Source organism: Barbus barbus, assembly GCF_936440315.1.
Source record: "Barbus barbus genome assembly, chromosome: 43".
In the NCBI taxonomy this organism is placed as follows: domain Eukaryota; kingdom Metazoa; phylum Chordata; class Actinopteri; order Cypriniformes; family Cyprinidae; genus Barbus; species Barbus barbus.
In genome coordinates this window covers 8,393,345-8,499,443 of record NC_136721.1, presented here as the reverse complement: position 1 = coordinate 8,499,443, position 106,099 = coordinate 8,393,345, and the positions used below count along the sequence as shown (strand labels likewise).

Genomic DNA, 106,099 nt, shown 5'->3' with positions numbered 1-106,099 from the left:
AATTTTACGGAGCACCCTGGTAACCTCCCTTACCTCTATTCTCATAGGTTTAGATTCAATGAGAGTATCATTATCCACATTATTAACACCTAGAATATTGTCAAAGTGTGAATATAAAAACATTTAAATTATTTACAAATACACTATATTGCCAAAAGTATTGGGTCACCCCCTTCTAATGAACATGTTTGACTACTTAAGTAATTTCAATGAGAACAAATCTTAATGTTTAAGCATATAATGATATTCTAGGGAATTGTGTGCTTCTAATTTTATAGCAACAGTTTGGACAGGACCCTTTTCTATTCTAACATGACAGTGCCTCTGTGTATAAAGCAAGGTTCAAAAAGAAATGATTGATTCAGTCAGTGTGGAAGAAATTGACAGGTCTGCATGAAGCAAAGTCCTAATCCCAGCTGAACACCTCTGGTGTGACTTTATATGCAGACCTTGAGCCAAAAACTCATCACCAAACACCAATGATTTGTACATACACTACAGGTATATGGACAAAAGTATTGGGACACCCCCTTCTTTAGAACAGAAGAAGGCACTTCCAAAACTGTGGCAACAAAGATGGAAGCATAATTCATGAAATTAAAAATTCCATCTCTGTTGCAACAGTCTTGAAAGTGTCTAAAATGACTGTACCCATATACAAGTCATTGGTGTTTGATGATGAGTTTTAGGCTCAAGGTCTGCATATAAAGTCACACCAGAGGTGTTCAGTTGGGATTAGGACTTGGTTTTCTGCAGACCAGTCAAGTTCTTCCACACTGACTGAATCAATCAGGTCTTTTTGAACTGTGCCTTATACACAGAGGCACTGTCATGTTAGAATAGAAAAGGGTCCTGTCCAAACTGTTGCTATAAAATTAGAAGCACACAATTCCCTAGAATATCTTTAAATACTTAAACATTAAGATTTGTACTCATGGATATTACTAAAGTAGTCAAACCTGTTCATTAGAAGGGGGTGGCCCAATACTTTTGGCAATATAGTGTATATGGGGGTCATCATCAACCAGTTGTATTTGTTTCTGTTGTCTGCCCATCATTATATTCAGTCCCCTCCATGGATCTCTGACATTGCCACTTGTAAATTTCTTCTCAACTTTCCCTTTATACTGTATTTGTGCCTCCTTTATCTTACGCTTGACTTCTCTATTTAGCTCTTTTACTTTGTCTCATTCCTTTAAAAAAGCCATTTTCTTCTTATTTAAAGATGGTTTAAGATCTTTGTTAATCCAGGGTTTGTTGTTTGGAAATACTCTAAAATTTTTTGTTTGAGCGGGCATTAGTTAAAGTTATTGTGGGCAAAGGAAAACGGCTGCCTCGCCTTTTAAGTCAATTCTGAATTCCTCCTCTACCTCTCTTTCTCCTTTTCCTCTTCCTGTAGGTTGTTTGTGGAGAGTAAATCATTTCAAGAGGAACATCACAAGAAGGACTCAGCGGAGCTTTCATGTTATACCGAAGGCTTAGTAAATCCTCGCGGCTATAAGTCAATTTACTCATTAGTCCGTTATTTCTCAAACTTCCCAACTCCACCCTCGGCTTCCCGTGCCGTAACTCTATCGACGACGCATCTTAGACTCCAAATGCAGACCAAAAAAAATGTAGAAATCATATCTCTAAAAGTGTAAAAGTAAAATAACATCAAATATAAGACAAAACAAACAGACTCAAACACACCATCGTCTGGGTCAGGACTTACTTTACTTACTTACTTACTTTTGTCATTTAGCAGACGCTTTTGTCCAAAGCGACTTACAAATAAGAAAAAGTAACTAAAACTAAAAAGTTACAACTCTATAAATACTATCTACCCACATATTTAAGAAAATAAAGAAATTAAATAAAATTAACATGCATATAACAACAACATTTCAATAATAAACATATCAATGAAAAAATTAAATAAAAAGCTACTACTATCCCTTGCCGGTGTCCCTGCCCGGTGGAGTCGCACGGTAGAGTCGATGGTCTTTACACTCTTTGGTCTTCACACTAAGAGGGCTTCACCCGACGACTGCCGCGACCAAAAAAAACCTCAACATCCATCTAAAAAAAAAAAAAAAGCTCTAAAAAGCTTGATGATGAGAGGAATAATAAAACACGGATAAACCAACTCAAATAATTACAGTATAGGGCTCGTCGTCTTCCATTGCCAATTGTGCTTATTCTTATTGCTTGTCCTCAACCTAGCAACTCACATGAGCTGAGGAGGTCAGGATAAACTAGATTAAAAAAAATTCAAGAAAAACTTTAAGTTGGCTTGAGCCAGACCAGAAAGTTTGAAAAAGTTTAAGAAGTTTAAAAAAGTTTTAAGTTTGATGGTTTTCAATCTGAAATTGTTTGAAGTTTAAAGTAGTTTTAAAAGCTTAAAGATTGAATGTTTGGAAGGCAATACAGTCTGTCAGAGATAGATAGACATACAGACTAATTTAGTCAAACACAACTGAAATGTTCCCAGGTCCAGAAACGTAGTAAATACATCGGTAAAACAGTCCATGTGACATCAGTGCCTCAACTTCAGTTTTGCAACTCTACGAGAATACTTTTTTTTTGGCTCAAAGAAAACAAATTTTTTTAGTTTCACCGGTGTATTTACTACGTTTCTGGACCTGGGAACATTTCAGTTGTGTTGCTGTCTATGGAGTGTCAGATAGCTCTCCGATTTCATCAAAAACATCTTCATTTGTGTTCCAAAGATGAACTTTCAGGTTTCAAACGACACGAGGGTGAGTAATTAATGACAGAATTTTCATTTTAAGGGGGAAACTAACTCTTTAAATGTGAAAATGGCTTGCCATAGTGTATGGGCTGGGGGGGGGGGGGGGGGGGGGGGGGCAAGGTCTGGTCTATTTTCGAAATGGCTGTAGGTGTCGGGCTATTTCTCTCAGGCCGGTGACAGGGCTGTAGATTGCGGTGAGAGCACACACTGAGGTCAGGTGGCCGTGAGCACAGCATAAACCCCTGCATTTCACACCCTTGATTCAAGTACATAAATTGCATGGATGTTTAAAATATACAACCAATCCTACAGATAGTCAGGGGATACCTTTGCTATAGTCCTCCTGCCATTTGTTGATACCTCCTGAAGTTAGTTTGTTATAGCTTTCTTGCATAACTGTACATTGTAAAAACAGTTTTGACAGGTTTGAGTTAAAATATTATCGATCACTAAATACTCTTGACTATATTTGGTCTATTATGACTGATCAGATTTGCAGATATTTTCCGCTTTTGAAGTGTAGCAAGCATCAATTAAACATTAACTGTGTCCTGAACAATAAGAACAAGTAATACATTCAGAGTAATTCAGGGTTCCCTCTTAGAGACTGGACCAATAGAGTGGACTCACAAAATATTTATAACTACTTATAACTAGAATAACTAGAAATATATATACCTTTAAAAAAATATTATAACATTTGAACAAAAATAAGAAAACTTTTTATTCAAAATTGTTCAGGTTTTTTATGATTGTGAGAACCTGTTTAAAAAAAAAAAAAAAAACCCTAAAAAGTATTTTTGTCCATTTTAAATTCTTTAATTGTCACAGTTTAAGCACAATAAAAAGAGAAAATATTTTTCCAGTCTTACGACAAACAGAAAGACATATTTCAGTTTTCTTTCTTTTTAGCACTGTACAACAAACACCCTTACAAGCAACTCTAAATACATACTCTTGCGAACATGCTTCCAGAATACAAACCACAGTTTAAAAAAAAACTTAAAACAATAATAAAAAGTGCATATTAAAATCCCCCATGTCTCTTTTTTGTCATCTTTAACAAAACAGAAAATTCTGAAGGAAGAAACTGCACCGAAGTCGGAAACAGACAGAAAATGCACACACACCCATGGTAAAGTATACATATCATACACATCCACAAAATATACACAGACTGAGGCCCATAAACTCTACATTCTACAAGTACCACAGAACTGATGCCATTCTCATTAAAACCAACATGTACACACATAATAATCTCACATCTGTAATAATTTTACACTCACAATTACATGCTATTCATTTCTGAATGCATTTAAACATACTCATCTATGGCTCTCCTTCAACCCCTTAACACACGCTCTCTCTCTCTCTCTCTCACTCACACACACACACACACCTCCAGAATCCAATTCAGTAGACATTGTGGTTTTCATTAATAGACTGACAACGTAAAGGATGAAATGGTAATGTATTACCATAGTATGCAAAGAATGACCTGATAGACACTGTGCAAAAAGTATATCGGTCATAACATTTCATTGTTCGTTAAGAGCAGCAATTGTTTTCTACTCAAATGATGGGTCAGGATTACATGATTCCTATTCTATGGGCCATCAACCCCACCAAAAACATTCAAATCGCATTGTGCTCTAAAATATCCACATTGTTTGATTTCCAGTTGGATAAGGCCCACTGAGGTATGCGTGGCAAGTTAAACGGATAGTTCACCCAAAAATGATAATTCTGTCATCATTTACCCACCCTCATGTCAACCAAAACCTGTATGACTTTGTTTCTTCTGTGGAAAAACAAAAGATTGAAGAATGTTTTTGTCCATACAATGAAAGTCAAAAGGGTCCAAAATCTGACCCCACTGACTTTAATTGTAAGGGAAAACAAGACATTTTTCAAACCAACATCATCTGTGTTCCACAACAGAAGTCGTCATATAGGTCTGGATAGCCACGAGGGTGAGTAAGACAGAATTTTCATTTTTGGGTGAATTCTCTCTTTAATCACAAACTCACACTGGCACGCACAAACACACGTACACTCACACATACAGAATAAAAAGTTACATAGTGTGGTAAGGGTTAATAATAGTCCGTTTCTTCAGCCTCCGCAGGGGATGTGTCCTCCCATATTGTTGGCGCGTTGCCACGGGTATCAAGGCAGGAGCAGGCAACGGGGTATAACCTGCTGCCTCCTGTGCATTATCCCGCCTCCAACACTGATTGGAGGGTGGGGAGAGTGGCAGTGGCATGGGCACAACATCACAGTCACTATATTCTGCCTCTTCAGTCTCATCATCATTCTCTGCGTGTCCGAGCATATGAGATCCAGTGGAAGAAACAGGAGAGGCAGAAGAGGAAGGGAGAGCAGGAGTGCAATGGGGTAAAACACGTTTCTTTTTTGAGGTATCATCACTACACAAGTGGGAACGTGGCTTACTGGTGAGAGCAGAGAGTAAGGCAGGACTTAAGTCAAGCTCGCACAGGTCAACAGGTGAGAGCTCCAAAGACCCCAGTTTGGCCAACGAGGCTGAGCGCTTCATCATTGAGGGTGGGGTCAGGCCAGCCTGCCGGATCCGAGCCTCCACCTCTTTGGTCCTCTCTCGCGCAGCCCAGCCCTTTTTTTGCTCCCTCCTGAACCACAGTTGGCTGAGCCGCCTGTCCGAGCAGCCACTCACCTGCCAGAGGAACGCCCCAAGCTCTTTCAGGGTCTCCCATGTTTCCCTCATGTCTTTTGGACAGCGTCCTGGCAGACAGTCGGAGTCTGTGTAACTCTCCTGCTCGGTGATTCCCTCCAGCTGTAGAACCATGGCCAGAGAGGAGCTAGATGAAATGGAATGGCTTTGTCTTGAGTGCGTGAGGCCATTGTTCATGTGCTCTCCCTCCCTGAGTCGTCTCTCACTCTCTCTTCCCATTCTGTCCTCATCAGCTGAAAGACTCTCGTCTTTCTCCACCTTGTCGGTGTTGTTCTGAGGCTGGTGATGGTGTGTTGACACAGTGCTTGGATCAGGTGTGAGGTGTGTGTGGGATGAGGTCTCCTCAGTTTTCTCTCTGCTGCTGGTGTTGACGGGGGAGCGTCGCGAGGGACACGCGGGGGCCGAGGACACCAGTGCCGCTGACGAGACCACCTGCTGGATCTTCTGCTCAAGCTCCCTGGTGGCTCGGCGCACGGTGCCCTTTGGCCAGTCGCTTTGCTGGTCCTTTCCATGCTCCACCTTCTCCATTTCAGCTTCCGCTGATGTGGCTTGTGTGAACTCCTCTTCCTCACTGCTGCTACTGGAAACAGGTTGGCTGGTAGGAGGGGGGGGAGGGGTTACACTGTGCTGTATGGACTCCTTTTCTGAAACTGTGTTATGGACTGAGACACTGCAGCTCTCCTGTAGCAGAAAAACAGGGGCATGGGGTGGTTATTGGTATTGAATATGTACCTTCATTATTTTGTGTTTTAAAGGTGAAGTGTACAATTTCTATGCCTCTAGTGGCACAAAGTGGAATTGCACAAATGTGAGTGGCGCTTGACTGTGCTAAACTCATAGCATTGATACTAGGGTGTTTGGTAGTTGCCAATAAGTTACTGTGTAATTGCTATGGGACTCTGGGTGGTGGAATAAATTCCTAGATGTGTATAAAAATAAAAAAAGCCATGTGACTTTGCGTATGGTGTATGACTGAATAGTTCGCTCAGAGAACATGTTTATCTGGTCATTTTGAAATGCAAGAGCCAAAGCATGTCAAATGACTGGCCTCCCAGAAATGAACATAAGACATCTGCTGCTTAGAGCTAGCAAGCAGGAAGTTCATCAGACAGTTCTAAGCTGCAAGTAATTTATTACATTTTAAATGTATTCATTTAGTTTAATATTGTAATTCATTACATCAATTACATTTAATAAAGAGCAACAGTGGGCTTTCCAGTGATTCCAACTTCCATTGGAAGTGACCATTTGGTTCACTTGCACACATCGAATGGAAATGCTTTTTTTTTTTTTTTTTGTATAGATAAAATTTGTAATGTAGACGAAGAAATAACTAGTATTTAAAGTTTTTAGTACCAGTAAGTCAATATATGATTGGTGTCCTTTTAGTTTAAACAGGAACAGAAACATTAAACTGAAATGGAAGTAAGTTTTTACCATCAAAAAAAAAAAAAAAAAAAATCACACACTTCACCTTTTACTTTAATTGTGCATGAAAACCTGAATGCAACTGCAGCAGACTCATCAACACCATGACAGATGAGGGATCCCATGCAACAATTCTCATCAACAGTGGGTGGCAGTGTGGGACATGACTTCATTCATACATGATTGTGGTGAGACAGTATGGGAATGGAACCTGATTTTAATAAAGTTTGGCACTTACTCTCAGGAACATTATTCCCTTGCTGCAGGATGATAACATAATATTAAGACAGATGCATTCAAAGCTTTGTTCTGCTGTCTAAATAAGCATTCATAGTCATTCATAGAGGTTTAATTTATTTAATAGAGAATTAAGTAAATAAACTCCTTTGTTAATTTGTGCATTTTGGGTGAACTAATTAGACACAATTATAGCATTGTAGGGTTAAACAAACATTTAACCCAAAATACTGCTATTATTTACTCACCCTCATCTTGTTTGAAACCTGCATTATTTAAATGTCTTTATTATTCAAGTATCTCTCATTTGTGTTCCACAGAAGAAAAGTCATACAGGTTTGGAATGACCTGAGAGTGAATAAATAATGAAATTATCAATCCCTATTAGAGAAGTTTCCAAAACTACACCAAGACTGCACATTCCCACAATTTTTCAATACCACCTTACCTTTTTCTGTTCCTCCTCTTTGATAGGGTTGTTAGGATGTAGCTGTTTCGTCTCTATACTCTGGCTTTTGTCCCGAGGTGTCTGCTGCACCGCCTGCTCAGAAGTCCCACGGATCTGACCCTCTTGAGAAAGGCCCTGGAACTTCTCTCTGGCACTGAAGAAGTCAATGCGGTCTGTGCTTAGAGTCAAAGGAGGGGTGGTCGAGAGCCCAGCTCTGTGTAATGTGGCACTGGGGTGGTGGTCTTCATCACTGCTGTAACTAAGCCCCGCACAGTCCGTCCCCGTGTTAGGCACTTGCTGGCTGAGATCCTGCAGCCCTGAAGAGTCCGGGGTCTGCGTGCATGGCTCAGGAGTCCTACTCCTAACGCTCACAGATGAGAGCACCTTTGAACTAGACTTCTCCAAAGGCACAAGATTGGACACTTCAGGCTGCTCAGACAGACCTTGCTTGGCCTTTGCATCTGAGAGAAGCCTAGGGGACGAGGGTGGGTTATGTACAGCGGCGGGTGGATGAGGACGACTCAACGGGACAGTCTCTGCAATAGTCATCGAGGTGACATCAGATCTGGCCTCTGGGAGCACAGTGGCAGCCTTGGGTCTGGGGAGGGAAGGGGTTTCTGTAGGTTCATGGAGGTTGTCATCTGGGTTCCCCAGGCCATTGTAAATGTGGGTATCTGGCCAGGATGTGGTATCAGTCTCTGTCTGCTCCTTAGCTTCAGTAGCACTGGCTGAGGTGGGTGTGAGAGTCTGCAGGAGCTCATGTATTGAGGGTGATGTCTGGCCGAAGGTCTGGTTGCGGGAATTGGAGCGTCCGAGAGACTGTGCAGCAGTGGCCTTACAGAGTGGCTCATGGTGGTCCGACAGATCACTATCCGAGTGGGAACGCCACAATTTATTGTGTCTCTGTTTGCTAGTATGGAGAAAAGGAAAAGTTGGGTAAACAAAACATCCAGGTATCAGTATAACTACTGAAAATAGCAAGGTATAAAGAACTAGAGGTTTACAATATATTTTGGTTGCTGATAAATTATTTGAAATTAAGAAAAATTATTTTAATTATTAAAAGTAATCTATGCTGCAATAAACAAACTACTGTTTAAAAGTTTTGGGTTGAAAATATTTTTGAATGTTTTTCAAAAGTACAGTAATTTGATCAAAATACAGTTAAAACTGTAATAATGTGAAATATTTTTAACATTTCTATTTTAATATATTTTAAAATGTAATTTATTCCTGTGATGGCAAAGCTGAATTTTCTGCAGCCATTACTCCAGTCTTCAGTGTAGCATGAGCCTTCAAAAATCATTCTAATATGCTGATGTAATACTCAAGAAACATTCTTATTATTATCAGTTGTGGTGGTTAATATTTTTGTGGAAACTGCACCACATTTTTTCCCCCAGAATTCTTTGAGTCAACCCCCTCCCCCCAGCATTTATTTAAACTGGAAATCTTTTTAACATCACAAATGTTTAAACTGTCACTTTTAATCAATTTAATGTATCCTTGTAATATAAAAATATTAAAATAATAAAACATTTTTTACAGAACCCAAACTTTTGAATGGTAGTGTACTCTAAGTTGCATAAACCTGCAAACTAGTTATGCAAACTAAGCTCACTCTTATTTGGGTCACTCTGAAATAGTCATAATTATGATTTTAACATTAATATATGACCACTCAATCACGTACATTTACACAAAGTATTCAGCAACATGACCCTCCACCACTGTATACCATCACAAATCAAATTTTGAACTGCTTATAATGGGTCAGAAAGATGATGGAAAATGGTGTAAAACTAAATTATGAAAGCTTGGCTTTCAAACAGACGTCAAAGAAAAATGTTACAAACATGTATCTTTTAAAAATATTTCACATCTTGAGTGGTTTTGTCAGACCTAAACAAAAACATGAATAATCCCATTCAGTGATTTTACAGGAAGTGCAAGTGCATTGTTGCACATGCATACCCACCCACACCAGAGCCCACATGCACAAACCTACAACCTCTGAGAAGCAAGCACACAATCAAAGACGCACAAATTACTAAGTGGAATGTGGTCGAACAGCCACTGTAACTTCTCAATGAATACAATCAGAGCCCTATAATCAACTGTGACAAGAAACATGTCATTAAAATGGAAGTGAACGTGTCTGCAGTCATTAGAGTGAGTGGCATGCCTGCAGGTTTAAATGTTTGAACGCACACAGACATTTCCTGCTATTCACATGACTACACACATTCAAATGACACATTCACCTGGCCATCAGGATTCCCTGATACTCCTCCAGCTGTCTCATGAATGATGGGTTGGGTTTGGTGACGGCTCGCCGCTCTTTAACATACTCAAAGGCCTGCACCAGGTTCCAGCCGTACTCCTTCATGGCGTATGCAATCACAGTGGAGGCCGAACGACTAACGCCCATCTTACAATGCACCAGACACTTTGCCCCTGCTTTCCTGTAGGTATTATATTAGTCTTGTGTTAAGATAGATGTAATGCTAGTACTTTCAACATTTTTTGGTGAAGCAAAACTAAAACACAGATTAACAAGTAATTTGAATTAAGACTTTATCTGAAACCAAGGAGCAGAGAAAAACAAAAAGAGACTTTAAACATGAAACATTGGTTGTTTTATACTAATACTAGTGTTCACATTACATCAGAATTACACTAATTTCAAGGTTCTTACTGAAAACTTACCATAATTAATTTTTTTATTTATATATATATATATATATATATATATATACATACATACATACATATACACACACATACACACACATACATATATACACACACACACACACATACATACACATACATATATATATATATATATATATATATATATATATATATATATTTTTTTTTTATAAGATTTATTTTTGCATTTATTAGGATAGGACAGTATTTCAGACAGGAAGTAAGGTGGGAGAGAGAGAGGGGGGACAGGATCGGTGAAACTCAAGACGCCCGAAGCACAGGTGCTATATGTCGGGTGCGCTGCCCACAAGGCTATTGGCGCTGACTTAAAAACATAATTTAATAACATTTAATAATATCTTAAAATAAATATCCATTTTAATACTAAAATATTGTGATGCCCAAAATCACTTTAACATTTAAACTTTTTTATTTTTTTTTATTTTTATGTTTTGAACATTAAAATTGCACTAATATATAATATAATAATAATTATAATTGTATTAGCTATCAGTTATATTTTATTGTCTTATTGGTATCGGACAAAGTTAATACATCCATATAATTAATGTTCTGATAAAGTGTTTTCTTGACATTAGCAACACAGCCATAGATGGATCAATTTGCATTATGAGCGAAACCAAAATGATTCAGAGTAGAATCTCGCAAATGTGGTAATTCTGACATAAACATAGCATAAGTATTTAGAAAGAGCACAAGTTCTTTGTTAATAAACATTAATTACTACTCACTTGGCCCTAGAGATGAATTTATAAGTGTCGTTCCAGTAAGCCAGTAAGTCTGTGGCCTCTTCATCGTAAACTCGGATATTGTGGTACTCAAATAGGCTTGGGAAGAAGTTATCGATCTCCCGTGTCACATTAAGGATGTATTGCACCCTGATAGTAAACACAAAGACATAACTGAAAATCTGTGTAATTATTAACGCCAGGAAGAGATTTCAAAGAGAATAATAAAGGATAACACAGGTTTATGGCTAAAACAGTCTGGCAAAGTAGCCTCTATGGCAGGTATTATAGGTATGTGTGTTTACATAGACGAGGATGTCAAAAAAACTCACCCGGTGTTTTGCAGCTCTTCCAGATTAGATGCATTCCATTCAGAACCCTATAATTATGCGCAATCCAAAAATGACTTATGGTACAACGTAACTGAAATGTGTATTTAAAATGTATTTGTGACATAACTCTCACCAGGTAAACATGCTCAAAAATCTCTGTGGGCCTGTCCATCTGCCCCAAAATGACGATCATCTCATTATCAATGTACTCCTTAAATTCCCGTAGGTTACACCCCATCTGCATCTCCAGCTCTGTGCGGATCTAAACAGAAGTGTGTGTGGAGGTACAACTTGTGAGCCAAGTACACGTGAGAAGATTCTAATGAATAAATAAGTTATCCAGGAAGTGATTTTTAGTATGTGTATTTGGATCATACATCTTTAGAGGTGACGTTCTCAAGGTCCTTCTGCATCATGATCTCTCTCAAACGAGTCTTGATGAGTCTCTCTGTTCTTTCTCGCTCAGTTGGCCTGGAGACACAAAGCCAAAAAAACATACATTTTCATATTTCTGTTAACATTTCACCACTTTAAAAAAAAAACATCAATGATTTGTGCAAATCTAACCCATCCACTGGCACAACTTTGCAAGCAAAAGATATATATTATATTATCTATTAGCCATATTTAGAGTAATTGTCTTGTTCTAAAATATAAAGTTCCATGATACACCAAAATTGGTATCAGTTTGCTCAAATTGCAGGACCATTTAAAAATTAGCACTCACACTTCAGAGAAGAGCACAGGCGAGTCTGCTCGGTGGGACTCCACGTCCTGCATGGCGTTCCACTCATTAATGCGGGCCTGATCTGAAGACACCTGGCTCTGGTAGTAACTCACCCAGGTCAGGAAGAGGCTGCCTGGGAAATAGTTATGACAGTGGGCCACTTCACAGGCCTTATGAAGAGATTGCAGGGCAGACCTGAGAGAAAAAGTTGCTCCATTTCAAAACATGCCACCATATTAGGGTTGGACTCCTACTAAAATCGTTTCTTTGGTACAATATCAGCCTTTAATACCCCAGCATCAATATAAGATCAAAACCTTAAAAGGCAACAAATTAACAGCCTAGGGATAGTAAATGACATGAAACTAGGGTCAACTGATTTAACAATTTAATGATAATAAGCTCTCATATTGATAATTTACATTTTTTTAAATATATAATTTAATTATAAAACAATTAATTATTATTATTATTTTTTTACCATAAATGCATAGTTTGCTTTTATGAAAATACAAATAATACAATAAAACATGAATAATAAAAAATAAATTAATGGAACAATACAATTCTTCAAAAAATAGAGAGCAAATGACTTTATTTTTATTTTAAATATGCAACTGTATTTGATTAAAAGACAGAATGAAACGTAATAAGTTTCAGTAAAAGTGTTCAAAATATTAATGCACCAAAATTTCAGCAACTCAAAATGTCCGGCAGAAATATATATATATAAAAAAAAACAACTATTGAATATCAGGAAAAAAGGGCAAGGCACCCACCACATGGCTTGGACTGACACAGGCTTGAATATGTGTATCTTGTTATCTGTAGATACACTGAAACCCCTGTGAAGAAAATAGAGGGGTGAAACACTCTCTGAACTACCTGCAGGAGAATCAGATGTGTCAGTTTTTAACAGATTTGCCACACCTACCCGTCACCATCCAGGTGGATCCGTGTGTCACTCCACAAAGGAAGCACCATGCCTATGGAGCAGGAACTGCAACAAACACAAAATGTAATTATTTGTTGTTACTATATTTGATTGGTTTAAATTAACAGTACAAGAAGCAGCACATGCAAACCTGTCGGAGGGGCTGAAGTCCATGCCCAACACCACGCTCTCTTCTGTGTCCTGTCTGCCATAATTGGAGACCACCACCATGTAACGGGTGCACTGTGGGAAAGCGCTCTCCAACCGCACAGCCTGCAGGATGATTAGAGAGTTAATTCAGAAAAACGTAAGCATTTTAGATAAGCCTTTTTACTTTTTACGCTGATTTACATTTTCCCCATTCAATTTTGGATTCTTCTTGTATGTGAAGGAATCAATGTAGTGAGGACATTGAATGTGCCCTCCATAGGCAGCTCACTAGTTTGAGCTAGTTACTGTGTGTGTGTGTGTGTGTTTGGGGGGTTTGCTCACCAGACGGATGTTGTCCTCTGGTCGCAGTAATGTGAACATTGTCTGCAGGTGCTGCTGAAGGTCCCCTGCTCCAAAAGTTCAAATCGTTCATTAACTATTAATATTCACATTCTTTTTATTGCCTATTTTGCACGTTGTCAAACAAATGCCCTTACCTGCATGTTTGCTGCGCTGTGCTGTGATTCTGGAGGAGCAGGAGGAAGAGGAGCCATTCCCACGTGGAAGGAAAAGGGCAGCACCTTTTACCGTTAGGAAGCTTTCACTGATGCTGAGGACAGAGAAAGAGAGAGAAATTTAAATATAGTGTATATCTGAATATATATATATATAGACATGCTATATATATATATTTTTATTATATTTATTTTTTTTGACAGTAAAGACTTAAGATTTAATATTTAAAATAATTAAAAAAATTTAAAATCTTTTTATATTTCTATTTATCAAAGAATACTGAAAAAAGTACAGTTTAAACAAAAATATTAAGCAGCACAACTGTTTTCAACATTCATAATAATAAAATGTTTCTTCAATACATGTGTTTGATTTATGAATGATCAAGTCAAGTCACCTTTATTTATATAGCGCTTTTAACAATACAGATTGTGTCAAAGCACTTAACAGTATCAAATTAGAGGACAGAGTGTCAGTAATGTATAATAATAAGATTGAATACTCAATTTTCAGTTAAAGGCATTTCATCATTGAATTCAGTGATGTCATTGTCTAGCTCAGTTTAGTTTAAATAGTATCTGTGAAATCAAATCGACGATAATTGCTAGAAATTAAATGTCCCCAACTGAGCAAGCCAGTGGCAAGGAACCAAAACTTTCTCTGTGACAGAATGGAGAGAAAACCCTTGGGAGGAACCAGGCTCAGTTGGGGGGCCAGTTCTCCTCAGGCCAGACGAAACCCTCAGTTCAATTCCAACCGCAGCCATGTCAGATTATGTAAAGGGATTATCTGATTCCCGTGGTCTTGTCCCAATGGGGCATTTTAATTTATAATTTAATGTATTTGTTATATTTGTGTTTTATTCATTATTTGAAGTTTTTCATTTATATGATTTATTCATTTGCTATAATTGTAATGTATAGTTTATTGCATTTATTGTTTCTCGGTCTATTTTTATCATATATATTTGTTTGTTTATTATCATTTTAATTTATAGTTGAATTCATCATTGATCATGTGACAATGCAATATTTTTGCAATCTCAGGAATAATTGCATTTTACAACAAAAATAGACAACAGTTATTTTAAATTGCAACATTTTTTTTACAAAATGACTGTTTCTACTGTAATTTTGTATAACATATTTAGATAATTTTTCATTTCACTTTTAAAACCATGAAAAAATATATAAATATATAAATGGACCCCAAACTTTTGAACAGTGGTGTATGCATTTAAGCTTTTTTTTTATTCTTTACATAATTTCCACTGTAATATTTTGTTTACAGTTTTACAGTATGTTTACAGTTTTTTGAAGAGTGCTTGCAAATGTTGCTATATGACCACAATGGTATGATGTCAGCAAAACACATTAAAACCAAGTCAACATTAGGATACAGAACCTAAAAATGTAATTATGCTGATGCATTTCTCAGAGGTTATTTTGTGAAATTTAAAAAGTAGTTGCCTGCATTTAGAAATTTAGCAAAGAGCTTATTCTTAAACAAGCCATGAGAGGAAGACATCTATCTTAACTGTGTCTATTATGTTAAAGAAACACTGTGTTATTTCTATCTTTTCTATGAATTCTGATGGGTTTTACATCCCGAGTGGAACATGAGACACTGAGTTCAGTAGGGGAATATGGGAGGACTCCTTTTTGAGGGCATTAGCTCACACACCGAACTCTCTGTGCAGGACGCAAACAAGAACACACTGTTCCCCATCACTGCGACAGCTGGGGGATCTGTTTGTGCGAGTTTCTGTTCTTTGAATAATCCCATGCAACATATCTCCCTCCAATCAATGACATTCAGACTATGCAGACCGTAAAACAAGAGCGAGTGTGAATAGCAGAGAGAACAGAGAAGTGAGAGAGGCATGGATTCATTTAGTGCTTGTGTGCCTGTTGTTTTGAGTCATGTGCGTAACATATGTCTTTTTATGAGGGTGTTATTGTAGGTTGGCTTGAAAGCGTGAGAATTAAGCATTATGGGGGTATGTACATGTGACTGTGTCTAAAGTCTGTCACATCTCTTTAATGATCTGTTGTTAATCATGAACCAGTTACGTTATTTTTTTATAACTACTATCAAGGATTTTTTCTTAAAAGATTTTGCAGCATATTTGGCCCAAGAGCTTTCTGAATACTAACAATATATCAATACACAACTTTTTTGCTATTAAAAATATTTTTTACACATGTATAAACATGTACACACATACATATTAATTTAATTAATTAAATAATGTTAAGTATTAAAATAATTAAAATATAAATAAAAAAATATAAATGACTATTTATTAGAACAAAACTCAAACTGTACTATGAATATGTATTTTAACAACATTTTGTCATATGAACCAGTTTGTGTTTTATGTATTTATTTGCGATTTAATATTATACGTCCTTTTCTTCTGTATTGCGACAAGTAAAACAGATTATCAAAAAGAAAAAATATTGGATGGGGGTCTTGCTTCAATCCAACGTGCATTGGTGTTGTTGATTGGACGGAGGCAGATATAAATAACTTGGGGCTGGGCGATATATCAAACAATTTACCGCTAATCACGAAACCGGCTTTACTGACGAGATGCGCATGACAATCGCGTTCGATATATCGCCCAGCCCTAAGATCTGTTGTTTCACCAGAAGATCAAGTTGTGACATTTTGATAAAAAATTATGAGGTCTTTAAATTTCTGATTGTTCATCACACAAACTTACTGAATGGCTTCAGAAAACTAGAATACAAAACAAAGAAACTGATTTTTTCCTTTTTTTTGGTCATTTTGGAGCTGGACAGCTTTCTCCCACTTTCATTATATGGAGAAAAAGTTTTACTTGCATAATTCATGGAAGAAAGAAAGGTATACAGGTTTGTAACAGCAGGACAGTGAATTATATTGATGAAATCTATGTGACTCTCTCTGTGAAAACCCAGCTAATGTCATTTTTTTGTGATTTACTGTTATAAAATAAGGTAAAGAACATTCTGTGAAAATGTAACCTTTATATCTTTAATATTGACGGAGTAATTCCATGTCAAAGACTGAAATTATAGTGAAATTAATGGTTGAAATCAAACTTTGATGCTTGTTATCTCATAATTAGACTTTGAGACTTTAGCCTGGATTTCAATGAGAAGGTCACATATTGGCTTCAAAAAGGAAACAAACACAGTAACGGTTCTTGGCTTATTTTGAGTGGGACATAAGCTGTGGTTCAAAGAGTGAGAGAGCAATCTGAATACATTCAATGAGGAAGTTCCCAGTTAAATCCCCCAAATCCTTCTACCTTGGAAAACAATTTTTCAAGTGCAAACTATTCCGTGAATGCCCACCACAGTAACTAACAAGCTCAGAACAGCACACAAATTAAGTGGCAGTTTGACAGGGGTCAAGAACTGTCTAACCACTCTTCAATCTACAGTCGTCTGTCTGCTCGCACTGTACGATGAAATACTAACACACTTGGTTTCATTTAAGCAGTGGTTTGTGTTACAGCAGGAAAAGGGAGGGGAAAGAAAGAAAGACGAGATGACAAACGTGTAATGGTGAACCGAACACTTCATCAATGTGTGTGCACTGACAGCATCAAGATTGAGTCATTACTGAAAGCAGCCCCGCAGATTTCTGAATCAATTTTGATCTTGTTGAGTTATATGAAATCAAGACAGTCTGCATATTCAAAAGAATTTTTCTGAGAGGGTTTCTGTACATATAACTGCTTAATAACATTATGTAAAGACAAAAAAGGCCCCAGATCACACTTTGCAACAATGCTATCCTTATTTACGTATATACAAACACTGCTCACAATTAAGATTTTTTTCCCACACTTAAAAAGAGATGTGCGGTCTGCAGTATGCTTAAATGGAATGAATGTTTTGTTTTTGCATGATGATAAAAACATGTGTGGCAAGGACTTCCTGTTTACTGAGGACAGGAAGATGGTGTAGGAGTGACGCAAGGTGTAAGACTATACTTTCTTTGTTTTGACTGCCTACATACATGTAACATGCTTCTCAGATTGAAAAATCATCTGAATATAGTTTATATTTAGTTCCTTGATAAACTGAACATCCTTCATTACAGGAAGTAACAGCAAATTCAGTCATCACAGACAAAGAGCTCAATGGAATCGCAATATAACTGAACTTTGGAATCAGTGCGTGTGAGTAAAAAAAAGAAAGAAAAAGAACTGAAATGAATAAACTATTAAATTAAAATTAAATAAAGAATTAAATATGAAAAGAGCTAAAAAGAAATAAAAAGAGAAATTATTACAGAAAATAAAGAAAATAAAAGAGAAAGGAAATATGATAAGAAATTGGAAGAAATTGTGGGTGGGGGGGTTGAGAGGTAAGAAAAATGAAAAAATACTCCAATTATAAACTTACAACCGGTCGATGTTGTCCTGGTACATTAATCCGCTCTGCAGCAGTATTTGTATTCCATTGTGTGTAGACAGGCATTCTGTGGAGGTGCTTAAAGCAGTCACCAAACCACCTAAAGTCATCCTTTATGTCAGACAGTGGTGAGGAAACCCTCACTGGAGCTTTTCCATCCTTTTACCACTGAAGAAACTATTAAAATCCTACTACTCAAGTTTCTCCAAGCAACAGAGCGATTGGATAAATGTATTCAGAGAAAATTCAGCAGTAACTCATTAAAAACTACACCATGTATTAGCTAGTGTTGTTTTGTGTAGACTCTCTCAGTTCGGATCTGTGGTGTATCCATCTGCTCTACTGCTGCCTGCTCTAATACAGGCAGACACTGAGATGGTGGGCGGAGTCAGGAAACATGTGCTCTGGTGGACAGCAGACTCCTTATCAACCCACAGAGTAAACACAAGTAAACTGGATTTAGAGCTTTCGGGAAACTGAATCCATTATAACAGAAACATATTTTCAATATTTGCATGACAAAGTCTTTTAAAGACATACGTATTTTTAAAGTAATTTGCAAAATGACTATTAATCAGTCAAACAGAATCATTATAGTGGTTGGTACGACCTGTGATAAACCTAAAATGAGCTGAGGAAATCATAAAATCTGTAGTCTGTGTCTACAGTCTAAACTGCATTTGAATTAGTCTAAATAAATAGATGAGACTAGGGATCATGTAATATTATTATCTCCAACAACAAGTGAGCAAAACACTTAGTGATAATAGCCTCACACTACATGAGCCCTGCACACTGAAACACAGCTATACAATGAGGGGAAGCTAGAAATAAAAGTGAGGAAACTGCAGTAAGTGCTTTTAAACAAACTATTAGCTCTATTTGTGTGTTTGTTCGATCGAAGCGGTCCTATTTTCAGGTAACACAGGAAAGATGATGGAATTTCCCTTGTTAATGATGATAGCAATCATGGGAGCCCTTGGTAGGGGGCAGGATAGGTCTTTTCCCATGGGTCGCACTCTCCCTTTGTACTACCCAGTTTCCCATGTTGTGACCGACTAAGCTACTGAAATTCTAAACCAAAGGTGAAACACAAGGCCTGTGTAAATATTTAGGTTGACAGTCTTGTGACAACGTGCTATGGCAATGTATTAATACATTGCCGGTTGCTAGGGCCAACAAAACACAAATACCGCTTTTCTCAGTGAAACTTGTATAAACAAACAAAAAAATAAAAAAATTAATTACTAGCAAAGCATTATTTGTTGTCAATTCAAATGCAGCAAGATTGTTCTGTTCTGAATTTTGATCGCAAAATAATGATGTAGTTTTTTTGAACAAACTAATTAACAGGCACTCAAAATGAACAAAAATGAACAAATTCACAATAAAGGGGAACAAAATCCCTTTGCACAATAAACAAAATCTATTACAGCTGTCCCAATTAAAGTCAAATGTGAAAATGAATGAGAAACGTTGATTGCGCATTGCATTTAGATCTGCTCTGCTTGCATCGGATTTCTTTTTACGTGTTTTGCAGGGTTGGGCATTTTAAACAACCACACCTGTAACTGACGGGCTTACGAATGCGATGGCCAATTAGAGGCATTTGGTTGAGTCAACATTGTAAACAAGTGATTGAATTTTGCATTTTTGTGAATTCTCTCATACATGGGGCTGGGCGATATGGCAAAAAATTACAATTTTCTCTTATTATGATTTTTAACTAGTCAACTTCAAAATGTAAGTATAACATGTTTCAAGTAAATTTTTCTTTATTAACCCTCAAGTTAAAGAAAATTTGGTTGCACTTTATTTTACAGTACGTGAACTACTTATAGTGTACCTAGTGTGTGAAGTGAAGTGAAGTGAAGTGAAGTGACATACTGCCAAGTATGGTGACCCATACTCGGAATTCGTGCTCTGCATTTAACCCATCCAAAGTGCACACACACAGCAGTGAACACACACACACCGTGAACACACACCCGGAGCAGTGGGCAGCCATTTATGCTGCGGCGCCCGGGGAGCAGTTGGGGGTTCAGTGCCTTGCTCAAGGGCACCTCAGTCGTGGTATTGAGGGTGGAGAGAGCGCTGGACATTCACTCCCCCCACCTACAATCCCTGCCGGCACGTAGTTATTACCTAGTAATTGTAATTACTATAATCAGTACATAGTATGTACATGAGGAACATGACTGTAAAATAGTGCTACCGAAAATTCTATTGCAAGTGCACCACACATGAAGTTGTCAACATCATATTAATGTTACTCAAATCACTTGTTAAATATCTTTGCAGAAAAGATGCATGAACTACATCTTGTACAAACTTGTCTTCTACATATTATATGTTCAGAAATAATACAAGGAAAATGCTTTAAAAAAAAAAAAAAAAAAAAAAAAAAATCGCAAAAGTCAAGGTAATTCAAACTCAAAATGACTAAAGATATAACACCAGTAGACTATTATTAAAATAAATGTTCTGTAAAAACAATGAACAGCAGTTTTCAGTCTGTCATCATGATGCAAACATGAAATATCAGACATACAGTAGTAGTTACAGGTTTTTTTATTCGCTTGCACTGCTTTACCATCATGTTTTTTCATGGATGCATTTGACTGTTGCACACCAGTGTTAATTTTGGCAGGCATTTTTGATTTAGTCTTAGTCTTTATCTTGAGACGAAAATGCTTAATAGTCTTAGTCACATTTTAGTCATTTGAGTCTTTCATAGTTTTAGTCGACGAAAAGTCATTGCATTTTTGTCCAACATTTATTTTGGTAGCTATTTTATATGTAGTATTCAAACAAAAACAGTCATCAATTCTTCTCTCTTTAGACCAAAACAATTAAGCTTAGTTATGAGAAATTTGAATCAAGGATTGAATTTGGAAAAACTGGAATACATTTTCATTTTTTGGTGGAGATATAAATTAAACTCATTTTTCAGATACAGTAGGTTTACTTAAGTATACATTTATTTAACATCTTTTGTTGGTTAACATTTATGACAGATAATTAGGAATGCTGTCCATTTAAGACGGAAGGTATGTATGTAATAGCCTACTGACATACATTCAGTTTTCACCCACCTGTTTAAGCTCACTTAAACCATAACGGACTGTATTTGCGTGAGATACTGCTGTGTGTGTATTTGAGCATTGAGAACTGATCGCGCGCTGTATGAGAACTGAAGAAGTGGAGCGTGCGCGAGAGAGAGCACTTCTATCAGCGCGTTTCCGCCTATCGCACCTTCACTGACTTTAAGTTAATCGACAATGAATTGTGACTCCCGGGAAAAACGGGACGTCTGGTCACCCACTCCCTAACCCTTCGGTTGCTGAGGCCATTGTTTTAGATCGCTAGTTCGCGTTTTGGTAGCCTATCCGTCCACTGCGGCTGCCATGCAAACGCACCTTAAGCCCGGCTCACACTGTGCGATTTTGGCCACGATTTGGTTGTCTGAGACAAATTTTGAAAATCCTAAAATCCTAAAAGATTCCTATAATCCTAGGCTAAAATCGGTTATCTAGATCGCTGGTTTGACATGTTCACCGACAGCCGATTAATGGCCGTTGCGATAATTTTTTTCCTCCGATTAAATTCTGGCAGTGTCAGAAGATTTCAGACACTTTCCTGCAGTGTGACATCTCCTACGACGACCGTCAAACCAAGAACCAATAGGAGCACTGAACTTGACGCAATTAGCGCGACAACTTCAAACTTCAACTTCAACCTTCAACCATAAAGTCCTCTTTTGCCCAGCCATGACTTGCTCCACACACGTCGTCTTTTTCGTTTTTTTTTTTAACATCAAGGCATGTAATTAATAAAACTAACGCTACACGTTGCTGTTGTTTGCTAGCTACCATTATAGCGAGATAACCCGGGTCACGTATTGATGACGTAAAACTCCGGACAAGTCTTCTTGAGTACGTCCGTTTTTGTCACGTCTTGACTGTCGTACAGTCTGACATTAAGACAACTGAGATCCTACAGTCTGACATGGGGATCATGTTCGTACAGTGTGACAAGCAACAATCGCAAAAGACTATTAAAAATCGCACAGTGTGAGCCCGGCTTTATCCAATAACAGAGACGCACATTTTGAAAGACAAGACAGTTAATTTAGCCTATAGGATGTATTTTGAATGTCCGGTAGTCCTCAAATAACATTTTAGTCCAGTCTCGTCTTGTTAACGATACGCGACATAAATTACGTCATAGTTTTTATCATCAGATATTAGTTTTAGCTCGTCAACGTCTCGTCTTAATCACAGAAAAAAGGTTCCTTGACGAATATTTTTCGTCGTCGTCTTCGTCAACGAAATTAACACTGTTGCACACACATCTCTTGCAGCATCTCATGCATGAAACGGCATTCTAAAAATGTGACACTCAAGTTAAAAGAAGTTCACTCCCATCTTGCACGTTTTTCCAAAAGATGCAAATGTCCACGTTGCATCTTTGTCAACACAAAAGCTCATTCTGTGTGAATGGTGTTAAGCAATATGAGTGCATCACACGGATCGTTCTTTTCTAGTTACTGTTATCATTGGCATATTGTCAAAGTGTCTAATTCTAATGTTTAGTAATATTTCTATTTAAAATTGCGATTCCTTGATTTCTAAAATATAAAATCATGGCAAAACATTAAATTCAAAATAATTGATCAAATCGGAATAATTGCCCAACCCTACTCATACACAACAAAGTATAGATCAGATATAAGTAAAAGTGTAGAGAGCTTCAGTGATGATAATGGGAGTCGTATGTATGTGTGTGCAGACACAAAGTGTTTCTTTACAAAGTGACATTCCCAACTAACAATATCAAAAGCAATAGCATTTGTCACGTAGATACACGTTTGCCACCTTTGTTAATATAAGTTCATTTAAGTTCATTTCTGATCCTAGTACAAGCTCACACTGACAAAATGCAAATCTTAGTACATACGCTTCATACTGACTGGAAGGGTCTCTCTTATCTGTACAGTATAATCAATATGACCAAGCATGTCATGTACTAATCAAAAATTAAGTTTTGATATATTTACAGTAAGGAATTTACTAAATATCTTCATGGAACATGATCTTTACTTAATATCCTAATGATTTTTGGCATAAAAAAATCTATAATTTTGACCCATTATTTTGGCTATAGCTACAAATATACCCCAGCAACTTAAGACTGGTTTTGTGGTCCAGGGTCACGTATCAGACTTACCTCTTTAGAGTGTTTAGAAAATTATTCACAATTTAATGTATGTTGCAAAAGATGACTGTTTGCATGTATGGCTTTAGCAGTAATGTTTTTAAAAGAGATGACTTTTCTGAGAGGGATTAATGCAAAAACAAGACTAGTCAATTTTACTATTATGGCCCATGCCTAATTTAATTCAGTTGATTCTTTATCCAAATCATGGTCATCATGGGCTGACTTTGGCCCACTGCTTTACTGTAAAGGAATAAGTCTATTTATTTTGCATACAGCAGTTATGTTACGTGAAAGAACGCCCCAAAAAATCCCTGAGACATCTTTGTTTACGCAATTTATATGGTGTGTGTGGATGGGATTTCTCAGAAATTGTGGGAATGTTATCAGTAGTACATATAAAACACAGCTGTTCATACAAGAAAAACGTTCAGAAGCACCTGTAGACCATCAAAAGGCTGTTCAACTAAAGGCTACAGCATGTTATCAGAAAACACGTGACTGACTCTGTCAATATGTATTTTACACAGAAGAAAGTTTCTATTTATACACCTGAAATAACACATTATTACAAATATAAAGAAAAACTCATTTCTAAAAATTAATTTCTGCAATCCACAAGGAAGTGAAATCTAAAAAAAATTTAAGATTTTTGAATGTTTTTAAAAGAATGCTCTTATGCCAACAAAGGCTGCATTTATTTGACCAAAAAAGGGAATATTACAATTTACAAAATAAATCAACATTAAAAAAAAGAAAAATAATAGTATCTGTTTTCAAATGTAATGACATGTAAGAATCATTTCTAATTATTATCAAATTTTGAAAACAGATATTTTATTATTTTAAAACAGCATTTAATTGAAATATACTGAAAAATCAGATTGAAATTTTTTAAAACATTTTGTATCAATATAAATATATTTACTGTCACTTTTGACCAATTAAATGCATCCTTGCATTTATTTTTAAAACTTCCACTAAAGGAGACAAGCAAAGGTGACCTAGAACATAATCTATTTTCTTACAGAAAAAGCTTGATTTACTGTATATGCGTTGACTGACAATTCCAATTAAATACTCAATTCTGCAATTGAAGATGTCTTTATCTTATTAATCTGTAGGGGGATCCTCTTCTAAAACCTTTTTAACACAGTTTCTCAGACTTGCTTAAACAAGTCTTATTTTTCTTCGGACCAGTCTAAGGCTTCCTGCTTAGAGACGAGTAAGTACAAGATTCTCTTGACAAAGTAAATCTATAATAAAATGTAAAACAATTAGTATACGCTGACTTTCACCTTTGCAAATACATTATATGCCAGATCAGTCATGACTCATGAATGTACTCGACTAATCTCTGCAATACCGCAAACACAATATTTAATCTACCTGCCTCATCCTCCTCCCTCCCATGTTTTCACTGACAGCCGTCTCCATCTCTGTTTTGACTTGATCTAAATGCAACTCTACTCACCCTTCTGGTGCCCTTCGGCAATGACTAATAAAACTATTCCAGTTGAAAGACATTGCTTGCAGTCCCATTCTTCATAAATCAGAATATACTGGCCTGTCTGTTCCAGACAGAAGAATATTTTTCTATGCCCTGACATAAACTGACATGCACAGAAATAATTACGTTAATGAACCAACAAGGCCAAATTTTTAATAAAACTCCAGTGGTTTGGTTTTGTGTCAGCTTTAGTCAAACCTATATATTACCAACAATATATTCTGCTGCTATATTAAGTGGAATAATTACCATTTTTACAGTGATGTAAAAATGCATGCGTACACAGGTTGGAGCTAAATCATATAGTGTTTTGATATATTATTGTTGACTATGAAATATTGCGGGAAGCAGAAGCTCTAAATCAACAACTTTTACGGAAACCTGAGTAAAGGCAAAACTGGCTGAACTAGTTTGTTCTCTGTGATAAGCCAACACAATAGAAAAATAACTGTCAAACTTGACAAAATCACTGGATCTCAAAGCAGGTCTCATATGTTGTCACAGCTATCATGATGATAATGTCCATGGAAATTAGAGCTACACAATGATCTGTCAATTTACAGCATGCCTGTGTTATTACAGAGGTCTGATATCTATTCAATAGCTATGTTTCCATCCAAAGATTCGAATTAAATTTATGCGCAAAACTGGAATATCGCATAACACATTTGCGAATAAAGCAAATGGTTTCCTTGGATTGGTTTCCATCCAAGCAGTCAAAGACAACAAAATCATCACTTCCTGGTAAACTGGCACTAAATATCACTAAGAAAACTAGAAGAAGCCACTGAATATAATAATTTTCATATAGATAAATTATAATTATATAAATGATATAAATTCATATATAGATAAATGACTTGCGCCTCCGAGCAAGCAGACGAAACACAATGAATGCAGTCATTGCTTTCGGAGGTGGATGCCAGCTGTTTGGGAACACAGTCATGTAAGACAATTATACAGAAATACTTTGACGACAGACTTTGCTCAGGCATTTCAGAATGACCATAACAACATATAGATGCTGTGAACAAGATTGGTCCGCAGCTAGTCAAGTCATCCCGTCTCATAGCGCAAAGTCACATGACTTTTTCGGTGAGCATGTAGCAATTTATTCGGTAAATGTGTTTCCATCGTAGTTTGTGCGCATTTTTTCTTATCGGATAAAAAGTTGATCTTACTCAAATGTGCGCATAAGTTTTTTTATGCGCATTTTTAGAATTTATGGGCATCTTGGTGTTTCCATGCATAAAAATGTATGCTATTAGCTATGTTTCCATCAAAGCTAATGACACTGACATATGAGAACTTCCCATCGATACTCTGCCAAAAAATGGAAGTATACTTTGTCTTTTACATTTTAAGGATGTCTGATTAAAATGTCACCACTAAAACAATATGATGTGCGCATGAGACAAGAGCAAGTGACGTCTCAGTTTAGGACAGCATTCTATTGATTTCTGACACAGCTACTGAGATACCATAGAGATTTTGTTTCATAATTTCGACTTTTTAATGACATCATGAAAGTGAGAGCTTCTTTATTCTCTGTCAATATATTAAAGTAATGTATCAACATTATGTAATAATGCAGGAGTTATTAGAAAGACGTCCTTTTGTGGAGGATGTCCTTGTGACTGCCTAATGGTTAACTTTTTGATATCTTAACCACGTAAATGAATTTGGGTACCTCTGTGTGGGCATTTAAGATAAAAAATGTACTGTCAGAACAGCTTTTTGTAACATTGTTATCTCATCTGAGGCTCAGTGATACAGAATAAAATAACAATAATAAACAACCCTGCACAATTATCGTGGCAAGTCTCTTTGACTCATTCTATGACTTTATAAGTACTGGTTTTATGATGTCAAGGCTCCTTTAAGAAAGGTTTCAGAATGAGGTTGTCTTACCTTCTGGGCTGAGATCGGCGGTCTTCTTCCCCACTGCCAGACTCCTTTAAAACAATAAATAAAAGGAAACAGATTTATTATTCATATTGATCTGTAGCATAATATACTACCTCTAGTTGTAACTCTCAGGCTAAACAATATGATGAAACTGCTATGTAAAATTGGCACCAAATCAATCTTTAATACTGCGGTCTTTGAAAAAAAAAAATCAGTTCATGTAGAAACAGCGCATCCACTAAAATTGAGTGTTGTATTTCAACTTCACAAGGTTAGCTTTAGTTGAAGTTAACTTAATGTTGTATTTTTGCTTTAAAATATTTCAAATTTCACAAAAATTTAATTGAGCTCAAACACAGATTGACAGATGCCCTGCAGTACCGCTGTGGTACACCATTGACAAACCCTACTTTATTATAGTAATAAATGTGCTTAACCTCCCAGTATTGTTTTGCACACAAATTATTTTGTTCGCAAAATGCTGAAGCAACCATCTTGCTTCATAACCTAAAAATAACCCATAACCTGAACAAATGCATTAACTGGTTCCTACATTTAGTTTGGGTAATGTCCTGTTCTGTGCTCTTACTACTGATCTGTCCAAGAACTCAAGCAGCTTTTTGCCAGTGATCAATACATTTTAAAGGAACAGTTCAGAGTAGCATAGCATCTTTATTCCAGATATCATATTAAGAAGTAGTGTGATAAAGGCTGACACGACACAACACAACAAGCTCTCTAAACACTGAAGAAATTTCCACCAGCCTACTTGTGTGGAATAATAATTCTATTGCAAAAAATAAGAGTCACATCAGTATTAGGCCTAATTTGAAATGCATTGCATCTATAAGACTGAGATTTGCCATGTTTGGAAATACACTGAATGCAAAAAGACAGGACATCACAGAACAAATTATTTCAAGCAACTCAAGACAGACATAACCCTAGATGGGAATGATTTTGCATAAACACAAATGAAAGCTCAATGTTTTGCATTATGGAAATATTTCGCTCCATGAAATCTGTGTCTGAACCATGTGGTTTTGAGCAGCAAATGACTGGCAAGCCAGACCTCCAAAATATTTGACTATCCAATGCATACCTTAGTCATAAGCACAGTTCATATAAGAGTATAGTCAAAGCAAACCAAGACCAGACTCATAGCATATATTAACTTGGTGCACCACAGAAATCAAGCTTCAGGAGACTCACAAAACCCTCTCACATGAGATTTCTCACAGATATCACATGATACAAGATCTTAGAAAGACAACAAAATTGCATATAAGAGATAATACTTGTCCTCTGGTTACTTAACTGAACACGTTCAGCAAACAGGTTGGAAGTGTTTTTGAAGTGTTGGCCTACTGCTCAAGAAGATAATAGTAAAAGTAGATATTGGTTCCTAGAACCTGAAACCGAACCTTCATCCTCAGTACTGACCCAGATTTTGCCAGCACCATCATAGCTGCAGTTTCAGCAACTGAACAGACAACACTGACATATCATTCAACTCTGTAGTGGTAAAAATGAATTGCATTAATAGGTCTTGCCTTTTACCCTTAATGCAAAATGACCTACAAAATGCTACCATTTCTCTAGGCCGAGTGAATTCAAACTGGATTACAAACAGTAAAATTTACACGGCTTTCAAATGTCTTTAATAGCCTATTTATTGAATGTGTTGTGCTAGACATTATTTTTAGTAATAGATTTTTTTAAATAAAAAAAAAAATGTTTTAGTTTATATTTAATTTATAATATTCGTACTACTATCTAAAGACTGGTTGGAAATTATAATTAATTACAGTGATTTTATTATATTAACAGACCTAGCTTTTAGTAGTGAAGAAACAAAGTAAAAAAGGAATATAATTGAATAAAAATAGTATAAACCCAATAAAACAAAAATAGTTTGTCTTGTGTAACTTTCTAAGTTTTAAACTATATTTACTTTGAAGAGCCATGCAAATAAATCCGATCTAATAATGGGTAAATAAAAGTCATGCTTTTTTATATATACACATGGAAGGAATTTATTTTATTTTATGTTTTCCGTTAGTTTAAGGAAAAAAGCTGCCTCCTGCTATTCAGTCTAGTTTTACACATTTATAATCCCTTTTCACTATCCTAGTGTTTACTATGACCGGATCAGTTTTTAAGGGGACAGCTGTGTTTACTTCCTGGTTCCAAAACGACTTTCGTTTGAAGACCAATCACATCCTCAAATTTGCATATGAATATGAACTATTTGATACATTGTCAAAAAAGAAGCTTTGAGTCACAGCCTAGTCTTTTGAATCATTTGAGCAATTATTACAAAACACTTCCTGACTGTGGCATGCCACTGCAAACAACCGGTAGATTTAGCAGAAAATCTCCAAGATTGAGATACAGCCCATGTCTCACGCTCGCCAGATAGTATTTGTTGAGCCATATGGACAACAATGTTATTCCGAGGCTATATTTCACGCATGCGTAATTCTATAGCGTCTGAGGACAAACGGACTATAGGAAACAGCGGAAATGAACCCGAAAGTACCGAGGCGGTAACGTTAGAAGGTGTCTGAGGAAAAAAAGATGCGAGTCACTTACCGAAACGCACGGACTGGAGGTTGCGCTTGGAGTAGGCGACCGCTGCACAGTTACCAACGCCATTCAGGCTCCGGTAAACGGATACCTGAGAGAAACTGGCGGTGGCGAGACAGACATAATTGTGTCAGGGGATATCAGCCGCAGCTCGTCCGTTGCTACTGCTCTGTCGCGCTTCCTCTCTGCGACTGCTCTGCGCATGCGCCGGAACCCCCCATCTGTCAAGATTCAGTGGCCTCAAGCCATGGTTAACCATGTGTGTACTGAAGCAGCACGAGAAGTTATGAGTTAAACAACATAAAAAAAAGGTCCTGAGTGGGGTTCTAGTAATAATTTAGGCTATTTTAAAAAATAACACATGTATGCCCACTGCTATTAAATTAATAGTCCACCCAAAAATGAATATTCAATCATCATTTTCACATCAAATGTCATTTTAAACTTGTATTATTTTATTTATTCTGTGGAATGTACAATAAGATATTTTGAAAAATGTCATTGCATGGACAAAAATACAATGGAAGTCAATGAGAACCAAAAAATGTTTGATAAACAACATTCTTCAAAACATCTTGTGTGTTCCACAGAAGAAATAAATTAATGCAGGTTTGGAACAACATGAGGTTGAGTAAATGACGACAGAATTCTTAATAAATTAATTGAATAAGCCAAAGATATACATACAAGTAGGCTATACAAACATACATAACAGTATCTCTGTTTTCTCAGATGATGTGCAGACAGGAAATGGGTTTACAGACAAGCTGTGACTTTTCGTTTGCTTGTAACCTCCACTCCCACACTGCTGTTTCACACATGACAAAGAAAATGCAACTTAGATCTTTGCGGCCCATGTGATGCTTTCAAAGACGAATAGATAATACACAGTTTTGCTTCATGGCCCTAAGCATTTCACACACACAACTTCACCCAGTATGTTAGTGGAAATATTCTCCTACCTTATTTTGCTCTATTTGCCTCTAACCATTCAACCACATCCATGGATCCAATGTTTACCCAAGTCTCACTGAATGGCATTAAAAGTGAGAATATTGAAAATGAGATTAGGATTACAGCAGGTATAACAGTATTGGTGGGATAAGGATAGAAGGAATGCTAGAAGGAATAGCAAAAAAATAAAATAAAATACTGTGCATTTACATAAAACCACCACAAATGTGAACTCCTGTTTTAAAATGGGCAAAAATCATATCATGGACATGTAGTCTAAATATGCTTGTATGTCTATACACATAATAGAAATAACAACTGTTGTACTCAATTACAAGCTACAACACAAAACACAAAAAAGCAGACCAACCTTTATCAAATCAACCTTTGTAATACATGTATGACATAGAGTAGGCCTACTGTATATACAGTACGTGGTCCTACATTTTAGAAAACAAATATGAACAACATCTTAAGATATTTGTAACACTGTTTGTTCTGTAAGACTGTTTCTAAATGAATAAAATGTGTGCTTTCTTTTTTACAAAAGCATGATCCTAACTTGCCTGGGGTGTGGTGCTTGGTGATTTAGCGCAATATTAAAGAGATTGTCACCATCTACTGGCAGCCTGTTCTGTATCTTCTTGAAGAGCTGGGTGAACTATGACGTCACTTTGTAGGCGGATTTTTCCATAAAATTTTGGATTATCGCAAAAAAATAATCTCTGTGTTCAATCATATTTCATGAAATTTACACGTTTGTCCATCAAGATAATATAACTTTGACGAATTTTGAAGCCTAAATAAAAGCGTCAGAACTGAAAACATAAACTTATATAAGCTAAACTTAAACTATAAACGAACTACACAACGGTCGCTCGCCTTTAGCGTCACCAGCGCGCTCCCGACAACTTCCTCAAACTTATTTTTAACATGTTCAGTGAAAAGTATTTACTCTGTATATGAATTTTAATCCACGCTACACGAACCGTTTCATATAAACTGGAATAAATACAAAACTAGAGCCAAACTAAAACTGAAATGAGACATTAGTAATAAATAGCGATTAAATGAAATAATCTTCACTAAAGGACATTTGAAGCACGTATTGCTATACATTTCGAAATAAGGTGCATTAAAAGTCAATAAAACCTTGATTAATATGAATTAAAAACGTATCGCCGCAAATTTAATCTTTTAAATAACAGTTTTTGGATATGGTAAGATTAAACTTATTTTAGTGAACAAAGTACCACATTTCAGCTCTCATTTTGTTAGGGTGGTTACACAAAATGTTATTTTATCCCTGCTTCTAGGAAATCCTCAATCGATACGCTTTCTAACAGCTTCATGTGGCCGTAAACATTTAATTTTAACGTGGCTTTAAGCACTATATGCATCATTAATGTTTCACTTTCACCACGTAAAGCCGTCAATCTGTCGAACAACAATTATAAAATGCGGGAAACTGTTCATTGGTTATTCTAAAATTAATTGTATTACAAATTATACTACAACTGGAAAATACTGTAAATTGATAAACTGTTCGGCGTGATGACGTTGAATGTCTCCGACAGCGCCTGTAGTCCCGCTTAGCAACTTGTTAGCAACCGTCTTTTTAAGAAAAGTAACAACTTAAAAAAATCACAAGTGGTGTGTTTTATGTCGTAGAATAAAACGTGAAAGTATCTTGAGCTTGTGTGAACCACGGACCTTATTTAAGGGATTTAACCAAAATCCCATTCAAAAACCCATTGACTCGATGGGACGATGGAACCGGAAGTGCTAAAATGCTAACTCGCTTCCGGGTTTTCGCCTACAAAGTGACATCATAGTTCCACCACTCCATACCGTTCTATGTTTAGTGTTCAACAAAGACTATACAATGAATATTTGTATGTCTTGTGTATGGAAATAGATTAAATATATTTTATACAAACTGTATAATAATTTTGATAATTATAAACTTTTTATCTTTAAATTAGCTTGAATTTAATTTCTCTAAATTCATGAATTTATATATCTAAACATTTCTTTGATGGTACTGATGGTGCTGCAGTTAAAACCCCTATATTACTTTGAAATTCAGGTTTTAAAAATTCAAATTAATTCATGCACAATTATAAACATACATGTTCTATTGGTGAAACGTTTTACAGACACTCCCAAAAGTCAATTTTATTATATGTAAAAGGAACATCTTTCAATTCACAAACGGCACTTTCATAACAATGTAGACGTTATCATTATGGCTCATTTATAATCATACAAAGAATAATTTATATTTATAGTTTTTTTTTTTGTAAAATAATTGTGATTACTTGCCTTCCCTGTTTTAACGTTGAATGGATTTTAAATGATCGAATCTGCTATACGCCAGATATTTATCGAAGCAAGATGGCGACCTCTGGTAAACAGTAAGTGTCTCACGTTAACTTATAGTTAATTTGTCCAATTACACAAGACATAGTTAAATAATTTATTGTGTATATCGACGGACATTGCACAATGGCTGTGTAAGCATGTTGTAAAACAGTATCTTGATAAGAATGAGCTAATCAATATGGTCCGAGCCAATGAGCTAATATTGCTATCCCCAAAACACATGAGCACACAATCACGTTAGCTACATTATAAATCGTAAATAAACTTGTTTACATGTTGCATCTTCCTAAAGCTCTAATTCGCTCTATGTAATATTATGTTTTTTTTGTTTGCTAACTGTACTTATATGAAATTGGCAGTGCATTGCTTGCCTTCCCCTACTGAAGAAAAAAATAAATCAGCTAAAACCATCCTACGCTGGTTCAATGGTCTTCTGGTTTCAAACGTAGCTGGTATCATTTGGTCTCCCAGTTTGGTCAAACAGGTGTTCTGCTGCTTTTAGCTGGTTGGCCACAAAGCAAAAACTTCTTTAAAACCAGCTATGACCAGCCAAACAGCATAGGCTGCTTTTAACAGTTTTTTTTTTCACCAGAGACAATGTTTGTTAAAAAAGATGAAAGTGTTAAACTAAGTCTTAATTAACGTTCCCACATAGTAGATAGTTACTAACCTGTATTCATGCTTTCTTATGTGCATTTCAGGTATGGGCTTATTTTGGCCCGGAAGAGTGCATCAAAATCTGCCCCTCTCTCCCGCCCCTCTGTGTTTGGAGATGATTCTGATGATGAGGTGACAGCTCCTATGAATCTGCATGTTGCTTTCTCTACACTTAATTAAACGCACTGTAATAAACCACAGTCTCTTATATTGTAGACCTCAGTTGGGGAGACCTTGCAGAAGGAGTCTGTCAAAAAGAAGATGATGAAGCAGGTAAGAATGGAAGACACCCCAAGAACAGTTGCATAATTATGTACTTTATGGTGTTGAAAATAATTTTTTCCCCCACTTCAGACCCGTCTTGAGATGCAAAAGGCACTTGAAGAGGACAGCACTGTCTATGAGTATGATAGTGTGTATGATGATATTCAGAAACAGAGGCTGGAAAGCAATAAGAAAGTGCTTGGTGGCACAGACAGAAAGGTATATTTTAAAATTTTGTTATTGAAAAAATATTCATTCGTTCAACATAGACACAATTTTACTCAATATAAGTATTTATATCTGTTATATTAGAGCATTATGTCTTGCAGTCATTTTTCATAGTAGCACACTGTAATTCCCACTTGACAACAATTCAGATTCAAAATGAATATATTTGTTGTTCTTTTAGCCCAAGTATATTAACCAGCTGCTCTGTGCAGTCGAAGAGAGGAAGAAGGAACAGGAACGTCGTGATGAGAGAAAGATCCAGAAGGAAAGAGAAGCAGAGGGCGAGATATTTGCTGATAAAGAGGCCTTTGTCACCACAGCTTATCGCCAAAAACTTAAAGAAAGACAGGAGGAGTTGGAGAGAGAGAAGAGGGAAGCAGAGTTAGAAGGTGAGTTCTTGTAGTATAATTCATTGTTGTTATGAGTATTAAGGTGGACATACTTAGTTTTTGTTTTCATTTTTAGCTGCACTGGATGTCAAGAAGCAGAAGGATCTCAGTGGATTTTATAGGCATCTTCTCAACCAAACAGTCGGGGAGGAGGCAGTGCCTGATCGTAGTGCTCAAAGGTGAGGGTGATGCTGGTAGTGATTTACCGATTGAAAGCCACCTTATTGTGCAACACGGAAGTAACATTATTGTGAATGTGTGAGACTTCAGATTCATTTTCTGTTATAGGTCAATAACTAGAAGAATAACCAAGTGTAGTAAAAAATAAAGCCATTTGTGCTACAAACCAGTGTTTTTATGATTATGATAATGAATGAAAAAATGTGAACACAAATAACGATTTGCAATATCAAGCAGCATGACAGACACTTTTTGGACAGTGTAGCCAGATGTGTGTATCATACGTAAGTGAAAAACAAGCAGGAACTTCAAGTATAAAGTGCATAAAAACACAATCAAATGCTCCAGATTGTTACAGATAAATATTAATTTGGTACAGTTCTGTTCATAAGCTTACACACCCTGGAATAGTTCACCCAAAAACGAAAAGTTACTCACCCTTAGGTGAGAGAAATTTAGCATTACATCACTGGATCACCAATGGATTCTCTGCAGTGAGTGGGTGCATTAAGAGTTAAAACAGCTGATAAAAAAATGACAATCCAAAAGTAATCCACACAACTCCTGGGGTCTGTTTTTCATACCTCGCATCTTTGATTTGAAAGATTCCAGATCTTCTGATCATCATAACTGATGAGAATCAGAATGAGCTTTATTGGCCAGGTATGTTTACACATACAAGGAATTTGTTTTAGTGACAGAAGCTCCACAGTGCAACAGAACTGATCTCTGGCTAATTCAGTTCTTCAAACGAATTTGCGGATTTGATTAAAATATCTGGATTAAGTTGTCCAAGACTGCGCGTTCTCATTTTTCCCGTAAAGGGCAGATGTATCGATACTTGAAACCACGATCAGCAATGCAGCAATTGGCTGACGGCAAGACAGCAACATAATGACATCATATAATTAAAAAAGACACCAGACAAAAAAACTTGACAAATTTCAGGACCTTTATAAGGAAACAGCCAAACGAACAGTACTACATAAATGTTATAAGATAAATTATATGTGCACTATTTTTTATTTATTTGTAATTTTTTTTTTTTACATTATTCCCAATTATTTATTCATGATTTTTTAAATATTATTCATATTTGTATTCACAGTATTTGTACAGGTTTTACATTTTTATTTCAATGTTACAATTAGCAATTCAGTTTTATCTTTGAAGCAGATTTGTTACGTGACAGCATTAATTCAATTTTCTTAAGGGTCAAGAGCAAGTTATCTGCATCTCCTGCGCTCCATCAAGCCACTCCCATAATAGCTGTCACCACTCAAATTAATGCACGACTCAGATTAACTGTATAGCATGTGTGTAAGACTCCAATACAATTATAACATGTGTTTCATCACTAATAAATATTGCAATGAGTAAAACTGTCTGTCTATATAGTTTATAGACTACACAACATTATTATATTATTTTCAAATTAATTATACAATTTTTATTTTATTGTCCCTGGACCAGTTATGGTACTCTTGTAATAAAGTACCGGTGGCTGGGACAGATTTTAAGTATCAGTTCTGCTTAAAAATAACCATGTTTGCATGAAATAAGCCTGCTCCCCAGCAGGTTTAAGTTTATGGACCTATTGCGATGACAGCAACTTTAGGATGAGCTTTGAAGAACCAACAAATCCAAGATCAGTTAAATCCAGCTTACTGAGTTATCAATATACAAAGAACAGACCACAGTCCCTCAATTAACCCATAAAATAGTTTTTAAATTCAAAACTGGCTAAAATATAAATACTATCCATTATAGATTTAAATTCATATAGTATGAGAAAAGAGATACATTGAAATTCAAATTACATCCTTAAGTGAATTTGATATCACATTTTAAAATGCAGAAACTATTATTAGGTCTGTGTAGTTGTAATAAAATTATTAATAATCAACTTTAACTTGTTTTAGAGAGGAGAAAGCTACAGGCTCTGCAGCAACAGAACGGTCACCAACCCCGGAGCCCACAGTGAATCGAAGAGAAAGCGAGGCCGAATCCCACAGCGATGAGGACCAGAGTGATAACAAAGCTTCATTCACTAAGACCACCACAAACAGCAATCATTCAAAACGGCAATACAGACAAAAATCCCCCCTTTCAGATAGTGATGATGAGCGAGAGCATGAGAGGGAAGAGATTAAAGAAAGGAGTCACAAGGAAAGAGACGGGGACAGAGCAAAGGATAAAGATAGAGAGAGAACCAAAGATAGAGAAGACAAGCACAGTCACAGAAAGGAAGACAGGGACCGCAGAAGCGAAAGGGAGCGAGACAGGGACAGAAAAGAAGACAGAGGCCGAGACAGGAGGGACAGAGACAAAGATGACAGACATAGTAACAGGGACAGAAGAAACAGCAGTCCAAAAGACAGAGAGCGAGACAGGAAAGGTGAGCAAGATCGAGACAGAAGAGACAACAGTCCAAAAGACAGAGAAAGACGCCGTAAAGGAGAACGAGAGAGAGACCGACAAGATAACAGCCCAAAGGACAGAGAAAGGGACCGCAAAGGAGAGCAAGATCAGAGGGAAAGAGAAAGCCAGAAAATGGACAGCAAAGGGAAAAACCAGGATGAGGAAAAAACGAGTGAGCGACAGACGGACAGCGATAAAGAAAAGGTTATAGAACCAGAGGACACAAGTGATGAACAGAAACCTAGTAAGTTTGCAAAACGCAGCAGTGACCAGACTGTAAGTTCAGCCAGAGAGAGATATATGGCCCGGCAACTTGCTCGTTTTGCTGCAAAGCCCTACATTGAAAAAGATGACGACTAGCAAATGGATTGACCATTGGATCTCACTTTTATGCACACTTCATCTCAGTCTATGAAACCGTACATATGGGTTTGGTTAAGGCAAATCATTTAAATGCATTAGTGAGCCTAAAAAAGTGTTTGTAAATTTGGGGAGAATGGAGCCTTTTCTTTGTAAATTTCACTTTGTCAGTTAATAAAGAGAAAATAAAAACTGTTAATTGTTGCAAAGTATCTTGGTTGCTGCAGTGCACTGAATTTTTTTTTTTTTTTTTTTTACTGTTGTGAGATTTTTCATAGTTTAAGGTCTTTGATTGAGGCTTTTAATAATAATAATAAAAACGGAATGGGCAATTTATTAACCACTTACTCATTTAAAAACAATGTTTTCCATGGTGTGCAATATGCAAATCCAGAAGTCCATGATCCTTAAAGTAGTGATGTGACGTTCTACGCCGAGGCTTCGAAGCTTGTATCAAAAATACGAAACATCTCGCAGTGAAACAGTAGGTGCGTTCGACTTCATGCAGCACTTAGCAGACCGATCGGAGGCTGACTTGAAGCAGTGCATGCCGGTTAGAAATTTAGTCCGACTTGAACCGGCGCCGACCACACGTCACTGTCACGTGTGGCATCAAAGTACCGCGATAGCGTTTCGAGAGCAGACGGCTGACTCAGCCGGCGCAATTTCTCCAGAGCAACTGCGGGAGCGCTGATGACGACACAGCTGTTTCACGATTGGCCAAATTCACCACATGACAACAACGATGTGTATTTCGGGTTTATTCTGACAACTTCAGTCCCACTAATGCTCATATATGGACTTTCAAAAAAATAAAAATAAATTAACTTTTCATGTCATCTTCATCTCGTAAATCATGTTTATTAAAAGATTACAATTATTTTTACTGCAATCACTTTTTTGTTAATTTGTTTATATAGGTTTTGTGCATAGGTTTATTTTGGACCTTTTTCATACAGACCCTTTACAGTATTAAGCTGCATAACCTATTTAGATAATCATTTTTTTATGGAATAAATCAAATGTCAATCTTACAGACTTTTAATATAATGTGGTCATCATGGATTCTGATTGATACTAATTGTCTAGTTGCTGGGTTCATCCATCTTCACTTGCATGTGATTACTGCCAACAACTCTGGCTGGATGTCAACTTAATACAACATTCAGATCACTTTCATAAGCTTGTATAAATCATAATAGAAAGGCAAATAAATTGGGTTTATCCGTAGGCCTGTTCATGGTGTTCACGTATGAATGTTCATGGTGTTTTGTCTTACTAAAATGTGCTTACCTAACTGGAGAAATAGTAAAATAAGTAAACAAATATGTAACATCCTAATTCTTTTATCTGTAATGAAAACCACATTTAGTACATACAATTATTATCTTCATAGATTATTTTTATTAAGTTGCAGTAGCAAAAACACACATAATGAATCACTGCACAAGTCAAATTTTCAATATGTTCTGTTTATTTACTTAAAACTTGTTTCTGTCGTGATGACACCCTTTCAAAATATTACATACATCTTAAAGGTTTATTAAAATATAAACCAACATAGTAATAAAAAAAGAATCACTTCTAATGAAAATTGTTAAGTGTAATTGCATTGATTGGTTAGTATTAGAAATAACGAGTCACACTGGTGTTGGGTATGGTCCCATGTCCCTTTGGATATATAAAAACAATACTTATTACATTGAACCTTTACTCACTTTCGTTGCTCATTGTGCTCAATTTCATACAACAATAACAGCATTTCTATAGCTTCCAGTTCGTCTGCAATAAAGCAAGCAAACGCCACGTGATCTGCCATGACTGAGGTAGATGCAGCATGCAGTGATTGCTTCGTAATCTGTTTCAGAAATAGCGCGAACCCCTTGCGCAGGTTTCGCGTGCCAAGCACCTCGGAACAGAGACTGAGCTCTTTTGAATTGTTAGCATGGAACCAGCCAAGAAAAAGGCCGTTCGGAAGTCCGGCAGCATTTTCAACTTGTATCAACAAATAAAGTAAACTAATAATAATAAAATCAATTATTATTATTAATTAGTAAGATTGGTATTTTAAAATAATTATAATAATGAACAGTAATATGAATAACTATTTACATGTGTATTTTATGCTTATTCAATGTATAATAACATATGTTAAATAATAAGCCTACATAATGTAGGAAAATAATTTCAATATATTAATACATGTGACCTCCTTCTGTAGGTTGAGTGCCTAATTGGTTCTCAACAGCTTTCTTATAATAACAACACATCCTCAATGAGACATTTTAGAGCTAAACATGAGAATACATCTCCTGGAAGTGGACCAGCTACTAGAAACCAAGGTAAAACACTTCTGATCATTTATTATTGTCAATTACTTTATGTACAATGAAATATCTTAAATAGGGCATTTATATTTTAAATACTTTACTATATTACAGGGATCAGAAAACAGATGATTGATGGGGCCTTGGTCAACATGGTTAAAGATTACCAGCCATTTTCAGTTGTTGAAGATGCTGGCTTTAAGGAGTTGGTAGGAATGTTGGATCCAACCTACACTCTTCCATCCTGCCTGACATTAAAGAAAATGGAGGAAAAATACAAGGAGGCCAAAGAGAAGGCAAAAGAAGAGGCGAAAAAGGTCAGAGCTGTAAGCCTCACATCCGACATGTGGACATCTCTTCATATGGATGCATATCTGGCAGTGACGTGTCATTTTATAAATTAAAATGATCAGATGTCCACAGTTTTACTGGGGGTGGGAACATTTTCTAATAGTCACACTTTGGAAAATATAGCTGAAGTAAAGTTCGCTTTGATGGAGGAATGGGGCATTCAAAACAAAGTTAGGTGTCTGGTAACTGATGCTGCTGCCAACATGATTGCATGTGCCAGCAGACTGAAACTGAGCCACACAAACTGCATAGTACATACTCTGAACCTGGTTGTGAAGAAGGCTATAGAACAAACACCAGGACTGGAGGACATACGAGGCAAGATTGTGGCTCATTTCAAATCCAGCACAACAGGAAGAGAAAGACTATTGGTATTACAAAATCAGATGGGCAAACTAAATCATAAGTTGATTCAGGAGGTGGATACGTGTTGGAATAGCACATATGCCATGTTAGAGCGTCTCTTTGCTCAGAGGGAGCTAGTAGGTGCTGTTTTGGTAACTTTGAAGACAAACCTCACACCTTTGACTTCAGAAGAGTACCAGACAGTAAATGAATGTCTTGGTGTGATGTGTCACTTCAATGAGGCTTCCATTGAATTGTCAGAGGAGAAGAGAGTGTCAAGGTCTAAGGTGATTCCTCTAATACGAATGCTGAGGCATGCAACAACCTCCTGAGACTTCGTTCAGAGAGGATGTCTACATATGAGACTTTGAGCATCATGACTCTGGCAACTCTGCTTGATCCATGCTTTAAAACTATAGGTTTCTGCAGCCAGTCAAATGCACTGACTGCTGTGAGACGCCTCACAGCAGAATGTGCTGCAATGATATGAGCAGCCCAAAACACACCATCCACATCCTCTCAAATTTCCTCATCGCAACCAGAGGCCACAGGAGCCACAGGCAGTAATGCCATGCACTCAGGTACTGTTTGTTGTATCGAGTGTGTCTATTGCAGAGAATTCCAATTACATTAACCTTTTATTTTTATTATTTGATCTATAGGTCTGTTGGATCTACTAGACAGTCATGTCGTGGAAACCAGAAAAATGACAAATGCGACTGCAGATGCCAGTTGAAGTTCAGCGCTACCTCAATGACCCAAATATTCCACGCACATAGGATCCCCTGCATTTCTGAGCTACCCAAAAGGGTGTCTATCTGCAATTTTTATACACTCCTGCCTCTCCAGTCCCATGTGAGAGAATATTTTCAAAGGCAGGGGAAGTAGTAAATAAAGAAACGGACTTAACCCTCGCGGTGTTGAACAAGTCCTGTTCCTTAATAAAAATCTTTAATTTCTTCTATTACTCACCAAAAAAAAGTCAACTCCCCAGTTCACAAACACTCACAATTGCACAATAATGTCCTTTTTTTTTTATGAATCCATAGGTTTAGGAATAAGGATAAAGCTTGTGAATAAGGCTGCATGTGTTGATCAAAGCACATTCATAAAAAGTTTCTGTACAAGTTAATTTGTCCCATTTATTAAATCTTTCATAAGCTATTGTGTACTGCATCCACGCAGAAAAAGACTTCTGAAGAATTTTATTGTATTGCTTTTGGGGTTTTCAGAGCAGAAAGTGATTACATGAAACAATCAACAATATACATAAAATAATAATTATAATAATGAGCCATCTGGGACACGAATCACCTTCACCTTTTAACCACAAGATGCCGTTAGTGTGCGAAGTGTTGGAAAGCTTCGAGTAATGAACCTTTTTACGATACACTTGAGGGTAAAGCCTTGGTGCTTTGAAAAGCTTCATTTCACCATCACTACCTTAAAGTACTAACATGTCAGGAACTTCCCAAGCCCAGAGAAACATGATAAAAGAAAACAATATTTGAATAAACAAAAACTTTTATTGGGACTTCAGTTACAATATACATAACATAGAAACATTAAATTCATAGGAATACGAAGATTAAGGATAAAGCCGTCCAAATCTCCTTCATCGGGATCTGTTGGGCGAATGAACATTCAATTTAGGTCATTTGCAGGCCATTTTTCCACAGAAGCTAAACGGATTTTTATTTACTTTTGAATCAGAAAACCGTTTATCACCACTGATCAATCTGACGGTAATTCCAGCTATTATCAGTTTAGGTTTCATCATAATCAACTCGGCCAGTATTTAAAATAACATTTCTGCAGAACTCACCATAAATGTGTGAAGCCCTCGGAAAACACCTAGGAAGACACACATAGTTAAGGAGTAGCTCTCATACACGTCTTAAATACTTCGAATACATCTAACTTAGTGTGCTCAGAAAACCGATCATCACCACTGAACCATCTGACGGTAATTCCAGCTATTTTCAGTTTAGGTTTCATCACAACACATTATGGATTGATGTATTATTGCTAAAATGTGTCCTTTGTCTCTTACCAGCAAACAGTCGTGTTTTTTTCCCGAGCACACACTCGTTCTTCCCGGCTTCAGAAGAGAAAGGACTTATCCACTTTCGCCTCGTGTTATATGTACTAGTCTTCTTCTTGAGGATCTACGAGTGTAGACGCTACTAGGCCTACTGCCCTCCACAGGTCAAAACATATAGTTCTTCCTAAACCCTACGCGAGATCCGCTCATTTCTGCCAACTACTGGAAAAACCCAACATTATGAAGCTGCAGGCCCAGAGGCCCACCTGCACGCTCAGACCAGCACTCCCAGAACTATCGTTTTTTCAGACAGTACCTCCTGCTGTTTGGGAGATTATCGAACCTGATTAGATAAGATTACCTAACCTGAATTCAATTGCTGATAGATTGCAACTTTTTTCTACTATAACATATTACACTATGACTGAATGCATTATTATATAAAATATTACACATGGTTATGATTTAATGCATTAAGTCTGGTTTATTTTTATTGTAAATATAAATTGTTCAGTTACTTAAATATTTTCATAGTCATTTATTATTTTCCTAATTATTAAGGATTTATCACATTCTTTAGTATTGAGTTATGGGATGAACATTAATTCTATATTTACATACAATCAATTATAGTGCTCGGAGTCATTTTCTCACATCAAACTTTATTTTTGTATTCTTTTTCATGAGGTCCTACAAGTCACCGACTTGTAAACAATGCAGAGAAAAATGGTGAAAAAAATAATTGGGTTAATAATGTATATATTACATATTAAATAACATCAGAATCAGAATCAGAATGAGCTTTATTGGCCAAGTATGTTTACACATAGAAGCTCCACAGTGCAACAGAAAGACAGCAACAGGACAGGACACAGGAGATAATAAAGAATAATACAAATATCCAATGTACAAAACAGCAAAAACACAATATATAATATAGACAATTATGTGTGTACAGGTCTGATATGTGCAAATTTGAAATGGGAATAATTTGCCCATTTCAAAGCTCAGCTACCAAATCTGACCTCAGAAGACTAGGAGGGTAGTTAATTCCCAAACCAATGGCGCTGTCTCAAACTATACCTACCTCTTCCGGTTTGTCTGATTTGTCGTTGTGTTTTCTGACTTGTTAATTTGTTTTCTGATTTGTTAATTTGTTTTCGGATTTGTCATTGTGTTTTCTCATTGTTATAATGTTTTCGGAATTGTGTTGTGTTTTCTGAATTGTTATTTGGTTTTTTAGATTTGCATTTGCGTTTGTAATTTGTTATTTTGTTTTCAGAATTGTGATTTGTTTTGCACTTCTCGGCCACCGTATATTACCTACTCAATACTGTATAACAAATCGTATGTTGTTGGTCATCCACAATAATGTGCCACTATGGCAAGCCGTTTTGACTTTTATTCCTTCACATGATATGAATTTTTGATATCAACAATTTCATTTTTACTTGTTAAAATGCTAATTCTTGATATCAAGAATTAAATTGTTGATATCTGTAATTGTATTTTCACTAGTTAAAGGTCATCATAGGCTGCCATTCAAAATCAATTGTTGATATCAAGAATTCATTTCTTACTAGTTGAAATTCCAATTTCACATCAGAAATACAATTCTTACTAGTAAAAATGTCTATTCTTGATATTAAATACATTTTCAGATATCAGAAATGAACATTGTCACTAGTGACAATTAAATTGTTGATATCAAGAATTAGCATTTAAACTGAATTGTTGATATCAAGAATTCATATCATGTGAAAGAATAAAAGTCAAAACGGCGTGCCATAGTGGCACACCTAAGGGTTGTGTACATATGACTCCAACCGCATGATTCTTGTGAAATCTCTACAGCTCCCCTAACAGACCATTGCTCAGTGACTCTGATCCTTACCATAATAACAAGCCACCTAAAAACATAAGTTGGAAATTCAATAGTAATCTTTTGCGTAACAGTGACTTCTGTGAAGAAGTTAAAAATCTCATGGTTGAGGTGACATCTTTAGATTCTTCACCATTAAATAAATGGGAGTGGTTTAAATTCAAAGTTAAAGAAGCAGCAATTAAAATAGGAAAATATTCTTCTAAGCAAATGCGAGTTAAACAAAAGTAAAATAACATTCTATGCTCTAAAGCTATTTTGTCTAGTGAGGAAAAAACCCAATTAGAAAATCGTAATAAAAAGATCATTTATTCTTAGATAAAGCTCGGGGTGCTTTTATTCGCTCTAGGGTGAGAAAAATTCTTCTTACTTTTTTAATCTTGAGAAACAAAGGCAAACGAAAAAGAAAATTTCTAAATTAAGTATCAATGGTGCTGTTACTGGAGATTTAGATCTAATTAACAAGGCAGTTAGAGATTTCTATAGTAACTTATATTGTTCAAGATACTCTGAGACTAGTTGTAAATCCTTTTTCAGTCAATTCAAGGATGGATTGATTTAATTAAGGATGACTTTAAAAGTATTATGGAGTATGATTTAATAATTGAAGAGTTGGATAAAGCTATCAATCAAATGGCCAAGGGTAAATCACCTGGCTTAGATGGTTTAACTGTCGATTTTTATGTCTTCTTTTGGAAAGACATCCGTCAGCTTTTATTCGAAGCCCTTGGTGAATGTATCTTGAGACAAAATCTCTCTCCCTCAATGAAGCGTGGCCTCATTACATTGATCCAAAAGGCCGATAAAGATCCACTTTTGATCGATAATTGGAGACCGTTAACCCTTTTGTGTACGGATTACAAATTACTAGCTCTTGTATATGCCAATCGCCTGAACAGTGGCTTGTCAAAGGTTATTAGTGAATGTCAGTCTGCCTTTATAAAGGGAAGGAATATACATTTTCATTTTAGACTGATTCTTGATGTGTTGGATTACAGTCATCTAATAGATAAGGAGAGTCTAATATTATTCCTTGATTTTTATAAAGCATTCGATTCGCTTGAGCACTGTTTTATTGTAGAAACATTCAAATGTATGGGTTTTGGAGACAAATTTTGTAACATAATCAAAATGTTTTATTCCGATATAACTAGTTCGGTGTCTTTGGGATCTGATATCACTCCTAGCTTCAAGAAGTCTAGAGGAATTCGCCAAGGATGTCCCATATCTCCAAAACTATTTATTTTAACTACACAGATGCTCACTTTGGCTATTGTTAATGATTTAAATTTACAAGGCATTAAGATTTTTGAAAAGGAATTTAAGATTAGCCAATTTGCAGACGATACTGCAATTTTTTAAAAAGATAATATGGTTGATATTGCACTAAAATTAATTAATGCTTTTTCTGATGCTTCAGTTTTGTCTCTCAATATTAAGAAATGTGTACTGTTACCTATCCACTCTTGTCCAGAGAGCTCCATTGCCTCAATAAATGTCCAGACTGAGGTGAAATATTTGGGTTTAACAATATCTAAGGATGTTCATAGGATAGAGGAGGTTAATATTGAGAAACGTGTCATTGATATGAAAATCTCTTAGTCACTGGCTGACCAGAGATCTCACAGTATTTGGAAGAGTTATTCTATCTAAAGCTGAAGGTGTATCTAAGGTAATATATCCTTGTCACTCTTTGTTTATTTCTGACATCAATATTAGGAAGGCTAACTCAGTCATTTTTCAATTTATATGGAGAAATAAAACGCATTATTTAAAAAGGTCCCAGATAGTTTAAGAGTATAAAAATGGTGGATTAAAAGCCTTAGATTTTGAAGCCTTGATAGGCTCATTTAGAATTAATTGGTTAAAAACGTTTTTTGCTTGTTCCAACTCTATGTGGTTTCACATACCTAGGGCTATTTTTGGAAAGCTTGGTATGGATTTTTTACTGAGATGTGATTTCGATATGAATAAGATTCCACTTGCACTGTCTAAATTTCATAGTCAAATACTACACTTTTGGAAAATGATATTCACACATAACTTTACTCCGCACAGTTTGGTTCTGTGGAACAATAGAACAATGCTTATAAACAGAAAATCAGTATTTAAAGCTGAATGGTTTGACAAGGGAATTATATTTGTAACTGACTTGATGGATTGTAAAGGTGTTCTACTGGATCACACCAGGTTTGCTGAACGTTCTAATATAAACTGTTCTCACAGAGAGTATCAAAACATTTGTAAAGCTATCCCTGTAGCCTTGATCCACTTGATCAAGAATACTTTGACTTACTCTGATGTCACTCCAATATTGCCGAATTTATCAATTGGTCATCATAAATTAGTAGATAGGGTTGCTATGGATGCTTTTAAATCTAATTTGTTCCATGATTATAATAAAAACAATGTGCCTGTAAACCTTTCTGATATGCTGGGAAAAGCCTTCTCTAAATATGTTAAATGGCCAATTCCACCTAAAGTTAAAGAAACACATTTCAAAATTTGTCATAAGATTTATCCAGTTTCCAATTTTCTTCACAAGCGATTTAAATTTGACAAGACGGGTTGTGCTTTTTGTGATTTTACTGATGAATCTCTAGAACACTTATTTTTTACCTGCTCCATTTCATGCCGGTTCTGGAGTGATGTTAGAGACTGGCTGACTTAAAAAATGTCAAACATCCCTGTATTCAACATCAACCATATCCTGTTTTATGTTGATGGTTTAGATAATTCAATATCAGACATTGTGAATATTGTTTTCCTACTTGCTAAATATCATATACATTGTAGAAAGTGGAGAGACTCTCGCCCCTGCTTTGAACATTTCATTATCGAATTTAAACTATTCTACTTATAAGTAATCTCAGTGAGGGCCCCGAAACTGTCATCGGATATGCCCAAATTTCTTGATTTTTTTTTTTTTTTTTGCCTTACATGTATTGTGGATCCCCTTAATGTTTGATGTTGAATGTTATTGTATTTGGTTTTATACTATGCTGTTACCTCTATGAGTGCTTGTATTCTATTTTGTTAAAAAAAAAAAAGCATGATTCTTTGCCAAAAATTTAAAAAAAAAAGTTTATAAAGGGACTAGATTGCTTATTTTGAACAACCTTTAAATGGATCGATAGAACTGAGCATTAACATTCTATATAAAAATTGACCGTGTTATTTCAGTACATTTACATTTTAATCTTTACAAATGTCCAAGGGACATGTTTAAAGGTTTCCAGGTATGACATTTGGCTTTATGAACATTAGTAACGATACAGGAGCACGAATACCAACAACTACATCTTTTCCTAAACGAACATTTATATAAAAACATCCGCCACGTGCGTACAACATGAACAGGCGAACTGACGGAAATAAACACGTGATGCGTGATGACGTCTGAGATCTACATATGACGCTGATTGCTAGCGGCTAGCTGGCTACGTTGTTTCCCTCCATCAACACTGAGCAGGGATCGAAAGTTAGCAAGTTGATATCCTAAACGGACAACTCCGGATTCACGTCTGTTATAAATATCGAGCCTTTCGAGTGAGGAGCTCTTTGCTGGACGTTTGACTAACCAATCTATGCAGAATAAACTGTAAGTCTGATTAAATCTGCTTGTTGGATAAAGTGCGTTTCAAGTCCGATTGCTAGCAAGTTAGCATTTGTAGTGAGCCATGTGAATGTGAAAGTAGAAACTTTGCGTATGGTATTTATATATCTGTATGGTAGATTAAATAAAATCGAAAGGTTTTTGAAACATGTTACATTTTAAATCGATTGATAGCAGCTCGTTACAGCTCTACATATTTGTATTTGAAACAGAAACTTTAATGTAAGCACATGACGGCTAACTTATCTTTCATTTTTTTGGCTCCTAGCTGCGTTGGTTCGCACTTGTCCGTTCAAACTGGTTCTCTCAGGTTTAATCCGGCGCAAACCAAAATATCTAATAAAATGTATTGGTGAGCTTTAGATGTTAATCATAAAACTACACAAAAAGAAAACAAACAACACTTTCTCACAGGCCGTAAGTCAACAGGCACATGAAATTTCTGGTGCCTAACATAATAATATACTAATATACGTCAAAACTTGCATGAACAATAACAGACATCACAAGTTATTTAACGATACCTGAAACAAATCTCTTCATATGTATCTGACACACGATGTTTATGTTTGTGCTGCTTTGAAATTTCTATTCGTGTTCTCACATTTCTCTCTGCTTTACCTTTAGGTTATAACTGCTGCGCTTAGAATTCCCGTGAAAGCGCATTTGTTTCTGTATGGATATTTGAAGAAGTATGAAAATGAATTATGCAGATTGAAATGTTCTTTTTAAATACGCAGCTGTAGTATATTGATTTGTCCATTTAGACCGTGTACAAGCCGAGTTTATAAAATAAACTTTATTAATCATGCAAAGCCCGACCTATGAAATAATCTTCAGAATAATCAAATGCTTTTAAATGGAACGGTTTCCTTAAAAAAAGTATTAGTGCGTTTGCTGTTATTTTATATGGTTAAAACATGTAAAGCAGTGAAATACAATGATGATATTTTTTCTTTTTTTACATGTTTTTCCTTTAAAAAAAACTGGGAAGATGTGTGCATATTAAAGTAAACCTACATTATTTCAGTCCAGTGTATGGTCATCTTGAAATATTGCCGACAATATAAAATGTATTCTTGCATTTACAGGTGCATCTCAGAAAATTAGTATATTGTTAAAACGTTCATTTCTTTCTTGTAACATGTTTCAAAAAGTGAAACTTTCCTATTTTAGATTCATTACATGTAAAGTAAAACACTTAAAGTTTTTTAATTTTTATGATTAGAGCTTACAGCTCATGGAAGTAAAAAATCAGTATCTCAAAATATTAGAATATTTACATTTGAGTTTCAATAAATGACCATCCATACAGTATAAATTCTGGGCATCTTGTTCTTTGAAACCACAATAATGGGGAACACTGCTGACTTGGCAATGATCCAGAAGATGATCTTTGACACCCTCCAGAAAGAGGGTAAGTAACAGAGGGTCATTACTGAAAGGGGTGGCTGTTCAAGGAGAGCTGTATCAAAGCATATTAAATGCAAAGTTGACTGGAAGGAAGAAATTGGGTAGGAAAATGTGCACAAGCAACAGGGATGACCGCGAGCTTGAGAATACTGTCAAGCAAAGCCGATTCAAACACTTGGGAGAGCTTCACAAGGAGTGACCTGAAGCTGGAATCAGTGCATTAAGAATCACCACGCTCAGACATCTTCAGGAAAAGGGCTACCAAGCCACTTCTGAAACAGAAGCATCTTACCTGGGCTAAGGAGAAAAAGAACTGGACTGTTGCTCAGTGGTCCAAAGTTGTGGTCTTCTTTTTCAGATAAAAGTAAATTTTGCTTTTCATTTGGAAATCAAGGTCTGAAGACTGGAGAGGCATAGAATACAAGCTGCTTGAAGTCCAGTGTGAAGTTTCTGAAGTCAGTGATGATTTGGGTGCCGTGACATCTGCTGGTGTTGGTCCAATGTGTTTTATGAAGTCCAAAGTCAATGCAGCCGTCTACCAGGAGATTTTAGAGCACTTTATGCTTCCATCTGCTGACAAGCTTTATGGAGATGCTGATTTCCTTTTCTAGCAGGACTTTAGCACCTGACCACAGTGCCAAAACCACTTCCAAGTGGTTTGCTGACCATGATATTACTGTGCTTGATTGGCCAGCCAACATGCCTGACCTGAACTCCATATGGAATCTATTGGATATTTTCAAGAGAAAGATGAGAAACATTCAATCCAACAATCCAGATGAGCTGAAGGCTCAATAGTGCCTCAGCAGTGCCACAGGCTGATCGCTTCCACGCCACACCTCACTGATGCTGGAATTTGTGCTAAAGGAGCCCTGACCAAGTATTGAGTGCATAAATGAACATACTTTAAAGAACTTGAACTTTTCTGTTTTGCAAATCCTTTTTTTTGATTGATCTTAGGAAATATTCTAATATTTTGAGAATGATTTTTGACTTTCATTAGCTGTAAGCTCTAATCATCAAAAAAAAAAAACTTTTGAAGTGTTTTACTTTACATGTAATGAAACTAAAATCTATGAAAGTTTCACTTTTTGAAATGAGTTACAAGAAAAATAACTTTTTCACCGTATTCCAATTTTCTGAGATGCACCTGTACTTAATAAAAACATAAAAGATTTCTCAGCAGAAATGCATGTGAACCACATTTTTTAAATTATACTAAAAGTCCCTTTACTTAAAATTATGAACCATTAATCAGAGGGCAGAAAGCATGTGGAAGATTGTGTACAACTGTTTTTTTTTTTTTATTATTTACTTCCAATCATTTCCCAGCAGAAACACCAGTTAGTGATATTTATGGAAATAAACTGTTTTATTAACACAGGCCATGTTGAAATGAATTAACTATTAATAACCATTTATGTATTGAATAAATTGATTGTTCGTAAATCAGCTGTGTGTATTTCCTGTGCTAGAACTGAAAGCTTTTGTCTTTTGTGCAGACATATGCAGGCTCTATAGCAGTGCAAGATGTTCAACAAATCTTTTGGTGCTCCCTTTGGGGGAGGGACAGCAGGATTTGGAACTAGTTCAACATTTGGGCAACAAAGTAAGTTAATATGTATGCTAAGGTATTTTATATGTAAATAAATTTGAGAAGTAAGAATTAATACTGTACAGAGACAACAAATTTCGTTACCTTTGTTATCAGATACTGGATTTGGAGCAACAGGAGGCTTTGGAGCTTCAGCATTTGGGACAACAAACAACACAGGGGGACTATTCGGTACCACCCAGAACAAACCCGGTATGCTGTTTTCTGTAGCAGTAGGTGTTTTCAGAATCTCACAGCCATCTTTAAATGTTCATAGAATCTATCAGTTTTTAAAACATTGCTTTTTTATTTGCTTGTAGTTGTTCCTCATGTAAGATTTTGCGTTCATTTACTTGTGCATTTGTAACATGACAATGTGATCCAGACTGTTGGTTTTGCAGGACCAGTAGTTCTCACTGATTTGAGCACTGAAGGTTGAGAAGATTAGTTTACCCTGCATGTTAGTCTTTTGCAAAATAGAGCATGATCTTGGTGACTTCAGCTGTAACAGAACAAAAAAAAATGCTGTTGACTAAGTCATCTCAAAAGTGAGTTTGCTAATAATGAATGAATCAAATTCACTAAAGTGGTGATCCATTGAGAAGACTTGGCTTAACATTCATTTGAAGATGGTTTTGAGGAAAGATTTCATTACAAACTGATGTGCTATCGCTTAAGAGAAGTGAGTGATCTCACAAGAATGTATTCAAATACGTGTCTGTCCTCAAGGTGGGCTATTTGGCTCAAGCACCTTCAGTCAGCCTGTCACATCCTCCACCAGTAGTGGGTTTGGTTTTGGTGCCACCAGTGGCACAGCAAACAGCCTTTTTGGAAGCACCAACACTGGAGGTGGAGGATTGTTTTCCCAGCAGAATAATGCCTTTGCTGCCAACAAACCAGCTGCTTTTGGCAGTAAGTTTCCTGCGACATTCCAATGTAGCTATAAATTGTTAGATTTATTGGAGAAGTAGTGTCTTGGATTAAAAGAATAGCTCAAATATAATGGACCTAGGTAACTGTTTGAATTGCTTTGCAGCTTTCGGTACCAGCACCAGTAGCGGTGGATTATTCGGGACAACCAACACAACATCCAACCCTTTTGGAGCAACATCAGGCTCTTTGTTTGGGACATCAAATTTCACTGCTGCTCCCCCTGGCACAACAATCAAATTCAATGTTCGTTTAGAAATGATAATACTTTTTTCTTCTTCATACTGGTAATTTAGCTACCTGTTTTCATGCATGTTTTTTTTTTTTTTTACCCAAATCTTTTGTGTTTTGCTGTAGCCACCAACTGGGAGTGACACAATGGTAAAAGGAGGTGTGACAACCAGCATCAACACCAAACACCAGTGTATCACTGCCATGAAGGAATACGAGAACAAATCCTTAGAGGTTGGTTTGATTTGTCTTGTTGTGATTGTTGTTTTAGTACTTGGCAGCCTGCTGAAATAATTGTCACAAGCACTTTGTCAGGTGCTTTGATAAACTGTCTGCAGAGAACAAAATGTGTAACAAATCTGTTGTTTAAAGTTTTGAGGAAGTTTTTAAAGCCATGATGAAAATAAATGCCTTCCTTTCCTTGATTTTAGGAATTAAGGCTTGAGGATTACCAGGCAGGAAGGAAGGGTCCTTCCAACCCCATGTCAGCTGGCACGGGTGGCCTCTTTGGTGCAGCAGCCACAGCTACTCCCAGTACTGGCACTGGACTCTTTGGGTCCTCAACTCCTAACACTGGCTTCAGCTTCGGCCAGAATAAGACCTCATTTGGCACAAGTAAGTGGTTCTTCCTTAATTTTTTGTTTGCATGTTTTATTTTGTCTTGGAAAAAAATTGGGCTAAGTCTTTGCATTGCAGGCACTGGGGCCTTTGGTACAACTACAGGAAGTTTGTTTGGCCAGCCGCAGCAGCAGCAGCAGCAACAACAACAACAGCAACAGCAACAACAACAACAACAACAACAACAGCAGCAAGGTTCCAGTCTCTTCAAACCATTTGGCTCAGCTACCACCACCCAAAACAACACTTTCTCCTTTGGCAACAACAGTAGCATGGTGAGTTCAAGCAGTTGTAGTAAATGTCTGCACTGACTTACTAAATATTCTTAATTGATTTTATTAATCAGGTTAATTCTGTGTTTAATCGAATATTTTATTTTTAAGGGGCTGTTTGGCAACACTGCTGCCTCTCAGGCAGGAGGACTGTTTGGAAACACTAACACAAGTACGGCCACAGGCTTCGGCACAGGAATTTTCGGCCAAACGAATGCTGGCTTTGGGAATGTGGGAACACAGGTGACTTCTGGAGAGGCTACAGTTACCTCTGTTTTTGTACCTTTCTCTTTTCTGTATTTTACAAAAGTAAATTTTTAGGTTTTCAAATGTAAGTTAGAATTTTTTTGCATTGTTTTTCTAAATGGTTAACTTGTCCTCTTTATTTCACAGAATCTTTTTGGTAATAAGCCTGCTGGATTTGGCGCCGCCACCACTAGCACACCCTCTTTTGGAACAGGCACTGGTCTGTTTGCAAATAAGCCTGCGCTTACTCTGGGGACTAACACAAACACCTCAACCTTTGGTAAGCCTTTAACAATAAAGCTGTATAATGTTAACGCTGACTTGAATTTGCTGTAATCAAATTATTCTCAGTTTTGGTGAAGAAAGTGATAGGTGCCATTTCACCAGTGTGCACTTAGATCTGATCTAGAAATTCCGATATATTTCTTCTCATGTCAATGTTGGTGTACTTTTAAGGATTTGGTGCAACTGGTACTGGTGGGGGTCTCTTTGGGAACAAAACTGCGGCGACAGGCCTGGGAACTGGACTGGGAACTGGCTTTGGAGGAGGTATGTTTTAGGGTGCATGATTTTTTTTTTTTTGTAAGAATGAAAACATGGTTTCTAAGTATTAGTCTGTATTTTCAGCTGTAGGAACTGGCCAGACGTCATTGTTTGGGAACAACCAGAACAAGCTGGGCTCCACCCTAGGGACAATGGGCACCTTCGGGACTGGAGGCTTCAACACTGGAGCCAACACTCTGAATTTTGGTGCTCCTCAACAGCCTGTGGGTCAGTGCTGATGCTTCATAATGATTTCATTCCCATAACTGGTTGTAGTCATGTTAAACTGAGTACTTCATGCAAGGTAGGTCTCTTTAAGGTTCTGTAAAATATATAACTGGTATACTGTGTTTTGTTCACAGCTCTGACTGACCCCAATGCATCAGCTGCGCAGCAGGCCGTCCTCCAACAGCAGATCAATGCATTGGCCTACTCTCCTTTTGGAGACTCGCCCCTCTTCAGAAATCCATTGTCAGACCCAAAGAAGAAGGAAGAGGTCTGATTTTTACAGTTTAGCTTGTCCTTACACATATTGGTTATTTGAATAGATTAGTTAGTGGCTCAATAAAAGACCACTTGTTTTTCACCATTTAGCACAGTACATGCACTGCTAACATATCTTCTCCATCTTTAGCGTCTGAAGCCCACAAATCCAGCTGCCCAGAAAGCCCTGACTACCCCTACTCAGTACAAACTGACACCTCGTCCTGCCACCCGTGTTCGTCCCAAAGCTCTGTCCTCCTCGGGCTCCTCCAAATCTCAGCTCTTTGATGGACTTGATGATGATGATGAACCCTCTCTTAACAATGGAGCCTTCATGCCTAGGTAAGAACCTGACTTCATAACTCCAGCTACTCTTATTGAACATGTAGCTCAAGATGTAGTGCACTAACTAAAGTGTTCCTGTCTGCATGTTCTTTTAGGAAGAGCATAAAAAAGCTTGTTTTGAAGAATTTGAATAATAGCAGTCTGTATAACAGCTCTGTGAACAGAGAGGCTGATGACTTGGCCTCCCCTTCAGAATACCCACAAAACGGGCTCCGGTAAGTTCACACTAGTTCTCAAGCATTACAGTTAGTAAAGATGCAACCATATATTTCAATGTTTTCCTGTCACACATCAGTCTGAGTATGGATGAAGGAGAGACCAGAGACATAACTGTGGAGAGAAGTGGGGAGGATGATCTGGAGGTCTCCAAGTTCTACACCAACCCGATCACCAAACCAATTCCACACGCCCAGCTGAGCCCCTTGCTACAGGACACAATCTCTGAGTTCAACATGCGGAGAACTGCTAGTCATCGCAATGGCCTGGAGGCCAGCAGCGAGGACATCTCTCTAGCAGAGGATTCCATTCAGGAGGAGAGAGATGAGGAGCTGGAGGCTCAGAAACCACCTCACCCAGCTGGTATGCTTGTCTCGGTTGACAGTCTTCAAAACATACACTGTGCTTGATAGACTACAAATCTTATTCTGAGCTATTTCTGTTCTCTCTCAGGTATAGTTCTAAGCCGTGTGGGCTACTACACCATCCCATCAATGGAAGAGCTGGGAAGTATGTTGAATGAGAACGGGGAGTGTATTGTGGAGAACTTCACTGTCGGCAGGAAAGGTAAAAGTGTTGCAGGAAGCACCACCGTGCACCAAGAACAAATGCTAATCTACACTAGCAGGGTTTCCGCAGGGTCTTAAAAAGTCTTACATTTAGTTGTATCAAATTTAAGGCCTTAAAAAGTCTTATTGTACAAGAAAGTCGTAATTATGATTTCAAGAGGTCTTAAATTTGGAGACGGAAAGACCAGAATTGCGATATGGCTGAATGTGACGATTAAACTTCAAAAGGCTATGATTTCATTAAATGAACATGAGCGCTGCAAGTTCAAATTCAGTGCTGTGCTGCTTTGTGTTCTATCTTTACCGGGAAAACCATTATTTTTGTCAAACGCGACCCCTGCTGGCAAAGAATGAATCAGTTACCATAGGTTAAACAAGTGTGCTTACGAGTTTCACTGCACGATTCAGTCTATTAAAATACATTTAGAATGATCACATAATTTAAGATATGGGGCAGAAAATGTATAGCCTATATTTATATAATTTCATATAGTTAATATCACCCGAAGAGTGCCTTTTTTTTTTTTTTTTTTTTTTTTTTTTTTTTTAAATCAGCATGGTTACAAATGTGATATTGATTATTGATCTGTTGCATAAAATCAATAAGTTAATATAAAGAGACTTATGTTTTAGACACCATATATCCTGCTTTTGCTCTATTTCTCCAACAAAAAATCATTCTAAATAGCCACAGAGTTTTGTGTTTTGTGTCTCTGAACAACATGAATGGGTTTCGTTACTGAATGAATCAAACTTTTAAATGATTCAGTTCAATCGCATTGACTCACTTATTAACTCTGACTTAGTCACCTGCCGGCCGTTTTAATATCACATTAAAGTAGCTTCATTTTTTAAAAATAATTTCAAACATCAGTTTTCAGTGTTTCAGGTTTCAAATATCAAAACATCATTTGTGCATTTGTAACTGCAGGTTAGCATTCTATGTCCCTCTGAGCTGCATTAAACAGTGTGTAAATGCATCTAAATGCCATTTCATATGCATTGCAAAGATGCATTTTTTGATACTGATTTCATTTGCTTGGTAATAGCCCAAGTGCAAGAATTTGACTCAAAAGATGATGCACACTTTTAGAAAAAATGGTTTAAAGGTAAAAATCCCCATAAAACTTCTTGGAAAAGACTCATTTCTATCACTGCTGTGAACTGACCACACAGAATATGAAGAATATAAAAAAAAATTCAGGAGTCAGCTGTCCACGGTAATCTATAAGATACTAGCACAAAAACACACTCAGCAAAATATCATCTAATTATCGTTATCGATAAAATCCCAGAAAATATCAAGATATCATTTTTTGCCAATTTCGCACACCCCTAATTAATGTTATTTAATTTACATAATTTATTGATGATAATTGTTCAAATCAATATTATTAATACTTTTGACTTATCCATTTTCTTAAAAATGGTTTAAAGGCTGAAATGTAAATTATCATTTTATAAAACTTTTTGTTTTTGTGAAAACTTGTATCTGAATTGTAAATTATGCTTTTTACAGTCATTTTACAGTTTAATATGGTACTATAGACATTGCCCTACCCCGTTCATATGGTATTAATTTTATTTGTGCAGGTCTTAAAGTCTTAAATTTGAGTTTAAAAATCCTGCAGAAACCCTGACTAGTCAACATTTGAAGTGGATCAAAACCTTTCATCAAAAAATGCGTTCTTGTCTTGAGACAACTTTAGTCAATATTTGAAGTGGATCAAAAAGTTCCACTGTTAGTAGCACATGAGTGGAGCATGACAGCAGTGTTTTGTTTTTTTGCAGGCTATGGATCAGTTTTCTTCTCTGGTGAGGTGAATCTTACCAACATGAACCTGGATGAGATTGTGCACTTCAGGCGTAAGGAGATAATTGTGTACCCTGATGACAAAGACAAGCCCCCAGTTGGAGAGGGACTAAACGGGTAATGTACATGGATTGCTTTTGCCTCTTCCTCAACCACTTTGGTCGCTCTTTAAAACTGAGTTTCTCTTTGTTGTTCCAATGTATTTTGTTTCTTGTAACACTCAGACGTGCTGAGGTGACTCTAGATGGTGTATGGCCCAATGACAAGACAACATTCTCTCAGATTAAGAGTCCTGAGAGGCTGACTGAGATGAACTACGAGGGCCGGCTTGAGGCAGCCTCTCGTAAACAGGGCGCCCGCTTCTTGGAATACCGACCTGAAACTGGCTCCTGGGTATTTGAGGTATGAGCGTCTACTCCACATTCTATTTACAATCCACATTTTATTTTCTGACTGATCTTGAATTGCATAGTTAGCTGTTGTCATGTATAAATATAGAAAACGTAACCAAAATCTCCTCTACAGGTGGCCCACTTCTCAAAGTACGGACTCCAGGAATCTGATGAAGAAGAGGAAGTGCCCCCGGCAAAACTTGACTTGAAGAAGCTGAAGACGGGTGTTCCACCTGGGATCCCACAGCTTCCACTGACCCAGCAGCAGATGGCGCCACAGGCTCAGGTAGACTGAGGAACACACTGGGTCTGACACACATTGGTCTCCAGGGCCACTCAAGTTCACTTATACCTGCTGTGCACCCAGCAGTCCAGATCAACACTAGCAGTGGGGAGAGGGCAAATAGATTTAGGGGTTCAAATGGCTTTCATTTGTGATGCCAAGAGATCGGAAATTATTGAAATGCTGTGCACACGTTTTAAATATTAAGGGTTTACAGAGAAAGTTCATATAACAAAGGGAGTTGCCTTTTATTTAATTTATAGTTTGTACAGCTGACTGTTCTTCTTTGCAGTTGAGATTAGTAGGTGCTAATTTTATTTTCAGTGGAATATTCATTGTTACAGCATTTTCTTTAATGAAAATGTTGCTTTGTTTAGACAGAATGATAATACAGCGGTAATTCTGAATGTGTTTTGAGTGGAATAAGATGCAGCCGAGCATTATGCTTGGGTTCTTTTATCTTTGCCAAAATATGAAGTATATTTGTATGTCATTATATTTGTGAAACACAAGCAAAGTTTGTTTGACCATTTGTATTTTAGATTTACTTTTAATGGGTGATTTAAATGACATTACATGCAGTAATTAAAAGTCTGTCTGATATTTTACAAATATAAGCTTGTGGGGTTTCAGATTTATTTAGTTGGAAGTATAGCAGTGAGAAATGTATGAGTGGCAGTGTGTGAATTTGTTTTGATTTTGTGTTTTATTGACTAATAAAGGTACAATAAAGAAAACATTTGTGTCAGGACGTTTCATGGCTACACAATGCTTTCATAGCAATGTTATGAATAGGCAGCAACTACAACCTTGATGTCTATGAAGTTAATTTGGTAAAAATGGATTTCTGTTTGAACGCTTGCTTTCTGTCAGTTTTAAGTTTCCTGAAGTGGTCTGATAGGGATGATAAATCCGTTTTAACTGTACTCTGCACTTGGATCAAGAGTGATGACTTGACTTGATCTCTTTGTATCCATGTGTGTAGAGTACAGCAGTTCTTGAGCTGCTCAGCCGTGTGTCGGAGTTGGACAGTGACATGGCTGACATTACTCAAGAACACCCGGCAGACAGTGTTTTGGGTGAGGAGGATGTTGAGAGAACTTGGGAGGGGAAGCTGAGATCTGAGACTCCTGCTGAGCACGAGCCAGTGTCTGCATCGACTCAGATTGCTTCCTCAATGGGCATCAACCCTCATACCTTACAGGTAGAGTGTGTGTAATTAAGTCATAAATTAGAAACAAGTCATATTCTGTTGTTTTAATTAATGTTGATTTGTTTTCTATACAGATTATGAAGGCCTCTCTCTTTGCAGAGGATGATGAATGCGACTTGTTTCAAGAGCATGGTTCTTCAAAGCTCATACAGGATGTGACTTCCCCCAAAATTTTGCTACCTGGAGCTGGTCGGCAATCAAGTATGCCAGCCTAATGTATATGTAATGCAATTAAGTAAATTGTGGGAAGTACACTTCTTGAAACATGTCTGATATTTTGTGGCTTTTCTATCACAGTTGGAGCCCTTTTACAAACTAAGTTCACCTCAGGAGGAGGACTTTTTTCCCAGTTTCCAGAGGCCCCTTTTAGTGGAATGCCTTCAAAGCTTAGCAAGTCAATCACATCAGAATCTCCATGGCCATCGTTGGGTCCTTCCTTCCTCTTGCCGGCCCCTCCTCCAGAACCTACTCTTCGAACTGTTGGGGCCCGCAGGGTAGGGGGGCCAGTACCTCTGGAGAGCTCCATAACTCTAGGTAAAGGCCGTCTGCTGATGGACGCTGCATTGTTCAGAGGGCGATCTTTCAGAGTGGGCTGGGGTCCCAACTGTACACTGGTGCACTGTGGAGATCAACTTAGTGTCACAGAGGCAATGAAGGAGCAGTCAGCAGAGATCATGGGATTTGGCTTCTTACCCAAACCTATCAAAAGCAGACCGTAAGTTTAGCTTCTCCATAGTTTATCAGTGCAAACAAAGCACAACTATAGTGCTGCAGAATTTTTCTCTAATTTTTCCTATTGTTGCATTATACTAGGATCACTGAAAGTCCATTTAAAGTGCGTATGGAGCAGGTGGTCGGCCTGGAGTCCAAACAGTCAGCAGAGAGCCTTGCTCTGTATCACAGACCACTGGAGATCGGTCTAAAGCACAGCACAATCAACACAGAGGACTACTGTCCCTTCATCCAGCCAGTAAAAGGAGTGGATGCTCTGCATGGTTATGCAAAGTGGATTGTGGAAGTCAACAAAGATATAGGAGGAGGGGATGGTATGCAGTGCTTTCTTGTTTTCTTCTTCCTTTCTCAGGAGGTTTTATAAATCTGTAATCATTTACTCGCTCAAGTTGTTCCATGTTGTTTTTGTTGTTGTTGTTTTGAAGATTATAGTTAACCAAGCAGTTATTGGACCCCATTGACTTCAGTAGTATGGAAAAAATATTATGGAAGTCAATAGAGACCATAACTTTTTTTCTTATATTTAGCAAGTGACAGTAAAGTAATTTACAGTGCTACAGAACAGTTCAATTTCTTATACTTTTTAACTTTCTATTCACTTTTTAAATCTTACCAACCTTAAACCTTTAGACAGTTGTGTTTGTGTATCAATAAAATTCTTAATGGATGTTAAATAATAAAAAAAGAATAAAAAAATGAATATGCACATTATATATTAAATCAGTTTTGTTTTCCACATTAGCTTGTCTGGCCCATTGGCGCCAAGTTTGGACCTTGTGTGCTGCTCTTTGGGGTCGTATGGGTGAGCGGGATGTGGAGACCGAGCAATACTCAGACTACCAGCAGCAGCTTGAGAGGCGAAGGAGCTTTTCTCACTGGCTCTCTGAGTGTGCGGCTGAGTGCATTGAGGAGGAGGTGGGCCGAGCCCTTCAACGCAGCCATGCTGAGGCCATATTCAGTTATCTTACCGGCCACTGCATAAGCAAGGCCTGCAAATTGTCCCAGAAGAGTGGTGTGTGCATTTTTTGTTCTTGAATGCTTAATGACAAGCTGCATGCTGTACAATAACTTTAATGTTTCTAATAAAGATGATGTTTGTGTGTAGGGGACCATCGTCTTGCTCTGTTGCTGTCTCAGGCTGTTGGCTCTCAGTTTTGTAGAGATCTATTGGCTCTGCAGCTCAGTGACTGGAACAGCATGCAGAGCGACTCCTTCATAGAGGAGGAGAGGCTGCGAATATTTGCTTTGCTTGCAGGAAAACCAGTAAATATTCCATTTAAATCTACATGCATGTTTTTGGTGTTTACTATTTATGATTTGTAATTGTCTATTTTTTGGTGATTTAAAGGTGTGGCAGTCAACAGACAGTTGTATAAATGTGTGCTCCGAGCTTGATTGGAAGCGGTGTGTTGCTGTCCATCTGTGGTACATGCTGCCTCCCACTGCATCTGTAGCTGATGCACTCGCCAAATATGAATCTGCGTTTCAGGTACCTCACATCACACTGTAGTTTTTTGTTGTTGGTGTTTTTGAAAAACTATATTAGTTTCTTTTACAAAATTATAAAAGGCGGGCAAGAATTTTTAAATTTAAGATTAAGTGATTTTGTATGAATTAACTTACTCACCAAGGTTACATTTATTTGATCAAAATGCTGTAACTGAAATATTACAATAAAAAGCAGTTTTTTATTGTAATGTAATTATGAAATGTAATGCAAGCTGTTATTTTCAGAAGCCTTTACTCGAGGCTTCAGTCTTTATAATCCTTCAGAAATCATTCTAATATGCTGATTTGAAGCTAAAGAATTTTTTTTTTGTTATAAAAAAACAGCATTTATTTGAAATGGTAAAGACGTTTGTTACAAAAAGTCACTTTTGATCAATTTAATGCATTCTTGCTGAAAAGGATTTTTTTTTTTTTTCATCAAAAACGTACTGACCCTAAACTTAAGTGTTAAGGCTGTTTTACACGGAGCGCGATGCGAATCGCTGACGAACGGTGCTTTCACACGGAGCACGAAATGATTGATCACCTTCTGTTAATCATGCCTGCACGCTTAAGTTAGGTGGTGCCGACCAAGAATGTATTTTTCCTCAGATATGTATCTCATATATCGATTTAACATTGTCTGCTGCTCAACAGCATAAAATTAATTAAGATAAATAAAGTTTGGTTCCACACCAGGGGGGAATCGGCACACAGAATGAAAAAAAAATCCTTGCTTTTTCGTGCCGCAAATGATCGCGTGACTAGCACTTTAGGGATCTATTCTTTCAATTCAAAAGCGTCATTGCATTGAATTTTCATGTTCAGTATAAAAAAGCCTTTAAACAAAAGTCACTGACATAAGAGCTTTTAACATTAATGTCGATGCAGTAAGAAAGTGTATTTGAAGAATTGGAATTGGTTCTAATAGAATGATGTACCATGGCAACTAGCAACAGCAAATCCGTCTTTCTGCACCACCTTGTTGAGAGATTCTTTATCAGCTGTGTAATTTATATATTTAAAAATTCTGTATTAACTGTATTTGTGTGTGTTTCAGGGTTCAGAGGAAGTGAAAAGGTATGCTTGCCCTCCTTTACCTCCTTACGTAGATGAACTCGAGTTGTTAGGTTTGGATGAAGAGATGGATGAGACTGAATCCAAAAAGCCACTCTATGACATCTGCTTCCACCTGCTGAAACTTTACAGTGACAGGTTTGTACTAGTGTCCTCTTTCTTTCTTGATTTTTAATTAATGATGCGGTCTACAGCTGTGTATTTGTGCAGGCTGATTTTATCATATTTTCCTCTCTTTAGGCACTATAGCCTACAACAGCTACTTGATCCCAGTACAGTAACTGCTGATCATCTGGACTACCGGCTGAGCTGGCACCTGTGGAACGTATTGCAGGCTCTTAACTACAACCACCTGTCAACCTCATGCCAGAGCTTGCTGCATGCCAGCTATGCTGCCCAGCTGGAGAGTGCGGGATTATGGGAGATGGCAATCTTCGTGCTGCTGCACATACCTGACTCTGGGTAACTGTCTGCTCTGTTCAGAGTACTCATTTAGTCCTTGATAGGTTTGATAGGATCAGGATGAGTTGAGTGACTGTACGTGAAATGATTTCCATTTTTTTTGTAACTGCTTGCAGGCATAGAGAGAGTGCAGTGAGAGAGATGCTCAACTTGCATTGCTCCCTTGAGGAGACGGAAGAGTCGATGGAGAAAGAGCAGTTTCTCACAGAAAAGTTGCTGATCCCCATCCAGTGGATCCATCAGGCCAAGGCCATCCGTGCTTGTAGAGAGGGAGACAAACGTAGTGAGGCTTTGCACCTTTACAAGGCCGGCCATTGGAATCCCTGCCATCGGGTTGTCATCCAGCACCTGGCCTCAGGTTTGAATAAACCAAAAGCTCAAACATTCAAACATTAGACTTTTATGAAACAAAAGTAACTACTTGCCAATTGTTAAACTCAAACAGCACTATGTTTTAGAGTTTGTGTTCCCCAACTTAAAATTATACTGTGTACTTTTTTGGTAGATTCTGTCAAAGGAAATATTTAAATCTGTATTTTCTGACTGAACAAACTTTTTTTAGTAGCTGATGAATTATGTATGAAACTATAAATGTACTAATTCCATCATTCTGTCTTTTTTCCTCAGACTGCATCATTAACGATAATCATAAGTACCTTCTGGAATTCCTAGAGGGGTTAGCAGTGCCAGAGCGCAGTGTTAAGATTCAGGACTGGGACACGTCTGGACGAGTCTACCTTGATTACATCCATGTCATTCAGACACTGCATGACATCCAACAGGTATTCTTGCTGCTCAGGATATTATGTTGTTCAACTAGAACAAAAGTTTCAGAAACTACTAATGTGATTATCTTCTACTTTTATCTCTAGACCGAAAGCCCAGGTTATGAGCTGGAGCGACTGCATACAGAGGTGACCTCTCTCTGCAGTAGAATAGAGCACCTCCCCTGCTCCAAAGCTAAAGACCGACTTGCACAATCAGGTCTGAAAATCATTTGCTGTGTTTTGTGGGAACTTTATACTGCAATGTTGCAAAGTTAATTTCAACCGATTTCCTTGTTTATGGAACTGGCTAGATATTATATTCCTCAGTGCCTCAAGTTTGAAACCTCATTTGATTAACATTAACCCTGCATTTCTCTTGCCTTATAGAGATGGCCAAACGTGTGGCTAACATCCTTCGGGTGGTCTTGAGTCTCCAGCAAGGTGGTGAAGGCACCCCAGATCCCAGACACATCCCTCTTTGCCAGCTTGCGCCACACATCGGACGTCTACCCATGCCGGAGGACTATGCTTTAGAGGAACTCCGCAGCCTTACTCAGTCGTACCTGCAAGAGTATGTTATCAGTCACTGAATATCAAGAGAAAAGTTTCTCGATCAGATCTGCAGAAATAACATGAGTCTTGATTGGGTTAACCTTCAGCACTCCAATTATATGGCTGTTTCAGGCCGTGGTTGAACTTTCGATGCATATTTAGGCACAATACATGTGAATAAAGCGTTCCCTTGTGTGTTTGTGTAGGAGCTTTTTCCCCCTTTCAAATCCTGTATTGTAGTTATAGAAATGAATGTGAGTGTCTTGAATAGTTAAAGTATCTCTTTGAATACACCTGTTGATTTCCTCTTCTCGAGATACTCTGAGGGAAAATGCCAGATTTGAGAACTTTTACATTTGTCTATTAATTTAAAAAGTTACATTGTGATCTATCATCCGGTCCATTCAAAGATAAAAATATAATATTGCGTTGTGTTTAGAGCCTACAGTGTACTCTGGCCACCAAACAATACATAGACTTAAAAATGTCATTTTCTTTGGACTGTTCTTTTTCAGTCACTGTGTTTTTAAATCTTAGTGTAACGGTGTGTATATCTTTGTAAGTACAGTATTTTTAATGTTCCCATGGACTGCCTTAGTCTAAGTTTGCGAGCGTGCTTCTGTGGGTGTAAATGATAAAGGTTGCTCAACCTGGCTTGTAATAAGGTTTGGTCTTTTTCGAGGAGGTTAAGCATTTGTTATTTAAAATGAATCTCTCTTGACTCCAAAATATACGGTAACATTTAAAAATGTAAAAGTGTGGCATATCTATTTTTGTAGGGTTTTCGACATGTTAATTTGAAAGACCTTGTTGTTAAAGGTTTGCCTAATGTAAAACGAAATAAATTCAATTCTATTGATCAAAGAAGTTGATAGAAATATATTTTGAGGTTTCTAAAGTGACTGGTGATTCGCTGATCTTTAATCAAAGTCAGCCTGACATCTCTTCTGACTAGGATAGGGGTTTGCTGATGCAGTTACATTACAGCATTATGTGAACCCTTCATCCTCTCAGGTGTTGTTTTTTTTTTTTTTTTTTGTGCTATAAATGCTTCAGCCACTAGTTATGTGCTTGTCTTCTGTTATGTTTATTTTCTAAAAACATTGTAAACATTAAACAGATTATGGTTCAGGTAATTAAGATTCTTTGAGTGGGTGTTTGTGGCTGTCAGATTATTGCTCTGCATGAATGTGCTTAATTCTTTTATAAAACTATGAATAAAATAATTTTCATTTAATCCAAATCTGTGTATATATATATTTTGTTTATATAGATATGGAGTGAGGTCCAGAACGTTGTGTGTGTGAGAATGAATGAAATGTTTTTCATAAATTATTTCAGCATAACCTGTGTGAAAAGAAAAAAGACTCTCACTTTACCATACGACACATCTTTCTCTCGAGCTCGAGTAACAGTACTCTATATCTAGTACTGACACTCTTCGTCATCACTAGTAACTAGCACGCGATGCTTCTCTTGCCTCGCGAGTTGCGCATGGCTCTCGAGCTGCCTGGTAACAATACGGTGCCGAACTATGGGAATACCTGAGAAATGCTGCATCTGCCTCTATGAAACCACAGAAAAGATTTTCCTTTTACACGCCACAAAATGAATCCACGTGTCATTTTGGCTTCTCTTCATTTGTTTACCACCACTGGTTTTATTCCAGGTAAGACTGCGCTCACTTTATTGAATGGCTTTATTCAGGCATCCAGCCTATTTTTCGTACGTAGCCTATATGTCGACTATACCTTAATTTGAACAAGATCAAAATTAAATTTATTTATAGAACTGACATTGATGTTTTACACTCATACTGGATATATGCGTTTGTATCATTTTTTTTATTTTTTTTTTATTGCAAATATGTTGTTGATAAGCTTTTGTATGTTTTGGTGTGTTTGGTATTTGGTAGATATACTAAAGTGAATTTTTAAATGCTACACTTGATAAAGATTCTAAATTAAACATCAGTTTACACATGAACCTCCCTCCAAGAGATTCAGAGATGGACATGTCCCACATTAATCTGGAACATTGTGGTTTCAACCCTAATGACAACAGTGAACAGATGCAATTTGTTATATTCTCATCAACCTGATATGTTGTTCAAGGGAGTTGACTCACTGATAAATAATTAGTGTTTACAATACAATAGAGGCATGTAGACCAGTAGCCCCAGAAGTAGCCTACCCAGAATTTATTTAACTCCCTTTGGTTTTTGATTACAAGAATTTGATACTTTCTGCACACTTGCTCAGTTCATGCTGCAGGACAGTAGGGCTGCCAGCTGGATCTCACACATCCTTTTCACACCACAGCCTCGATTTTTATCTTTCATTAGAGTGCTATTTTGTCTGGCACTTGGGGTGAATTGATTTGCTGGTGAAAGCGCTGACCACACTCATCCTCAGGGAACAGGAGAGAGTAATTGAGTAAGTGTGCTTTGTTCACTAGAGCTCCCCTGCTGCACTCGGTGTGGCCGTAGTTCAACTATATATATGGCCAGCAGTTTGAAAGGTTATTGTAGCTCTCCTGTTTCTGGCACTTGTTGGTAAAGTCCGTTAGCAGCACTCTCATTCATCATAACTGAGACATGAGGCTGCCCTGAGCTGGCAGCCAAATCCGATACACAGAGTACACAAAACAGAGTTTATAACTTGGAACTACAGTAAAAAAACTAACAAAACGTATATATATAGTACATCCAAAAATAAAATTGGTTTACAATTTACTCACCCTTAGGCCCTCCAAAATGTAGATGAGTTTGTTTCATCTGAACAGAAAATTACATCACTTTCCTCTACAGTGAAAGGGTGCAATCAGAATGAGTTCAAACAGCTGATAAAAACAACACAATAATCCACAAGTCACTGACATTTTCATCAATTAACATCTTGTGAAGTGAAAATTTGTATGTTTGTAACATCCATTCTTTCAACTTTTTAACCATTGCTTCTGGGTTCTAGCCAAAATGTGGGTCCATAATTCATAAAAAAATGATTCCTCCAGTGAAGAAGTGCATGCCCTGTTCTCCTCTTTCAAAAGCCACAGACAAATTTGTTGTCCGACTTGTAAAAAGTGTTTGATCTGTGCATTTTTCGCTCCCGATTCAGACTAGACTACTTTTTTACTGGAGGAAATAACTTATTTTTTTAGTTTCTGAACTTACTTTTACTTTACTTTTAGTCATTTAGCAGACACTTTTATCCAAAGCGACTTACAAATAAGAAAAAGTAACTAAAACTAAAAGTTAACACTCTGTAAATACTCTATACACACCCATTTAAGAAAATACAGAAATTAAATAAAATTGACAAATGCATACAACAACATTTCAATAGTAAACATATAAAGGAATAATAAATAAAATAAATAAAACTATTCCTTTAACATCCAACTGGTTACTAATAAGAAATTGAGCAAGTCAAGGCTGCTTGTGCTGGATTGCACACTTTTATATCCTGAATAATTTGATTGAAAATGTAATGGTTTTCCCCATTTATAAAGAAGGAAAATGTGTGTAGCAAATTGTTTTCGTCTAATGCTTTGCTGAATGATGTTATTCTCGTTCATTTGTCTAGTCAAATCCAATTTTCATAAATAATCAGTGGATTTGAGAAATCAGAAAAGCAAATATTTTCACTTTCTTCTATATCAAACAAAGATAATTGTTTGTGGTTTGACTGTAATTGTTCAGAATTATTATTTTTGAGAGGGTAACCATTACTGACTCTATAGATGTCACGGTGCACACACACGAGGATGATACAAGAACACGCAGACGAGGAGTAAACTCAAATGAACAGTCTTTAATGTAGACATCAGGGCAAGGGTGGCAGACAGGAACACCGGGGATTAACGAGTAGACCAGAGGACATGAAACTGAACAGGCAGGAATTTAAATACACAGGCACAATCACAGCTGGAACAGAATTAACTAATAATCACTAAACACAAGACACAAGAGGCAGTGCTGAATATCTGATGGGCTTATTGCCATAGAAAAATGAACATCTGCCTCAGGTGCTCATTTTTCATCAGCTCTGGACACTCACTAATCTATTCCATCACAAGCCACCAAGCTCATTAAGGACATGAGAATACCAGTTTTACTCAGAATACTCAAGTAATCAGCACTTGACTTTGTGTCTTAATTGATTAATCAATGTAAATAAAATCAGTCAAATGTAAATCCGCTCTCTCATTTTCCTCTTCCTTTTCAACAGTCTGTTTGTGTGCCCAGGGGAGATATGCATTCAAGCTGCTGAATGATTTATTTGTGAATTACACCAACGCACTGAGGCCTGTGGAGGACACGGACAACATCATTAACGTCACCTTGCAGATCACACTCTCCCAGATCATTGACATGGTAATGACTCACAGTCAATCACACATTCTTTCTCAGTCTCATTCTCTCTGAGGATTTTTGGGCTCTGCGCTCATTTTGCTGCTTTGCCCTTTTGAATTGTGCTGTAATGTCAAGTCAAGTCACCTTTATTTATATAGTATGTTTATTCATTTTTTTTTTTTTTTCACAATATGTTTAACAATACAGATTGTGTCAAAGGAACTTTCCAATATCAAAATAGAAAAATAGTGTCAATAATGTAAAATGACAAGATTAAACACTAAATTTTCAGTTAAAGGCCTTTCATTATTGAATTCAAGGATGTCATCGTCCAGCTCAGTTCAGTTTAAATAGTATCTGTGCAATAAAGTCGACAATATCACTGGAAATTAAGTGTCCCCAACTAAACAAGCCAGAGGCGACAGCGGCAAGGAACCAAAAGGAATCTTGGTGTCCTGATCTCCGCTGACGTTCAGGGCTGTAGAGGTTGTCTCTAGGTGGTGATCCATCATCTGATCTAGATATGGACTGGATCGGGTGGCTACGGTGATCTCGGAATAAGAAAGAAACAGACTAATAGTAGCGTAGATGCCATTCTTCTTACGATGTAACAAGTACATCGGGTGTTATGGGAAGTGTTCCCGGTTCTGGTTGACCTCATTAATGCAGCCTAAAAATCCTTTAACGATTTGAATATTAGAAGCGTATTAGTGTGTTATGTGTAAGCCAGGTTAAAGAGATGGGTCTTTAATCTAGATTTAAACTGACAGAGTGTGTCTGCCTCCCGAACAGTATTAGGTAGATTGTTCCAGAGTTTTGGCACTAAATAGGAAAACGATCTGCTGCCTGCAGTTGATTTTGATATTCAGAGTTTTGAGAGCGTAATTGACGTGGAGGACTATAATGCAATAAGAGCTTGCTCAAGTACTGAAGAGCTAAACCATTCAGGGCTTTATAAGTACTGCTTTATAAGCTTGCTTGAGTACTGAGGAGCTAAACCATTCAGGGCTTTATAAGTACTGCTTTATAAGCTTGCTCGAGTACTGAGGAGCTAAACCATTCAGGGCTTTGTAAGTACTGCTTTATAAGCTTGCTCGAGTACTGAGGAGCTAAACCATTCAGGGCTTTATAAGTACTGCTTTATAAGCTTGCTCGAGTACTGAGGAGCTAAACCATTCAGGGCTTTATAAGTACTGCTTTATAAGCTTGCTCAAGTACTGAGGAGCTAAACCATTCAGGGCTTTATAAGTAATTAACAAGATTTTAAAATCTATACGATGTTTAATAGGAAGCCAGTGCAGTGTTGACAGAACCGGGGTAATGTGGTCATACTTTCTGGTTCTATAAGAACTCTAGCTGCTGCATTTTGAACCAACTGGAGTTTGTTTATTAAGCATGCAGAACAACCACCCAATAATTTACTAATGCTAGAAACGTGACTGTCAAAGGAAAGATCGCTATCAAATAGCACACCTAGGTTCCTAACTGATGACAAAGAATTTCAGTTATGTCTGAATGTCATAGGCAAGACTCTGAGATGGAAATTTGTTACCATATCACCATGTATTCCCCAGCTGATTAATTACAGTGCTTTAACAGTTTTACACATTTTCTGATATATGTTTAAATATGTTAATTAGTTATATAATTAAATATATAAATTTAGATTTTTTATTTATTAAATTTTATTTCCACTTGTCTGAAAGAGGACTGAAGCATATTAACCCAAAATCTCAAAATTGACCAGTGCATGAAAAAAACGATGGTTTTGCCTGTAGTATCTTGCCTTAAATAGCTTAAAACACATGCATGCTAAGAAGTGTAATTTTTGAAATTATATTGTAATTACATTTATATTGTAATATTGTAATTATATTTAATAAATGTTTCCAAAAAATGATTTTTTAAATATTTTGATTTAATGGTTTTAAACTGCCAGCTTGTACAATTATCAAGTTGGAATTTTCCTCCCACCTTGTATACATTGCTATGTTTAAAAAACAAACAAACAATTTTTAAAACATTTTTGTAAACAAATGTCTTCAATTTCTGAATGAACCTGAACTAAACTTAGACATTTAGTGTAATAAAAAATTATGCTAATAACTAAATTTTTATTCTTTTTGTCTTTATACAATCTATAGACAGTTAAAATGCATAGATGCTTTTAACATACCTGACAAAAAATATTAAAATGCTTTGTAATTCATAAACTGAAAGCATGTTCATCATTCAACTATTGTCTGTATGATTTGCATTTCAATCTATTTTTCAGTCAATTCCTGACAAAATCATATCAACTCAATGTCATATCAACTAACATTTCAACTGTTTATTTATTTATTATTGTTTTTATTTTTTTTACTGATCAGTGATTTTAATGTTTATTTCGTTGACTGGAATATATTTATTAATATGGGTTCTTAAATCCAACTTTTTTTTCTTAGGATGAAAGAAACCAGATCCTCACAACGTACTTGTGGATTCGTCAGGTGTGGTTTGATGCCTACCTCACCTGGAATAAGACAGACTACGATGGGCTTGATACCATCCGTATACCTAGTAGTTATGTATGGAGACCCGATATTGTCCTATATAACAAGTAGGTCGGATTGGTATTGGGTTTCATCGATTCAGCCACCACTTGTCCTGTCCATCAGCTTCTTGTTGCCAAGGACACAGGCTGTACATTCTCATTTACTGCTTGTTCATGGGAGGGTCCAGTCAAATTGCTCTTTCTTCTTCTAATAACATCTTTGATTGCTATGTTATCAGTTAATTTAATAGCAAATAAGTAATAAAAATGTGAGAAATACTCTGTTAATCATAACATATCTATATATCATATCATATACAGTGGTGGACAGAATTATTGACACCCTTGATAAATGTGAACAAAAAAGCCTGTAAAAATTAATCAGCATCAATCCTTTTGATCTTTTATTTAAAAAATTCACAAAAATTTTATCTTTCATTGAACTAAAACAACTGAAAATGGGAGGAAATTTCATTATGAAAGAAATGTTTTTCTGAAATACACGTTGGACACAATTATTGACACCCCTAGAAATTATTATGAGTTAAATTTCTCTGAAGTATATTCCCATTAATATTTACAATTTTGAGCACTCCAGGGGGATTATGAACATGAAATTATCCAGCCATGGCTTCCTGTTTCAAAGAAATACAAATAGGAGAAAAAACAAAGTCCAAATTCTCTTAATCACCATCACAATGAGAAAAATATATTTCTGATGTGCAGCAAAAGATAATTGAGCTTCACAAATTAGTGAAGGGGCTTTACGAAAAAACTGGAGCAGTGAAAAATCCCTTTTCCAACATCAGGGCAATAATTAAGAATTTCCAATCAACAGAAAATGTTGCGAAACTGCCTGGAAGAGGACGTGTGTCTATATCGTCCTAATGCACGGTGAGAGTTTGAGTGGTTAAAGACTCTCCAAGGACCACAACTGGAGAATTGCAGAAAATAGTTGAGTCTCGGGGTCAAAAAACCTTAAAAAAAATAGTCAAACAGCCCTTACATCACCATATGTTGTTTGGGAGGGTTTCAAGAAAAATTCTCCTAGCTCATCCAAAAACAATCTCCAGCATATTCAGTTATCAGACACGACTGGAACTTCAAATGGGACTGGCTTCTATGGTCAGATGAAACTAAAAAAATAGCTTTTATAATTAGCAGCAAACACTCAAGATGGGTTTGGTGAACACAAGGATAAAAAGTACCCCATGTGTACAATGTAATATACTGCTGTATTTTTGATGTTGTGGGCCTATATTTTTGCTGGAGGTCCTGGACATCTTGTTTAGACACATGGCATCATGGATTCTATCAAATACCAACAGATAAAAAATCAATAAGTGACTGACTCTGTTAGAAATCTTATAATGGGCCATGTTTGGATCTTCCAACCCTACAATAATCCAAACACAAACCTTAAAAACAACACAAAAATGGGTCACTGAGCACAAAACCAAGCTTCTGCTATGGCCATTCCAGTCCTCTGACCTGAACCTTGTAGAAAATGAGTGGGGTGAACTGAAGAGAAGAAGCACCATCATGGAGCTGTGAATCTAGAGTCTGGAGTGATTCTGGATTAGGGAATAATCTCTGATCTCTTGTCAGGTGTTCTCTAACCTCATCAGGCATTATAGGAGAAAATTTAGAGCTGTTAAACTGGCAAATGGAGGTTTCAAAAAGTATTGAATAAAAGGGTGCCGTTAATTGTGGCCAATGTGTATAAGAGAAAAACATTTATTTCATAATGATATTTCCTCCCATTTTAAATTCTTATTCTCCAATGAAATTTTAGATTTTTATGATTTAAAAAAAATAAAAGATCAAAAGGATTAACAATGCAAATTAATTTTCTTCTTTGATCATATTTACCTAGGGTGCCAATAATTCTGATCACCACTGTATATATATATATATATATATATATATATATATATATGTATATATATGTATATATATACAGTGCCCTCCAAAAGTATTGGAACAGTAAAGACAAAATTGCTCTGTTGGCTGTGGAGTCAAGACATATACAAATATGAATAAGAGATGAATATGAGACAAAACTACAGAATGTCAAATGTTATTATTGGGTGATTCAACACATAGATGTTTTACCAGCTAAGAACTTCAGCACATTTAGAGTTTCATCCCTCTATCTGATGTGAGCATGAATTGGAACAGTTGCCTCACAGGTCTTTCTAAGTGATCAGCTGTGTCCTGTTGCATTAATTCTTCAGATATTAAAAGCAGGGAATGTGTCGTATCAGTTATATCCATTACTTCTGTATTCTGAATCTTGCATTCTATGATGACACACACAAACCAGGATGAAGATGAGGGAGCTGACTTTGAGAGAAAAGCAAGTAATTTGGATGCTAAAAGAAAAGAGGAAGTCAATTAGAGCTATAGCAAAAACAAAGGGCATGGAGAAATCAAGAGTTTGGAAACCACCAGCAACCAACAACGACCTGATCGGCTGAGAAAACAACAGCCAAATTCATAATTGATGACAGACAAATCATAAAAGCTGTGAAAATGAACCCTAAAAGATGTGTCTGTAAAATCACCAACAAATTGGGGTGATGCTCTGACAATCTACTGTCCTCAGGAGACTTTGACACAGAATTACAGATGCTACACAGAAAGATGCAAACCTCTGACCAGCACCAAAAATAGAAAGGCAAGATTAGAGTTTGCAAAAAAGCATAAAGGTGAGCCAGAAGAGTTTTGGAACTGTGTTTACGGACTGATGAGACAAAGATGAACCTTTATCTAAGTGATGGGAAAGCAAAAATGTGGAGAAAAAAGGGAACTGCAATGATCCCAAGCACACAGCCTCATCTGTAAAGCATGGTGGAGGTGGTGTCATGGCAGGGGCATGTATGGCTGCCTCTGGAACAGGCCCTCTCAACTTTACTGATGACTTAATGTATGATGACAGTAGCAGAATGAATTTGGAAGGGTACAAAACCATCTTGCATACCAATATTAAAGAAAATGCCACCAGATTCATTGGGAAGTGCTTCATATTGCATCAGGACAATGACCCAAAACACCCTGCCAGTTCAGTCAAGGAATTTATAAGGGCAAAGTAATGGAAAGTCTTAGATTGCCCAAGTCAATCTCCAGATTTAAATCCGATTGAACATGAATTTCACCAGCTGAAGAGGAGAGTAAAGGCAGAAACTCCCCAAAACAATTGGAATTGGCTGCATTAAAGGCTGGGAAAAGTCTTTTAAAGGATGAGACCAAGAGTCTGGTGATGTCTATGGGTCACAGACTCACTGCTATGATTGTGCGCAAGGGACCTGCAACTAAATAATAGCTTTTAATCTTTTATATCTGCCTTATGTTCAGCTGTCCCAATACTTATGCTCACATCAATGAGTGGGATGAATTCTAAAAGTGCTGTTCTTTTTATTTGGTAAAACATGTATGTGTTGAAACGGCTAATAATAAAATGTGACATTCTGTAGTTTTGTCTCATATTCATCTTTTAATTATATTAGCAAATGTCTTGACTCCACAGCCAACAGAGCAATTTTGTCTTTACTGTTCCAATATTTATGGAGGGCACTATATATATATATATATATTTTTTTTTACATTTCTCAATTGTATTTACATGTAAGAGTCCTGTGAGACAGATTTAGCCATGACATGGCAGCTTTGTCAAATGTAGAAAGTCTTAAAAGCTCTTTCCTGATCTGATGCTGTTTATAGCTGACAGATGGCCTGAGCTCTCCACTCATTATTTTTCATGTTCAGAAACCTCATCTTAAAAACATGCTACGACTAGTAATGAATTTATAGAGCAAGTTCAGATCCTGACCCTTGAGTGCTTTTGGACAGTTTTGTGTGTGACATAGCAAATAATAACAAATTAATCTGTTTCACATGACCATCCTTCGACATGAATCTGTGGCATGTGGTTGTTTTCAATGTAAATACATTTTCAGAACAGGAAGGGTCCAAATATAAAAAAATAACCATGAATTGTCCCCCCAAAATGAAAATTTCTTGAAACTTCAGTCACCCTCAGACCAATCAAGATGTAGATGAGTGTTTTATTTCTTAATCAGAACAGATTTGGATAAATTTAGCATTACATCACGTGTTCACCAATGAATACTCTGCAATGAATGGGTGCCATGATAATGAGGAACTGATAAAACATCACAATAATCCACAAGTAATACAAACAACTCTGGTCCATCAATTAACATCTTTTGAAGTGAAAAGCTGGTGTTTGTAAGAAACAAATCCATCACTGAGAAAGTTTTTCATTTCACAAGACTTTATTTGATAGACTGGAGTCATGTGGATTACTTGTGCTAAATTTCTCTAAATCTGTTCTGCTGAAGAAACACACTCATCTTTGTCTTGGATGGTTTGAGAGTGAGTGCATTTTTAGGAAATTTTCATCTTTCAATGTTGGTGACTATGTTAGTGATTTTATTGATTTTCACATTATGTCTTCCAGTGCAGATGACCAGTTCTCCAGCTCTATGGAGACCAATGTGGTGATCCACCATGATGGCCAGATTATGTGGGACCAGCCGGCAATAACCAAGAGCTCTTGCAAAGTGGATGTGTCTTACTTCCCTTTTGATGCCCAGCAGTGCCGCCTCACCTTTGGATCTTGGACCCACAATGGCAACCAGATGGATCTTCATAATGCCCTGGACAGTGCTGATCTGGCTGACTTTGTGGAGAATGTAGAGTGGGAGGTTCAGGGAATGCCTGCAAAGAAGAACATTATTCTCTATGGCTGCTGCTCAGACCCCTATCCAGATATCACATACATACTTCACCTGAAGAGAAGAGCTTCCTTTTACATCTTTAATCTACTCATTCCTTGCATGATGATCTCCTTCTTGGCTCCGCTAGGCTTCTACCTTCCAGCTGACTCTGGAGAGAAAGTATCTTTAGGGGTCACCGTGTTACTAGCCCTTACCGTCTTCCAGCTTCTGGTTGCTGAAAGCATGCCACCTTCAGAGAATGTGCCACTCATTGGTGAGATTGTTAGTTTTTATTCTAACATAACCATAATTTTATGATACTTAAGAAATAAGAATTGTATTATTAATGACAGCAATGGATACTAACACATAATTGCTGGCACAACACATAATTTACTTATTTTTTTTTCCAGATACTTTTCAGCGACTTTATCATTCACTGCAAACAAATAAATAAATAAATAAATAAAATAATAATAATAATAATAATTCTTAATCAGTATTTTTTGTCATGGTTGCTTCTATAAAACCTTAAATCAACTTAAATCAACAATAAGATTTTGTAATTAAAACATGCTTTAAAAGAATATTTATTTTAAATATAGAATATTTAAGTTGAATTAAGCATAATCTAACAAATGTTTTATCAAGATTATGATTTGGCCATGAATTAAGAATTTGTTGACCCTTTTCATTATTTTCACTATGTATTATTACTAAAATGAAGGAACAAATTAGTACAACATGACCATGATTTTCACCATGATTGATTGATTGAAAAACGGAAAAGCAAGTGAAAATGGCCTCAAAACAGTTTGCTCATTGAATAATAATAATAATAATAATAATTTTCCAAGCAAAGTGCTTAGTTTTTTTTTTTTTTTTTTTGTCCTTACAACTTTGGATGACTATACTATCTAGTTTATTCATTTATCAGAGATGACAAATAAGAAACACAATGGTGTCAATTTAAAAGTAGGGCTGTTGTCAGGAATAGCCATACGGTGGCAGTGTCTTCCCACATGTTTACACACACACATATAAAATAAAATATTCAGTTTAGTTATTTTTGCATCATATACATATTCAGTTTAGTTAGTTTTGCATCATATAAAATGTGATTTTTTGGTCATCGAGATCTGGCAGCAACATCACATTTTTCCACTTGGACAATAATGACGGGTCATAGCAACAGAAAACAGATGCCAATGCTACTGTGGATTCTTGGAACCAATTACCTTGGTGTTGCTAGCACCATGCTCTACCAATTGTGCTGCAGGAACATACAACCCGAATTCTGGAAATGTTGGAATGATTTTTAAATTTGAAAAAAATGAAAACTAAAAGAATTTCAAATAACACGAGCCAATACTTTATTCACAATAGAACATAGATAACATAACAAATGTTTAAACTGAGAAATTAAATTTTTTTATGCACAAACGTTGTAGCCTAATGGTTAGAGATTTGGACTCGTAATCCAAAGGTTGTGGGTTCAAGTCTCAGGTCCAGCAGGGTTTGAAGGTGGGGGGAGTGAATAACCAGTGCTTTCTCCACCCTCAATACCATGACTGAGGTGCCCTTGAGCAAGGCACCGAACCCCCAACTGCTCCCCGGGTGCCACAGCATAAATGGCTGTTCACGGTGAGTGTGCACTTTGGATGTGATAAATGCAGAGCACTAATTCTGAGTATGGGTTACCAATTACCATACTTGGCCACATGTCATGTCACTTTCAAAATGAGCTCATTTCAAATTTGATGCCTGCTACTTGGTCTGTTTACCATGGTGTAGCATCTCCTCTTATTTCCAAAACAGTTTGAAGATGTCTGGGCATCGAGGTTATGAGTTTCTGGAGTTTTGGTTTTGGAATTTGGTCCCATTCTTGTCTGATATAAGTTTGCAGCTGTTGAAGAGTTTGTGGTCATCTTTGACATATTTTTCGTTTAATGATGCTCCAAATGTTCTCTATAAGTGAAAGATCTGGACTGCAGGCAGGCCAATTCAGCACCCGGACTCTTCTACTATGAAGCCATGCTTTTGTAATAACTGCTGTATGTGGTTTTGCATTGTCCTGCTGAAATACACAAAGCCTTCCCTGAAATAGACGTTGTCTGGAGGGGAGCATATGTTGCTCTAAAACCTTTATATACCTTTCAGCATTCATAGTGCCTTCCAAAACATGCAAGCTGCCCATACCTTATGCACTTATGCACCCCCATACCATTAGTTGGCATCTGCAGATGACACGGTGGATTGTGTTTCCCGACAGTGGTTTCTGGAAGTATTCCTGGGCCCATTTAACGTTTTGAGCGGTACGGTCCCACATATGGGATTTTTATTTCCGTGCCCCTGGGAGTACAGTCCCACATATGAGATTTAGAACGTTCGGTGACGTTGCATAACTGCCTAATTCAAACTGTGGTTTCGCGCGTTTGCTGGTGCTGAGCCAGAGAGAGACATGCACTGCGCTTGTCATATTATCACAACTATACAGTGTTCTTAACCACATAGTGCATAATTTAGGTTTCAGACATTTAAATATACATAAGTACTAGTAAAACAATACATTTAGAGCTTGTAAAATACACACAGATGTCTATGGAAGTAAAAATGACAATCCATTCAATCCAATCCAATTTAATTTGCCGATGTTTTTTCTTCATATCAGATACACATATTGTAAGTAACTTTAAAGTTTACTCTATTCTTCTCCCAGTTCACCAGCCACTTACTTACATGTATTTCGGGAGAAATTGATGAATTCACGTGCTGTAAATCCAACTGACAGGACTCTCTGAAATGCAGCACCCACAAACATGTTGCCTTAAAAAAACTCACTCTGCGGGGACTGCTAGAATATAGAAAAAAACTATAGAATACCCAAGCCGTGTCACTCGTATAGTTTTGAATGGGGAAAAATGCAACAATTAATAATCGCAGGAAGCCCCGCCTTCTGAATGAAAAAGCCAATCGCTAATTGGTAAAGTAAGCGCATCACTGCAGCTGCCTAGAAGCAGTGATGGGGACTCGAGTTTGAGACTCGGACTCGAGTGCGACTTAAGTCGCACACACAGTGACTTCAGACTCGACTTGAGACTCGTCCTCGAAAGACTTCAGACTCGACTCGGACTCGAGCTGCGGGACTCGAGTCGTGAACAATGTTTATTTTTAGGAAACAACTGATGAGCTCGTTGTTATTCCCCTCCCTCCGTTACCTATAACCTGCCCATGTAACACGTGACGTACTACGTATCTGCTGCGCGCGGTGCGGCCACACTTTTTTAATTTTTTTTATTTTAGGCGCGGCCGCCATACATTAGAGGACAACGAACAAACATGTCGACTGCTGTGCCATTCATCGTTAGCTTTGGATTTAAGGATAGATTATACAGTTGGTACATTAGTAAAACCATTACGCCCATGGAGAGTCCCGTAAACCACATATCCAAGTGAGTGTGTGTGTGTGTGTGTGTGCGCGCGCGCGCTTGCGTGTGAGAGAGTGTGTGACCAGTGTGGTCATTGAAAATGTGTTCAGATATATATTCTTCACAGAAAATGAGCCAAGGCCAATGAGTCTTGAGTTTAAAAAATAATTAATCGTATAATTTTTCTCTTGATAAAAAATGAAAACGGGTCCTACAGATCCGAACACTATACAAGGGTTAATTGCCAAACTTGTGGTGGTCGATTAACGTAATCATTTACGTGCCGCTGGCTTCCATCACATTAATTAACATTGTCTGCAAACAGGTTACAGGATTATTGTTGATCATGTAACATTACACTGGTTTGAGAGTTTGGGATGTGTTGACTTACAGTAGTTTATAAACTATGATTAGTTGCATTTTCATTGCCATTTAAGTGAAATTATTGAACTTAAATATACAAGCTTGATAAAAATGATCATTCTGAAGAAAATTTCAGATGGCTTTTGCATCTGAACTCTTCATATATTTCACATCGTTTGGTTTGTTGCAATAGTGTTTTGCATTTAGCTACGATGTGATGTTTGACCATATTAAGTCTTTCTTAATTTTTGGTCTGTACTGTACTGTGTTCTCATGCTACAAGGCAAAATACAGATAATATTAACTTAAAAGTAAAGCATTCTTGGTGTTTTTGTCATGTTGCAATAGCCTGTTTACACTGATTATATATAAAAATCAAAGCTGATACTGTATGCTAATAGATAAAGGAGTCATAATAACATATCACATGCTTTCAATTCTTTATATATAGCTATGCAGTGTTGGATGGGTCGCTGTACGTGATGCAACACTTATTATAACCAGAGACTTAATATAATAAAGAGACTTGAGACTTGACTTGGACTCTAGCTTAAAGACTTGAGACTTGACTTGGACTCTAGCTCAAAGACTTGAGACTTGACTTGGACTCTAGCTCAGAGACTTGTGAGCATCTCTGCCTAGAAGTCCCGGTTGCTATAGAAACAGTCAGCGCTCTGAGACGCTCGCTCAGGACTGCGCATGTGCAGTGGCTGATCTAGCCTGAGAAATAAGCTTTTTATAATGCTATTTGAGCAAAAGAAACAACATTTATGACACACTTGTTGTCCGATTTCATTGGTAATTTCAAATATGATATTTAATCGTAAGCTTAGTGAACAGATTTGGAGAATTGTTTCCCCATACAAAGTGATGGGAGCTGCCCTTGGATGCCCGAGAGGCATTTCAAAGATGTCTGCAGTGCCGAGTGACATGACTTATCTTAAAGAGACTTTGTTTAAACTCACCACTAAAAGGGTTAATAATGTCAATGACAGAATCATGCCAATGAGTGATGCGCAGTATCGTCTGAGGGCCCGAAGACCACGGGCATCCAACAAAGGTCTTCAGCCTTGTCCCTTATGCAGAGATCTCTCCAGTTTCTCTGAATCTTTTGATGATGCTATGCATTGTAGATGATGAGATTTGCAAAGCCTTTGCAATTTGACATTGAGGAACGTTGTTTTCCACAATCTTTTTACACGCTCTTTCACAGATCGGAGAGCCTCTGCCCATCTTTACTTCTGAGAGACTCTGCCTCTATAAGACATCTCTTTTATAGCTAATCGTGTTACAGGCCTGGACCCGTATTTATTAAGCTTCTCAAAGTGCCATTTTAGTCTTAAATGCTGAGAATTCATGAAATTTACTCCTACTTTCAAACTTAAGTATAAATGCAAGTTATCAAATTTCTTAAAGCTTAGAATCACTCTTACTCTCCCAGTTATTTAAGACAGCTCGAGAGGTCTCTCAAGTTGTTAGGAGTTGCCAGTAGGGGCTTGCGATGGCGCTGAGGAGACAGAGATGTGCACAAATCTTTCAGGAGAGGAAGAATGTTCTTAAAATGTTTGGCAACGAGCATTTAATTAAACGGTTACATTTCCTCAGTTATTCAAAATGATCAAAGAACATTTACATTACCAAAGAACATCATAACTGACTTCAGTCTAGCGCGAGTATTATATGCGATCTACACTGTATGATGAATAAATCTCTTACCCCTATTTACACTGCACATGTCTGTGGCGCATTACAGCTCCACGGCCACCGGAGCTGATCAGCTGTGCCGTGACAAGTTTCTGAAGCGGCTCTCCATGCTGCACCACTAAAGATAGCGACCTAGCCTGAATCTCACTGTCGTCAAAGGCGATATCGCGATATCTATCGGCACCCTAAATTGAGTTGTGATGACACTTCTTTTACTTGCTATAATGTATTCTCTTGAAAATTATTTATTGTCAAATGTGTGTTGAATGTAAACTCCTATTAGGAATTTAACCATTCAATGTGAATTTATCTGAGAATATTCTTAAGGAAATCTATTCAGTGATTGGTCCATGCATCCATGCGTCATCCAAAATCCCATTTGTGGCACAGAAAAGTGTCGTGACTCATCTCTAAGACTGACACTTAAGATTTAGTCCTACACTTTGTTTAAATTACGACTGAGATGACCTATAACTAACTTTCAAGCGCAACTTTGAGACAAAAATTTTTTTACACTTAAGTCAATTCTTAGCAGTGTTCTTGAGAGTAATTCTTTAGAGGCTTGATAAATATGGGCCCTGATGTCAATTAACTTAATTAGTTGCTTGATGTTCTCCCAGCTGAATCTTTTCAAAATTTCTTGCTTTTTCAGCCCTTTGTTGCCTTTTTTGAGACCTGTAGCAGGCATCAAATTTGAAATGAGCTCATTTAGTGAATAAAAGTGTAAAATTTTTGTTATGTTCTCTATGTTCTATTGTGAATAAAATATTGGCTCATGTGATTTGAAAGTCTTTTAGTTTTCATTTTATTCAAATTTAAAAAAACATTTCTGGAATTCATTTCTGGAATTCGGGTTGTAAACTGAAGCCAGTTTACATCATATAATGGACAATTATAACCATATTTTTCAATCACATCTTGTGTGCTCTGAGCCAGAGTGTCTTTGGCTGGGTAAATTAGTTCTGGCTTTCATTTCCTACTCATAAAATGGGCACATGCTGTGTAAACGTTTAATCTTTATTCAGGACAACAGCCCCTTGGATTCCTTTGGTGTGCAATTATGTGTTTCACCAAAGAAAAAACACCCCCATCCTCAAGGCCTGAAATAAATAATTATCAGATTGTATGAGATGCAAATAAGCTGTTGGAGCTTTAGAAGGAAAACAATAAACAATGTGCCTGCGTGGGTCAATAATTTTAATGAGACTTCCTAATGAAACCGGGACCGCCTGTAACTGTGCTGTTTATTAAACTCACTGTTGGGGTTGTAGCCCAGTCACTGTTTAACACTGGAATACTTTACAGAAGCTTTGCTCTTGAGTTAAAATAATTAATGATTTTCAATTCTAGTTTTAAATATCTATTCATTCCTGATAGCTCTGGAATGAATTCTCCTGTCTATGTTCATCAGTCCTAATGTTTCCACAGGGAAATATTACATCGCCACAATGACCATGATTACAGCTTCTACAGCCCTGACCATCTTTATTATGAACATCCACCACTGTGGACCAGATGCTCAACCTGTTCCTGCATGGGCACGGCGCTTTATCCTGCACTACTTGGCTCGAATTTGCTTTGTCTATGACATGGGAGAGAGCTGCCTGTCTGTGCAAACAGACAACCCTGTGCAGAAAGGAAGCAACTGCTCTTTAAACAGACAGGCTGTGGGCGAGGACTTCGCTCTGAGGGTACAAGGCGTTTCAGCTGGTGAAGGGGGTTCACAGAAGATAAAAGATCCATTAAATGAAGATGTCAGTCCGACCTTATCTCCCCGGCAAGGTAAAGAGTGCCATACTGGCTGGATAGATGGTACCTGTGTGGGCACTGACCACGAGGTTGCAGGAGCTACAGCAAAGAGAGTGAGTGAGAGCAGATCAACTGGGAAAGAATCAGTCAAGAAGAGGGAAATACATGTTGAAAGTCAGTGTTTATTCCATCAGCAAAACATCCTGAGGAATATTGAGTACATCGCTAACTTTTATCATGAACAGAAGGCCACACAGAGACGAAATGGGGAGTGGCGGAAAGTTGCCAAAGTCATGGATCGCTGTTTTATGTGGATATTCTTCATCATGGTCTTCTTTATGAGTTTGCTTATTATAGGGAAAGCTGTCTGAAGGTATGATATTGAAGACACCAGTTATTTTGATGGAAGTGAGATGTATTGTAAGGTCAATCCAATTATTACTAATAATTAATGTATATAAATAAACATTTTAGCTTAATATACTAGCTTATTTTAGCATCAAACTAATGTGTTTTAGCCTGTAGGGAAAATAGACCTCTGAAGCCAACCAGGATTTTTATGACATGGAGGCACTCAGATTTTGTTGAATGTCCTTACTAATGTTTATACTGCTCTCAATGAATTAAAGCAGGTATATTACAGTATTAAACATGATGTTTGCAATGTAAACAAAAAAGACAGTCGAGAGAAGATACTTGCAGTATATGGGGAAAAGATCAATGGAAAGCTGTTGAATTCAGATTAGAATGACAAATGGAGCCAAATACACAATAACACTGACTGTTTCAGATATAGGCCTATCCTATAAGGGTTTGTCTGTTAGTGCATGTGATTCATATACTACTGCCTGATTTGTGTAAATATATAAATATAATTTATATAAATAATATCTAAATGTAATATACAATATCATGTATGAATAATATTTAAATATTGTACTGTATGCACTAGACTACTGTATGCACAAAATTAATAAATGCTTACTGAATCTAATTGTTTAGTTATGCTTAGTTAATGTTTTTGTGCCAGGCAGAGAATAACTGAGATATATCTGAATGAATCAAATGTTGTGTTTTTATGAATCTGTAATGAATCTGCAAAATAGTTAACTAGTTAGAATGTAAATCCAACAAAATTCTCATTAAACTGACAACAGAAGACAACACCTGTGATCCATGGAAATCTCATAATGCACAAAAAGAACTGAACTGAATGTTGACCTTCAATAATTTGCTAATAGTGAGATTTATGTAATTAACCCTTTCAGCCCTTTTAAAACCCCTTTTAATGATGGGATGTGATTGATTTAGTTAATGAATATTAATAACTCTGCAGTCAGAAATGAAAGATTTGATATGGGGGCCAAGTCTACCATAAATCATCAAATCACAATATTAAATATTCATTATTTCTTACACCCCACCATTTAACCTTTTACCCTGTGTGCTTTCACAGCAATGGTAAAGTTAATTAGCTCTTGGCTTCAATAGAGACCTCAGGAGGGATAGTAGAGCTATAAAAACTACAATCATCACACAAATTGAGACTTATCAAATAACTTTCAGATTTCAGAGCTTTCCAGAAACTTTCTAAATATGCCTTAAGAATAGTAATGGTATAGTTCAGCCAAAAGTGAAAATTCTTTTAATCATTTGTTGGACACAAAAGCAGATATTTTAAAGAATGCTGGTAATCAAACAGTTGACAGTAGCCATTGACGTTAAATTGTAACATTATTTCACAATATTACTTTTTTCACAATATTTTAAGTAAAATTTTAATAAATAAAAAAAATTCTACTTACCCAAACCTTTTGAAAGGCAATGTGTATAATGTCATTCCTGGAACTTAAAGATGTTTTCTCATAAAGAATATGAATCTAATAGTTATACAGGTATCCTACCTTTGCTTTCAAGCTTTAATTCTTTTTTAAATGATAATACTAAAAGTTCAGTTTGAGAGTTTCCTTATCACCAAGACTGCACTTTGCAGGGTAAGCTGGTTTCTGGCCTTGCAGTTTTGACTTGATTGCAGTGTCACATTTCTTGCTGACGCAGGAGAAGCTTTGATTCCAGTAATCAAGAGTGCTCATGCGTGTCGTGGCAGGACAGTTTGGAGGAAGGTCAGATAGAGGATCCTTCTCAAACAGGCAGTCAAACTGACAGGAGTATGTACAATATGCCACTCAAAAGGCCAAATCTGGGGTGAAGTATAAATCACAGCTCACATCACACGTTCAAAAGCTCTTTCTTTCAGGGTCAGCAGTATGCCATTCTCCAAATGCTGTGGCAGCAGTGCCATCAAATTAACTTTAAACCGCAGTGGATAGATTTAAATGTAATTATTCAACTGCAAGAAATTAATTACAGCTAATTATCTCATGATGTTTAATCATGCTAGTTAAAATGGCTTTTAATCAGAATGGTCCTCAGCCTGAAATCACGTGTGAAGTACTTTATAACAACCTATTTGTGCCTCAGATTTTTCTAAAGCCTGCACACATTCATTTAGTGTATTGAATATATTGAATGTCTCCACCTTGTTATTGTAATGTTTCCAGTTGTTACTTTTCTTCTTCAACACTAGATGGAGCTAGAGTCATAGTAAATATCCTACTTGCCATTACATTTACATCTGCCACACTAAAAATAAAAGAACTAGATCAATATATAAATTGGGCCTGAACTTGAATGTCTCAATTTAATATCTTATGCAAGGACAATGTTCATTCATATGTAAATATACTAAATAGAAAATAATATTAAAGCATGTTAAAACAAGAATGGAAGATTTTACAAAAGGTTTCAAAACATTGGTTTCCACCATATATTTCATATATGTATTTATGTATGTATGTATGTATATGTATATATATAAAGGATAAGATACAAATGTTCAATAGCAGATACTAATATAAATAAATAAATATTATATTATATTATATTATATTATATTATATTATATTATATTTGTTGCCACTTTTAATGATGCACCATGAGAGATGTTGCCAAGGATATAGAATGCACAACATCATCTAGGCATAGAATTGGCCAATTAAAATTTGTAAAAAACACCATACGTTTTTTCCTTCTAGAAAGTTACTGCATTTAAACCACCGTTCTGTGTTTAATGTTTGCTGCATATAGGAAGAAACCACAGTGACAACACTGACCTACCAACTCTCAGCTGCCTCTGACTCAACTAAACTGCCGATCTGAATTGTGTTATGAATGATAATTATGTATATTGCTGACTACGTTTTACTTCATATTCTATTGTATGGTTAGCTGAATTTGTCTACAGAAACTGTCAGACATTTTAATATTTAAACACTTTTTTATGCAGTAAAGAATCTGAAATTCTGGCACATCTAAAACATAATAATTGTATTATTAGCTATATATATATAAAACATAATAATATGAAATGTAAAGTCTTTCATATAAAGGCTCTTTATTGGCACTTCTATATTGCACATTATGGAATAAATCTTGAGGAATAAACAGTTGTTTTTTTTACTGTTATTTTTCACATATATTTCTTGACCAGGTCAGTATCTGCATGCTTTCATATCAGCACAATGAACACCAGCAGGCCTGTGGAATGTTTCATCCTCCATGGACTGAAGGACAGATCTGTGCTTCCCATCTTCTTCACTGCCTATGTTTTTGTTCTGAGTGGAAACAGCATGATCATATACCTTGTTAGAACACTCCTATGTATTTTTTCCTTCATAATTTGTCCTTTTCTGATATTGTGTACACTTCAGTGACGATTCCCAAAATGCTGTCAGTGTTCCTGACTGAGGTCAAAACTATTTCTAAGACAGGATGCTTTTTTCAGATGTACTTTGTTCTCTCAATTGGAGTGACAGGGCGTGCTTTGTTGAGGGCTTTTGACCGGTACATTGCAATCTGTAACCCCCTGCGGACTCAGGGACGGATTAACGCACGGGCCTACTGGGCACGTGCCCAGGGCACTGGACCAGAGGGGGGCCCAGCCGAAATACCGCTACTCCCAGAACGTGATTTCAACCGTGCCCCCTCAGATTTTTGAGGCAAGTGGATTTTGAATGCAGCTTCCAAAAGACAAAAAATTTAAATAAAAAATAGCCGAATAATATTTTCTATATTTAATAAACGATCACACAGGTGTGATTAGATCGTTTAGTGCAGAACATCGTCAGCTGCTAAATTAAAATCTGCATTCGCTCAACGTTTTTCAACCCGTTTTTCTACAGCACTGTGCATGATAACCAATCACACATTATTCTGTTGAGTTTATGAGTACAATGGCCAATAAGAGGCATCCAGATGAGTCATCGCTGAAACAGCTGTTTAGTTTAGTGCGCGCGCTCCCTGAATTAATTCTGCTCTCTCCCGATTTCTCTCATCAGAAACAACAAAGTGCAGAAGTGCTACGATATAAACAAGATATTAATTTCACAATGTAAGCAACTTCAGTGATTAGTGGGAGTTTTTGATAGCGCTTTAATTCTGGCTAAGTCAACGATAATGTTCTTTGATAATGTAAACGGAGTGTCTATTAAATAGCCCACCTTTTGGCAGACACTGCAGTCAGGCCAGCCTCCACTTTGAAAAACACGGTCATTCTAGCAGCCACGTTATTTTGTGGTGCGCGCATATACTAGGCGTTGCGGTAATAGCTTGTAAAAACTCAGATCAAAGGAAAAGCGATCTCTGGCATTCATTTATTAAGCCAGTTTCTCTGTCAATAATGAATAAATAAATGAATTAATGAACTAATAAATACATACATTTTAATTAATACAAATGTTTAAAAAACAGTCTGATAAAATGAAGATGACTTCAAATGTTGAGTAATATTAAATGTAGAATTTCCAAATAATATGAAAATAACTCAGGAGAAATAACACAAGAAAAGCCTTTCATCAACTTGCATATCCATATTTATCTGTAAATTCATAAAAAGGAAACTCCCTGTTTCCACAGAACAATTTCAATTCAGATTGACAGTCCACTACCCCAGGGTGTCACTCAGCCAGTTTCCAGACGATCTGATGTTGCATTACATAATAAAAGCACTCAAAATCTCATATTCTACTCGATCTGCCTGTGATTTTGGATAGCTCTAAAAAGGAAACTTCCTGTTTCCACAGAAAAAATTCAATTCAGATTGACAGTCCACTGTCCCAGGGTGTCACTCAACCAGTTTCAAGACGATCTGATGTTACATTACATAACAAAAGCCTTCAAAATAGTATTTTGTCTGTCAATTCTGATTGGTATAAAATGAAACTCCCTGTTTCCACAGACCACTTTCACTTCGGAGTGAGAGTACACCTGCTCAGATTCACTCACGCAGTGCCAGGACTATTTTATGTATAATTCGAAAATAAAAGCCCTGTAAAAGCTCATATTTAAGCTGCTTTGTCTACACTCTAAAAAAATGCTGGGTTAAATACAACCGAGTGCTGGGTAATTATTGGACAGAACACATGCTTGGTTGTTTTCAACCAACAACTGGGTTAAATGTTTAACCCAACCTTCTGGGCAGTTACCCAACCGCTAGGTCGAAACAACCCAATCGTTGGATTCGTCCATATTTTACCCAGCATTTTTTTACAGTGTATCTATTTGGATTGGTTTAAAAAGGAAACTCCCTGTTTCCCCAAACCATTTTCACTTCAGACTGATTGTATCACCTCAGAATATCACTCACACAATGTCAGGGCTTTCTAATGATTCAGATAAGTAGAAAAGAGTACCTCCTTGTTTACACAGACTACATTCACATCAGATTGATAGTATGCCTTCTCATAGTATCATTTACACTACTTTAGGACTGTGCAGACAAAACAGTGTATATAAACGCTGGCTCTTATTTTGGAATTCAACATCAGACAGTCCTGAAATGGTGTAAGTGACAATGTGAGAAAGTGTGCTGTTAATATGAGGGGAAACTAGTCTGTGGAAATCAGAAGTTTCTTTTTTATACCAATCTGAAATTACAGACAAAACCAAATTTACTAGATTTTTTGGAAGGCTCTCATTTTGGAATTACACATCATATAGTCCTGAAATTGCATAAGTGACATTCTGGGGTGGTGTGCTATCAAGCTGAAGTGAAAACAGTCTATGGAAACAGGGACTTTTCTTTTTAGAGCTATCTGAAAATATGTGAAATATAGGTTATATGCAAGTTTTTGGAGGGCTTTTATTTTGTAATGCAATATCAGACTGTCCTGGCATTGGCCTAGTGACACCCTGGGGTGGTGGACTGTTGATCTAAATTGAAATTGGTCTGTGGAAACAGGGATTCCTGTTTCAAAGCCTTTTTTCCTTCTGACTGAAGCATTCGTTCGTGCAGTGTGTTAAATACGGAGCCATCTGACTATATAAGCGGCCATTTCGCCATAGGAACTCAGATGTCTTCTCCTTCAGCGACGACGACGACTTCGTCTCTCACTGATCCAGGAAGCCTGCTCGCCGTTGAAACACCTCGTAGCTGGAACCAGCAACCTCTGCTCAGCTGAATCCGCCGCCTTCTCAGTGCCATCAGCACTACAGAAGTTTCCGGTCCCAGTCCCCTGCAGCCATCCGGCGAAGCTCACGCATTCTTTTCTAAAAGAGCAAACAGTGTTGTTGCAAATGCCGCGCCGTTACTGCAATTCGTGCAGGTCCCCCCTGCACACCGATGACGGCCACAGAGAGTACGTGTCCTGCTTGGGAAAATCCCTTGCAGATGATATGCTTGCTGGATCTGATTGTTCTCACTGGGAGAACATCAGTCTCGCCTCTCTGTGCTCGCGGATAGCTTTCTTTTCAGAGAGCGACACCGCCCTTCGCGCCCTCCTGTTTTCTTCCTTGCAAGGACCTGTGAGGAAAAAACAGCGGCATCTCTGCCCGCCCTCTTCTATCGGCTGGAAGGCAAAGGCTGCCCACCCGTCTAAACTGTGCAGGACCACTGCAGCGCTCGCTGGACGCTCCTACACTTTGGCTGGACAGGCAGCTTCGGCGCTCCACTCTATGGTTGTCCTCCAGGTTTTTCAGGCCAAACTCCTCTCTTCCATGGACGAGTCTGAGCCTGATCTTGCGACTCTCAAGGAGCTGAGAAGTGCTATAGACCTGGCACTGCGCACCACCAAGACCACCGCCCAGGCGATCGGAAGGTCCATGGCCAGCATAGTGGTGCTTGAGCACCACCTGTGGCTCACGCTGACGGAGATCAAGGACACAGACAAACTTCCCTTCCTTGATGTCCCGATTTCTCCCAGCGGCCTCTTTGGACTGGCGGTCGAAATGTTTGCTGAACGTTTCACTGAGGCACAGAAGTCGTCCCAGGCCATGCGACACTTCCTGCCCAAGTGCTCCAGCTCTGTAGCTGCTTCCAGTCGCCTAAGCCTATGCCGACTCAGCAGCCAGCGAAGCCTGCCGTCCCCCGTGGCTCAGCCTGCCAAGACGCAGCAGACGCGAGGGAGATTCCGTTCAGCCAGACACCACCCCTTTCCTAAGCACCAGGGCCCCCGACCTAGGATAGCTTTGGACCCAGAGCCTCTGGCATCTTCCTGATCTGCAGAACAGGAAGCGGAAGGGGCCAAGTCCCGCCATGGCCGGACCACCCCCCAAACAGCCTCTCTGGAGCCTCTTACCCCGCTCAGGACCGGGTGCGGAGGGAGATGTGTTTGTTGCGAATATAGGGCTTGTACAAGTGCCCAAGCAACCGCCCGCTGTTATAGTGGGAAAAATAAAACACAAACTTTCTCAAAAAGAGAGCAAACTTCCATGTCTCACGAGTGCCCTGCCCCCGTTAGTTTATCCAACCCCTCGCAACGCTGGCCGAGGCCTGGCAAGCCATCCCCAAAGTGTCAGATTCGGCCAGGGGACTGGTTCTTTTCTCTGGACCTGAAAGACGCATACTTTCACGTCCAGATAGCCCCCCCATCACAGACCATTCTTGACACTTTTACGAAGTGCATGGAGGCGGTTCTTTCCCCTCTGAGACAGATGGGAGTCCGCATTCTGAACTACCTCGTCGGCTGGCTCGTTCTGGCCCAGTCAGAGGTGGAGCTTTTATTGCACAGAACCCTCCTCCATAGCCACCTAGAGTGCCTGGGATGAAGTGCATGGACGTGGCTCTCTCCACTCTGAGACAGATGGGAGTCTGCATTCTCAACTACCTCAATGACTGGCTCGTTCTGGCCCAGTTAGAGGTGGAGCTTTTATCGCACAGAACCCTCCTCCTCAGCCACCTAGAGCGCCTGGGACTCAGGGTCAAGTTCGCCAAAAGCAGGCCGTCTCCCAGCCAGCGAATATCGTTCCTGGAAACAGTTCTCGACTCGACTCAAATGAGAGCCATAGTCACGCCAGAACGTGCTTTGGCCATGCGAGAACTCGCGACCTCCTTAGAGATCGGTGCCACTCGCCCTCTCAAGACATTTCAAAGGATACTGGGCCTCATGGCCACAGCGTCGCCAGCACTACAGTTTGGTCTTCTTTGCATGTGACCTATTCAGCGCTGGCTGAAACCACAAGTTCCATCACATGCGTGGCGTCGCGGACGCCTGTCTAACAGCCCCAGCACCCTGGAAAAACCCTCACTGGATGAAAAAGGGCATAGCCATGGGAATGGTTTGCAGAATAAAGGTTGTCACAGCAGATGACACCAACACAGGTTGGGGGTGCTGTGCGAAGGCAATCCGACTTTCGGCCATTGGTCGAAAGCAGAGAAAAGGATTCACATCAACTGCTTGGAAATGCTAGCAGTATGTCGAGCCTGCCAGTTCTTCCTGCCAGACCTGAAGGAACACCACGTGCTAATCCGCTCGTACAGCATGTCTGTGGTGTCCTACATAAATCACTAAGGAGGCCTCTCCTTGAAGCGCCTTTGCCTACTGGCAAACGTCTTCTGGAATGGGCTCAACCTCATCTGCGCTCTCTGAGAGCGGCGCACATTCCGGGCAAATTGAACCAAGGAGTGGACAAGTTATCTCGGAGCAATGTGGACGCTCCAGCCGCAGATCTTTGGCGAGGCCGAGGTGTACCTCTTCGCCTCAGGAGCCAACTCTCACTACCTGACTTATTATTCGAAGATTGAGGATGCGTTGACCCACGAATGGCCCAAACTCCTCCTTTACGCGTTCCCCCCGATCAACCTGATTCCACAGGTTATCAGGTGAATCAGGGAGCGGGGAAACAAGGTCCTCTTGGTGGCCCCCATGTGGAAGAATCAACCTTGGGTGTCAGAGCTGACTCAGCTGCTCATAGCAGCCCCGTGGCCCATTCCTCTGAGACGGGACCTCCTGTCTCAAGCGAACCGGACAATTTGGCACCCGCGGCCCAATCTGTGGGCCCTGCACCTTTGGCCGCTCGACGGGCTTCTCAGAGAGCTTCTCAGAGAGTGTGCTAAATACTATTTCTGAGGCTAGAACATCGTCTACAAGATGCCTCTATGCCCTTAAATGGTCTGTGTTGTCCACATGGTGCCTAGACCGTGGTGAAAACCCATCTATCTCTGACTTATCGGTGGTTCTGTCCTTCCTGCAAGAATTGCTGGATAACACTCTCCGCGCTTCCTCCCTCTGATGAGGACTGAGACTTATCCTTGCTCTGCCCTTGATCTCCAAATGACTACAGCCCCATTGACTCCCTCTGCCAATGCATTGATGAAATTAACAGTTGGATGTGCCAGAACTTTCTTCAGTTAAACAAGGAGAAAACTGAAGTCATTGCATTTGGAAACAAAGATGAAGTTCTCAAGGTGAATGCATACCTTGACTCTAGGGGTCAAACAACTAAAAAAACGAAGAAACTTGTTCATGCTTTTATCACCAGCAGGGTGGATTACTGTAATGGTCTCCTCACCGGCTTTCCCAAGAAGACCATTAGACAACTGCAGCTCATCCAGAATGCTGCTGCCAGGATTCTGACTAGAACCAGAAAATCTGAGCATATCACACCAGTCCTCAGGTCTTTACACTGGCTTCCAGTTACATTTAGGATTAATTTTAAAGTACTTTTACTTGTTTATAAGTCACTCAATGGCCCAGGACCTAACAGACCACTCAGATCATTAAGATCGAGTCAGTTAGAAATACCAAGGGTTCACACAAAACAAGGGGAGTCTGCTTTTTGCTATTATGCGGCCCGCAGTTGGAACCAGCTTCCAGAAGAGATCAGATGTGCTAAAACATTAGCCACATTTAAATCAAGATTCAAAACTCATCTGTTTAACTGTGCATTTGTTGAATGAGCACTGTGCTATATGTCCGAACTGACTGCAATGAATTTGATGTATAATACATTTCTTTAAATTTATTTGAAATCAATTTCTATATCATTTTAAAATTCCTTGTTTTTATTATTTTTATTTCCATGTTTTTATTGATTTTTAATGTCTATTTCACTTTCTTTTATGTAAAGCACTTTGAATTACCACTGTGTATGAAATGTGCTATATAAATAAACTTGCCTTGCCTTGCCTTGCCTTACCTTTCCCTGTCAGAGGCCTGAGAATCTACTTTGAGCGTTTCCCCTTTAGGAAGTCTGAACAACTCTTTGTTAGCTTCGGTAACCGCGCCAGAGGGCATCCGTTTACGAAGCACAGGCTCTCCAGATGGATAGTGGATGCCGTTATGCTAGCGTACTAGTCCTTGGGCCTACAATGCCCCATTGAGCACGAGCCCATTCCACAAGAGGTATCGCCTCATCGTGGGCGTGGTCTAGTGGTGTGTCTATTACAGAGATCTGTACGGCGGCCGGCTGGGCCTTGCCGTCCACATTTTCTAGGTTTTATAACCTGGACATACTGGGTCCTCTATGCTTAATGGCACATTTTTTACATGGGAACTTTCTGAAGGAGAACTCTTGGCCGCACGGCGCTCAAGCTCTCTGATTGGTTAATTGTATATTTCGGCCCAAATGCAAGAAGTTCTGGAATGATTATTCAGGCCGGGCGTGACCTCTTTGAGTTTAGCCTACTTTAGCCTTGGAGTTATTGTTATGCTTCCCTTGAGCATTGTTGCTTGAGGAGGTATAAATTGAGTCATTCCTCTATCTATCAGCACGGCATGATTGAACTGTGTTCCCATAGCGTCTTTAGATGTGATACTTTGGGGTGGTGTACTATCAATATAAAGTGAAAACGGTTTGTGTAAACAGGGAGTTTCCTTTTTGGAGATATCCAAAATCACAGGCAGAACAGGTAGAATATGAGATTTGGAGGGCTTTTATTATGTAATGCAACATCAGATCGTCTTGAAACTGGCTGACACCCTGGGGTAGTGGACTATCAATCTGAATTGAAATTGTTCTATGGAAACAGGGAGTTTCCTTTTTAGAGCTATCCAAAATCACAGGCAGAACAAGTATAATATGAGATTTGGAAGGCTTTTATTATGTAATGCAACATCAGATCGTATTGAAACTGGCTGAGTGACACCCTGGGGTAGTGGACTGTCAATTTGAATTGAAATTGTTCTGTGGAAACAGGGAGTTTCCTTTTTAGAGCTACCTAAAATCAAAGACAAAACTGGTGATATATGAGTTTTTGGAGGGCTTTAATTTTGTAATGAAACATCAGATCGTCTTAAAACTGGTTGAGTGACATCCTGGGACAGTGGACCGTCAATCTGAACTGAAATTGTTCTGTGGAAACAGGGAGTTTCCTTTTTAGAGCTACCTAAAATCAAAGACAAAACTGGTCATATATGACTTTTTGGAGGGCTTTACTTTTGTAATGCGACATCAGATCGTCTTGAAACTGGTTGAGTGACACCCTGGGCCAGTGGACTGTTAATCTGAATTGAATTTTTTCTGTGGAAATAGGAAGTTTCCTTTTTAGAGCTATCCAAACTCACAGGCAGATCGGGTATAATATGAGATTTGGAGTGCTTTTATTATGTAATGCAAAATCAGATCGTCTGGAAACTGGCTGAGTGACACACTGGGGTAGTGGACTGACTGTCAATGTGAATCAAAATTGTTCTGTGGAAACAGGGCGTTTCCTTTTTAGAGCTACCTAAAATCAAAGACAAGACTGGTCATATACTGTATGAGTTTTTGGAGGGCTTTAATTTTGTAATGCAACATCAGATCGTCTTGAAACTGGTTGAGTGACACCCTGGGACAGTGCATTGTCAATCTGAATTGAAATTGTTCTGTGAAAACAGGGAGTTTCCTTTTTAGAGCTATACAAAATCACAGGCAGAAGTAGTAGAATATGAGATTTGGAAGGCTTTTATTATGTAATGCAACATCAGATCGTCTTGAAACTGGTTAAGTGACACCCTGGGACAGTACATTGTCAATCTGAATTGAAATTGTTCTGTGGAAACAGGGAGATTCCTTCATAGAGCTGCCTAAAATCAAGGACAAAACTGGTCATATATGAGATTTTGGAGGGCTTTAATTTTGTAATGCAACATCAAATCGTCTTGAAACTCATTGAGTGACACCCTGGGGCAGTGGACTATTAATCTGAATTGAAACTGGTCTGTGGAAAAAGGGAGGTTCCTTTTTAGAGCTATACAAATTCACAGGCAGAAGTAGTAGAATATGAGATTTGGAAGGCTTTTATTATGTAATGCAACATTAGATCGTCTTGAAACTGGCTGAGTGACACCTGGGGTAGTGGACTGTCAATCTGAATTGAAATTGTTCTGTGGAAAAAGGGAGTTTCCTTTTTAGAGCTACCTAAAATCAAAGACAAAACTGGTCATATATGACTTTTTGGAGGGCTTTAATTTTGTAATGAAATATCAGATCGTCTGGAAACTGGTTGAGTGACACCCTGGGACAGTGGACCGTCAATCTGAACTGAAATTGTTCTGTGGAAACAGGGAGTTTCCTTTTTAGAGATACCTAAAATCAAAGACAAAACTGGTCATATATGACTTTTTGGAGGGCTTTAATTTTGTAATGCAACATCAGATCGTCTTGAAACTGGTTGAGTGACACCCTGGGACAGTGCATTGTCAATCTGAATTGGAATTGTTCTGTGGAAACAGGGAGTTTTCTTTTTGTGAATTTACAGATAAATATGATTATATGCAAGTTGATGAAAGGTTTTTATTTTGTTATTTCTCATCAGCTATTTTCATATTATTTGGAAATTCTACATTTAATATTATTCAACATTTGGAGTCATTTTCATTTTATCAGACCGTTTTTTAAACATTTGTATTATGTAAAATGTATTTATTTATTTGTTCATTACAGTTTTTTTCAGTCGCTAACAAGCGTTTGTCCAACCAGTTGTCACATTTTCAAAACTCTAAACACAATTAGCACAGCATCGGCCTTTTGTGGCCAAACCATTCACACATTTCATGTCGTTTTCACACAATATGCAGTCAGTGAACACATTTCCACAATGCTTACATTTTCTTAACCGACAAGCTATACCTCCCAACAAAATTATGGATTGTTTTTGTAGTATTTACGAATGTTAACACACAACATCCCACAATAGCAAAAACAATATTCCAAACCTTAGATACAGTATAAAAACCTCTGCTTCTGCAATGATATCAGTTCAAAAACAATATATCTCAGATGATAATAAACAAACAATTGAATAATTGACACACAGCTGATTTATGTTTGGTAAATTGGGCCAACCACAGTTGATTCCAGTCTGGCTTAGTCTCAGTGGCAGGGGTTATTATTTTCTATTACATTGACACTTATACAGTAAAAGGAGGACTTTGAGGAGTGATGTTTTTGGAAACAGAAACAGAAAAAGACAAACACGGTAATGTCTGGATGAGGAAGAGTAAGAGCAAGGGGCCCAGGGAGAAGAGCAGGCCCAAGGAGAGGGCAAGGTAGAGGTGTAAGAATGTGTGGTGGTGGCATTCCAAGGGCTGCAAGAACAGTAGTCAGTGATGAAATTCGTGCCACTATCATTGACCATGTAATCAACCACGGTCTTTCACTAAGAGAGGCTGGTGAAAAAGTGCAGCCCAATTTGAGGCGGTCAACGGTTGCCTCCATTATACGCATCTTTCAACAAACCAACAGGTAAGTATTGCATTTTACATGGATTGTTTCTATTCTTACTTGACATGTCAATAAGGTCATACAGTAATGCATATGTTGAATTTTTTGTCCCTCTAAAGAATGCAACGTCTTCCACCCTCTGGGGGAAGAGGAAAGCTCCTCAATAATGATCAAGAGCTTGCATTGTAGAAATTGTTGTTGCAAATAATGCAATAAAACTGCATGAAATTCAAACTAGAATTGTGGAGGACCATGAGATATTTGACAATATCGATAGCATCAGCCTCACAACCATTACGCGGACATTGTCCAAACACAGAGTGCGGATGAAGCAGCTCTACACTGTTCCCTTTGAGAGGAACAGTGAGAGAGTCAAGGAGCTATGACGACAATATGTCCAGGTATAGTGTATATTCAATTCAATGTCCAGTTCTATAAGCTTTGCACTTTGCAAGTAGGTAACCTACACAGTAATAGGTTACAGTACAGTATGGTATACAGTAATTACATGATTTACATAAACTTTGTTTCAGAGAGTTATGGAATTGGAGGCCAAGCAGGCCTCTCATGAATTCATATACATAGATGAGGCAGGATTCAATCTGGCCAAAAGGCGTCGACGTGGAGGAAATGTAATTGGAAAAAGGGCCACAGTTGATGTGCCAGGACAGAGAGGGGCAAACATTACCATGTGTGCAGCAATTGCAAATGCAGGATTACTCCGTCACAGATGTCAGGTTGGACCCTATAATACCGAGCGCCTCCTTGCCTTTCTCAATGATCTCCACCAGCGCCTGGTTCCAGAGCAGGATCAGGAGGGTGAAATCATGAGGACCTTTGTAATTACCTGGGACAATGTGGCTTTCCAACATTCACAAGCAATAACAACATGGTTTGAAGTCCACCCAAGACTGGTAAGTCTCTTCCTTCCACCCTATTCACCTTTCCTCAACCCCATAGAGGAGTTCTTTTCTGCATGGAGGTGGAAGGTTTATGACCATCAGCCACATGACCAGATGTCCCTTCTTGAAGCCATAGATGCTGGCTGCAGGGACATCACAGTTGATGATTGCCAAGGGTGGATCCGACATACCAGGCGGTTTTATCCCAGGTGCATCGCCTTGGATAACATCAGATGTGATGTTGATGAAAACATGTGGCCTAACCCTGAAGATCGCAGAGATTAGATACAGTAATTTTGTTACTGTTACCCCCCTTTTACTGTTACCCTTGTTACCCCCCCCCCCCTTTTATCTGGGCTTTTTGCTGTTGTTTTTTTGTTCAGAATGCTCTTGTGTGTTTCATGGATATTTTGTTCACTGTAAGCAATACTGTAAAACTTTTTCTGTTCTATCATACCACCGTGTTTCTACTGTACCTCCTGTAGTAAACAGTAAAGGAAAAAAAAAAACGTATTTGCTTTGTACTGGAATGCTTTTGAATGTGAACATTACTGTACATGTGGACATACAGTTCCCAACCAAGACATTTAGTGTCAAAACGGTGGATTGCATGTTTTGCATGCAAATACCTGTAAAACTGAAACATAAAAGTCTATGCAGTTTTTGTAATGTCAACAATAGCCAGTATTTTGAAACCTGATGTACTTTGATTGATTCCATGTACCTTGTGAAGTGAAAACAAGTGTTATTCTTTGACAGAGTAATTTCATTTTGAGTCAGATTTCCAGTGTTTTGGTAAAGTTACTGTGTGCAGAGAAAGATGTGTTCTATTTTGAAATGAAGAGTTAGTATATATTTAACAAAATGTGTTTTTGAGAAGAAAATTATCCATTTGGCCAATTGTGTTTTGTAGGTGTGAGGCTGTGTTAAGAGTTTAGAAAAAGTATCTGAAGTATGGGTAAGCGCTTGTTAGCGATTGAAAAAAACTGTAATATATTTATTTATTCATTATTGACAGAGAAACTGGCTTAAAAGAATGCCAGAGATCGCTTTTCCTTTGATCTGAGTTTTTACACGCCTAGTATATGCGCACACCACAAAATAACGTGGCGGCTAGAATGACCGTGTTTTTCAAAGTGGAGGTTGGCCTGATTGCAGTTGGCAGAGGCTATTTACATTAATTCTGCCCACCAACGTATGATTGGGACTGTCAAGATTATAAAAAGCTGCTATGCACCAATCACTCCAGTGGCAACAGATGGTAAAGCGGGTATGGTGGTACTTTCGATGCGATTGACTAGGGTTCGAACCCGTCTTTTGCCTAACTTTTTTTCCTCCCTTTTCAAATCTCATATCACATCGTAAAGGCATTTATTTTTAATAAAAAAATTAAATCCTGCTATTTTAACATAGTGTAAATATAATCTATAGCTATTTGTACTTACTGTAAATAACATATCACTAAAAATACTGCTATTTTCACTTAGTGTAGATAAAATCCATTGCTATTTGAATTTAAGAAAAATGACTGCAATTTCAACTGAGGGGGGCCTATAATCAGTCAGTGCCAAGGGCACCTCTGCGTCATAATTCATCCCTGCCTGCGGTACACGACTATCATGAGTATTCTCTGTATTCTTCTGTATTCTGTTGATATTTGCTTCTTGGGGTTTTGGGGCCTGTACAGTGCTGCCTTCAACTATTTGGGCTACTCAGCTGCCTTATTGCGGGCCTAATATCGTTAGGCACATGTTCTGCTATCACTCCTCTGTATTCACTCCTCTGAGCCTTGCCTGTATTGACACTACCAGGAATAGCATTTTTTCCCTAACAATTGCCCTCATTGTAATTCTCAGTATGTTCCTTCTCATCTTAATTTCGTGTATATGTATTGGCAAAGCTATGAGAAAATGAGCAAGGCACAGCAGCTCAAAGCTGCGGCCACTTGTGTGTCCCACCTGATAGTGGTGTGTATCTCGTATATTTCAGTCTCCTTTGTGTATATCTCATATCGGGTAGCTAGATTTGACCCAGATGTTCGTATAGTTATTGCTGTACTGTACTCTGTGCTGACACCTCTGCTGAATCCCATCATTTACAGATTGAGGAATAAAGAACTGCAAGATGCAACAAAGAGAGCATTTTGTAGACGCACTATTGTTTCAAAAACCAACAGTAAAACAGTTCCTTCTGTGGCTTAGAATCAGCATAAATCTGTTAATTGTAAAAGGCTTTCAATTTATTTAGTTAGAAAGTATGAACACGGTTAAAATATGGCTAGCTGTGGAATAAGCAAAATTAAATTAGTTACAATGTATGTGATTGAAGATTTAATAATGATGAATATATAACCTGGTTTTTGTGTATTTAAAACACATTGAGTGTACATAAATCTTATTATTGGTTTATTTATGGCTGTTTATATGCATCACATTAAACTTATGAGTTTTTTACATTAAAACTGTGCAATTCAAATGGATGGAACTTTTCTATGCAATTAAAATACATACACCTTAAATTTAAGCCTAAATATTTTGCTGTTAAATTACAAAGTAAAAATAAAAATAATTCATATTTTTGAATTAATTCTAATTGGGCATATACAGTACAATATGTTTTTTTTTTCTCTCTCTCTCTTTTTTTTTTTTACTTCTCCCACACATTGCATTTTCAGTAGTGCAAGAAATCAACAGACAGTTGACATTATATATATTTTTTGCTTTTCATGTAGTATATTTTTATCTATTTACATTCCAGAAAAATTGTCAGATTATACATTTCAGATTATAATAGTTAATATATGTTTTAACATGGTTAAAACAATATACTTAATTTGCAATTTGCTGAAATAATAGCACAAAATACGTGGAAATATTTAACAGTTTAAAGAATTGCAGTTTCACTTGTATTTAAATGGATATTTGAATAGTTTTGAGATGTTTTTTTACTGTGAACAGAGACATGAGGAACAAAATACTGAAGAATATGATAAACATAAAACATGAATGTCCCAGAATCTAGAGAGTTGCATCACTCTCTTCTGTCCCCACAAACTGCCAAACATACACCATCCAGATTAAATCACCGGCACAATAAACAATCTAAAAGCATTTTAAGCACTTGATTTTAATCTTATTTATTATCTCCTATAGAAATTAACAATCGATTTAAACAATGAATCATTGTACACTAGTAATATAACTGATGATTCTTCCACTATGGAGACCTTTTTAAACAGCTGTAATCTAACAAAGCTGGACCAAGAGGACAAAGATTTTCTTGGAGCTGATTTAACATTAGATGACTTAAAGAGCACCATAAAGTCACTTAAAGGAGGTAAATCCCCCGGTCCTGACAGAATCCCTTGCGAGGTATATAAAACATTTAACAATTTATTGGGACCCTATATGCTTAAAATGTTCTCCCAGGCTCTGGAGGTGGGACAACTACCACAGTCATTTAACGAAGCGGTAATCACAGTCCTACCTAAGAAGGTTAAAGATCCAGAGGAGGTTGGAGGGTATAGGCCAATATCTCTCATTAATGTGGAACTAAATTTTTTAGCAAAGACATTAGCCACTAGACTCAATACGCTTTTAGGAAAACTAGTAAATCCTGATAAGACCAGATTTGTTTCAGGTCATAGTTCCTTTAATAATCTTCATTGTTTGTTTAATATTTTATACTCTTCCCAGACTAATCGGTCCGATCTGGTGATTTTGTCCTTAGATGCCGAAAAGGCTTTTGACCAGGCCTTACCTCTTCGCCCTGTTACAGAAATTCCATGTAGGAGAGAAATTTATCACTTGGCTCAAAATTTTATATAAAAACCCTAGGGCACAAATAAAATTGTATCACCATCTTTTGCTTTATTTAGGGGTACCTGACAAGGTTGTCCACTTCTTTTTGCCCTGGCCATTGAGCCTCAAGCGGAAACCATCCGCTCTGATGAGAGAATTTTCCCTCTTGGTGCGGTTCGTTTGGGCAGGTGAGAAGGCAGCAATCGCACTCGGGTGCGCACCAAAAGCGGACCAAACAAGCGTACCGAGACCTCCTTGAAGAGGTGGTCTCGGTACACTTTCAAACGAACCCTGGAGCGGTTTGTTTGTGGTGAGAAAGCGATCCGACCTTAAACAGACCCAACCGCAAAAAGAACTGCGCATTTTTGGACTAAACCAGCTGCCGTAGTCAGCTGCGCTGTGCATTATAGGATGAGGAAGTGTTTGTTGACAGTTTGCAGTTTAGCATGGCAGGTCGCGGACAAACTTGGGGTTGTGAGGAGGTGCGGAGCCTCAAAATAGCAGTGTGCTGTCTACTGCATTTTACTCCTGTTTTTGTTTACTTCCCGGAGCACCGTTGGAATTTTCCCGCACGCTCTTTCTGACCAATCGAAAAAACAGTTTAGGGAATGTGTTCAACGACACATCTAGCCAACAAGTGAAGCAGATTTTGCCACATGACTGCATTTTGGTTCGTTTCAGCTGGTTCGGACCAGAGCAAACAGTGTGGTGTGAAAAGGAACCAAAACGGCTAAAAATAGCTACAATGTATAATTTTTTGCCTTTGGTCCGGACCAAATTAACCGAACTACAGATGTGAAAGCACCCTAAGATTATAATTTTTTTTTTGTTTTACCAAACTTTGAATAAAGATGATTCTCAACTATGCTATAACAGAATGATTCGATATACCTTTTTTCTTTATGCAAAATATGTGTAAAATGGCTATAAACGGGTTTTATCATTATATACAATGTATCTACAAACTAAATCTAATTTTCATATTAATGTGTTTTTGGGGCAACATGTAATGAAAAAACAAGTGTAATAATGGGAGTAATAATTGACCAGATTTTCATAATAATATATAATATTTCATAGAATATTGAAATATAATTTCTTTCCCTATTCATTTGTAATGTCTCCCAAAATGCGTAAAAAACATGCTTTTAGTCCCGGTGTCCTCATATGAGTGAAACATCCAATCATTTGGTATCTCTGAAAAGCCCTGACTGTGCTCTGTACAGGACATCCAAATTTAAAACTGTGGCATGTATAGTCTCAGAGAAATTAATTAAAATATAATGTCCTCATATGAGGCCGCAGATTTACCTGCCTAGGAATCATTGTAACAAGGAAGTTCAGCTTGCTACGAGAAGCCAACTATGCCCCCCTTTTAGAAAAATTGAAAATAAATATTCAGTTCTGGAGGACTCTTCCTATTTCATTTATTGGTAGAATAAATGCCATCAAGATGGTTTTTCTCCCGCAATTACTATATATGTTACAAAACACCCCTTTATTTTTTTCCAAGTCCTTTTTTAAGCAACTAGATTCAATTATATTACCCTTTAATTGGAATTATAAAAAACATAGAATTAATAAACTACATCTCTCCAAACATAGAAGTGTAGGGGGTCTTACCTTTCCAGACATCCACTGCTACTACTGGGCGGCTAACCTTAGAATTATATCAATAATATTAAATGATAAAAGCGGCCAACTTGACTGACTCAGATTAGAAGAAGATGAATGTACCCTGTACAATCTTGGTGCTGTGATTCTTTCACCAACAAGCTGTAAAAAGGAAATGTACAGAAGCAGCCCTGTCATTAGTAGTGTTATTCGTATTTGGAAACAAATTAGAACTAATTTTGGGGTGGAGAAGTTACCTTTACTAATTCCCATAGCTGACAACCCCTCTTTTATACCTTCCATAATAGATAAAGGTTTTCAACAATGGAGAGATGCAGGAATTCACACAGTAAGCGATCTGTTTCAAGATGGTACCTTTATTTCTTTTGAAAAAATTCAGGAAAAATACAAACTTCAGGAACTACGTTCAATCTTACTTAGACATGTCCGCAACAATTAGCTCTTCATGTCTTGACACCTGCCTTAAAGACTATTTTGGTAAAGGGAAAATGATTTCCTGCATCTATAACGCTCTCCAGGCCTCCAAATTACCTACTACATCTTCAATCAAAAGTTTATGAGAGGAAGAATTAGGGTCAGAAATTTCTAATGTGTAATGGGCAGATAGCCTGGAAGACATTAATAGATAATAATAATAATAATAATAATAATAATAATAATACATTTTATTTGTAACACACTTTATATTACAACAAAATCCCATGGATACACTGGTGGGTGAGGAGGGAAACCTTGTACTCAATCCTGTATGCGACAGGGAGCCAATGGAGCGATTTAAGTGTAGGATATCAGAGACTGAATCAGACAATTTTAAGATGCATCAGAACATTGAAACCTGAAGAGCTGGAATGCAGAGAGGCCTCAAAGCTGTAACAGGACAAGGCCATAAATCGGATTCCTGGCTCCTAACTAGCAAGCCTCTTTCACCAAACAGCTTGCAACACAAACAAAAGAGAGACAAAAGAGTGCTTAATTCCATAATAATTCCAATTCAAGAAGGAGACTGTCAAATTTGTTGCAAGTAATCAAGACTGATGGTCACATGTAAGCCTGTGATAGAAGATAACTCTCTCTTGGGCGGGTCTCCACACATAGAAGACAGACCAAACCAAAATTCCTTTGTCTAAAGAACATGTCTTCGTTCTCCTTAGAACTACACAAAGACTTTCTTTTCCATATGCACATAAAATCATCCTAAAAGGACATTTTTATACAGAACCCCATATTATGTTTGTAAACCAAATTCAAATTCAAATTCAAATTCAAATTCAAATTTTATTTGTCACATACATATACATACGTAGTACGACATGTAGTGAAATGTATTGTACGACTGTCCAACAAATTGTCCAACAAAAATTAGAAAAACCTCAAGTTTACAAAAATACAAATAGAAAAAGTACAGTAAACATATATACAGAAATAAACTAGCAATAAAATAAAATAACAAATAGATATGAGAATAAAAATAGATATGAGGAATAAAAAATAGAATATGATTCTGTATAGATTCTATAAAAAGTAAAGTGTATGTCAGTGATAAAGTGTCTGTGTGCTGTGCAGTGCAGTAAAGTGTATAAGTGAGTAAAAGGAATACTAAAGACAAAGACAAATGGTATGTAAGTCCCACTCATTTATCCTTACGTAACCTTCTACAAATTAGTGCAGATTGTACTTGAAAAATGTGCAAAGTGGAAGTGTGGGGTGATGTGATTATAGTGGAGAGTGGTTCAGACTCCGAATGGCCTGCGGGAAGAAGCTCCTCCTCATTCTCTCTGTGTTCGCCTTCATGGAGCGGAAGCGCCTCCCTGAACGCAGCAGAGAAAAGAGTCCATTGTTGGGATGGCTGAGGTCCTTCACTATCTTCCTGGCCCTGGTCAGGCACCGCTTGCTGTAGATGTCCTGCAGGTCAGGGAGCTCGGTGTGAATGGTACGTTCCGCTGAACGCACCACCCTCTGGAGGGCTCGTCTGTCCTGCATAGTGCAGTTCCCGAACCAGGAAGTGATGCTGCCCGTCAGGACGCTCTCGATGGTGCAGGTGTAAAAAGTCTTAAGCACCCGAGAGGGAAGTCTAAAGTCCTTTAAGCGTCTCAGATGGTACAGACGCTGCCTGGCCTTCTTCACCAGGGTGCTGGTATGACAGGACCAAGTCAAGTCCTGCGTGATGTGAACACCCAGGTATCTGAAGCTGTCCACTCTCTCCACTGGAGTCCCGTTGATCGTGATCGGCTGGTATGACCGCTCCTGCTTCGTACTGAAGTCCACTATCAGCTCCTTAGTTTTGCTGATGTTCAGGTGTAGACTATTCACATGGCACCAACTCTCCAGGTTCTTAATCTCCTGTATGTAGGCCGTCTCGTCGTTGTCTGAGATCAGGCCCAACACAACAGTGTCATCAGCAAACTTGATGATGGTGGTGGAGTTGGAAGTGGCCACACAGTCATAAGTGTACAGTGAGTACAGCAGGGGGCTCAGAACACAACCTTGAGGGGCTCCAGTGCTTAGGGTGATGGAGGATGAGGTGTGTTTACCCATCCGTACGGCTTGCTGTCTGTCCTTCAGGAAGCTGGAGATCCATTGGCACAAGGATGTGCTGAGACCAAGGACCTCCAACTTGGAGGTGAGTGTGGAGGGAATTATGGTGTTAAACGCTGAACTGTAGTCCACAAACAGCATTTTTACATAATTCCCTTTTCTGCAGTCCAGGTGACTTGTTGTGGTGTGGAGGAGGTGTGAGATGGCATCCTCCGTGGAGCGGTTATGTCTGTATGCAAACTGTAGTGGATCCAGTGTGTCTGGTAGTGATGCAATGATGAAGTCTCTGACCAGTCTCTCAAAGCACTTCATCACCACTGATGTGAGGGCTACAGGGCGATAGTCGTTTAGGCAGGTGGGCTGCGGCTTCTTGGGGACAGGAACAATGGTGGACTGCTTAAAGCATGAGG

General features: G+C 37.7%; 4 protein-coding genes, 1 long non-coding RNA gene and 1 pseudogene across 8 annotated transcripts; 4 read left to right on the top strand and 2 right to left on the bottom strand.

Annotated features, from left to right (window-relative positions):
* Positions 1–3,462: 3,462 nt before the first annotated feature.
* On the bottom strand, positions 3,463–29,517 carry LOC306862573 (protein phosphatase Slingshot homolog 2-like). Of its 3 annotated transcripts, none has more exons than XM_079405459.1 (15): positions 29,326–29,517; positions 26,734–26,777; positions 13,665–13,777; positions 13,510–13,574; positions 13,169–13,290; positions 13,018–13,083; positions 12,863–12,928; positions 12,084–12,278; positions 11,734–11,827; positions 11,490–11,618; positions 11,357–11,403; positions 11,028–11,174; positions 9,825–10,025; positions 7,561–8,470; positions 3,463–6,128 (listed from the first exon to the last, which is right to left on the bottom strand). In XM_079405459.1, the coding sequence occupies exons 1-15, from the start codon at positions 29,386–29,388 to the stop codon at positions 4,815–4,817; spliced, it is 3,576 nt and encodes a 1,191-aa protein (XP_079261585.1). In that variant the 5' UTR covers positions 29,389–29,517; the 3' UTR covers positions 3,463–4,814. The 3 variants fall into 3 exon arrangements, with proteins under 3 accessions (XP_079261585.1, XP_079261586.1, XP_079261587.1); XM_079405461.1 differs by lacking the exon at positions 3,463–6,128 and adding an exon at positions 7,374–7,460; XM_079405460.1 differs by lacking the exon at positions 11,028–11,174 and having other exon boundaries at positions 3,542–6,128; positions 29,326–29,489.
* A 3,130-nt stretch (positions 29,518–32,647) lies between these two features.
* Positions 32,648–37,492, top strand: LOC306862518 (uncharacterized protein). Its single transcript, XM_079405351.1, has 7 exons — positions 32,648–32,690; positions 33,360–33,447; positions 33,532–33,588; positions 33,670–33,798; positions 33,989–34,196; positions 34,273–34,375; positions 36,299–37,492. The coding sequence occupies exons 1-7, from the start codon at positions 32,671–32,673 to the stop codon at positions 37,155–37,157; spliced, it is 1,464 nt and encodes a 487-aa protein (XP_079261477.1). The 5' UTR covers positions 32,648–32,670; the 3' UTR covers positions 37,158–37,492.
* Positions 37,493–41,686: 4,194 nt separating this feature from the next.
* Positions 41,687–42,274, bottom strand: LOC306861981. The gene is made up of 2 exons (XR_013783516.1): positions 42,006–42,274; positions 41,687–41,805 (listed from the first exon to the last, which is right to left on the bottom strand). It is a non-coding gene; the product is annotated as an uncharacterized lncRNA (long non-coding RNA).
* A 5,235-nt stretch (positions 42,275–47,509) lies between these two features.
* On the top strand, positions 47,510–65,202 carry LOC306862739 (nuclear pore complex protein Nup98-Nup96-like). The gene is made up of 33 exons (XM_079405687.1): positions 47,510–47,707; positions 50,638–50,744; positions 50,847–50,942; positions 51,459–51,641; positions 51,766–51,905; positions 52,017–52,124; positions 52,322–52,505; positions 52,587–52,783; positions 52,892–53,023; positions 53,174–53,306; positions 53,483–53,575; positions 53,654–53,797; positions 53,932–54,065; positions 54,204–54,394; positions 54,493–54,612; positions 54,693–54,976; positions 55,067–55,180; positions 56,974–57,112; positions 57,220–57,397; positions 57,521–57,673; positions 58,656–58,874; positions 58,958–59,084; positions 59,181–59,598; positions 59,697–59,929; positions 60,358–60,627; positions 60,721–60,878; positions 60,964–61,104; positions 62,164–62,318; positions 62,421–62,642; positions 62,759–63,000; positions 63,270–63,424; positions 63,515–63,626; positions 63,797–65,202. Exons 2-33 carry the CDS (start codon positions 50,666–50,668, stop codon positions 63,997–63,999), a joined length of 5,457 nt encoding a protein of 1,818 aa, XP_079261813.1. The 5' UTR covers positions 47,510–47,707; positions 50,638–50,665; the 3' UTR covers positions 64,000–65,202.
* A 34-nt stretch (positions 65,203–65,236) lies between these two features.
* Positions 65,237–83,208, top strand: LOC306862265 (neuronal acetylcholine receptor subunit alpha-10; the record flags this gene model as incomplete). The annotated part of the gene is made up of 6 exons (XM_079405014.1): positions 65,237–65,241; positions 65,542–65,630; positions 68,191–68,336; positions 70,763–70,917; positions 75,335–75,867; positions 82,517–83,208. 6 exons carry the CDS (start codon positions 65,237–65,239, stop codon positions 83,206–83,208), a joined length of 1,620 nt encoding a protein of 539 aa, XP_079261140.1.
* A 3,210-nt stretch (positions 83,209–86,418) lies between these two features.
* Positions 86,419–99,920, top strand: LOC306862264 (olfactory receptor 1J21-like; annotated as a pseudogene). The gene is made up of 2 exons: positions 86,419–86,805; positions 99,344–99,920. The product of its transcript is annotated as an olfactory receptor 1J21-like (transcript).
* The last annotated feature ends 6,179 nt before the right edge of the window (positions 99,921–106,099 follow it).

What these genes read in the sequence shown, in the direction of transcription:
- LOC306862573 (XM_079405459.1), bottom strand. Translation starts at nt 29,388, where the DNA reads ATGGCGTTGGTAACTGTGCAGCGGTCGCCTACTCCAAGCGCAACCTCC. An exon ending in TTTTTGAGCATGTTTACCTG is followed by an intron (nt 11,404 to 11,489) that starts GTGAGAGTTATG and finishes GCATAATTATAG; the next exon opens with GGTTCTGAATGGAATGCATC. An exon ending in GAAGAGCTGCAAAACACCGG is followed by an intron (nt 11,175 to 11,356) that starts GTGAGTTTTTTT and finishes GTTTACTATCAG; the next exon opens with GGTGCAATACATCCTTAATG.
- LOC306862739 (XM_079405687.1), top strand. Translation starts at nt 50,666, where the DNA reads ATGTTCAACAAATCTTTTGGTGCTCCCTTTGGGGGAGGGACAGCAGGA. An exon ending in GCACAACAATCAAATTCAAT is followed by an intron (nt 51,906 to 52,016) that starts GTTCGTTTAGAA and finishes GTTTTGCTGTAG; the next exon opens with CCACCAACTGGGAGTGACAC. An exon ending in CTGAAACTTTACAGTGACAG is followed by an intron (nt 62,319 to 62,420) that starts GTTTGTACTAGT and finishes TCCTCTCTTTAG; the next exon opens with GCACTATAGCCTACAACAGC.
- LOC306862518 (XM_079405351.1), top strand. Translation starts at nt 32,671, where the DNA reads ATGGCGACCTCTGGTAAACA. An exon ending in GAGATGATTCTGATGATGAG is followed by an intron (nt 33,448 to 33,531) that starts GTGACAGCTCCT and finishes CTTATATTGTAG; the next exon opens with ACCTCAGTTGGGGAGACCTT. An exon ending in GAGGGAAGCAGAGTTAGAAG is followed by an intron (nt 34,197 to 34,272) that starts GTGAGTTCTTGT and finishes TTTCATTTTTAG; the next exon opens with CTGCACTGGATGTCAAGAAG.